The following is a 144,179-nucleotide window of genomic DNA, read 5'->3' as shown; positions in this document are numbered from 1 at the left end:
TTTAAAAGTTAAGTATTGTTTTCCCAGTTTAACTACTTTATTTATCAGAACTGTCAACAGTCTAAAAAAAAAATACTAGTTGAGTACAACTTACTTCTGAAATCCTTAAAAATGCAGAATATCTCACAAGAAATTGGGATGAATTCATTTAATCAGATAGTTTTAAAAAGCTCTTCTCTGGAAATCTTACTGTGTATTAGCTACAATAGTTGCTAATTAGCTGCCACCATTGCTTCTTTTTAAAAAAATCAACTAAGAGTCCAGTTTTATATCATCTGTTACCTTTGTACCAAAAAAGTCCCCAGTTCTGCTAAATAATAGAAATAAACACAAGGTCGGGCAAAACCACAGTGAGATTTTATTTTTTGGTGAAAGAAGAGGAGGGCAGTAACTGATTCCAGCAGGAGGGCATTTGGTTGATTCACTATAACAAAAAGCATTTCTGGGATGTGACAACACAACGTGCCCATTCAGATGCCACAATTAAAACTTAACTAGAAACTGCATCTGCTGAATAACTCTTAAGAAATGTTCTCGTGGCTACAGGTAATAATACATCGTTGTACCTTACTACTTTGAAGAATTGAATTATTTGCAAATCTAAGTTTGAACATACTGGATTCTATTGAATGGATTGTACCGAAGTCTGTTTTCTGTAAAAAGAAAACAGTGTTTCCCAAGGCTTCCCAAGGCTTTTCTCCACCCACTGTCAATGCAAACAGTCTCAGACACTCAAACAATAGTGCTCCAATAACTACATCCACCGGATAACATTTCCCATCCAAAGCCCAAAATTACTATTCCGATCGGTTACCTGCCAGTGACCAACTTTCTTCTGTCCTCTTTGGTCAGAGTACACACTTCCCAATCTTAACCAAAACCAAATTAAGTTCACATATTATTCTCCTTTCCAATGCAATATACCAAGCCCCCCACCCCCCCCCCCAATATAAAATGTCCAAACAATCCAGGAGGAAGAGCAACACTATGGACTGGGGCAATTGTAGAGATGCTGGGGATGCTCTCACCATCTTTGTTCAAAATAAATAAACTTTCCAGGGATCTTTATTTACCGACTTGGGGAAAAACTGTTTGCCAACAACTAGCCAACTTCCCTCTCAAGTTGGCACCAGCATTTACCACGACCCAGGACCGGCCCGGGAGCTCACGCCCATCGGCCCTGCCTGAGAGGAAAAATGGGAGCGGCGCGGGCCGCGCTCCAGGAGCCCCGACTCGGCGGCCGGCCCGCCCCGCGCTTCCCTCCCCGGCCCCGCACGCGACTGCCGGGCGCGGCCACCCGCGGCGGGGAGCCGGGGACGCACTCACGCACCGACAGGGTCAGGGCCATGGTGGAGCCGCGCCGCCCGCGCTCCTGGCTCCCGCGCGGCCAGCAGACTTCACCGCCATCGGCGGGGCGGCGGCCCGGGGGGCGTGTCGTTGCGCCGAGCCGCGGGCCGCGGCGAGGAAAAGTTACGCGCGCGCTAGCGAGGGGCGCGCCCGGCCCGCGGCAGCCCGACAACACCCCGCGCGCCCGCACCTGTCGCCGCCATGGGCCCGCGGGGCGCGCGCGGGCGGGCGGTCGGACCTGAGGCGCGCCGCGGACGGGCGGAGAGACGGCGGCCGGCGCTCACTGCGCACCCCGCGACCTCGCCGACGCCATCTTGCCGGAGCGCGCCCGCTCTCCTGCCCGGGCCCCTCGGGCGGCCGGCGGCGTTGCCGTGGCAACCGTCGCGCGGCGCGCGCGCGGCGGGCCACGGGACGCGCCCCATCCGCGCCGCGCCGAGTGAGGCTGCGCCCCCCGAGGCGACGTATCGGCCGTAACTGGCGCCCGAGGCTGTTGCGGTTCCAGAATTCCCAGGCTTTTTCGTTGAATGGGTTGAGAGCCGGAGGAAGATGCTCGGGCTCGCGGGCAAGCGGGGTCTCCTGAAGACCGGGTTCGGGTTCGTCTGACGATAGGGGATCTTGCCGACGCCCTCAGGGTTACCGGCAAGCGGTCCCTGCCTGTGGATGTGCCAGCCTTCCCTAGGATCGAGGAGCCCCTCGGGTTCCCGATCAGTAATACCCGGAAACGGGTAATTGAAAAGCATCAGGAATTATCTAAAATAATTGTTAGAAGGCAGGTGCTTAAGCCCACTTTCTCCCTTTTTACATTAGACCTTATGGGTGCTGTCTGGGAAAATCAGCATTCCTTACTGCCTGGCCGGTTTCCGCACAAAGATTATTCCCCTGGGCTTTCGGTTTTTATCTGATATCAGGCAAGGGCTCTAAAGACGCTCTGTTTTCTCCTTGTCTTCTTGTCTTTGCCTTCATTAGTAAGAGGCCTTGAGATTTTTTTGAAAGGCTCAACTGTGACGTCTTGGTCCTTTCCACTGTATTTCTCCCCTTGGTACCTTTGTTCCGTTTAAGACAGTCCTTTTCCCCTAGTTTCTCCGTTTAGGGTTTGATACTGTTTGGGTGTGTAATCGTGTTCGTTTTCTCTTAGGTCCTCATTTTCTCCTGCATGCACCTCTTGTTTTCTAAGCGTCTAGTGTCATTTTTCCTCTTTTCTCTAATTTTCAACCAGTTATTGTGAGATTATATAAATAGCTTCTATTCAATATATCTCAGGGATCAAATCTTTATAAAACGGTAGTTACTAGCTCAAATAGAAGTACAGCTAATCCATCATCATTATTCCACAGCACACTCAAACATCAGATAGAGAAAAAAACCTGTTGGAAGGAGGAGCTAAGCCTTTTGTTTCAAGTTAATTAACTCAAAAAGAGAAATATTCACATAATCCAGCATGCGTGGGCAAATGTCCAAGAGTCTCTTCTTATCTAAAATAAAATTTCATCAGCCACTGGAATAAAATATTTCTTTTAAAATCTTTATTGAGAATAAACTCGATTTGATTTCATGCACCTCCACCCCTTTTTCTTGAGAAAAAAATCACACACAACTCATCAAGATAAATGGAAACTCAAGCAGGCTTTGTGGGACAGATTTTATACCATGCTGAGACCTCAGCTGATCTTTCCAACCAGATAAATCAGCATATAGAGACCCCGTCGTCTCAACTGTGCTTGTCTACTTTTTCAGTCACCTAATTTCTCTGAGGTTCTAGTGGAAAGAGTATCCTTCCTCCTAGAAAAGTGTTTATACACATGAGCACACCAAATTTTTTTCGCACGATTTCAGAAAGGTTTTTAAATCTCAGGAGGGTATCGCCTCTTATAATCTAAAAAGTCTTTCATCGAATTTTGAACAGATTTAAAAAAGACGACAGAAAAATTGAAGACCTGGTGGTGTAAGGATTTTCCCCAAATGTGTGTGTGTACTTCATGACAACTAATGAGAAAATCTTGGTTTCTGTTGTTCTCCCAGGCAAGCTCCTTCAACTCCCCACCCCCACCCCGGGCCCCCGGCCCCGCACCCAGTTCCCTACCAGTTTACAACATGTTTGGTTTGAATTTAAAAAGAAAAATCTGTTTACTATTAGAAGCAAAGAAGCGAGGTGGGTACTTTGCCCACCGCAGTTTGGCACGCTTGGCTCCTCTTCAGCTTCAGGAGGCTACGTCTTGTCCAGCTCCTTCTTCACACGCACCTCTAAGCCGAACTGTGTGTCCATGGAGGCTAAGAACAGAAAAGAGCCTTTTCTTTTGCCTCAATTTAATGCCATGTACCAGAACGTCAAGGCTTTGGGTGTTAGCAGCTCAGTTTGCTGGGAGTTTTCCCTGCCCCTTGAGGAATTCCCCTGAGGGTCAGCCAGAGGGAACTCAGAACCCTCTGCTCAGATTCACCCACGGTGCAGCCAGGCTTTGGTTGCTGGACCAACATTTCACTTTTTGCCAACAGCAAGGAAACAGAGCTGGGTCCTGCTGGTAGTAAATGACCCAGCGTAGATTTTAGTGGAGGGCTTCCCATTGCCTTCCTCTTGTCTATGCAAGATCTTGGTAAACCCACACTCAGCAGAGACGCTGTCTTTAGGAACCGGAAACAACAAAGTGAGACTGTTGCCATCTTTCTTCTCAAAGCATCTAGCTGGCGTGATGTTTTTCACTGACTTCCTGATGTTTTGGTGTTATCAAAAATGGTTTCCACACTCAACCCAAGTGTCCTGTCTTGTAAGTAGTACCGGTCGGTGCTTCTACTATTGCCCTAGCCATTGAGAAATAGAGTGTGTGTGTTTGCTCAGTTAATTGGGAATAAAGCTATAGCCTTCTGCTTCAGATTCAATGTGAGGAAGGGCGTTAACTACCCAGAAGTGATTCTTATGGGTGGTGACTTTGGCCATTTGTAAACCAGGCAAAGAAAGAATTGACTTTCCAAAACACACGTGGTTTCATTCACAAATTTAATTTTATACTTAACAGGAAAGTAATTAGAAGAGCCAGATCTGTTTGTTCTGTTACTAATTAGTTGTTAGATTTTAAGCAAACATAGTACTCTTTCTAGTCCTTATTTCCCGCATTCATAATATTAAAGGATGAAATGAAGCAGATTGTTTCTAACACCCTTCTGCGATCTTAAGTCTTCCAGTGGATTATGGGTAAGTTGGAAGATGCTTGGATCTTTAATATATTTAAGGTACTGTTTAAAGTAAATTTGTAAGTGTTCACCATAACTAGGAAGTCAGGTTTCTTAGAGCACCCACACTCCTCTTTCATTCAGACTGGGTTATACTAACCGTGTTAACATTGTTGCACAAAGGAATCTTTTACAGGCTTGACAGTATTAAAATTAAATGTTTGTGAGAAATCTATTTTAAATTTACTAAAACAGTTTCTCATTTTTATCTAAATTTTGTTGACTAAACAGAACTTAGACAATCCTTTCAAATATCTTTTTAACATCATGAACTAATGGCTTATTACAGTGTTTTAGGTTTTCTTTCTGCTGCTCATTTAGCTTCGTTCCCATTGGTAAACATTGATTTGTTCCTCAGTTCTGAATGAAGCAGAAATTAATGAGGCAGCTTCTGTCTCACAATAACAAGTGAAAATTACAGCACTTTATCATGTCAACACAGCTTTACACACTGGAATACCAGCGGTATTAGCACAGCGCCCAAAATAGTGCAGAAGTTTGCTGGCGAAGGGAAAAATGACACAGTTTGTTTCTGCTAATTCGATAGGAACGTTTTTCTGGTCCTCAGCACAGCCATTACAGAAGTGGAAGTTCTTTATTTAAGTTTTAACAATGTCTGACCGTGTGTGACAGCTCTATGCTGTTGACGGCTCTGTTTCCACCGTGTGGATTAGTTTAAAGCGGTTTGGCTTTCCTGTAACGTTTTTCTTAAACTCTTAATGAGGATGAGGGTGCACCTCCCGTTTATCTTAGATATTCTGAATAAACACTTTACCCATTATTTATGGCATTGCATGACTTAAAAGTAGCACTTTGAATGAACAAAGCTTTATACATACAAAAGTAACTAAGATAGCACATACCTTGAACACATACCTAGACCAGAAAACTAGAGGGGAAAATGCATCACAAACTAAAAAAATGGCCATTAGCCGGGCTGTGGTGGCGCACGCCTTTAATCCCAGCACTCGGGAGGCAGAGGCAGGCGGATCTCTGTGAGTTCGAGGCCAGCCTGGTCTACAAGAGCTAGGTCCAGGACAGGCTCTAAAAAAGCTGCAGAGAAACCCTGTCTTGAAAAAACAAAAAAAAAATGGCCATTATACACTTAAATAATTTAAATTGATGTTCAGAAGAATTGATTGTGTTCTGCTGATCACCAGAGGGTGCCTAAATTGTAGCCACTGGAGTAATACCGTGCCTTAGAAATGACAGGAAACCCAATCTGAGAAAAACATATAAGAATCCATAAGAACCAAAGATAAGGTTTTCTACACAATGCCTTACATGCATCAAAATTATGCTAATGCCCATCCTGCTTCTGATGGCATATTACTGAGAAGATAGTAAGGCCTTCCAAATTAAGCAAACAAGCCAGCATTTGGGCAGCCCTGTGTTTAGGAAGGGGGAGCAACAAGAAGGGAAATTCAATTCAAAATTAGAATGGCCCAAGATAATAAGTTCCTTGTTAGTTACTCAGTAAGAAGAGAAGATCTCAGCTCAGTAGGTGCTAAAGTCATGGGAATTACTGTACAACCCAGATTAAAATGTTCTAAAAGCCACAAGTCCTTTTTTAAAAATTGTGATTGTTTTTGTTTTGTTTTGTTTTCTTGCTTGTGACAGGGTTTCTCTATGTAGCCCTGGCTGTCCTGGATACTCACTCTGTAGACCAGGCTGGTTTCAAACTCACAGAGATTCACCTGCCTTTGCCTCCTGTGTGCCACCACCATCTGATGACAGTTTGTTTTGATGTATCAAAATGACCACTGGTTGGAGGAGGGGAGAAGGAACAAGAAGAGGAAAATCTATTTTTATTTGGTTTTGAATAATTTTTTTTTAAAAGAATGCTTTTCTTACTGGCTTCTGTAAAGCAAAGGACACGGTCAACAAGACAAAACGGCAGCCTACAGAATGGGAAAATATTTTCACCAACCCCACATCAGACAGAGGGCTGATCTCTAAGATATACAAAGAACTCTAGAAACTGGTCATCAAAAGAACAAATAATCCAATAAAAAAAATGGAGTACAGACCTAAACAGAGAACTCTCAACAGAGGAATCTAGAATGGCTGAAAGACACTTAAGGAAATGTTCAACATTCTTAGCCATCAGAGAAATGCAAATCAAAACAACTCTGAGATTCCATTTTACACCTGTATGAATGGCCAAGTTCAAAAACACTGATGACAAGTTACACTGGAGAGGTTGTGGGGTAAAGGGAACACTTTTGCATTGCTGGTGGGAGTGCAAACTGGTATAGCCACTTTGGATATCAGTATGGCGATTTCTCAAAAAATTAGGAAACAACCTTCCTCAAGACCCAGCAATACCACTTTTGGGTATATACCCAAAGGATGCTCAATCATACCACAAGGACATGTGCTCAACTACGTTCATAGCAGCATTTTTGTCATAGCCAGAACCTGCAAACAACCTAAGTGCCCCTCGATCGAAGAATGGAGTACTAGCCGGGCGGCGGTGGCGCACGCCTTTAATCCCAGCACTAGGGAGGCAGAGGCAGGCGGATCTCTGTGAGTTCGAGACCAGCCTGGTCTACAAGAGCTAGTTCCAGGACAGGCTCCAAAGCTACAGAGAAACCCTGTCTCGAAAAACCAAAAAAAAAAAAAAAAAAAAAAAAAAAAAAAAAAAAAAAAAAAGAATGGAGTACTGCACAGCAGAAAAAAAATGACATCTTGAAATTTGTAGGCAAATAGGTGGATCTAGAAAACATGACATTGAGTGTGGTAACCCAGACCCAGAAAGACAAATATAGTATGTACTCACTCATAAGTGGCTTTTAGACATAAAGCAAAGAAAAGCCAGCCTACAAGTCACAATCCCAAAGAACCTAGTCAACAATGAGGACCCTAAGAGAGACATACATGGATCTAATCTACATGAGGAGTAGAAAAACGACAAGATCTCCTGAGTAAATTGGGAGCATGGGGACCATGGGAGAAGGTTGAAGGGGAGGGGCGAGATAGGGAGGGAAGCGGAGAAAAATATATAGCTCAATAAAAACAATTTAAAAAAAAAAAGAAAGAATATTTTTTCCTGGTAAGTAGTATAGCAGATCTTCTGGGACTTTTATATAGACTCAAAACCCAGTATGTTTTCAAATATATGATAGATAAAAGCACAATGATCCGGCTACCAGTAAGTTTTTGTTCTATACTACAATCATATAACAGTCTTCTAAGCCAGCACTGCTATTCAAGTCTATTTTTCTGAGGTTACCAGGCATATCTAATGCGCAGTGTGGCTAAACGTCTATTTAACTTGAGCAGTTGGATTTCTGCCAGGTTTGCTCAAGAGTATGTAAGCGGATTTGGCTACAAATCAAATTTCCCTAACATGGCCATGGTTTTTCTGACTAATGTGGGTGTCCACAGAAAGGGTGACTTATTCAAGGTGATTACATTGGGAATTATAAATCGGCAAAATGCCTATGATCTCTGGGTGAAAATTAAATATCGAGCCAGTAGCCGCTGCGAGGGATTTGGTGAATTTCCATAATTGAAATCACAGTCTGGTTCTGTTCCTGTGATGGAGTTTTCACAAAGCTCCCATGTATCCAGCTCTCTAGGACTTTCCCAGACGTTTGTGACAGTGAACAAATTTAAATTCATACATCCATCTCTCAGCCATTCAACAAATGTGCTGTTGATATATAAGGCCTCATGCGAAATTCTGGCACCAGAACCTAAAAGCATTTTCAGATCTTAGAGAACTTCACGAAGGATCAAGCTGTGCCTTGAGGGATGAGAAATTAAGCAAGAAGTCAAGGGAGAGACATGGGGTTGAAACTGGGGAACCAGGAACATGAGAAAATCATGAGCATGGCTATGGCCGTGCCTAGGAGCTCTTAGAGAGAGCAGTAGGGACATCAGAGAACATGGAGATGAGCCAGACCTCTGAGCTGACGAGTCTTAGCATTATTTCCTGGACTCTGCCTACATTTTACAAACACTTAAGACAACTAGGAATGTGAATTCATGATATAAAATTCTTTGAAATTTTTGTTACTGCCCCATTTGTATGTATGTGTTGCTGGAGTCTTGCACTGGCCTGGAATCTCCCTGCCATTGACTTGGACTGGGTTATCCATGAATAATCCCCACGGTGGCAGAGGCAGAGTGTGAACACGTCCCGCCCAGGTTCATGTGCTCAGACAGCACAATGGAGCAATTTCCTATTCTTCGCTTTCTGTCGTCACGAGAGACTTCATTGAGGCCCCTTCCTTTCCGATCTTGGCTTTCAGCCTGATTGCTAGGCTTTGAGGATATGTAAGAGCTTGCTTGATGCGGCTTGAGCTGTGAAGGGAAGGTGGCTGTCACCAGGAATGTCTTCCTGTGTTTCTCCTGAAGAACAATGGAAGCTGGAGAAAGATGACCTCCAACGACAGGATGACATAATGCGCTCTTCCTAACCAGAGCTTTCCGTGTCTGGTCCTCACTCAGTTTGTCAGTGTTTCTGTCCACCTCCCTTTTCTTTCCCCCTGCATTATATCACATTTTCCCCTGGACATTCAAGCCAGGGTTCCTTTTGTCTAAAAAGTTTTTTTTTTTAACGCAACTATGGTGAGAAACATTTTTATTCCATTGATTCCATTGCCTAATGGAATGTCCAGTTCATTTCTTTAGCGTATCTTTTGGTACAAGTACAATCTCTTGCAGGAAAGTGCTGGCGTTTGCTTGTTGTATAGTGACCAGGCATCCCTTGGGGAGAGACTTAGCCTTAACAGTCTTTCTCATTCACTGGGACACTCTGGGGCTTTGACCTCTCACCCTCTGTCTCTTGTTAACTGAGAGAGTTTCTGTAATTGAAACTATTTCCTATCAGGGTTGGAGAGATGGCTCAGATGTTGAGAGCACTGGCTGCTCTTCCAGAGGTCTGAGTTCGATTCCCAGCATCCCCAAGGCAACTCCCAACCATCTCTACTGAAATCTGAGGCTCTCTTCTTTCATGCAGGCATTTGTGGAAGTAGAGCACTCATATACACAAGATACATAAATAAGAAACAAAAAATATTTCCTGTCAGTTCTTTGAGCTCCCTATTGCTCTCAAGCCTGGGCATCCTGCGGCAGTTTAAAGATGTGCAGTGATTCTGACGGTTGTGTATGATAAGGTGAGCTAACACCTGTCTGATTTAGGGTTTCTGTTGCTGCGATGAAATACCATGGTCAACAAGCAAGGTGGGGAGGAAAGGGTTTATCAGGCTTACATTTCAACAACTCTGTTCATCACTGAAGAAAGTCAGGAACTCAGACAGGGCAGGATCCTGGAGGCAGGAACTGATGCAGAGGCCATGGAGGGTGCTACTTAAGGGCTTGCTCCCCCAGCCTACCTTCTTATAGGACCAGGACCAAGGATGGCACCACCCACTGTGGACTGGGCCGTCCCCCATTGATCTCTAATTACAGGAACAAGAGAACAAGGGGAGGAGGACACTAGGGGCCAGCCACCCAGTCACCCAGCTACCCAGCCAGCCACGGAGTAAGAGTGAAAGTAAGACACACAGTAGTAAGAAAAAGCTCTGCTGCCTGGGGATCCAGATGTAGCACTTTAGCTACCTCTCCAGCACCACATCTCCTCTCCAGCACCACGTCTGCCTGCGTGCTTCCATGCTCTCCTGCCATGATGATAATGGACTACATCTCTGAAACTGGCGCAGCCCACATGCTGAGAACCACTCCTCTAGACTCAGGCAGCACCTACACTCTCAGCTACTTACGAGTCTGAAGCAGAAGGAACATGGGTTTGAGTGCATTCAAAATGATACAAGGGACACAGACTGTGACTGCACACAGCAGAGCAAGAAGTGAGCGAGCAGCTCCCCAGCTGGACAGCCCAGTCTTCAGCCCTAGGCCTGTGGGCAAAACCCGGGTCCCTTCCCCACCTGCCTCAGCTTCACCACCCAGCCAACAGGCAAGCTTCCTTCAACCCCCACTCTGCCCCCAAATCCACCCGTCCCCAGTGACCTCAGTGTCCCTGAGACACAGACAGTGACTGCACAGAGTGGACCAAGAGTGGCTCCCTAAGACACAGAACCCAACTGCAATGATTGGTCCAAGAGAGGATCCCTGAGCATAGACATTGACTGCAGGATTGGATCAAGAGGCAAAGACACGGGCTGGAGAGATGGCTCAGCCGTTAAGAGCATTGCCTGCTCTTCCAAAGGTCATGAGTTCAATTCCCAGCAACCACATGGTGGCTCACAACCACCTGTAATGAGGTCTGGTGCCCTCTTCTGGCCAGCATGCATACAAGCAGACAGAATACTGTATACTAAATGAATGAATGAATGAATGAATGAATGAATAAAGCCGGGCGGCGGTGGCGCACGCCTTTAATCCCAGCACTCGGGAGGCAGAGGCAGGCGGATCTCTGAGTTCGAGGCCAGCCTGGTCTACAAGAGCTAGTTCCAGGACAGTCTCCAGAAACTACAGGGAAACCTTGTCTCGAAAAACAAAAAAAAAAAAAAAATAATAAAAAATAAAAAAACATAAAAAAAAATAAAATAAATAATAAATATTTAAAAAAAGAAATGGAGGAAGCCGGGTAGTGGTGTTGCATGCCTTTAATCCCAGCACTTGGGAGGCAGGTACAGGCGGATCTCTGTAAGTTTGAGACCAACCTGGTCTACAAGAGCTAGTTCGAGGGTAGGCTCCAAAGCTACAGAGAAACCCTGTCTCTAAAAACAAGAGAGAGAGAGAAAGAGAGAGAGGAAGAAAAGAGTGAGAGAGAGAGAGAGAGAGAGAGAGAGAGGAGAGAGAGAGAGAGAGAGAGAGAGAGAGAGAGAGACTGGAATCAATAAATCTATTAATGAAACCCAGTAAAACCAAGAAAAACCAATCAGGTGAAGCAAAGAGTTCAAGACTTGAGAACTGAAGTAGAGGCAATAAAGAAAACACAGAGGTAATTCTGGAAATGGAGAATCTGGGTAAATGAACTGGAACTACAAATGCAAGCATAACCAAGAGAATTCAAGAGATGGAAGAGAGAATCTCAGGCACTGAAGACACGACAGTGGAAATAGATAAATTGGTCAAAAAAAAATGTTAAATCCCAAAAATTCTTAACACAAAACATCCAGGAAATCTGGGACACCATGCAAAGACCAAACCCAAGAATAATAGGGATAGAAGAAGGAGAAGAACTCCAGCTCAAAGACACAGAAAAATGTATTCAACAAAATTATAGAAGAAAACTTTCCCAACCTAAAGAAGGACATCCCAATGAAGGTACAAGAAGCTTACAGAACACCAAATATACTATATCAAAATAAAAGTCCCCTTGCCATATAATAATCAAAGCACTAAACATAAAGAAAGAATATTAAGAACTGTGAATGAAAAAAGCCAAGTAGACCTATCAGAATCACACCCAACTTCTCAATGGAAACCCTGAAAATAAGAGGGTCTTGGACAGATGTGCTGCAGACACCAAGAAACCACGGATGCAAGCCTAGACTACTATGCCCAGCAAAGCTTTCAACCACTGTAGAAGGAGAAAATAAGATATTCCATGACAAAACTATATTTAAACAATGCCTATCCATAAACCCAGCCTTACAGAAAGTACTTAAAGGAAAACTCTAACTGAAGGAAATTGGCTTTACCCATGAAAACACAGGCAACAGATAACCAGCCTCACACCAGCAAACCCCAAAGAAGGGAAACACACAAACATTACCACCAAAAAAAAAAAAATAATAACAGGAATTAACAATCACTGGTCATTAATATCTCTTAATATCAATGGATTTAATTCACCTATAAAAAGACACAGGCTAACAGAATGGATATGAAAACAGGATCCATCCTTCTGCTACATACAAGAAACACCTCAACCTCAAAGACAGACATTACCTCAGAGTAAAGGGTTGAGAAAAGATTTCCCACTCAAATGAACATCTATGCCCCAAATACAAGAGCGTCCCCATTTGTAAAAGAAACATTATTAAAGCTTAAATCACACATCAAACCCCAAACACTAATAGTGGGAGTCTTCAACACCCCACTCACACCATAGGACAGGTCAGTCAGACAGAAAATTAACAGAGGAATAAGGGAACTAACAGATGTTATGACTCAAATGGACTTAACAGACGTCTATAGAACATTTCATCCAAACATAAGGATATACCTTCTCAGCACCTCATGGAATCTTCTCAAAAACTGACCACATACTCGGTAACAAAGCAAACCTGAACAGATACAAAAAATATGGGAATGACCTTTTGTATCATATCAGATCAACATAGCTTAAAGTTAGACTTCAACAACAACGCTAATTGCAGGAAACCTTCAAATTCATGGAAATTGAACAGTGTTTAGGCGAGTCACCCCTAGGTCAAGGAAGAAATAAGAAAGAAATGAAAGACTTTCTAGAATTCAATGAAAATGGAGGCACAACATACCCAAACCTATGAGAAACTATAAAAGCAGTGCTAAGAGGAAAATCTGTAGCACTAAGTGCCTACATAAAGAAAGTGGAGAAATCTCACACTAGCAACTTAACAGCACAGCTGAAAGCTCTAGAACAAAAAGAAGCAGACTCTCCCAGGAGGAGTAGATGACAGGAAATAATCAAACTGAGGACTGAAATCAATAAAATAGAAACAAAGAAAACAATATAAAAAAATCAATAAAACAAACCTGGTTCTTTGAGAAAATCAACAAGATAGACAAACCCTTATCCAAACCAACTAAAAGGCAGAGAAAGAATATCTAAATTAATAAAATCAGAAATGAAAAGAGGGACATAACAACAAACACTTGTCGGGAGCGGTGAGACCCCAGGTCCTGAGTTTCCTGTAATCCCCTGATCTGAGTGCCTACAGCTGCTCTGAGCACGAGACCTTCAGGAGTTCCTGATGGCAGGAGAGTGGTGTCTGGTGAGTTTGGCTGGGGCGTGGCTATCTATATAATCTACCCTTGAACACAATAAAGGGGCATTCTTGGGGAATTCAAGGATGACCCGTGTCGCTGTCTCTCTGTCTGTGTGTGTCTGTGTTTTCTAACCTCCAGCCCCTTGCCCGAAGCTCGGTAACTGGGTAATAGTGCACAGAGCGCAGACACGGGGGGCGCGGTGCGTGGCAGACACTGAGAAAATCCAAAGAATCATTAGGTCATACTTCGAAAACCTGTACTCCACAAAATTGGAAAATCTGAAAGAAAAGGACAATTTTCTGGATAGTACCACATACCAAAATTAAATCAAGACCAGATGAACAATTCAAATAGACCTATAACTCCTAACGAAATAAAAGCAGACATTAAAAGTCTCCCAGCCAGGGCTGGAGAGATGGCTCAGAGGTTAAGAGCATTGCCTGCTCTTCCAAAGGTCCTGAGTTCAATTCCCAGCAACCACATGGTGGTTCACAACCATCTGTAATGAGGTCTGGTGTCCTCTTCTGGCCTTCAGGCATACACACAGACAGAATATTGTATACATAATAAATAAATAAATATCAAAAAAAGTCTCCCAGCCAAAAAGAAGCCGAGTGAGCCATGGTTTCAGTGCAGAATTTTACCAGAACATTAAAGAAGAGCTAATACCTATACTCCTCAAAATGTTCCACACAATAGAAACAGAAGGGACATTGCCAGCATTTTTATGAGGCTACAGTTACCCTAATACCCAAACCTCACAAAGACATTACTAAGAAAGTGAATTACAGATCAATCTCCCTGCAAAAATACTCAATAAAATACTGGCAAGCTGAATCCAAGAACACATCAAAAAAAATCATACACCATGATCGAGTTGGTTTCATCCCGGAGATACAGGGATGGTTCAACATATGAAAATTTATCAATGTAATCCACCATTTAAACAAACTGAAAGAAAAAGAATATGATCATCTCATTAGATGCTGAAAAAGCATTTGACAAAATCCAACACCCCTTTATGATAAAGGTCTTGGAGAGATCAGGGATACAAGGAGCATATCTAAACATAACAAAAGCAATATACAGCAAGCCGACAGCCAACATCAAATTAAATGGAGAGAAACTCAAAGCGATTCCACTAAAATCAGGAACAAGACAAGACTGTTCACTCTCTTCATATCTATTCAACATAGTACTTGAAGTTCTAGCTAGAGCAATAAGAAAATAAAAGGAGATCAACAGAATACAAATTGGAAAGGGAAAAGTCAAACTTTCATTATTTGTATACATAATATAATAGCATAAATAAGTGACCCCAAAAATTCTATGATGGAATTCCTACAGCTGATAAACACCTTCAGTATGTGACAGGACACAAGATCAACTAAAAAAAAATCATTAGCCCTCCTATATACAAATGATAAAGGGACTGAGAAAGAAATCAGAGAAACATCACTGTTTACAGTAGCCACAAATAACATAAACTATCTTGGGGTAACACTAACCAAAGAAGTGAAAGACCTGTACGACAAGAACTTTAAGTGTGTGAGCCTGCATCACTGGCTGTTATATGGTTATTTTTTAAAAAATGATCCAAGCACGTAGGCCAGCAACCACAAGGCCCTAGGTTCAGTCCCCAGAACCAAAATGAAGAAATAAAACAATTTAAAAATGTAAAATTCCAGTCAAGTAACTAAATTAGACTAAATGTCACAATTGAGCCAGATAATTTCTAGTGCTTCTATAACATAAAATTCTAATTACTAGTTTCCCATTGAGGAATATATTGGAATGTATGAAACTTAACAAATATTAAACTCCTCAGGACATTTAAAATCCATCAGAGTAGGGCTGAGGAAAAGGCTCAGTCAGTAAAGTGCCTGGGTATAAGCCTGAGACTGTGGTCACATCCCAACCCTGTGTGGTCACATCCCAACCCTGTGTGGTCACATCCCAACCCTGTGTGGTCACATCCCAACCCTGTGTGGTCACATCCCAACCCCTGTGTGGTCACATCCCAACCCTGTGTGGTCACATCCCAACCCTGTGGTCACATCCCAACCCTGTGGTCACATCCCAACCCTTGTGTGGTCACATCCCAACCCTGTGTGGTCACATCCCAACCCCTGTGTGGTCACATCCCAACCCCTGTGTGGTCACATCCCAACCCCTGTGTGGTCACATCCAAACCCCTGTGTGGTCACATCCCAACCCCTGTGTGGTCACATCCCAACCCATGTGGTCACATCCCAACCCTGTGTGGTCACATCCCAACCCTGTGTGGTCACATCCCAACCCATGTGGTCACATCCCAACCCATGTGGTCACATCCCAACCCTGTGGTCACATCCCAACCCCTGTGTGGTCACATCCCAACCCCTGTGTGGTCACATCCCAACCCTGTGGTCACATCCCAAAACCTGTGGTCATATCCCAACCCCCAGTGGCATCTGCCACCCCAGTGCTGGAGCAGTGGGGTGGAGAGACAGGCAGACCTTCAGTGCTCTCTGACTAGCCATTCTGACCAATTGGTGAGCTCCAGGTTCTGCAGGAGACCTGTTTCAAACACTAAAGCAGCTGGCTGGAGCGATGGCAGTTAACAGTGCACTCTGCTCTTCCAGGGTATTTAATTCCAGTACCCAGCGGTGACTCACAGTCATCTTAACTCCAGTTCTAGGGGATCTGTTGCCTTTGTCTGGCCTCTAAGAGCACCAGGCATGGGAGTGTCTCACAGACATACAGGCATGCAAACATTCACCCACAAAAATAAAATAAAAAAAAATTTAAAGCTAAGGTAGAAAGCAATAGAAGAGGAGACGTGGTGTCAGTCTCTGGCTCCGTGTGTGTACGTGTCCATGAGCATTTGTGTGTGATAAGACCGACAGAAGCAAACACCTCCAAAGGCTAAATTACGAAACAAACAAACACTTAGAAATATAGCTGGGGCACAGCTCAGTGACAGGTCATGTGATTAGGCTCATTGGTAATTCCTCAACAGTTCAGCAGACTGTGTGGTGAAGGAAGCACGCACAAGCTAACTGGGTTCACTGCATGCCATTTCCAAGGGCATAGCAACTTAAAACAGGGTGACAACTCAAAGTCAGGATCACTGCCATCTCCTTTGGACATCTTTAAGACAATCCTTGCCAGGAGTTAGGACTATAGGTAGTGACTGCTGTACCCAGCTTCTTTGCTAGGTTTTGAATGGCGTTTTTGTAGAATGGGTTGTTTTGCTGGTTTATATGTGTGTGAGTGTGTTGTGTTGAGTTTTGCTGCTGCTGCTGCTGTTGTTGTTGTTGTTGTTTGAATGCTGGGGGAGAACTCAAAGGCTTCACACACATTGGACCCAAGCTACATCCCTGTCCCTTAATTTCCCAAGAGGCAGGCTTTCTCTCATCTTTTACTGGCAAATCATGTGTCACCTCCTTGCCACAACATTCTTTCCTGTAGATCCTATTTTCTCTGAAGCACAATCTATTTCTCTTTGGGCATACAAACCAATAAACCCTTGTGGCTTAATCATATATCTGGCACCGAGCACACTAAACTTACCCTGTACCTAACCTTTCTCCCCCCACCCCATCAGTCTTGGATGTTATATACCCACTGCCAAGTGTAAGGTCTGGGAGCCAGAAAATGCTGGACAAAGGCCAGTCTCTAGTTTCTGCACTGGGGATTGAATCCAGGGCTTCATGCATTCTAGGCAAACTCTCTACTACTGAGCTATATCCAAGGCTGAAAGCCAACCTCTTTAGAAAAGACATCTTCATCAAATCTCTCTATGACAGAAAACTGGAAAGGGTGCACCCAGCGGCGGTGGCCTCAAGCACACTTCAAGAGGCAGGCTACATGAGTTTGGATTCTAGCTCTTTGGTTTGTCAGTTGTGTGACTGAAGGTGTGGTATTAGCATCTTTTTTTAAAGTTCTTTTATTTTTATATATTCTTAATAATTTATTAACTTTCATTTTAAGTGCATTGGTATGAAGGCATCAGATCCCATGGAACTGTAGTTGCAGACAGTTGTGAGCTACCATGTGGGTGCTGGGAATTGAACCCAGGTCCTCAGGAAGAATAGCCAGTGTTCTTAACCGATAAGTCATCTCTGTAGTCTCTGGTATTAGCTTCTTTAAATGCACTTTTTCAGTTTGTTTGACCAAAGATAGGCATCAAAAGCCAGTCACCTTGGAAATCTTTTTATATAATAGTAATTGTAAGAAAATTATTGAGCACTTTAGAGTCACAGAAATAAATATAACACAAAAATAGCAGGTATTTTGTAGTAAATTTTAACGGGGCTTGTGTGTGTGTTTGAGAGAGGAGAGAGAGAGAGACAGAGGAGGAGGAGAGGAGAGAGAGAGAAGAGAGGAGAGAGGAGAGAGAGAGAGGAGAGAGAGAGAGAGAGAGAGGAGGAGAGAGAGAGAGAGAGAGAGAGACTCCCTATATACTTAGCCTGGAATTTGAAATCCTCCTGCTGTAGAGTCTCAGGACATGGGATTACGGGCAGTTCAGTGTTGCTCATTTCCTATATTACTTTGAAATGTTAAGTTGCCTTGATGGTGAGTGCTGACTGTAGGCTTCCTCCCTCCATCCCACCCCCCAGAGACACCCTTTCTCCAGCTGGTGAAGGGCACAGTCTTCAAACACTTGCTGATTCTTTCTGGCTCTCTGGGGCCACAACACTGATCAATTCACTAGAAAGAATTATTGAACAGGCAACATATTGATACTTACAATTCTGTTGACCAGTTTGCTAGCAATAAGGGATTAGTTAAAGGATTCCAGAGCATTAGAAGACCAATTTTAAAAGTAACCAACACGCAACCCACCTACCCCCACCCACCTCCGGCTCCATTTTCTGGCCACAACTCTGACAGACTACTCCTGCTCTACCAGAGACCAAGTCACTAGGAACTCCAAGTAAGACACAGCCCACCACCAGCTAACACTCCTTAAAGCCTTCCCAGCAGTCCCCAACAATACTCCCTCCCCCACCCACCCATCTTCTCCCCCTCCCAGCTCTGTATCTAATCGCCTAATCAAAAAAATGCCCAGGGTCAGATGGTTTCAGCACAGAATTCTATCAGACTTTCAAAGAAGACCTAATACTAATATTTTTAAATTATTGCACATAATAGAAACAGAAAGAACATTTCCAAATTCATTTTATGAGGCCACAGTCAACTTGATATTCAAACCACACAATGACTCAACAAAGAAAGAGAATTACAGACCAATTTCCCTCATCAACATTGATGCAAAAATACTCAATAAGATACTCATAAATCAAATACAAGAACACATCAAAAAGACCATCCACCATGATCAAGTAGGCTTCATTTCAGAGATGCAGGGATGGTTCAACATATAAAAAAATCGTTAATATAACCCACCATATAAACAAACTGAAAGAAAAACACACAATCATCTCATTAGATGCTGAAAAAGTCTTTGACAAATTCCAGTACACCTTCATGATAAAAGTATTGGAGAAATCAGGGACACACATAAAGACAATATACAGCAAGTTGATAGCAAACATCAAATTAAATGGTAGAATCTCAAAGCAATCCCACTAAAATCAGCAACAAGACAAGATTGTCCACTCTCTCCATATCTATTTAGTATAGTACTAATATTCTAGCTAGATGAATAAGACAACTAAAGGAGATTAAGGGGATATATATTGGAAAGGAAGAAGTCAAAGTATTGTTGTTTGCAAATGATATTATAGTATACACAAGTGACCCCAAAAATTCTATCAGGGAACACCTTTAGCTAAGTGGCTGGATACAAGATTAACTAAAAAAATAAAAGAAAATCAGTAATAAAATCAGTATATGCACATGGTAAGAGGGCTGAGAAAGAAATCGGGGAAACAACACCCTTCACAATAGCCACAAATAACATAAAATATCTTGGTGTAACTATAACCAGGCAAATGAAAGACCTGATGACAAGAACTGAAGTCTTTGAAGAAAGAAATTGGTGAATATATCAGAAGATAGAAAGATCTTTCATGTTCATGGATCAGTAGGATTAACATAGTGAAATGCCCATCCCACCAAAAGCAATCTAGATTAATCCCAGCACTCGGGAGGCAGAGGCAGGTGGATCTCTGAGTTCGAGGCCAGCCTAGTCTACAAGAGCTAGTTCCAGGACAGGCTCTAGAAACTACAGGGAGACTCTGTCTCGAAAAAACCAAAAAAAAAGCAATCTAGAGATTGAATGATATTTCTATCAAAATCCCAACACAATTATTTATAGATCTTGAAAGGACAATACTCAACTTTATATGGAACAAGATCCAAGATAGCTAAAACAATCCAGTACAATAAAGGAACTTCTGGAATCATCACCATCCCTGACTTTAAACTCAACTACAGAGATATAGGAATAAAAACAGCATAGTATTGGCATAAAAACAGACAGGTGGATCGGTGGAGCTGAACTGAAGACCCAGACATAAATCCACACACCTATGAGTACCTGATTTTTGACAAAGAGGCCAAAATTATACAGCGGAAAAAAGAAAACATCTTCAACAAATGGTGCTGATCTAACTGGATGCCAGCATATAGATGAATGCAAATAGATCCATATCTATTGCTCTGCATAAAACAAGTCCAAGTGGATCAAAGACCTTAACATAAAACTGCTGTGCCGAACATTATTGAAGAGGAAGGGGAGAAAGGCTTGACTGCACTGGCACAGGAGACCTCTTCCAACAACACACCAACAGCACAGGCACGAAGATCGACAAGTAACAACAGATGGAACCCCAGGAAACTAAAGGCAAAGGACATCGCCAATAGAACAAAACAGCAGCCTATAGATGGCAAAAAAAAAAAAAAAAAATCTTCACTAACCCTACATCTGACAGAGAGTTAATTTCCAAAATATATAAAGAATTCAATTAACTAGACATCAACAAACCAAATAATCCAATTAAAATGGGCTATAGATCTAAATAGAGATTCAGAAATCTTACACCTGTCAGAATGGCTAAGCTCAAATGACAGCTCATGCTGGCGAGGCTGGAGAGCAAGGGGAACACGCCTCCATGGCAAACTTGTACAGCCTCTCCATAAATCAACATGGTGGTTTACCTCAGGAAACTAGGAATCAGTCTGCCTCAAGACCCAGATATACCACTTCTGAGTATAACCCAAAAGATGCTCCCATCATACGACAAGGGCATTGCTCAATTATGTTCATAGTTGCTTTATTTATAATAGCCAGAAACTGGAAACAACCTAGATGTCCCTCAACCGAAGAATGGATAAAGAAAATGCAGTACATTTACACAATGGAGTATTACTCAGCTGCTAAAAAAAAAAAAATAACATCATGAAAATTGCAGTCGAATGGTGAAACTAAGAAAAAAAATCATCCTGAGGTGACCCAGACCCATAAATACAAACATGGAATGTATTCACTTACAAGTAGATATTAGTGATAAAGGATAACCATGCTATAATCCACCAACACAGAGAAGCTAAGTAACAAGGGGGGCTCAAAGGGGGAACCTCACGAATCTCTCTGGGAAGGGGAAATAGAATAGACATCTCAGGTGGACAGGTGAAGGGAGGATGTCAGGAAGGATCAGGTGAGGGAGGATGGAGGGAGAGACAACTGGAATTGGGGGTGGAGGGGGCATTTTATGAATGAGCTAGAAGCCTAGTACAATGGAAACTCCCAGGAATCTATGAGGGTGAGTGTAGCTAAGACTCCCAGCAATGGGAGTTACAGAGCCCAAACTTGACCATCCCCTATAACCAGGCAAGACTTCCAGGGGAGGGAGTGGGACACCAGTTGTGGTGGTTTGAAAGAAAATGGCCCCAGAGGAAGTGGCACTATTAGGAAATGTGACCTTGTTGGAGTAGGTGCTGGCTTGTTGAAGGAAGGGTGTCACTGTGGAAGTGGACATTGAGGTCTCGCACAAGCTCAAGACACACATGGTGTATTAGATCACTTCCTGTGGCCTGTGGGTCAAGATGGAAGAGCTCTCAGCTCCTTCTCCAGCACCATGTCTACCTGCATGCTGCCTTGCTTCCTGCCATGATGACAATGGACTAAACCACCCCAATGAAATGTTTTCCTTTAAAAGAGTTGCTGTGGTCATGGAGTCTCTTCACGGCAATAGAAACCCTGACTAGAACACCAACTCAGCCACAAAACCTTTGACCTACGATTTGCCCTGCCTACAAGATGTGCTGGGGTAAAGGTGGTGCAGAGATGGTGGCAGTGGCCAAACGACAACTTGTCCAGCTTGAGACCCATGCCACAAGAGGGAGCTAGATAGCCCAGGGACCTAGAATAGACGGGGGGGGGGGGGGTGTCACTGAAATGATTCCTAGTGGTATTCTATTATACTCAGAGACTGATGCCTAGCCCAATTGTCATCAGAGAGATTTTAGCCAGCAACTGATAGAAACAGAGACTCACAGCCAAACATTAGGCAGAGCTGGGAGAATCCTGCAGAAGAGGAGGTAAAAAGATTGTAGTAGTCAGAGGGGTCAAAGACACTACAAGAAAACCCACAGGGCTGGAGAGATGGCTCAGGGGTTAAGAGCATTGCCTGTTCTTACAAAGGTCCTGAGTTCAATTCCCAGCAACCACATGATGGCTCACAACCATCTGAAATGAGATCTGATGCCCTCTTCTGGCACACAGACAGAATATTGTATACATAATAAAAAAATAAATATTAAAAAAAAAGAAAACCCACAGAATCAACTAATCTGGCCTCACAGGGCCTACATAGATGGAATGGACAATCAGGAAGCATGCATGGAACCAAGCTAGGTCCTCTGTATATATGTTACAGTTGTATAGCTTGGTCTTCTTGTGGGACTTTTGACAGTGGGAGCCGGGGGTTGTCTCTGACTTTTGTCAGCTTTTGGAGCCCTATTCCGCGTGCTAGGTTTCCTAACCCAGCGGTAATATGAGGGGGGTACCTAGTCCCCCTGCCCTGCCCACCCCACCCCCTAAGACAGGGTTTCTTTGTAGCTTTGGGGCCTATCCTGGAACTCATTCTGCAGACCAGGCTGGCCTCAAACTCACAGATAATCACCTGTCTCTGCCTACCAAGTGCTGGGGTTAAAGGCATGTGTTACCACTGCTCGGCTCTGAGGTGCCTAGTCTTACTGCAATTTGATATGCCATGTTTGGTAACCATGGGAGGCCTGCCCTTTTCTGGGAAGAAATGGAGGAGTGGGATGGGGCAAGAGAGGTGGATGGGAGGGGCTGAGAGGAGAGGAGGGAGGGGAAACTGTGGTCAGGATTTAAAAAAATAATAATTTAAAAAGTTCATTAACCAAGTACATGTTAAATTCATTTTAATTGAAATTGTACTGCTAATGGGCCTTCCTCTTTTGTCTGATTTCTTTTCTTTTCATTCTCTTGCCTTCATTTCTTTCTTTTCTTCCTAAGTCAGAGTCTTACTATATTGCCAAGGCTGATCTCAAACTCCTGGGCTCATGCCATCTTCCTGCCTCTGTCTCAAGTAGCTGGCACCACCCAAGCCCAATACTTGCCTGGCTGTTTGCACTCTACACATATGAGCTGTTTAACTCCCAGTTATCCTGGTCCCTCAGCCAGCATCCTCACATCTCCTGGTAGCAACAGTCTGCTTTAACAAGTCCTCCTGGTGACCATGGATCTGTCTGCAGCAACCCTCAAGGGAGTAGTGATGTATATGTCAGGTTCTGAGGTACGGCCTGGGGAAGCCCAAATGTGTCATCTAAATCGGCAGGTAGGAGGAAGCTGCGGAGAGGAAGCCTGAGAAATTTCCGAAGTAGAGATTGATGGAGCTGACCGGGCAGCGCATATAAGTCTTAGGCACGAGGCTGTGGCCAACACAGTAGTGGCACAAGCATCGGCAGTAGGCGTCCTCAGGCAGATGTCCTCTGTCATGTGGCCCCTGGAGAGGGATACAGGTCAGCAGTAGACTGGTTACGGGGCGGTGGGGGCTGGGGGCAGGACAGGACAGGACGTGGGACAACTTACACGGATCTAACACAGATCCTGCTGAGCTGCATTTGAAGCAGGCGACCCTGGGCTGCCTTGGCCTTCAGCAGTGTAAAGTGAAACTCCTGACAACCATGGTGTCAATGGTTTGCAGCCTGAGAACTGCAGAAATTTTTTTTTACAGGGTGTTGTGGGTGTGTGTTGTGGTGTGTTGGGGGGGGGGTGATCTCCTGTGTCCTCAGAATGAAACACAGTCACCCAGCTCCATCCTGCCGCACAGAGACTTGCTTTCTCCATCAAACCCCTCCCTCTTCGGTTTTCAGAGACCCTCACCTAGACTTTATCTTGAGCTGTGTTGCTAAGGGCCACACAGCCAAGTCTAGAGATCACGGCGAAAGAAAAGTGAGCCAGCAGGTGGACCCAGAGGCCAAATATCAGACTATGCTTTCCGTTCCCAGCCACAAGGGGGCTCCTCAAAGCGAGCTCGGAGCCCTTGCAACCTTCCACTTCCCTTCACCTTCCGAGTTAAGTGTGGCTTTTAAGAACTCCCCGCGGGGAGGAGGGGTGTCTTCCAGCTCCAGCCTGGCCCAGCAATGATAACAAACACCTTAAGAACTCCCACCCAGAATCATGAAGTTGTCCTTCGTTTTTAGGCCACTGCAGGCTGGGAAGCCGCCCCAGGACATTTTGGGAGGCCAGCTGCCTATTCAGATTTACACTTGGCTTGTTTACACTTCATTAGGTCTCCCCTAGACTGGGGGCTCGCTCCATTTTCCCCTGGCTACTCCACAAACAAGCCTTAGTTTCTATAATCTGGTGGGAAAGGCCTTCCTCCTCCTCTCTAGGATGAATCTCAAAGGGGCAGAAAACACCTTTCTCTGTCCCCGAGGGCGCGTGGGGCACCCTTTCCCGGATCCGACTTGGTAGCTGAGGAGCAGGCGAAAGATGCGGTGCTGTTTCAGAAAATGTTTCTTCTCGGCGACAAAAGTGGTTAGCCTTGGCTACGGGAAAGGCCGCATCGCACAGAAGAAACTCCTGCAGCTTCCTACCTACAGGCTCCTTGGATTATGGAAACCTCCTAGTAACACCTCAGGCAAAGAAAAGGTTCTTTGTCCAAAAACTCTAGCTGTGCCCTTCAGCTGAAAACTAGAACTGATTCTGAACCACATCTGCCCATCTTCGGTCTCTAGGACACAAGCCAGGCTGGTCTAATCTTGTAAGAACCAGCATCGGATGGCAGCAGTGCAGGGAGTTTGCCTTTCTCTTCAGGAATGCTCCCAGCCTTAATTGCTAGGACTGTTTAAAATAGTTTTGCTGGGCTTTTTTTTTTTTTATTGTTGTTGTTTGTTTGGGGTTTTGTTTGGTTGGTTTTTTGAGAGCGTATCAGCTCTGGCTGTCCTGGAACTTGATTTGTAAACCACACTGGCCTTCGAACTCACAGAGATCCACCTACGTCTGCCTCCAGGTGCTGGGATCAAGGGCAAGCACCACCACCTCCCAGCAACCATTTAATCTTAAGCCACCTGATTTATCCAAGTAAAGAAACATGACTACTCTTAAATTTGAACATGTAGTAGGAGGATTTAAAAGAATCCTTTCTTCAATACTTTGAGTTAAAAGAGCTCTGTTAACAAAATACACAAAACATCTGAAAATATAGAAGCCAGTAAAATTTTTCGAATCTTAAAAAGTTAATTTGGAAAACAGCTAACACTTCATTTAGTCTCTTCATGGTAACACTTTGGTAAATTCTTACCACACGGTGATGGTTGTTCAATTGATATCACTGTTATCTCCTACTGTGTGCCAGGAACGTTAATAACCAGAAGCAATCCCCCAACTCAGTGCAGAGCATATGAACTTCCTAAATGATCCAAGTATTGTACTGCCTGCTCATGATAGTCCTGCGGTAAACTGGCTGAAACAATAAATACAGTCTAGCTATAGTCTTTCTCATGTTACCTTCTGAAACCATGTAGCAAGTAGATATTCTAAAATTAGTTCTTTAGTTATCAAAACAGAAATCAAATGTCGGCTCGGGGATGGAGAGGTGGCCCTGCTGTACAGAGGGCCTACTGCTCTTGCAGAAGTCCTGGCTTCGGTTCCCAGCGTTCATGTCAGTCAGCTCAGAACTGCCTGGAACTCCACTCTCGACTCCCTCCGATCTCCATGGGCAACCGCATGCCTTTGGTGTGTATAAACTTATGAGGACACGTGCATATACCTGAAGAATAAATCCTTGAGACTGTTGACTTGTGTCAGAAGCCCCACGTCTGTAAGTGTGACTACATCCGTTGCTCTTATATCTGTGACGGGAACACACAGCAAAACCGACATGAGGAGTAAAGCATGGGTCTGTGGCGCTCGGAGAGTCTGGGTCCACCACGGTGGGGAAGGCGCCGTAAACAGCGGCGGCTTGTGGTAGGCGCTGCTCACGTCCCAGTGGCCTAGGAGGCAGAAAAGGGGCAGAACCAGCCCCTCTGCTGGCTTCTTGTTTCCCTTTTATTCCATCCACGCCCCCCGCACATGGGATGGTGCCATTCACGCTCAAGGTGGCTCTTGTCTCTCATGTCACCTTCTCTGAAAACACCCTTTCCCGACACACACAGAGGTGTGCCTCACCATCTTCTAATTCTCAGTCTAGCCAAGGTGACAGAAAAGGTCACCACGAAACATGACTTCAAATAATACTCGTACTTCTCGTTCTCAGCACACATCTTTTGGCTTGTTATTACCCATTAAAATCTGTATAAAAACATCAAAGTAAACTCATACCTTTTTTCTTTGTTCTGTCCCTCTTTCCTGCTGGATATTTATTCAATTGTGCAAGGAAGTATTTTTCTCAGAATGGGTCCTCTTTACTCAACACCACTTGAAGGAAGAGGCAATGGTCCTACTGTTAGCCCGTCCCCACTCTTTGTGTTTGCTGGAATCAGCATGCCAAAACATAACCAGCATCTGACGGAAATGCATACAGCTTAGTCCATGCAGCCTGCCTCCACTAACGAGGCAAGGGAGGTCCTGGAGAGTGGGCCGATTAGTAAGGGCTGGAGACGCAGCTTAGGAATGAAGCATTTGCCTAGCACATGGTTCACTACTGAGCAGAGAGAGAGAGAGAGAGAGAGAGAGGAAAACAAGGCAAGAAAGAGTTGGTTTAGAAAGATATTCTGGACCACAGTATAACTTTTCTGTTTGCTAAGAAATTTTACAGTTCTGCACTAATGAAATGTCCCCAAAGAATAAATTAAGGTACCACCTATGCAAGCTAACTTTAAAGTGGGTGTGAACTTTAAATGTTTCTGCCATGTGACGTTATAGAAAATCTAATAGAAATTTGTAGTCTCCACTTAGCTTCTATGACATTGACCCAGCTCCTTACTACTGCTCCTAAATCTCAAGCAACTTCCGTTCATGCTGATAAAGTCACAAACAGGGAGAAAAGACCCAGGGAAAGCGGCCACTCTTCAGGCTCAGTGCTGTTGGACCGCATGCAAAGGAGAGGGAGGCTCTCTGGGGCATTACATTATACTCATGTTCAGTGGCATCCTTGACCGCCAACTGCCGTGTGCCAGTAAATAATCCATCAGTTGTGATAGTCCAAAATGTCTCCAGTTACTGCTGAATATCCTCTAAGGCAGGGGAAATCATTCCTGGGTGGGAACAACTGCTTTATGCTCCGTGACCAAAGTGAAGGCCTCCGTCTACAATGGAGGCCAGGTGAATGCATTTCATAATTTACTAACTGAGCGAGAGATGCCTGTGTTAAGGTTAGAGGACTTTGGAATTAGACTCTAACTTTCCACCTTTTTGAGTCAGAGTCTCGCTTGTTTGCTGTGCATCCTACAAGAGCATTGCAGGCCCACGAGCTTCCTGATGACTCCATATCTGCCTTAGACATCTCCCCGTAGACAATGGGATTACAGGTGAGTGCCACATCGCTCAGCTCCTTTGCTTGGGTTCCGAGAAATGATGTCAGGTTGTCAGGCTTGCTATGCAAGCATTTGCACACTGAGCCATCCTGCTCCTCCTTCAGAAATGTTCCATGCCCCTTTCCCTAACATCCAATGTGGAAATCAAGGTTGGGTCCTAGTTATATCAATAGTTAAACTTTAGTAAGAATATCATGTATTCTATAGCTACTCTGAGTGTTTACTGCAGATTCTCCCCTTTGAAAATGAAAGTATCTTGAGTCAGTTTATGTCTAATTACAGATAAGCAGAAAACCCTGAACCCCCTGCTGGCTAGTTATTCCCCACAAACTCAGCTAGTCTAGTTACCCCACCCACTCACACTAAACATTTAGAGTAGAAAATTACTAACAGCCAGGCTTGTCTCATTAAAGTCGAATAAGGTAAAAAGATTATTATATACTGCTTTATTGATCAGTCTAGTGGCTCACTTAAAACACCGTTTGTACTGCCTATTGCCCAGCATAACTTCACTGTCTACCTGGAACAGGATGACCCGGAGAAACAGCTAGAACAATGGGTTGTTGCCCTGAACAGCCTGATCTCTAAAGCTGACTGCCGTGCGCAAACAAGGTCATGTTCCTGGTGAGCTGTAAGACAAACAGGGTGTGAAATGTAGAGATGAATCCATGCACGGTCTCCGTGTAAACACGGGTGAAGGAAAGAGGCAGAGGGAAGGCCTGGATGATAGCAGGGTTGACCTTCCTGATTCCTCAGCCAGTGAGGAAAGGGAGGGAGGGCCCTTCATGGTCAAAACCGTTTTCTGGGCTCCATCAGGGCACCCAGAGTCCCCCGTGACACCCGGCTTTGCAAAATTGTCTTAAGAACAGCTTCGCTTTGGCTCCTCAGAGTCTCTCCAGTTTCTCCATAGCCAGTGGGGGCCTTTGTTTCCCACCCTCTGCCTCCACAGAATTGACCTTATTAGGACGGTATCTATAGAGACGAGAGGCCCGTGGGGAAAACACTCTAAGTGGCGTCAGGTGGAGATATCCATCAGGCAGTTGCACATCTGGATTTACAGGAAGGAGATCCAGGGCGGAAATCCAGATGCAGGATCGTCTGTGGGTAGATGGGGTGGGAGCCACTGGCAGAGGGAACCACCATCTAGGGATGTCTACAGTTGAATGAAGGGTTAACACAGGCCTGCCAGGGAATAGAGAGAAGCAGCAAAGGACAAGAAGGGGGTCATGACCTAGGAGTCAGGACAGGAGACTGTCCTAAGATGCATTTGAGTCACAGAGACAGGAGAGACCTCTATGTCTTACTCGAGGACCTCTTAGACATGCAGGGGGAGGAGGGTCTGGTGCCCACTGATTGAACCAAAGCCTGCAGGAGATACCTGTGCGAGATGTGTGCCCTTAAATTCCATCTCGAAGCTCTGGTCCCCAGAACTTCAGCATAGGGTTCTACTTTGAAATAGTCTCCCAAAGGCAACCAGGTTAAACAGATCGTTAAGGTAGGTCCCAAGTCCCTTAAACTGCATTAAATAAGGAGGAATCTGGACATAGCACAGTGTGAACATAAGGATGGCTGGGTACGGGTCCAGCCTTCAGTGGGAGCCCCCTCAGCCAACTCTGTGATTTCACATTTTTTAAAGGTTTATTTTTATTTTATGTGTTTGGGTGTCTTGCCTGCTTGCATGTCTACCTACCATGTGTGCAGTGCCCTCAGAAGCCTTCTGGGTGTGGGGGATTTTCTGGAAGTAGAAGAATTGACAGTTGGGAGTAGTAATGTGAGTGCTGGGAGTGGAACCCAGATCTCTGGAAAAGCAGCAAGGGTTCTTAACCCCTGGGATAACTCTCGGGTGCAGCGCACCACGCCTGTCTGCGCTCTGTGCACTACCATACAGTTCGCCAGCTTCAGGCAAGGGGCTGGAGGTTGAAACACACAAAGACTCACAGAGAGACAGAGACACGAACCTCTAGTCACTGGTAAGAAGCCCTTTATTCAATAGTGCCACAGAGGCTTATATATACCCAACAGTCAGGTGGGCCAACAGGTGAAAACCTTATCCTCTGATCCTCAAGGCCAAGACAACACGTGCTCGTGAAGCAGAGCTGGTAAACAAGTTTGACACACCTTTCAGTAACTCAAATCAGAAGGAAAGTAAAGATCTCTAGCAGGGAAGAGCAGCTGGAGGCCAGGACTCCAAATGGTCCCAACACTTGGGTCCCCGATTTCACGCTTTCAGCCTCCAGAAATTTGGAACAATCAGTATCTGATGTTTAGTCACCCCGTTGTGGTACTTTCCTTATGACAGTCCCAGAAAACACATACAAGTGTTATTCCAAAACTCTCCTGGGACCTGCCCAACAGCCACTGCCTCACTATTTGGGGGCAAAATTTAGCCTGTGGCTGTGTGTATCCCTTTAAAGGACTTGGGTGGCAAGGACAGGTTGGCTGAAGCGCTCGCGTGCCTGAGGCTGGACACAGTGGACTCTGGAGAAGAATGGACCCCTACTCATACCCTGAGTTGGTCGGTTACACCTACAAATGGCAGCAAAGATGAACTGTCAGGGCGATTCTTCCGACTAATTTACTTCTACTCTTTAATAAAGCCAACTTGATCTCTTATTCCCCCAAAAATGTTTACCTTCATACTACCATTTTTTTTTCTTAAAAATAAACTAACATATTTCTTTACTTAGACATAAATGCTAAGCCAAGCCAGGTGTGGTGGCCCACACCTTTAATCCCAGCACTAAGGAAGCAAGTTGTGAGTTTGAGGCTCTTGTGTTCTTCACAGTAAATTCCAGGACAGCCAGGCTAGGTAGAGAGAACCTTTCTCAGAACAAAACAAAACCCAATAAGTAAATAAAATAAAAATAAACAAAGAAATAAAAAAATATGCAATGGTTTATTCTTACTGTTGCCTTAACTGGGTTTAGAATCACCATGGAAACTGCTTTGGGTGTGTCTTTGAGGACATCTCCAGAAGGGTTTAGCTGAAAAGGGTAGACTCGTCCTGCATATGGGTGGGACCATCCCAGGGGCTGAAGTCCTAGGATATCCGTCTGCTTCCCGACTGTAGATATAGCATGGTCACCTGCCTTCTGAGCCCTGATGACCTGTGCCACCTCAAGCCGTCAGCCAAAATATCCTCCTCCCTTCAATTGCTTCTTTTTAGTATTTTTATTTTCAGGAGGAAGGAAGAAGCTTTAGTTCCCCAAGCAGGTCTTGGATAGTTGACTGTGGGCTTGCTGTGTCTGGTCACTTCAAGCAGCAAAACAGAACTCTAGAGACATGCTGATGGCATCTTTCCCAAGACCTGTTAGCTCCATGCCTAGAGTCTTTCTTCACTCTCTCCCGCGTTCCTACCCCTAAACCTCAGTCTTACCATGTCTCCTAAACTAGGCTCGCCACGTTTCCGGGGCATGAACACGCCATCTTTCATGCAGTTTGCTTCACCTTCATCCTGCTTTTCTTTGCAAGAAACAAACATTTTTGGCTCAAATAACATAATGGCAGCGAGGAAGGATGCCCTGGTCTCCCTGTTGGGTTCTTGTCCTGTGTTCCCTTGTTGGAATCCCCTGTGGTCTTTCCTTCTTGTGGCCTGGAGCCGTCAGGTTTCTGATGAATGGACACAGCCACTGTGCTCTTGGTGGCTCCTACCTGAGCACCTGGTTGTGAACCACAGCAGACGTGAAACTAGCACACTGACCTGGAACAGGAGTGCACGGTGACCATCTGTGCCTCGGGGATTACATCTGCCCAGCTGGTTACAATCATTGCCGCCTCCTAAATAACAAACCAGCACACTGAGCCCGTTAGTATTTTGGTACTAAACTATATCTACCTAATACAATAAATTAATATTGAACTGACTCCCGAGTTTCTACCAGAAGCCAGTGTTCTCTTCACTTTTCAGGAGTTTCGACTGCTCCCACCAGGTGATGTTTTGCTCAATTAATTTTCTGTTTGACTCCGGTTTCAGCATGAGCCACGCTGAAAGGTAAATTCTCTGCCAGCTGCGTGCTGCTTCTAATGTTTATTTTCTGGCTAATGTCAATTTTCCAGAGCAGCTACAGGATAAATGAAAACTTTGCTTTGCAAGTGTTACATCCTGTTCAATTTGTCTCTAAAGGAAATGGGATGAGATGTGGCGCTTTTTCTTTTAAGAACAGGGGAATAAACGATGAAAGAGACCAGACATGTGACAGAAATGTGACTTCTTACCTGACTGAGAAATCATTTTGATTTATAATTCTTTTGAAACAAAAGTTTTATTCTTAAAGTTCCTTAAAAGTATTACCATCACCATCACTACTATCACCACCATAATCGTCACCACCATCACCACCACCACCATAATCACCATCATCAGCACCACCACCATCATCACCATCACCACCATAATCACCATCACCATCACCACCACCATAATCACCATCACCACCACCACCACCATAATCACCATCACCACCACCATAATCACCATCACCACCACCACCACCATAATCACCATCACCACCACCATAATCACCATCACCACCACCACCACCATAATCACCATCACCATCACCACCACCACCATAATCACCATCATCACCACCACCACCACCACCATAATCACCATCACCACCACCATCATCACCATCACCACCACCACCATAATCACCATCACTACCACCACCACCATAATCACCATCACCAACATCATGATCACCACCACCACCACCATCACCATCACCATAGTGCTTGCACACATGTGCCACAACAAAGACAACAATGTGAAGGCCATTCCTTCCTGCGTAGGCTGTGGGGTATCACTGCTCCTGTGTTCTTTACAAGCTGAAGACGCTTCCTGGTCTTTTAAGACTCTTTGCTTCTACCATTCCCGTGTGTTCTTCCAGCTCATTACTAAAAACCCTTCATTAAAAGCCAAGCCACCTAATTAAGAATCACTTAAAGTGTTTCGAGTTAATTGGGCAACTATTTAGGGAAAATGAATGTTTTGTTTCACTACGGGTGAAAATAGAACCCTCCTGCATTAACACAAAGCTTCCCTTCCCCTGGGTTCACCCTGCGTCGGAGCCCCGACTCTGCTTGTGCCCTAGCTCATTTCCGGTTGGATAGCAGGATACACAGGAGTGAGAAATTTATGAAGGACGTGGATTATTTCTGTTCATGATTTTGGAGGCTGGGAAGTCCAAAACTGGTGACCGCCTCGGGTGAGGATCCTCTGTTGCTCCCATTCTTGGTGGACAGTAAGAGGCCAGAGGGCCTCTGGGAGAGGGCTGCACCACAGAGGGAAGGGCTGGCTCACTTCACGGATCTTTTCCCTGCCAGCTCCCAGGAATCCAGGCAATCAGCTGATTCTCCAGCCACCGCGGGAAATATCCTTAGGCTGCTCATTGCTCAGAGCAACTGTATTTTAATATCTTGGTGAAATTTGTCCTACACACAAATTTCAGGATCTCCAGGCTGGTGAGATGGCTCAAAGGATAAATGTGCTCATTTTTTACAAAGCCTAAAGACCTGAGTTGTATCCCTGGAACCCACATAGTGGAAGGGGAGAAATGATATCTAAAAGCTGTCCACACAGTAAGTAAATTGATCGTATTTATTCTTTTATTAAAAAAATGTATGTACGGATATTTTACCTGCATGGATGTCTGTGAACCACATGTCTGCCAGGGCTCCCAGAGGTCAGAAGAGGACCCTGGATTTCCTGTGACTGGAGTTAGAGATGGTTGTAAGCTGCCATATGGGTGCTTGGGAATTGAAGAGTCTGGACCATCTTGATGGGCCCCATGACTGCACAGGGAAGCCCCACATTCAACAGTCCGTGATGACTGCGCAGGGAAGCCCCACATTCAACAGTCCGTGATGCTGAGACATGGACGCAGAGCTGGGTGGCAGAACTGGGTCCCGGTAGCATCACACCCAGCCTACAGCCGTCTTTATTGCTTCTTGCTTTACTCCCCTACCAAATAAGGTCCCCATTCTCTCACCTCCTGCTGCCCAGTTCACTAGCTCCCCAGTTACCCTGTCTGGGGGAGCGCCTCTGACAATCCGACCGGCATCTCTTCTGGAATTCCTCGAGATTAAATTTTCATTTCGCAATGCTTGGGGAGAAGCAGCAGAATCAGCAACGAATCACCCAGCACTCTCCGTGAATGTGTGAGTCAGCACACTTGGTTTCTTCTTTACCTTGTTATTTTCCATTATCTTTCCTACTATTTTACTTTTGACTTTTCTTGGTGTTTTCTTCACAGTTTCTTCAATTTTATTATCACCAAGAACGGAAGAAGAAGAAAAGAATTTTTTTTTTTTTTTTTTTTTTTTTGAGACAGGATTTCTTTGTGTAACATTCCTGGCTATCCTGAACTTGCTTTGTAGACCAGGCTGGTTTCAAACTCACAGAGATCTGCTTGTCCTCTGCCTTTCTAGTGCTTCTGTTACTCCTCTTATTGATCTTTTTGTTGTTAGGATTTACTTTCTGGATAGACGTATAACAAGCACTCTGTCTTTCCAAATGGACCCTACTTGCAGGTAAGGTTTTTATTCACACTGTGGTCCTGACAGCATCCAACACTTAAGCCCAAGGCCCATCCTTAATGGGTCCTTATTAACCAAAGTCATCTTTCCAGGGCACTAGTGAAGTCATAAGTACCTTTGCCTGTAAAATAAATCAGTTTTTTATGTGTTAAGAGATCTAGGGTGTGTATGTGGGGGAATTTCAAGCATGATGTGAAAAGTTTAAATTATGATTGGAGTTTTCCATGCCAATGTACGTCTAGACAGTCACAGCAAACATACAGATGTATTTTATTCAAGTTGCTGAATTATTGATCGATAACGTTTTAGAAACCACTCAGTCCTTTTGAGGCACACAGAAAGCTTCTAGAGGTAAGGAAAGTATTCAGCAATAAAAACAACAATGGGAACACATCTGTTTTTCAGAATGTTGTCACAAATACATTATAGTCCATAAGGATCTGCAGCCAGTTTTATTTGAATTAGACTTCAGTGTCATGAGAATAACCTGAGGGTTTTTGTTTGCAGGCTGCTCTCTTTGACATGGTTGTTTGGGTCAGCAGACTGCCTCAGTATGTCAGAAAACAGCTTTGAAAGCACTGGTTTAGTAACTCGACATGGAACAGAATTTAGACAATGGTGTAAGTCAGTAAGTACATGTTGAATAATCTCTTAAGTGTACAAACTAACCATGCTGTCATACATGGCTCATTTTGTTGCAATTGGTGCTAATTAGAACCTAAGGTAAAAAATTTTAACAACATGACCTCTCAAAATGGACTACCTACCTATATATTTAAATTACACCAATTAAAAGCAAATCATTGGTAAAGAAAGGAAACTAAGCCAAAGATAACACAGTATCAATGGATAAAAGGCAGAATTTATTTCAGAAGATGATAGCATGTTTCTTCATAAGCATCAGAGTGCATTTGTTGTCCATTATGAAAACTTCTAATGGTACACTCCCCCTAAACTCTGCTAAGTAATCCATACCAAATAAGGATGCACTGGCCAGTTTGAATGTCAACTTGAAGCAGCTAGAGTCATTTGGGAAGAGGGAACGCCAACTGAGAAAATACTCTCGCCAGATAGGCCCGTGGGCAGGATTGTGGTGCATTTTCTTGATTGATAAAGATATGTGAGGGCCCAGTTCACTGTGGGTGGTGCCACCCCTGGGCTGGTGGTCCTGGGTCCTGGGTGCTACAAGAAAGCAGGCTGAGCAAGCCATGGGGGGGGGTAGTCAGCGAGTGTCACTCCTTCATGGCCTCTGCATCAGTTCGTGCCCTGACATCTCTGTATGATGCACAACAAATTGTAAGGTGAAATAAGTCCTTTTCTCCCCAAGTTGCTTATGGTCACAATGTTTTATCACAGCAACAGAAGCCCTGAGACAAAGGGATCGCCTTTGGAAAAGAGCATCTCTTTGTAATTAACATGCTTTCTAAAGTAAGCAAAAGTAGCTTTAACAAGAGCTCATTTGGGGGGGACATTCTCATTGGGCACTTTCACAGGAAGCAAACCCCAGAAAAACTAAGTACTAAGTGAATAAAATAAGCCAACATTATTATGGCATTTAGAATCAGAACTACTTTCCCAAATAATTGAGGTAGTGCAGTGCACAGTAAAACCACAAGGGTAATTTTAAAAAGTTGTCTCAAGGACTGATGCCTTAGACGTAAAATCTAATGCAGAAGATAGGTAATGCACCATTTTTGTTTGTTTGTTTGGTTGGTTTTGTCAAGACAGAGTTTCTCTGTGTAGCCCTGGCTGTCCTGGAACTCCCTCTGTAGACCAGGCTGGCCTCAAACTCACAGAAGTCCATCTGCCTCCTGAGCGCTGGGGTTAAAGGCGTGTGCCAACACCACTCGGCTGGGAAGGCATCTTCTGAAGGGTCTAGCGACAACAGTGTGACACTCTGATGGAAATGAGAGCGACACGCTCAGAAAGGCACTTTCGTCAGCTGGAGGCAAAACCCCGTGAGGGTTTGGCCTATTGCCTTCCAGAGCCCTCACAGCTTGTTGGCTGAAATGGGTCATGAAAAGCAATATGCAACCTCGGTGTCGGTGCTCTGAACCGTGATAACAGAATACAGCAATGTGTAGTTTTTCTTTTATGGTCTTTGTTATAAACAAGTAGCTAGTCCTAGAAACAGTTTTAAAGCAGGTAAGCATAGGAGTGAGCTAAGCTGGGGGTCCCAGATTGTTTCAGGGTTATGCACTCCCACACCCTCTGATAATAATGTATGCGTGCATTGTTTCCTTCAGCAAGGCCACACCTCTTATGCCTCCCAAACTGGGCTACCAACTGAAAACAAAGTATTCAAATGCTGGGGAGTTCGAGGGGCACCCATCTTAAACCAGCATGCCCTACACCGCACCGCTCATGGGGTTACACACACCCCCATCTTTGACTGATGGCACACATTTCCTACTCCTGGTAACAAATGCAAGGTTTACATGTGTTTGCAGTGCATCTGACTGCGAAGAATGGCAGGGCCTATCTGGCTTGAACTGGTTTTTGGGTGCTGCACAGTGTAATGGCTATTCCTGGCTGTCAGTTTGGCTATATCTGGAATGAACTATAATGCTTGCTTTGAAGGGGGTGAATCCACTTCTAGTGCGGATCTCGAGGTGGGAAGACATGTCTATCATGTGGGCCATACCTTCTGCCGGAAGTCTGTAAAAGGACATGGAAGGAAGGCTTTGCTTTCTCCTGCTTACCCTTGCCTTCACTGAAATTGGAGTTCACTTCAGGAGTCCGTCATATACTGAAGACTGGACGAGACACCTAGCCTTGTGGGACTGAGTAACTAGTAGATTAAGATTTTCTGTTTACAGGCTTCATTGTTGGATTAGATGAACTGCAGCCTGTAAGTCATTCCAACAAATTCTCTGTGTGTGTGTGTGTGTGCGCGCGCGCGTTTGTGTATGCATCTTCATTCCATAAGTTCTATGACTCTGGAGAACCCTAATACACACAGTAAAGCAAAACTCTGTCCTCTAGTAACCTTTCAGGGAGACTCCCCTATTTATCATCTTCTTATACCTATGCTTAACTGGGTGTGAATATGAATAATATCAGACGCATTATGGGAAGAGTCATGTGCAGGAAGAGAAATTATTATATAACATCACCCATCAATCAAAACAGAAAACCATCTAAACCACAGCTCTTAGAAACCAGCCCCCCCTCCCCCAAGACCCCCAGAGTATCATTGCCTCCTGTGGCCCTCTATCAATCTTCACAGTGTACTTTGCTCCACATAAAATTATCTTGCTTCTTTTGCAAGTCGGTATGGATCCTTATTTTTTATTCTTTGGCTAGAGGCTAAGAACCTGGAAGCACCTGGCCCATGCCCCGAACACTAGTGACATTTCCACAGGCTGCACATTTTGTGGCAGTAGATGTTATTTGCATACTGAATTGACTTAAAGAGTTGAAATACTTCTCTACAAAGGAGTCTAGTCTCCATTTCTTTCCCCACACAGAAAAAGGATGCTAACTCTCTCTGAACACCCACGCCTCAGTTTATAGCGCTGATAACTGGAAGGCCCTGGTGTGTAGGGTCATATATTATATAGACTCATATGTATACATTATATGGTGGCCAGACTCTCAGGCCATAGTTTGCACCTGGGCTCACAGAAGGCGGTCACCTAGCCTTTCCAGACAAATCTAACAAAGGGTCAGGATATGCAAATGATGCTCTGCTCCTTCTTTGTAATTTGGAGGATGCCTGGGATAGAGATGTTAATGCAGCTTACATGACAGAGCAGGCATACAGAGCAGGAAGATAGGAAGACGTGGCAAAATGGGCATAGAAAGGTGTGGACATGACCAGAGTCATTCTCCTGGTTACCTAGGAAACAGAATGCTAATAAATTTCCTCTCAGTTTACGTTTTGGTATAAAAGCTGTTTGGAATAAATGCAGGTGGATTTTCAGAATGTGAATGCAGGATTTCATGAGGGATCACTGAGAATCTCCCTCCTGATGAAGTTATGTGAGTTGTGTCTTTAATTCCACACCTCCCCTCCGGTCCGGAGAAATAATTTATGGTCTGGGCTGGCACTGGACCCCGACACTATTGTACTTTAAAAGCACGGACAAGCATATGGAGTACTTGGGGAGAAAGTTCACTTGTAGTCAGAGAAATGATTTTTCACAACCGTCAATCACAAAAGGCTCTAATTCTGGGTCGGTAATCTTGAAATGTCAGATTTAAAATTTATTTTTTCCAAGTATCTTTAAAGTACTGTTTTAGGTAACTATGTTCTCTAAGTATGGTGAGTTTGCATATAGGTTTACCAGAGGTAAAGCCCTAAGTCCTAGGAGTCAAGGAGTTTTCGTATGCTTTCACAAAGTGCCAGCTATCAAAGTAATCTTTTTATTTATTTTTTCCATTCAAATATTTACACTTCCTTCCCTCCTCCCAATCCCCTCCCGATCCCCCACACCCCTTCCTCCCTCCCCTTCCCTGCATGAGAGAGGGCAGGGAACCCTGCCCTGTGGGAAGTCCAAGGCCCTCCCCCTACATCCAGGCCTAGGGAGCTGTGCATCCATATAGGCTAGGGTCCCAAAAAAGCCAGAACATGCAATAAAAACAAGTCCCAGTGCCTTTATCAATGGCTTTTCAGTCAGCCCCCATTGTCAGCCACAATCAGAGAGTCCGGTTTGATCACATGTTCATTCAGACCCGGCCCAGCTGGATTTGGTGAGCTCCCATTAGAACAGGCACACTGCCTCAGCTGGTGGACCAACCCCTAATCTTCACAGAGGTGGAGCTCGCAAAACTTTTCTCCTTCTCTCCCCTCAGTCTGCTCCCCCCACCCCCCGCCTTCCCTTCCCCCACCCCCCATGGGCTCCTCAGAGAGGGTGTGGGGAGTCATCACCTCCTTGAACCTGACCAAGGCCCTCCCCCGTGTCTAAACTGAGCAATTTCTCTCTTCATAGGAAAGAAATGGGTGCCAAAAAGCCAGTTCAGATACTAGGGACAGATCCTGAACCCACCATCAGTAGCCTCCTAAACTGCCCAACCCGATACCTGCTTTCAGGGGGTCTAGTTCGGTCCTATGCAGGTTCAGCAGCTGTCAGTGCGGAGCTGGTGAGCTCACTAGCTCGGGTCAGCTGTTTCTGTGGGTTTCCCCATCGTGGTCTTGACCCCTTTGTTCGTATTATCTCTCCTCCCCCTCTTCGACTGGACTTTTAATATCAACTAGCAGTTTTCTTTCCTGTCCTCTGATGTCAAGCAAACAAATCTGAAATTTCAAAACATCCCTCATTTACTGAAAATTAGAGAAAATCTTCTTAGAGGAAAAAAAAAATACTGCTTGGAGACACAGTGGCTTTGTTTCCAGATCACTGCAGCACAGTAAAAACGTCCTGAGTCTCTCCCAGGTAAAAGTGATGTTTCTGCAAGATAGTAGCTTAATACACAAGGTACTGTGTCTAATAAAACATCATGCACATGTGAAGGTACTTCATTCTTAGAAATTCTAGAAACTTTTAGCATACTGTGGAAAGATGGGAATGGCTCCAGGGCAGGGCTCATGCCCCCAGTTCATGGACAACACAAAACAAATGCAATAGTGTTTTGGATTTTTGTTCTAGAATGCTTTGTCTGGGCATTTATTTTCTAAATCTTATAGGTCTTCTGCTTATATATTACGGAGCCAGGGCTCATGCCCCCAGTTCATGGACAACACAAAACAAATGCAATAGTGTTTTGGATTTTTGTTCTAGAATGCTTTGTCTGGGCATTTATTTTCTAAATCTTATAGGTCTTCTGCTTATATATTACGGAGCCAGGGCTCATGCCCCCAGTTCATGGACAACACAAAACAAATGCAATAGTGTTTTGGATTTTTGTTCTAGAATGCTTTGTCTGGGCATTTATTTTCTAAATCTTATAGGTCTTCTGCTTATATATTACGGTCTCTGGGTGTGTGAATATGTGTATCTAAGTCTGTTTCTTGTGCTTTTTTTTTTTGGTTCCTTTCAGCTTGTCTTTATCATTAATATTTTTAGGCACCTGTGTTTTAATGAAAGAAAGGTTGTGAATTTGGGTGGGTGGGGAGGCAGTGAGGACCTGGGAGGGGTTGAGGAGGCAATTAGAATATATTGTATGAAAAAAATCTTTCAATAAAAAAACTAAAAATAATTAAAGGAAAATGGTGATAGCATTGGCTCAAATGAGACTGGAATAACCTTCAGTTAGTAAAAATGCAGTATCATTAAACTTCAAAAATGAGGTATACATGTTATCTGTTTGCTGCCACAAGGCATGCTACGGAATGACACACTGGCTCAACAATTCATTGCGTTTTCAGATTGGTTTAGCTGGACAACTATTATTAAAATGCTACTCAAATGCTGTCTAGAAAACTGGCCTAAGTTTTCACTCAGTACTTAACCTTATAACTTACTGTTTTCCAATAATTTCTTGTACCTTCTAGATTATTTGGCTTGGGATTATTAGGAATATTTCCTAACACGAGTTCTCTGCTGATGCAAAATTCCCAATCAAGCCAAATCACAACAAACCAAATTAAAGGATATCCAGGTTTAATGGGATTTCTGCGCTTTCGGGTGGCCCTGAGGGGAACTGGGAAGATGCCAACACGACCAATGGGGGGGGGGGCATAAAGGGACTCTCCCAGGAGCAACTTAAGTAGACTGGGGGAGTGGGCAAGGTTGTGGCGAGCACAGGGGCACCAGACTTATGGGGACACTGGACAATTTTAGGATGCTTAGCACTCTGACACCTAGGAGCATTAGGTGTTCACTCACTGAGAACTCTGTAGGAGAGGTCAGTGAGGAAACGGGATAGCAGGGTCTGTAGTCTACGGCTTATAAGCCCTTTTTGAGGACTTAAGCTTCTGAGTGAAAAGGGACTTCAATCTAGGATATGGTGGGCTGTGACGGATTCTGAGAGCCCCGCTCTGGCTACCCTACTAGGGATGAGTTACGGTAAGCAGAGATTGAAGACAGCAATCTGAGAGAACTCTTAAGAGCACGGGTGAGGGTAAGGCAGTATGAATCACGAGAAGTGGCATTTTGGATTATTTCGAAGGTAATTAGCAAACAGCATTTCCTGGTGGGTTGGATATGGGCTGTGGGAATAAAGAATCAATGGCAAGGGCTGGAGAGATGGCTCAGAGGGTAAGAGCACTGGCTGCTCTTCCAGAGGTCCCGAGTTCAATTCCCAGCAACCACATGGTGGCTCACAACCATCTGTAATGAGATCTGGTGCCTTCCTTGCCAGCAGTACATTGTATGCTTAATAAATAAATAAATCAAAAAAAAAAAACTAAAAAAAAAAAAAAAAAGAATCAATGGCAAGGTTGTTTGGTGTAAGCTGCTGGAAGAATTATGTTGTCACCAGCCAATGAAAGACTGAAAAAGAGCACATGAGGGAGCGTTAGTTCAGTGTTGGCTATGGTTTCTGGTGGTTTCCTAGGTTGTGACAGGTGGGTCTCATGGTGGTGTTCCAGGCGGGGCACAGAACCTGAAAAGGTTGCCACTGAATAGGAAGGGAACCTAAAGCAAGCACAGAGACAGAAACAATGCCTGGCACTGGTTAAAGGGCCTTCCAGAGGGAATGAGCGGCAGTACGGAAATGGAAAGAATCTCAGGCTCCTCTCAGGAGATTAAATGCCCTGAAGTGAGGGAAAGGATAGCAGGCTAATTACTTTGTGAAAGACAGATAAAAACAAGCAAATTATAAACATAATTTAAAGATAGAATTTATTCTCTGATGGTTTAGTCATGCAAACTGTACATAAAAGAAAATAGTACAGTTTGTGTAACATTGCAAATATAAGGACTCAAAATGCTAGGTACAGAAGTAGTGTGACATTCTGGAAGTCAAAATGGATTTTTTTTTTTGTGTTTATACAACTAATAATGATTTTTATTTGCTGAGTACAGACTGATTTACAATGAGCGTTGTCAACCGTGGTAAGTTCGTTAACCATTACATGACTTCTCACATCTATGTACTTCTACTTTACAGTTGCAAGAACCTGTTACCAAAGAACTGAAGCGTTCACAAACCGGAAGAGGAAAGCAAAATGTTGTCGGGGTGCAGAGAGTGAGACACGGGGGCTTCGAGCCACCTTACCCATCTACAACAGAAAGAGCTTGCCTGGAGAACCGTGTGCTGTGCCTTTGAGAGCAATTCCTTAGCATGACCACGACAAAACCATGGCTGAAACTGATGACTTTAAATATGAGATCAGGCTGGAAGTAACAGACACAAATACAACCAGCAACCAAAATGCTCTCGTTTTTAATAAACCAAGTAATAAAATTCCTATTATCTTCATACTTAAAAGTTCTGAAATGTGATTTATATAATTTGCATGTTTCCCAGTCTGGAACTTAGGCAGGTGGGATGGAGATTCCCCTGACCTCAAGGGCACTCCATACAGGCTTTGGAAACGTCAGTCTCATTAAGAGACGGCCCCGAGACCGTAGCGATAGTGTAGTACGGATGCAGGACAGACTACACAGCTTAGTATAAACACATTACAGGTATTTACAGAATGGAATCCTGCTTCAACGCCAGAAGTTGCTACTGGGTAGGACTCAACTATTTTACAAAGTTTTCTTACACACATCTACTACTTCTTTATTTTTATGTTTAACAATTTAGTCTATTTAAAATATTGTACTGTATTTTAACGTAACTGCAGAATAAAAATAGATAATGGCACATTAGAAAACTCAGTATTCCACAGACGACTGGACGTGAGCAAAGTGTAACTACAACCGTCTCATCAGAACAAGCTGCTTCATGGAATGTTAGTTACCCAAGCCTGCACAGCAATGGCGTCTCAAATGCGGTCATCTACTGCCAGCATCACACTGAAGGCATCGTTAAACATTCAAGCAAAGATTGCTGGCATAAACTATTGGAAGATGCACACACATACCCGCACACACACACACACATACACTCATTCTCACTCACATTCCCACATTATAATTACATTGTTCTAAAGATAGATACTGATTTTTTTCCACGAGAAACATTATCAAAATTGGCTACTAAAAGATGACAGTGCTTTCACAAGAATAAGTACAAGTTAGCTCGCAAGTACAAGTACAACAATGGGGGAAACAGTCTTAAAATTTCTAAGTCGTAATTTTAGGCTTTTCTGGCAACCACATCATACTTCATTATGCATAAACTTCTCACATTGCTACCTGAAATCTGCAAAACAAAACAAAACAAACCACACTCAACAACAGAAACTCAAACAAAACAAACCCCAAAATGACAAGAGCAAATTTTAAAAATTACTAGACATCTGATAACCCTGTATCATACATTATATAATTTCATAGTTTTCAGTCTCAAGAACACAGGTTTAAAATACTGAATTTAAGACTTAAAAAATCAAGTCATTTTTGAAATGCTCAAGATTCCAAAATTTTTGTCTACTTAATCTTACAACATTGCAGGGTGGTGGATGACTCTGGCCAGTTTAAGAATGTGCATAAAGCACTAAGTGTCTCACCAAACTTCCACTCACTTAGAAAAGGGTTTCGGATATTCTTCCTTTTGCATAATGTGCAAAATAAAAGGCAAAAAGATTAAAAGGAACTCTCTGTCTTTTCTTCCCTAGTGCCTTACAATGTTGTTCCTATTACAAAGTCAATAGGGACTCTGCAGAACTTTGGTATAAATGATAACAAGACAACATCACAGCTCAGGGTGAAGGAAGGAGTGGGCAAAGAAACGGAAGTGGGAGGAGTGATTTAGTTAACACTCCCATTTATTAAAACACCACTAAACCAAAGTGAAATAAACCACAATGGATTATGATACAATTTACACATTGAGCACAGAAAAATTAAAAAAATCTAACAATATTTATAAAAAAAGCAAAATCAGTCTTCCAGAGACTAAAATCTTGTTCAGTCTGATCGTCTGCTGCTACCCCAACTCTAGAGCCAAATACAACTTCAAGTAAAAAAAGGAAAAAAAAAGAAAGAAAGAAAGAAAGAAATTTACAACCACAGATTTCGCATAAATGCAAACTGGTCTTTCCTTGATTTCCCTTTGAAGTCACTCATCAGTATCTAGAGCTGCTGCACGGAGGGTCTTTAATCAACTTCCTGAGGGCTGTGGCTGAGAGGAAGGAGGCATAACCATCTGGGAAAGCGCGGGCTCCGTGCTCTGGTCCGCCATCTGGGTGAGGACTGCAGAAGCCCCAGCTTCCACCTTTGAGGTTGAGCTGACTCCATTGGACGTGCTGACAGAGCTGTGCTGGATTGCTTCTGTGTGGGGGCTGCTGGGCACGGAGAGGTCTTCTGAACTGTCATCTTTATCAGCGGCTGAGTAGAAAAACGAAAACCCATTTTTTTTTTTTTTTAACAGTATCGACAAAAACCCATTACTGAGTTGAGTCCACACAGAGCTGGAAGGCGTTTTATAGTACTGTTACTCAGGGGGCTGCACAACCGAAATAAAGTGAACATGGCTCCAGTCAGAAAGTAGGCAACTGTGTGTGCAACAGGCCAAACGAAGGCAGAGCATCATCACACTTGCTAAACAGGGTCAGAGAAATGAGGCAGAGCCAGGTGGGTGCTGCATGTATTTAATCTCAGCACTCAGGAGGTAGAAGCAGACAGATCTCTGAGATCAAGGCCAATCTGGGTTATATAATGAGACCCTATCAAAAACAAATGAAACAATAACAAAAAAAGAGGCATCTCTGTTCCATATATCTGTAATCCCATGACACTCCAGAGGCAGCAACAGAAGGATTGCAAGTTTGAGGACAACCTGGGTTCTAGTCCAGCATGGGCTACAGAGCAAGACCTGGTCTTAATACCACAAGAAAGAGAGGCTAGGGTCTGGACCAAAGCTGCTCACATAAGCATGTACTGAGCAACACATCTGACAAAACTAGGCTTCCTGCCTACCTGTCACCTGATTAAAAGACAAAAAACAATTTATAACCACATGCACAAGCGAGATGAATCTTACAACTTTTATTTTTGATTATTCCCTCTGCATTTACCAGACTGTATTTTTCTCTACCTAAATTTTCATCTACTGCAGTCATGAATGATTAGAACACCTGAGTTTAATGATGCATACATATGAGAATAAGTAATATTCAAAGGTTAAATGTCACCAGCTGTTAGAGCGATACAAATTAACTGGGATTCAAATGCATATCCATACAAAATCTAAGATACTAAAACAGAAGAAGCACTCAGGAAAGGGCATTCTAAGTATCTGTGGAAACAAATTTAGAATAGTTAGACTTGAACAACAAATCTCTTACATCTTTTTTTTAGTAGACTAGGATTTTATTCGGTGAAAAATCTGATATTCAACAGAGATAGACATGTGTTAAACCTACAAGTTCTAGATGCGACGCTGACACACGTTCACTGGGAACTTGTCAATGACACTGCTCATTCCTCTTTCACATGTATCACTCTTGGGATTTCTTTAATCTGCTCCTCGAGTCCTAGATTTATCACAGTGGAATATAATCCCTACAGCTTAGTTTTGTTTGCTGCTATACAACATAAAATATCACCACACTAGACACATTCTTTTCATTTTTCCTTCCTTCTTTTAGGTTTTTGAAACAGGGTCTTACAATGAAGCCCAGAATTGCCTTAAACTCATGGCCAATCCTCTTGCCTCGGTGTTTTAGGTACAGGGATTACAGGTGTGTGCTGACATGCCCAACTTGCCCAACTTGGATGCTTTCTTTTTTTGGACTTGTTTTTCCTGCCATTAAAAATAAGTTTTAGTTAAGTGTTTTAGAAAGTAAATATGAGAATGCAGACCAGCCAACTGATGGACCTATTTTCTGTTGACAATAGAATGTAAGGGAACAATTACCCCATGATTTGTCATGGACAGTGGGTACCTTATAGAGGGAGAAATACTTGGCAAGTATAATGAGAATAAATAAAATTCCTTTTTGATCATTTTCTGAAATAGAGAAGTTCTTACAGAATTTGTACATCAGCCTCAAATCCATGTATTTTTAAAAAGCTGAATTTAAAATTTGTGAGATGCAATTCTATCTTTTCCATAATGTGCTGTAAATGTAAACATGTTTCCCTGAACCAAATCTGACTTCAAACTGCAATTAAAAAAAAAAAAACTCAATCAGAAATCTTAAAAAAAAATACAAGAATCAGAAAACATACTCTAGGCAAAAATAAATACTGTAACACTTATAATTCTATTCCACCAATGTTAACAGTGACAGTTTAAAGAAAACACTGACAATAACAATTCAAGTGGAGAAAATATCAAAAAGCTGTTATCTCCCTATTATTCTTCATCAAAACAACAAGCTAAATCTACATGCTAGATTCTAGAAAAACATCAATCTCAAAGACAGGGAGGCTGATTGGTGATATGAGAAAATATAAAAGTATATGTGAGAATGACTCAAAATCAAAGTTAAAGGAGTGTGTATCTATAGACTCACAGAATAGGTTAAAGAACATCTTTAGGCAGTACAAAGAATTAACAGTTATATATTCGGTAATTATAACTTGTGTCTATAAAATACCTTTGCAACATATTATATCTGAACCTATGTCTAGTTTCAGCAGCTGAGGGGAAAAATGAACAAAATAATCAAAAATACTAGAAAGATGCATATGCTGCTCTCAGAGAACCACTTTTAGTTTAAATAAGATGTTTGAAATTCAACCCCTCTCCCTCTTTGATGTGTTTGAGCGGATAGAAGCCAGAAAATATTTCTGGGAGTTGGTTCTCTCCTCTCTTGTCTGTTATGTGTATACAGACTAGCTGGCTCTTACCAGCTGCACCAGCCTTCTGGTGTGGTCTCAGGGACGGAACTCGAGCTGTCAGGCCTGCACAGCACACACTCTGCCTGCTCAGCCACTCTGTAAGCCTGGTAATCCAAGCTTTACCTAAGTTCCCTACCTATGTTCATACACATAGTCAATAATAAAATTTGCTGATATTCAATTCGGGCTCAACAAGCTTCCTTCCAATTACAATTATACAGACAATAATATAATTTAAATTATACATGCTCATATCCTAGAGAATATGAATTCATGCCAATAAGATATAATAACTTAAGTATTAAAAGTGCATTGTGATTTTTTTTTTTAAGTCGGGTTTGATATTATTTAACAATTAGGGTGCTCAATACACAGTTTTCCCATAACTGAGGGGTTTCTTGGGATGTGGTACAGAACTTTCATTACTGAATCTTGGTTAGGCAATATTTCAACTGCTTAGCACTGCTACTTTTACCTAAAAGATACATAATAACATTAAGTTTCATTAAACCTATAGCATTCTTTCACAAATATTTTAAAAGACTTAGCTGGCAGTGTAGCGCACACTGATATTGTGTGCTACATTCAGAGTGTAGAATTTATTTCTTCAAGATCTATTTGCCTAATCTCTGTTACCTTGATGACAGACATTAGACTTATATCAAAATTTAAAACAGAATTTTAAGCCAGACACATTAAATTAAAGGTGGCACATGCCTTTAATCCCAGCACTCGGGAGGCAGAGGCAGGTGTATCTCTACTAGTTTGAGGCCAGCCTCAAACTGGTTTATATATAAACAGGTTTATAGAGAAAGTTCTAGGACATTCAGGGCTACATACATAGAGAAAATCTACCTTGAAAAGAAACAAAACCCAAACCAAACAAAAACAAAAAAACTCGTTTACATTTATTTATTGTCTACATAATTAAAAGAGTTGAGATTATCCAATCAGTAATAAAATATTTTAAAACTGTAGATTATTTTCAATTAAGTACAACGTAAGAGTTAATTTCCTTCTAATTTTACAAAATCATTCACATAGTTCCTTGTAAACCATCAAAATCCAATGCAGCTTTCTTGTTGAAGAAAATCGTGTACGCATAATGTTGAACTCAGTAGCAACTATGGGAAATTATGCTCTTAAGTCAGATGGGAACCGTAATGGCCTCATCCCTACAGCAATCACAGTTAATACAAATCCCAACCATAGTTCTGTATGGTTCCAATTTACTCCACAATGTGTTTCACTGTCCTGTCAAAATGACTGGATATCAAATAACAGAGATTTATATGTTCAAAACAGACAAAAATCAGTATTCTAAATATATATGGCAAATGAGAGTAGCTATGTCTACTGAATCTCTTAAATTAAAAAATATTGCTCATTTTGATGAAACTGCTTACAATTGACTACAAGTAAAGATGGTAGCCATTAAGTTTTATTGTAAGTACCTGAGGAACTGTTTGCATCCAATACAAAATGTTTCCTTCTTTTGAATTACTGACATAGGCAAATTAAAATGAAGTGGATACATATGGTTGAAACAATCTTCACATTTACCAATATCCTGAAATACCACTAAATCATAAAAACGGAAGGCCGTGGGTTATGTATTATAAATGTTGCCTAATGCATTCCCAGCTCTGTTATTTGTTACAAATTTGTGTGTGACGGACAAAATTGGCTATTTACTCAGGAGTAACAGCTGGTTCCAAACTGTGCATCCTGCCAAGGAGGAGGGCATTAGAGAAAGGAGAAGGCACAATTAACCTCTACAAAGCTGGAAACAGAAGACTCTCACTGGCGGTGGTGGGGGCATAAAGGAAATTTATAAGCAAATAATTCCAGTGCTGTTCTGTTTTAGCATTTTTATGACTAATGTGACAGTACCACATAAAAACTCACAACCATACACTGTCCAATGCTCACATTATCTGAAAAAGAACAATAGAATACGATACTATAAATGGAGAGTATATGGTTGAATGAAGACAGCAGACTAAAACAATTCTCATCATGACTAAATGGGACAGGAAAGGAAAAACTGTTTGGCTCTGTCAATTCAAGACAAAGTGTTATTAACCTGTGACAATAAACGACCACTGATAGTAAAGAGTGTACTTAAAAAAATGTGTAGCTGACCAACTGTGATTCATAATGCCTAGAAAAAGCTAGAGGTAGGAAACTTTTCTTCCCAGCGCAGACTAAAATAATCTTGCAGAAACTGCTATTTAATTTAAGCACTAGAACTGCAGCCTGCATGTTTTACTGGTAGCTCTGCTCACTCTGGCAGTCTGTCCCTGATGCAGCCTAAGCTGTAGGTAACGGAGCATTACTCACCGTGATAGCCAGACTTCTTCTGCATGGCGGTGACAGGGCAATCTTTATGAGCCAGGAGAAGCTGTTTCAGCTGTGCCACTTCATTTCTCAGCAGGGTGACTTCGCTCTGGAGAAGAAACAACTCCTGTACTTACCATCAATAGATACAACATATTTTACTACTTAAAAGAAGTGAGACTTAAGGTATGAAACTGGATCTTTTTGGCAGAACAATAAGGGACATATGCCATTTAAGTAAATTTAATCAATATATATACATCAGTTTTGTGTTTTAGCATTTATACAAACATTTCTAGTTTAAACAACTGAAGTCATGTCAACACCACAACTGTGCACTCTAGCTCACCACCGCCACGGGAACCTCATGCACTATAGGTCACTCACTGAAGATCTTGATTTCACAAATATCATATGCTCTTCTGATTATCTCAAGACTTGAAAATGTCAGTAATTAGGATGAATTTTCAATGACTTCATTTAAAAATGGAAAGTTTTCATTTTAAAAATGGAAAGTTCATTCTGGAAATACAATTAAGCAGGTTTGTAGTTTAGAAACAAAGAAAATACACTTATTCAAGAATCATGAATCACTAAGCCTAACTGCTGAGCATTATCCTGGGCACTAGAACCAATGGAAGTGGACATACTGTCAATGGAGGTGGATATACTGTTAAATATATTTGCTGCCTGTGATACTGACACTGAAATTTAAATGTCATGTCCATGGTGATCTGTTTCATTCCTTACAACAGAATGAGTACTTCAGCCTTTGTTTAGGATTTATTAATTTACCAAGTTCTACATCAAAGTTTCAAACTGAAAAAACCCATCTAATTCCTTTGGTTCAGCCCCCTATGTTACAAGCAGAAATTAGTGCTCATTTACCAACATTCATGAGTTAGAAATACTATTGATTTAGTAAATGAGTAGCTTTAAAAATTCATTATTAAAATGTTTCTTCTCATCTAGATTTATATTAACTCTAACCATCTAGGTTAATTAATTAAAACCTCAAAGTATCAACAGATGAGAACATTTGCATACTAGCACACATAAACTGCAGGCACATAATCCACAAACACCTCTCTTTTTGAGACAAGATATCACTGCATCCCAGGCTGGCCTCTAAACTACAGCAATTCTCCTGCCGTAGACCTGTGTGCTGGGATTGCTATTAAATGTGCACCACCAAACTCAATCTCCATTCTACCTCTTAAACCAGAAAGTTGGTTGTGAAATATTTTAGTAGATTAGTCTCATTAGGCCTTCCTAAGTGACTGGTGACAGAAACAAAATCTTGAAAACAAAAGTCAAGCAGTCTGAAAATGAGTGTGTGCAAACAGTTTCCCACACCCTACAACACTGGCAACATGTACTAAAGCACAGAACAAAACTTTATGCTAGTATAACCCTAAACAGTAAAAGGTTAAAGTACATTTAGAATACTGCATTTAAGAATAGGTAGCAGGGGCTGGAGAGATGGCTCAGTAGGTTAAAAGCACTGGTTGCTCTTCCAGAGGACCATGGTTCAATTCCCAGCACCTGCATGGCAGCTGACAACTGTCTGGAACTCCAGTTCCAGGGGATCTGACACCCCCACACAGACATATATGCTGGCAAAACACCAATGCAATTAAAATTTTTTAAAAAAGAATAGGTGGTTGTAGATTCATCTCTAACAACCACGACTTCACTGGCACTGTGCTCAGTACATCAATACCAGCTATTTGGAAAGCTGAGGCAGGAAGGTCTTGAATTTTAAGCAAGTCTGGGCAATTTAGCGCTCTAAGCTCAAATTCCTAAATAATAAAGAAGGCACTAGTGGCAGAGCAGTGAGGCCCTGACTTCAGTTTCGACTACTGTCCATCTATAATAAACAACTACAGTTTGTTAACATTAATTTCCAGCTAACTGGTAGTTCAAAAGATACTACTAGAGAATGCCCACAACGTCAAAAGCAAAATTATAAAAACAGGAAAGAAAGAAGGAAGAAAAAAAAAGAAAGAGGAAGAAAGGAAGGCAATAAACACATCTGGTGCTGCCTGATACTTTTATTGGAAATCTTACCAAAGACTTGAATGGGGAAGAAGCCTTAAAATCTTTAGACCACACAAGGTCCTAAGAATTGTATTTGAGGCACATCGGCAGGGCAGTGTGAAATCATTTGCTCTGCCACTGGCCAAATTGTACCTGTTCTGTGGATAAATAGAATCCTTCAGTTTCCAAAGCTGTCAATCTGGTACCTTTCACAATCACTATATTCACTTAAAATTAAAAGACAAAACACACACACACTCACACACAAAATCAGGAACAAAATAAAACTGCAATTCAAAGAAAGAATGGCAAAACTGCCACTGAAACAACTTTATGGTTAATATAAAGCCCAAACAAACAAACAAACAACAAACCCAAGTGAGATTTTTAAAGTTTTTGAGAGCTTTATAAAGTTCAAGCAAGGTAATTAAGGTATTTGTGAAACACACAAGTAAACAGTTACATAGACAATTTCTTCACTGTGCCAGTGTTAAAGTGGCATTACTTCATGTCATCATCCACAAAGGCTTAGGCGACCATGGTTTACTACAGAGTCCACACAGATGCAGTATACATCATATCTTAAAGTATTTGGAGAACCATCTAGAGAGAAATGGAAAATCTATGTTCCTAACTAATAAACACAAGTAAACTGCATTTATGCCCTGTACCTGCAGCTGGCCATTCAGTGAACTCAAGTCTTCCGCTTTCTTCTCTAAGGACTGAACCCAGACTTTCCTCTTTTGTCGGCATCTTGAAGCGGCCGCTCTATTTCGTTCCAGAAACTTTCTCCTTTTCTCATCAGGATCTTCATTAGCTGCTCTTCTTCGACGGCCACTTGTATTTTGGGTCTGCGGAGTTGTGTGAGCCGGAGAAGCCTGTGACAACATGGAGAGAAGCTTGTGACATTATTGTGTTGTGAGTAAATTAACACAGGCCAGGCACGGTATAAAAGGGAGAGAGCTGCTAACTTCATGCTATGAAACTTGAGGATCATCAGTACTCTGGAACAACATGAAAACCACTCTGTGGCTGAATTCCTTTTAAATAACTAAGCTATGTGATAACGAAATGCTCAATGTGATGTACAGAGAATGTCTTCCTAAAGCATTTGTATTATTTACTGCCTTGCTAAAGGACCATAGCAATGAAGGACTAATGGCATTGTACTATACCCTATTCATCCCTCATCAGAGAAGCTTCTTCATGTAGCAGATGGGGACAAATAACAGAGATCCACAGCCAGACAAAGGGTATGCATGCGCAGGGCTTGTGGAGTTTGCACCAGGTGGGGTCTTAGAGATGAAAGAAGTGGACACATACCTCCATCCCTCACCCAGAAGATACCTTCAATTGGCAGCCACTTGCAAATGAAAAATTAGTTTTCTCCAAGGGAGTCTCACTGGGGAATCAAACCACTTAAGGGTAGGCTGCATGCCCAATAGTAGTGGTTAACACAAAACAAACTCAAAGGAATCTTTGGAGGGTCTTTGTCTCATAATGTTGTCAGAGAATTCATTTTATTTTTAACTTATAGTTCTTTGTGTATATTATGGCTTCTAGTTTGGGGTTTTATGGGATTCCTATATGTATGAATATATGTGTCTCTGTGTCTACATGTGTTTCTTGTTTCTATTCTAATTTGTTTGCTTTTGATTTATCATATTATTATTATTTCGTAGATGACTGTTTTCTTCCTTCTTTTTATTTTCTCAAGACAGGGTTTCTCTATGTAGCCCTATCCTGAAACACACTCTGTAGACCAGGCTGGTCTCAAAAACTGCCTGTTTGTTTCCTAATTAGAGAAAGAAAGGGTGTGGATACAAATGTGAGGGAAGATGGAGGAGGAATTGGGAAGAGTAAGGGAAAGGGAAACCATAATGAAAATTTATATGGAAAAAAAAATCTCTTTTCAATAAAATAAAAAATGTATGTGTATTTTAATAAACTATTTTTGTAAATGTTCTTTTTAACTGATTTTATACCTATTCAACCATTTAAAAACTAATCACTATAAGTTTACAACCATTTTTCAATTCTATTTTAAAATAAAATTTATTAAATATGCCAGTTTTACTGAAATAAATAGTTGTTTTTGTAATAATACTTATTTTCCAGGTAAGGAGAAGCCTACCAGACATTGATTTTCATTAATGGTCAGCTTGGTTATCTTTGATCAGCCCAAGATATGAATCTTCGGTCACTAATCAGCCTGTGTAGTACACAGGACTGTCCAATGGTAGGGACCCTCATCGCCTTACAAATCTTGAACTATGCCACAGAATATGGCAGAGTGGGGGAAGGGAAACAAACTCTTGAAAACAATGCTGAGGAAAGAGAACTTTGGAATCAGCATGTGCTTAAAAGGAAAACCTAAAAAATTATTTTACCTATTATTAAGTATATTTTAAAAATAGCATAATCAAATAAAATGTGGATTTATGAACACAATAAGCTCAAGATGGGTTCGGTAGGCATATCACCAAACTATTTCTTACTCTACATACTATTAAGAAATAAAATAATCATTTAACTCTTTGTTCAAATAACTAATACTAAAAACTGAGCATTAGGGGTTGTGATATGGCTCAGAAAAGGGAGCTTACCTAGCAAGCTTGTCTAGCATGCTTGAAGTTCTGTATTCAATCTCTACCAGCACAAATAAATGCCAAATTAAGATGGCTGTATTTATATCATATGCTTAGAGACTATAAATATATAAAGAAGTCGCATGAGCTGTACTGTATTTTTCTTTTAAGGATGCACAGAGTGGTGAATGATGACAGCATCACACATACCGGAGTTTCTGTAGTGGAGGTGGCTGGCTGCTGTAAGGACTGCTGACGAGATTCTTCTGACCGAGTTCTAACCAATCCACTGCCATGGCCTTTTACAGTATCACCATTGGTAACTGGAGGGTGTTGCTGGGTCAAAGCAGCCTTTAATCTCTGAAATGCAAACACTATTTTGAAAAATAGCTCCTGTGTTACATGCAAGCCTAATTCTCAAGATATTTTTTGACTAACTAAAAAGATAGTATTCATCAAAAAACACATAAATACATCTGGCTTTAACATTTGTCTCATTTCACTAGGTTATAATAAATATGACAAACTAGAACCCTGGAAAGCTTTGCTCTTTGTCTAGCACAACTATAGGATTTTATACTTTGTTGTACTTCATTCTGGGAAGACCTAAAAAACTGTAAATACTGTATCCAGTCTTGTTCAATTAAAACAAAAATTAATAAAGAACATCAACTCTTTGTATGTTTTCACCTACCCTCTCTAACCCTATGCCCACACCCCTTTTGTCAGCCTTTGCACAGATCCCAAGGTTTAATTCTCTTCTTCCAGACAGGCCTATTTGATCTCTGCTTTCAGGTGCTTAGTATTTACTAGGATGATGACTGAGTGTTGTATTTTAAGCGTATTTTATTTATTTCTCTGTGTGTACATACACCACACGCAGAGGACAACCTTTTGGGAGTAGATCCTTTCCTACCATGGATTCCAGGGTTGGAGCCATCTCAGCAATCTGATGCTGCCTTTTGTAGGCTACTATGAGGATCTAAAATACTGAAGAATTTAAAATTTAAACCTATGGTCCTCTCCTTCCCTAGTACGAAGACCATTTCATCCCACCTTTGGGATTTATTTATGCGTATGTGTGAGTGCCTGCATGTATGTATGTGTACTGTGTTGTGTGCCTGGTACCCATGTAGGACAGAAGAGGGCATTGGATCCCCTGGAATGGAGTTACAGGTGGCTGTGAGCTACCATGTGGGTGACAGAAACCAATCCAGGTCCTCTATGAGAGAAACAAATGCTTTTAACCACTAAGCCATCTCCCTAGCCCTGAAAGATCTATTTGTTTTACTTTACATTTTGCCAGTAACTAAATCAGATCTCAGGAACTTAAATATGAAAGATCCAGTGTTAGAAGGATGCTTTAGAAACAACTGAAGCTTTTTTAAAAAAAAAAAAATACACAACTTGAGCTGGGCTTGGGGTATGCCTTCAATTCTAGCACTGGGGAGAGACAGTTACATCTCTTGAGTTCAAGGTCAGACTGTTTTATGCATGAAGTTGCAGGTCAGCGAGAGCTACATAGTAAGACCCTGTTTCACAAATGCTCACAAACTTGAGAAAACACACACATGCGCGCGTGCACACACACACACTGAATGAATGAAACTTGAATGAGGCTTTTAATAGAATTTCTATACATTCAATTATTTGTTAACCAACCAGATAATAAGCTCTTTAACAGTAGAGATTGTCTTGTGTATTGTATTGTTTTTTCTATAGCCTGTTTTAGCAAATAGTTCACTGATGAAAAGAAACATGATTAATGAAGGGACTTCAGTGACCTAAGAGACCTAGAGCCATTATTGCTGACACTGTTCTTAATAACTGAGATGTAGCCCTTCAGCCTCAAATGAGTCAGATAATTTTATCCCTCCCTCCTATCTCACTAATAAAAAGCGAACCGAGGGCTTTGTAGATACTATGCAAGATCCTACCAGTGAGCTACAACACTGATTTTGTATCTGGAGGAAAAAGAATTTATCTATACACATGTAGATAGATCTGTGCGCGCGCGCGCGTGCGTGCGTGTGTGTGTAAAAGAGTCATGTTGTAGTTGATTTAGTGCTTGCTAGGTGTAAATATAACTGCATGGTATGTTAAATGTTAAACAGATCATTGGCAATCATTACTCTACTTTCTCTGATGATCTAAGCATAGTTGTTCAAGAAGAGCTTTTGAAAAAGTTTCCTCAACAATTCTAGAATTGCTTTCATGTATTCCAAGTTAAATTCTACAAATATCCAAACTTTAGCAATTTCTTCATTATATACGGCCTACATTCCATAAAAATGTCACCAGAATTCATCTGGGATCATGATTATGTCTGTGTATTAGTGAGCATTTCCTCCTTCTGTCAATCATTTTAGATTAGGGATCTGGTTTTAAAATGAAGTTGGCAGTTAAAGTTTCACTGGTGTATGTTGTGTGCAGTGATTTACTCATTGTATTCCAGTTCTCAGAGTTTCAAGCAACATGCATCCTGGAGCAGTTCGCTCTGTCAACACAATACCCAGCTGCCTCTCGTCACAGCACCTCCATCCCTGCCCCTGGGTCTGCCAATCTGCTTTGTGATGCTGAGTGTTCTGTGTTATACAAACTATCACAGCAAAAAGCTACACCCAGTTAATAACCACTTAAATCTGCTTCTTGCCTGTCAAGCACACTTGAGATTCATCTGTGCTATTGTATAATCAGTAGTTCCCAATGTGTTTTTAATTGGAGACTAGTCCCACTTTATAAATTAACCAACTATCATTGTACTCAAGGTCATACAACAAATAAACTAGTGCAAATACTAGGTCTAAACAGACCTACTTTCCAAGTACACAATTTCCCAGGATACCATTGTATACATTGTCCTTAGTATTACTAAAACCACAAAACCGAAAAGATCATCTGAGACTACATGACTGAATTACTCAAATAAAACCACTGGGAACTAAATGAGAGTGGTAAACATCAACACGTAATCCACATCACCCAGATGAGGCACGTTTCTTTCTCTTTTCCAGCTGACTTTATGAATGACAAAAGCACAATGCTTGCAAGGTTCTACCAACTTCATTGGTCAGCACACATATTGTGAAGCCTTATACAACTAAGATACAAATTTAGATTTAACTTCCTCAAACTACGACTGAACAAATCTTCAACCTTCAAGTCGTAGGGTCTTATTTAGAAAATTAATGATAATTTGCTTGTAAGAATTGAAGTGAAAATTAAATGTAACATGCAAAACTAACCCATAAAGGGATTTCTCAAATACTGTTTCCTTATTTCTTTTTCATAAACAAATGTTTTGTGTGTATGCACATGCACACACATGGGAGCACAGGCGGAGGCCAGGATAACTTGGAGTTGGCTTTCTCCTTCCAGGAGGTGGGTTCTTGGAATCAAATTCAGGTGGTCAGATTTACTATCAGATGCCTTGATCCACTGAGCTATCTCATTAGCAGGTTCCCTGATTTGTTCAAAAGAGCTATAGAAGCCTGTAAGCTCTCAGCATAGGGCAAAACTTGGGAGAGTTTAATTTAAACACTTTTTGTTTTCCAAATGTCCTTGGGAATCATGAAGACTGCTGTGGCCCAGCAGTCCACACAAACAATGTGAAGGACCACTGAATCCAGATGCGATCACTGGGTCCTTCTTTCTTTTTTTTAAGAAATTAGAAATAATGTTAGTAACAAATACACAAAGATAAGACTAACACAAGATAGGATAATGCTGAATGGATGGATTAAAACAAATTAGATGACTATCAAATAAATTAGTAACTGACTAGAATCAGGAAAATTTTAAAAAATCTTCAAGAAGTAAAAGCAGAAAGCTGGAAAACAGCATTGCAGGTCATATAATCAGAACAGTGGAAGAAACTCTGGGGAGGTGGCCAAGCTTCAGATTTATGCCTCTCATCATTAGAATGTCAGACATCAAAATACAAAAAATAACACCTAATCTGTGTAGGGGTTTCATTTCTGGATAAAAAATGTACAATGTATTCAGAAGTTAGCTTAATAAATTTTGTGAAGGGAAAACTTAAAAATGCCTTAGGTAGAAAACATCGTAGAATTAAAAAGCATTTAAAGTTTCATAGTCAAGAGCTTAACTCAGAATTAATGAAATATAGTAACTATACATAGGGGAGTCTGAAGTACATAAACATCACTCTCCTGAATAATCTTTAGTGGGGTAAGTTACTACCATATAAAGCACTTTCGGCAGTATCAGGATTCACTCATTATCCTCCCTTGACTGCCCTAGGGAACACAGCACTCATCCAGTGAGGAAGCACTAATGTTGGCTCCACGCTGTTACAATGGGTCTGACTTATGAAGTGTGCTACGGGGTATAAACTACAAGACAGAGATTTTAAGGGTTAATTGACATTGCTCTGAATTGCCAATTTAAAAAATTACAGAAGTACATGTAAACTAAAAAACAAAACAAAACACAAAAGATTAAACAAGATGATGAAAGTAGTAAACTTTCACACAACTGATATAAAGATATCTATAACTCACTCATATTCATGTTTAAAATATTTTCAAGGCCAAATACCTTTGCTAAAATAATCAATGCAAACCTAAACATAAGGGACATTAGTTTTACAAACTGACCTTTTGAACTGGCAGAGATACAGAAATCAATCACCATGTTACAAGTGAAGAAACTCCCTGAAGACTGAAGCTTCTTCTCAAAATTATGGAATAAATAATTCCATAATTATTAGAACAGAGATAAAAGAAGAAATTTTGTTGACTAGTAATTCAGTCTTTTAAACAATAGCTTTGCAAAAATAAAAGCTTTAGCCCAGTTCTATCATATATCTGTTAAGTCCAAAATAAGAGCAGTATTCCTCTCAAAAGAGAAGCTTAATGTTAAGTAAATAAAAACTGAGTATCTAGAAAAATAAAGGTTGAAGACTTTAAATAAGATTTACAGGGTCGCCGGGCGGTGGTGGCGCACGCCTTTAATCCCAGCACTTGGGAGGCAGAGGCAGGCGGATCTCTGAGTTCGAGGCCAGCCTGGTCTACAAGAGCTAGTTCCAGGACAGGCTCTAGAAACTACAGGGAAACCCTGTCTCGGGGGAAAAAAAAAAAAAAAAGATTTACAGGGTCTATAATCTCCAATAAGTACAACAAAGCCAGGGCATAGCTTTAATTTTAAGGTAAAGGTATCCACTGTTTGAAAGAATAAAATGTATTTCGAAGAAGCAAACATACGTGTTTGTGTTTAGAGTTAATTTTTAATGGTATAAATTTTAACTTCTTGGTTATACCAGTTAAAGGATGACTAGTTTGCTGTGCTGACCATCTGATACACTCATTATTCAGAGGTATTTGCTTAAAAATTGTTATTTATGTTCTATGTTTATGCAGCACCTGAAAATAAATGTTTATCACATCTGTCAGAATTTAGTAGGAATAAACTACTCCATCATAGTTCAAAGAAAAAGATAATGTGCTCTAGGAGCAATTTATGAACAAGTCAGATCCATATTTCACATGTGCCGCAGCTCATCAGAGTGATAACCCTCCTTCTCCTGGGTGTTATCCTACCATCTGCTGCGGTAGTACTTATCTTTATTTTGCAACTAATTAACAGCATAATCTTCTAAATTCAGCAAGTTAATTATCATTATTGTGGTCTTTGCAGTATCATCAGTCCTCATGAAGTCTTGTCTTTCCACCCCTAGAGAGCACAGGAAAATGAAGTCGGTTGGGAGAGGGTCTGTTTCTTTGGTGTGGGCTCATTAGGTGTTTGCTGATTAGCTCGGCATGCAGAGACAGGTCAGAAGAATTCTGCTGAACATGAGGTTCCACGAGGGCCCAGCTAAGGTAATGTAGATTTCTGAACATTTGCCAAGTTGCCCTCTGTCAGCTTTCAGTAGAAACCCCCTGCAGAAAGCCACTGGCTACCAACTGTGCACAGAGATATTCTTGGTTTGTCACACAGGTCTTAAAGAAGTCAATCTGGAGGAACTCACTTTTCTAAACTTAAACACAATTCCAAGGTTGATTAACAGCTTACTCAAGGAGTGGTTGTTTTTTTTTTTAATTATAAACATTCAGAAAAGTTACATTATTAAAATAGCAATATAAAAAATAAATATCTAGCGGGGCAGTGGTGGCACACTCCTTTAATCCCAACACTCAGAAGGCAGAGGCAGGCAGATCTCTTGTGAGTTGGAGAACACCTGGTCTACAGAACGAGTTCCAGGATAGCCAGGGCTACACAGACAAACCCTGTTTCAAAAGAACCTAAATAAATAAATAAATAAATAAGTAAATGGTCTGTGGTTTATGTGATTAATGACAAAACCCTTACGTCTAAATTTCAAGAGAACTAGTGTAATTTTGTAGAAATTTACAAAGACTAAGAATTTTCTATAGTATTAAAAAGTAACATTATAACTTGAATATTTGTGAGTTTCTATTTATTTCTGTATCACATTTTTTAAGTTTCTCCAAAACTTGAAAGTTCCTTAAAATATTTTAAACACTTGAATTGCAAGTTTTAGCAGAAAAACAAAATATTTATATTGTGTATTTGCAGTAGACATAAACATATATTATCTACCTATAGGCAGTGGGTACCTAAAATTAGGGAGTTAGATCATCTGTGACCATCTTCAGATGCAGACAGATTAAAATCAATGTAGTAAAATAAGCTTTTGAGAGATACGTAATTCAAACAATGCTTTAAAATGTTCAGACACAGGGCTGGAAAGATGGCTCAGCAGCTAAGAACACTGGCTGCTCTTCTAGAGGAACAGAACTCAGTGCCCAGCACCCACACAATGGCTCATAACAGTCTGTAACTCCAGTTACAGAGGATCCCATGTCCTCTTCTGGCCTCTTTGGAGGACTGCACACATGTAGTACATAAACATACATGACCTAAAACATATATGCAGGCAAAAAAACTTGTACACGGGGCTGGAGAGATGGCTCAGCGGTTAAGAGCATTGCCTGCTCTTCCAAAGGTCCTGAGTTCAATACATAATAAATAAATAAATAAATAAATAAATATTAAAAAAACTTGTACACATAAAATATGAATAAATAAATCATTTAAAAAGAATGTTCAGTTAATCAAAAGTCAGCACCACTACCAAAACAACAAAGCAAATCCCAACTACCACAGTGAAAGGGAAATTCAAGTGGGAGCTACAGACAGGTAAAGCTAGAATTACCTAAAGCATTACATAACAGATCTTGGTATGTGAGTGAGAACTCAGACATTTGGAAAGCACAGACGTGGAGTTCTACCTCTGGTGCAGGAAATCATTCCTGTACACTGGGATAGGAACTCTTCAGATGGAATGATAAAACTATGTTTGTTAAATCTTTTCAACTCCCAGAAGCTTGCTAAACTGGATGCTGAATTTATGCCATTCCTCAAAAATTTATATTACATTTATTTATTTACCTATTTAGTGTGTTTGTATGTACATATGGATGTATGGAGGTCAGAGAGCGACTTGTATAAGTTGGTTCTGTCCTATCATGTAACTCCCAGGGATCAAATGCAGGTCATCAGGTTTGATAGCAAACACTTTACCACACTGGCCCCTCTGGTCATTGAAAAGTCAATCTCAAATGTGTAAGTTGTACTTATTTGGTATTTTATGTTCTAAAAATATCTAAAGAAATTTTTTATATTGAAGACCAGGTTATCCTTGGATTTCTTTTCTTTCGTTTTTTGTTTGTTTTTGGTGACAGACTTTTGTTAAGTTGCCCAGTTAGCCCCAGGCTCACAATTCTGATTTAGCCTCTCAGTTCTGGGCTGAAACACCTGTGCCACCATTTTGTCTATTCTTGAATTTCATATTAAAACATTTAGATCTACAGGCTGATTTAGCTATATGATTTTAATGTAAGCAACAAGACAACTAATACACTTTCAAGTAATACAAGGATATTTAAGAAAAATCATATCTTACTACATTAGCAGCTATTAGAAAACTTAGGAAAGTTTCTTAGAAATATGAGGAAAGAGGTACTGAGTTTACAGAAGGAATACAACATAGTTTAAATCAAGTACATCTTAAACCTTTAAAAAGCAGCAGTTAATGTAACTGTGCTTCAAAGTTGCTTTGAGAACTTTCAGAGTTGTTTTCAAATCTGTAACTTTGCTGAAGAGATAGCTCAGAGGTTAAGAGCACTGCTTGCTCTTTCAAAGGTCCTGAGTTCAATTCTCAGCAACAACATGGTGGCTCACAACCATCTGTAATGAGGTCTGGTGCCCTCTTCTGGCCTGCAAGCATACATGCAGGCAGAACACTATACATTAAATAAATCTTTAAAAACAACCCAACCAACCAAAAACAAAACATCAAATCTGTAACTTTAATACATGTAAACTTTTATTGTGTTTCTGTGTAAATTTTTTTAAAAGCTGTCCCTGAATTATATTTTTTGTGCACAAAAGTCATCATGAATGACATCGATATAACAAAAACCCAAATATCTCATCTGTAGGATACAATCCTAATGCTCTGGGTGTTAGAAACAAATCAATAATTCCATTCCAGATGATAGAATTCTAGACTGTCTCGTGATCACTAGAAATGTATCCAAGAAAAATCTCAATATTGACCATTTTGCTTGGTGAATGTCTCAGTACACATGAAATATTTGTTAAATAAATAGTAACGGTCAGAAATAGCTGTAAAGCAAATGCTTGACGATCCCCAGAGATGGCAAGTTCTCACAAGATTAAAATAGAAACAAAAAAGAAACTAAGTGGAAAGATCCCCAAATACATGAAAATTATATAATACATTTCTAAATAACCCACCTGCCAAAGAAAACATAGGGGAAATTAGAAGATTCATCATGATGAAATTGTAGTATATCAAAACTGATGACTACAAGGAAATTGTATAGCTATAAATGCCTACAATAAAAAATAAAAAATTTCAATAAATGGCATAAGCTACTCCTGTAAGAAGCTAAAACGTAGAAAAAAAGGAAAAAAATTAGCACAAGACTACAAACACAGCCTTAAGAAAGTAAAGTGAACTGAGCGCAGCGACTCACACCTGCAATCCCAGCGCTTACTTGGGAGGCTGAGGTAGACAGACTGCTTCAAATTTAAGTCAACTTGAGTTTTAGGCCAGCCTGGGTTATAAAGTAAGAACTTGTCTTAAAAAAAAACAAAAACAAAAAACCAAGGTGTAGATTAAGAGAAAAACTTTTAAAAATAGATGGGATGTAGCTCAGTTGTAAGAGGCTTGTCTCACATGTAAAAAATTCTGAGTTTGATTCCCGGCATCATAAATGCACCTGCTCATAATTCTAGCACTTAGGTGGTGGAAGCAGAAGGATAAGACATTCAAGGCTATCCTTTATTACAGTTTGAGGCCAACCTGGGCTCATGAAAAAAGGTTAAATATGTATCTGACTCAACAATTGTGTTCTTTAGGTATTTGTTCAAGAAAATACAAATAGCTGGGCGTTGGTGGCGCACGCCTTTAATCCCCGCACTCGGGAGGCAGAGGCAGGCGGATCTCTGAGTTCGAGGCCAGCCTGGTATACAAGAGCTAGTTCCAGGACAGGCTCTAGAAACTACAGGGAAACCCTGTCTTGAAAAACCAAAAAGAAAAAAAAAAAAAAAGAAAAGAAAAAAGAAAATACAAATAATCACGCCCACAGAGAGACACATAAGAATGCGCGTGGTGGCTGTGTCTGAGTGGAGCTCAGTGGCAGGGACCTCGGTGAGCATTTCTGTCTCTATAAATGTTGAGACACTACAAGACAAGAAAACATCGAAATGTACATAGTGGTTTTACTCACAATAGATCAATGTTGGAAGCTAAGTGTCTATCACTGAGAAATATAGACTAAAAAATTTTGGTACACTCACACAATAAAATTCTACTCCGCAATAAAGAAGGTTATGATATATTTAACAACATGGGTAAATCTCAGAGACATATGCTGAGTTGCACACAAAACAGAGTATGAGTCTATATATACTAAACTAAAGTTATGGTGCCAAGTCACAAAACAGAGATAACGGGTTAGCAAAACTTTCTGGGCATATGTTTATGGTCTGGTCTATATGACAATAGTATATATTACATGAAATGTATGTATTTACCAGAACGTTGTTGTTAAAAGTGACTTATTTCAATATACATAAAATTTACATTAAAATGAAGGTTAAGTACAGTTAAAACCTGAATTACTAACAGGTTTTACTACTAATTAGTTAATTACTAACTACTAGTTAGTTAATTACTAACAAATGAAGCTGGGTGATCAGTATATTATATCCTGTTCACTTTTATGTATTATTCACATATAAAAAAATTTCCACCATTAAAAAAAAATGGGGATAGAGATATGGCTCAGCAGTAAAGAGCATTCCTAAAAGAACTAAATTTGATTCCCAGCACCCACATCAGGCAGCTCACAAGCATCTGTAAATCTGGTGCCTCTTGGGGCTGGAGAGATGGCTCAGAGGTTAAGAGCATTGCCTGCTCTTCCAAAGGTCCTGAGTTCAATTCCCAGCAACCACATGGTGGCTCACAACCATCTGTAATGGGGTCTGGTGCCCTCTTCTGGCCTGCAGGCATACACACAGACAGAATATTGTATACATAATAAATAAATAAATATTTTAAAAAAAAAATCTGTGTGCCCCTTTTCTCCATAGGCAACTGCATTCATGTGTACATATCCACAAATACACACAGAGATGCATACACACAATTTAAAACAAAATAAATATTAAAAAAGATTAAGGTGGGGTAGTAGAGGAAGACACTAGGGGGATGGCTCAGTGGTAAAGTGCTTGCATGTGCCTATAACTCCAGGGCTGGGGGCTGTGGAGACGGAGGATCCCAGGAGCTTGCTGGCTCGCCACTCCACTCACACGCTGACTCCAGATCCAGTGAGAGGTCCTTTCTAAAGAAGTGAGGGGAGTGAGGGCTGGAGGGGTGAAGTGCACTGGCTTCAGGACCTTCTTCCGGAGGTCCTGAGCTCAATTCCCAGCACCCACATGATGGCTCACAACCATCTTATAGTGCCCTCTTCTGGCATGCAATCATACAGTTACACATAATAAATTAAAAAAAAAAAGGTGAAGGGTCACAGGACACCTTCTCTGGCCTCTACATACATATGAACAGGTGCACATATCCTCTTACACACAGAAAATTTTAAAAGTAATTTATGTTTTTTACTTAATCAAAATTAAGAAAGGTATATTTACTTACTCTAACTAAAATAAGTAATCATGAAAATATGGCTATTTTGCATTAGTAAAATTCTAATAAAAATTTAACTGGATTAAGTGAGTCATTCTGACTCCCCCTTATATTTTTAGGTTTTCAATCAAAGATTCACTGTTAGCCTCAACAGATGCTAGAATGACGGTTCTTATAGTCAAATGAATTTCCTTAGTGCCTGTTCCGGGAGTCAGTTTGTAAGCTACAAGCTACACTATGTGAAAGCCCGTCCAGATACACGCACAACAGGCCTTTCCTCTCATTCCTACTCTACTCGCTTTTATTTTCTGCAAGCATGGCAAATTAAACTCATTTTCCCCATTACCACACTGCATTTAATCTGTCATTAAATAAAGACCCAGTTCAGTATTTTCACAGTGTTGACTAAACTGAGAGCTTTTCTCCTGCAGCACGTGTTCCTCTCACCACAAATAGTAGCTACGTCATTTATGAACCTCTAACATCCTTTATCCAGGTGACATACAAGCTTTACACAGACGTTACCATGTACAAATTTCAGATTAATAGACAGTAGTAAAAAAAAAAAAAACCACTAAGTCTTTCAACAAATTATATTCTTAGACGCACAAATTTTTATGACGACAGTGCCAATAAAGAATGGAAGCAAATAAAGAAAGAATCTAGCAATACTTATCTACTATTTGCAAGGCTCTACTAATTGATATTAGGACAAAGTATCATTGTTATCATTAACATATTAACCATAGAGAGTCTAATACACTGATTTTGATAAATGTGAGAAACTTCATGATCTGTCAAGAAAGTTAAGACAGTTTATAGGACTTGAGTCAAAAAAAAAAAAAAAACTGCAGGAATGAAAGCTTACTCCTTTACAGAAAATAAAACTAATTTCAGATAATGAAAGTCAATCCTAGCACTATGGAAGTTAAGGCAAGATGATCCCAAGTTCAAAGTCTGTATAGGAATAGAGCGAGGTCAAAGCCAGCCTGGACAACCTAGTGAGACCCTAATGCAAAATAAAACAAAAAATAGGGCGTTAAAATGTAGCTCAGGTGCAGAGTGCTTGCCTAGCCTATGTGAGGGAAAAGACCCAAAGAATGGAGAATACAGCATAAGGACTAAAAACTCCTGATTCCTAATCTATAGCTCATCTTTTAAAATAATGTGATTTTTTTAATGTTGAAAAAAATAGTGCTTTCCTTTTAAACCATGAAATGTTTTCTAACTGGCATACTATTCGGAGGTTATGTTAATGTTAATGTTCAGCACTGCTTTCAGAGCTGTACTACTCGGAGCTTCCACCAGGAGGAGTTTAAGGTCATTCTCCAAACCAGACAGACAAGTGACAGAAACTGCAATTTTAGCCCCAGCTTGCCCTTTATATTAAAGTGTCATTAGTCAATCACTACACTAAGGGAAGCTTTCCTTTTCCAAAATGTCTAGTTCTTCCATAGTGTAATTCAGCCCTTGACTATAAAATGCTGGCCTTAGCGGGGAAAGGAGAAGGAGGAGGAGGAGGAGGAGGAGGAGGAGGAGGAGGAGGAGGAGGGAGAGAGAGAGAGACAGAGAGACAGACAGAGAAACAGAGCGAGAGAGACACAGAGAGAGAGAGAGAGACAGAGACTGACTGACTGAGAGACTTAATAAATGTTCAAGACAAAAATAAAAACAGAAAACAACCCTTGCTTACCATTTTTGCTTCTGACTGCACTGGCTGAGGGGATGAAGGGCCTGGAATTCCTGGAACACTAGGCACCATGGTGACTGGCCGAACAAGCTGTGTAAAAGACATTAAAAATAACTTTGACTCAGCATTAAAAACAAGATGTACATTTTTTAATGAACACAATTATAATCTGTAACCTTTGGATTTAGAAAATTATAAACTTTAACTGTAGCTGATTATATGTTTGCAATGAACTCTGGTGAACTGTACAGCCTGATTTATCTTTCAAAAGTTGTCAATTTGGTGGGAGGGAGAACTGTGGTTGGAATGTAAAATAAAATAGAAAAAAATAAATAAAAATTTTAAAAGTTGTCAATTTCTCTAAAACACTGATTTCCAGGTTCTCTCACCGACTCCACTAGGCCTGCACCCAAGGCCTTGTGTATATGAGGTGAGTGCTCTATTATAAAGCTGAATCGCTAGCCATCATTTTACTTTTGTGTTTTGAGACAGAATTTCTTAACGTTGTTTTGGATGGCTTTGAACTCACTCTGCAGTTCAGGTCAGCTTTGAACTTGCATACTTTTTGTCTCAGCATCCTAAGTGACACAGCCCTGTGACAGCTGACCTGGCTTTGACAAATTCTTCTTATAAACTTATAATATTCAAAGTGACTGGTGCAAAAATTTGCACTGTTATTTCTTACATCCTAATTTTCATATCAAAAGGGTGATAGTAAGAAATAAAAAACTTTCATCATCAACTTTGATTTACTAAATATATGAGTGTTCTAAACTGTATGTGCTTTGACATATTAATATACTGTGTAATAACCAAGAAGCAGGCGGTCCTTGAAAACTTTCAGAAAGCACTTCAACAGGGTCTGCCACTTTTCAGTTGTTACACGAATAGGATTGATCTCTTCTTTCACTGCAAGCTGTTTTCAATAAAGGCACATTTAAAAGGATAACCATTTTATCTCATATGCAATGCAAGAATATTTCCTGCTTCAAAAATATACTCAAAATAGAGAAATCAAACCTTATATCCAAGTCCTCACTAGGTTTTTTAAATAATGCAATTTGAGTAACAAGGTTCTATTTAAGGATGACAAGATATTTTGGATTACCTCAATAAAGGATAATTTGGACATTTAGATCACTTTTTAAAAAATCCCAGAACTCAGGTGGCAGAGGCAGGTGGATCTTTGTGAGTTCAGGGCCTGGCTGGTCTACAGAGTTCCAGACAAGCCAGTGCTACATAGTGAAATCCTGCTTCAAAATAAGAAAGGAAGGAAGAAAGATTTTTAAAATAAAGTTAATACTTAATATGCTACTAATATTGCTAAGGAGCATATCCAAACCATAAATTTTAGAATGTTGTTATAAAGTACGCTTTTAAAAATAATCTCAAAAAGCTACATAGTAAAGGATTATACCACATGAATCAACACTATTATCCATGTAATAACAGAATGAAACTTAAAATGTTTTTACATTTATTTATTTTGTATAGTTGTTCCCACAAGCATGCCATGGCACACATATGGAGGTCAGAGGACAATTTGCTGGAGTTGGTTCTCTCCTTCCACCATGTGGGACCTGGGGACTGGAACGCAAGTTGTTAAACTCAGTGGCAAATGTCTATCCACTGAGCTACTTCACTGGCCCCGGGGACGGGGGGAACTATTTAATTATATGAACAATTAAGATGTGAAGTATTCTTTACAGGAAATTATGAAGAGAAATCCAAGGCATGCTGTATCATAAATAATTTACAGAAAAAGAAGAGTTATGTTCTGAACAGCTTTGCTAAATGTCTAACAGTGCTTTTTAGAATGAAAATGTGAAACATTGAAGACTAATTTGAAAAGTATGAGTAAAATTATTTTGCGAAATGTGAGGATAGAAAAAATACTACCTCTAATTTTTCATCATTCCAAATACTGTGCTTTATAAAGATTTAAGTTTTTCAATTACGTGTATGTGTGTCTCTCTGTGTGTGGGGTGTGTGCACTCTGTGCAGGTGCCCATGGAGGTCAAAGCTGTTGGATCCTCTAGAACTGGAGTTACAGTCAGTTGTGAGCCACTCAAAATGGAAACTGGGAACTGAACTTAGGTCCTCTGCAAGAGCAGTACAGGCTCTTAAACACACATCTCCACCAATGTGTTTTTAAGTGTTCATTAACAACTCAAAATAGTTAATTATCCTTTCTACATTTTCTAAAATTTATATATTTAATGTGTCCCTCATAAAACTTCTTTTGGATTTTTTCACAACAAAGAGACCCAGACTGGTCTCATATTTATCACAGAGTTGAGGCAAGCTTTGAACTTTTGGTCCTCCTATGCCTGCAGATCGAGTGCTGGAATTACTAATGTGTCACCAGGCCTAGATATGAATGGTTAGACCTTAACATGCATGGACCATCAAAGGAATTCTGTAAACTTCATGTAATCATAAAGGATAAGTTGGTTTTGTGAAGAACTTTTAGAACTAAAAACACCAGAGCTATCTGACAGCATTCCAATACAAATATCTTAAAATAGAAAATTGGAAATATTTTAATTCCATAAATCTAGGCAAACTGAAAGGAGCTGAATCAAGAAATAGTACCCCCAAAACATAAAGAACTTGTGGGGGGAGGTACAGAAAAATGTTTTCTATCCAATCATGTTTGCCGAGGACTAAGTATCAATGAATAAATATTACCCATTAATAAGCATTTGATAAATTCCATTTAGTGAGCCAATCAAGCAGTTCAATTAAATTTCCTGGTTATTTTACCAAGACCAGTTTTGAGACAAAGACTTAAATGGTCTAACTTTCCAACTTACTGGGACTGCAGCTGGAACATGCACATTAGAACTTGTAATTGATGCAGGAATAGCAACGGGCATGGTTTGTCCATTAGGAAGATGTAATAGAAGAGGAAATGGGCCTGGTACAGGACTAAGAAAAACAAAACAAGGGAAAATGTAAAGATCTATACCAACCACCTATGGAAAATAACAGTCTTTTTCCTCCTATTACTTAAAAATATGTCTTCTAACCTCCAAAAGGCAAATTCCAAAACTTAGTTCTTTTTAATTGCATCTTAAATGCATAATCCACGTAGGAATACAAAAAAAAAAAACAAAAAACAAAAACCACCAACAAAAAAAAAAAAAAACAAAAAACAAAAACCTGGGGAATATCATCAATTCCCAATTTGCAAAAGGAAAAATTCTCATCAGAAAAGTCTTGGGAATTACTTTTAAGAACTGAGACAATTGTCTAGTAATGAAATAACTTATGTTTTGTTATATATATAAAAATAAGACCATCTTAAACTTACAGTCTATTTTTAAGCCAAGGTTTAGATATTTATTTTCCAATTTGTTAGATAATATTATTTTAAAAAGAATACTAAATTTCCAAAAACCAAGAAAGACAGATCACTTACTCACACGCATGTACACACGCGTGCACGCGCACACACACATACACACACTCTAGGAAAACCGCGGTAAGCAAGCCCTCACAACTCGCGCACGGCCAGCGGCTGGGAGCACTTACACAATCGGCCTGCTAGAGGGTGGCGCCTGGGTGATTACAGTGCTCGAGGGTGGTGAAGGTGCTGCTTGCTGAACAATTACACTCGAGTCAGAGCTTGTGAGCAGCACACTGGGAACCTGTAATGATGCTGGACGAGCGATAGCTGATGTGGGCTGTGCAGTTTGTGCCAATGGTACTTCCTATTTAATTTTAAGATAAATAAAGGGTGGTATTTAAAAATGCAAGTTAATTCATGTACCTCAGTGAACAGAATGTAACACATTTCTGAAATTAACCACTAGATAATACTTAATGACCCTCCAAATAAATTAATATCTGAAGTTAATTAAAAGTATCTTAGATGCAGCTGTAAAGTTCAAATGCAATTCTCAAAATTTAAAAAACAAATCTGCATTTTTTTTTGGTTCAATGTGTCTTCCTACCAATTTAAAATAAATTAGGCTGGACTACTTAGCAATGATTCTGCAAGAATTTCAGTAAGAAATACAAACCCAATCCACTGTCAGTAATGAGAAAACAAAACCTAGAAGGGATTGCCCTATCAAGAAACTGATCCAGAAAGGTAGTATTATGATTTAAACAAATTTGGTCTTTAGAAATATTTTAAGATGTCAGGCAGTGGTGGCACAAGTCTTTAGTCCCAACACTTGAGAGGCAGAGGCATGCAGATATCAGAGTTCAAGACCAGCCTGATCTACATAGTGAATTCCAGGATAGCCAGGACAACAGAGAAACCCTGCCTTGAGAAACAAAACAAAACAAAACAAAAAAAGCTTTAAGACATTTTAAATTAATAGAAATGTTTTCTAATTTCAATTTTTTTCTAGTATCAAAAGACCAAGTAATACTGGTATTATGAATTATACAAACTTACTAACTACTGCTGAGAGCTTCCAAAACTAATGGGAAATAGAATTTATAAATTAGCTAGGATGATTCTTAATATTCTTCCATAGTTTTACAGATTACAAAAGAAAGATAAGGACCTTACCCAGAACTCATTAACTAGCATATTCTTTTGAACCTGCCTCTATGCTGCTACTTACAGTTAAAGTCTTATTAAGATACTTGGAAGGAGAAATTGGTAACATTGTAACTACAGCTTTTCAGCACATTCCAAGGAAAAACCTTGGAATATTTGATGACTAGAGTAGCATGAAGTGAGGATGGATGGGTAGAAGAGTCAAGATCAGAGGCTTTTCCTAAGGAATGAATAAAAACTCCCTTAACTAACAATTCTCTAAAAGACTTTGAGCTGGGAAAAGAAGGACTCAATGAGTTCTTAAGTTCCCTCATCCAGAACTTAGGGAAACAGATCAGGTACGGAGCAGGTTAGAAACAAGTTTTAGCCTGGCATGGTGCCATTCACCTATATGCAGTCCCAGGAACTTGGGAAGTTGTGGCAAGAATATTATTAATATGAAACTAGATTGGGCAAAATAAAGAAGCCCTGTGTTTTGTAAGAAAAACAGATCAGTAACGTCCGGTAGTCTAGAGTACATGCTCGAGGCCCTTGATTCTGTCCGCAGCACTGGAGGTGGGGAAGAGAAGTGGGGTGTTCGTGATCCGACTGAGATGACAGCTAACACAACAGGGAACACAGAACAGGAAGACTCAAAACTTACTGTGTTAGAAAATCTAGTCAGATTTGCTACTGGTTTCAAAGTCAAGTTAAAAAGAATTGAAGGTGGCCGGGCGGTGGTGGCGCACGCCTTTAATCCCAGCACTCGGGAGGCAGAGGCAGGCGGATCTCTGAGTTCGAGGCCAGCCTGGTCTACAAGAGCTAGCTCCAGGACAGGCTCTAGAAACTACAGGGAAACCCTGTCTCGAAAAACCAAAAAAAAAAAAAAAAAAAAAAAAGAATTGAAGGTGACACCTAAATGATTGGCTTAAATAAGTAGATGGATACATAGTTTTCTTTCTTTTGTTGGAGGGGTGGTTTTGCACAGGGAGGGGAGTAGGAGGGAGAGACAGGAGCTTGCTACACAACCCAGGAGGGTTAAAATATAATTAGTAGCACAGGCTAGCCTTAAACTTGCAATACTCCTGACAACATCTTCCTAATGCAGGAATCACAAAGCTATGCCAACACGCCTCAGAAGAGAAAACCGAGGAAAGAAATAAGGCCTTTGTTTCAGACATCTAAGATGCTCCATAGACACTGCACAGGAGATGCCAACACAGAACTAGATACAAGTCTCACAGTCAGGAGGGATGCGTGGCCTGGTATATATTTGGGAATAACTGGTATATACCTAAAAGAAAATTAAACAGAAAAGGAGGTCCAAAACTGATTTCACTAAACGCAGCATGACTGTGTACTACTAAAAGGAAGCGAGGACTAAGAGTGCAGAAGGAGCGCCCTGAAGATGATAAAGTAGCCACAAAGGATGAAAACTGATAAATGTAAAGAGGAAGGAATGCTCTGAGGGGAATAAGATTGTTCTCAGGATCTGTTTAATAACTGTAATAAATGTGGGAATGACATATGTTTAGAAAAAAAGATAATTAAATATATCAAGATAATGACAAAGTATAATCATTAAAAGTTATGACTTTGGGAAATCTCTAATGAATGGGAGTATGTACTTAGCTTCAAGATTTCTGAGGTTTGGGGCTGGGAATGTAGCTCAGTGGCAGGGTACCTGCTTGGTATGAGTTCAGTTCAGTATTTACTGGGGGAAGAAGTAGTACAGAATAAGGATATAATAAGGGATTATTATGTGCCTATACCATCTGTCTGTGATTTAAGATAAATGTTATTAGTCAAAATGTTTAAAAAATGAACTTTATAAAAGTTACAGTAAGCTAGGTTAATTTCTTATTTAAAGAATTAAAGATACATTTATTAGTCTACATACAGTGTTTTGAAAAGCCTACAGTAGTATAAAGTAAGCCTAGGTCTTCACATGCACTTGACCCTCCTTCACTTAAGTCTGGCAGTGGAAATTCCAATCTGTAAGCTCTACTCATGGTAAGAGCCTATACAAGTGCACCATTTGTACTTTTTTATACTGGTGACCTGGTTGTTGTTGAGTGTTTTTTTTGCTTGGTGTATGTAGGTCTGTAACATATGAACATAAGAGTACGTGTACATAGTTGTGGGGGGTGCAGGCATGCACACATAGAAGCCAAAGAACAACCTCTGGGTGTGAGTCTTCACCTTTCTATTTTGCTCGAGACAGTTTCTCTGCCACGGTGTAAACTAGGCAGCAGGCCTATGAGTTTCTGGAGATTTTCCTACCCTTGCCTTTCATCTCCCTTTAAGGGCACGAAAAAATTACAGGTGCTTGAGTTACTGCATCTGGTTCTTATGTGGGCTCTGGGGCTCAAATTCAGCCTTAGGGAACAAGATTTACTCAATGAACCATCTTCCCTGTCTGCATTTTTAATTGTGCCTTTTCTATGTTTAAATACAAATATCAGTAATGGTATAACTACCTATATAGTCAATACAGTAGCATCAAGTAGTACAGGTTTATAACATGGGAATGCCAGGTGTAACATGTATGTATGTAGAAGGTTACAGTCTACATTTGTGTAAATGCATTATGCTTTGATAGAAAGATGATATTGCTGAGACATCTGTTAGGATATATCCCTGTCAGCAATACATAATTATATTCTCACAGTAGAAATCTATTCTTATTATGATTTTATAGTGACAATTTAAAAAGGAACACTGCCACTGTCTCTTTACATGCAGGCACTTAATAAATGCAGTTACTGTTTGTGTTTTCCAAGTGAAAAAGTGATCAAGTACACATTATAATACAACTCAACACATAATGATAGCCCAAGAAGCCCAGGTTACTAATAGCATTCATTGTTGATATAAAATATATACTGTGAAGTAATAATTACTCACTCTTGACTATCCTGTTCAAATTGTTTCAGTTGTGCTGATTTTTCAGATCTTAAAGTTGCACCTTATTTTCTAAATGGGTTGTAGTTCTCTTTTAATTGACATTATTTAATAAAGATAATTACTTATGAAGGTGAAATTTTCCCTAAGTAATCACACAGGTATATATACATACATACATACATACATATATATAGATACCTGTTTATATACTGTACAATCCAACAGTGAATTATAAAATTTTGTTAATGTTTTATAAAGATTAAAAATAATCAAGTTTGGGAATAGTGAGATAGCTCAGTGGATAAAGGTGCTTATCACCAAGCCTGAAAGAATGAGCTCAATCCCTGGGACCTATACAGTGTAAGAAGTGAACTTATTCCTACAAGTTGTCCTCTGCCCTTCACATGCCATGCACACCCACAAATATAAACAATGAACAAAGGCATGTCGGTAATCTTCTCCACAGCTCTAACCTTCTCATCACTGGTAGTAGACTCAGGGTGAGGTAAAGGGCTGTCCTGGTGAGTTGTTTCTACAACAGAAGGTTCCTCAATTTTGCTTCTTATGATGGGAGTTGCAAGAGGGGACAGATCGAGAGGCATCTAATGCAAACAATAAAGAAAACTTTGTAAAAAGTTAAAAAATGGCCAATCGAGAAGCAAGCACTATCATGCTTCCCGTCACAAGTATTCTTTTTACATTCTATGGTTGACGCACTTTTTTAATGTCGTCTTCGGAAGCCTTCTTGAACTCATTCTCAAACGGACTCGCCAATTCATTAAACAAACCCACTTCCTCACAGTTTTTTAGGAATCTTGTAGGTGTTGGTGTCTGATCTGAAATAAATGTCAAGAAGTAAGTACACAAATATAAATGATCACGTTGAGATTCTAAAATGTTGCTAGCAAATTGACAAATTAGTAGCACTGACTCAGTCACACGTTCTTTCTCTCTTTGAGGAGATGTCTTCCTTTAAAACAAACAAAATTTGGTTACACTTTATTTTATATCAAGATATTTCCCCAATTTCACAAACCATAAAAGTTCTTTTATGCTTAGTGTACTACTGATTAGAGTGACATAAAGAATATTCTGGAGGAATTACTATTATATAACACAGTGATAAGAATTTTTTAAAGTTATGTCATCAAAAGTTATGATTGCTAAATGAATACCATTTGGGGAAAATTAATGAGAGCACATGCATGCTTTATCTTGGTATGTTCAACTAGCTGTTCATAATGTATTATGAACTTAAGCCTAATATACTATTTTACATCAAAATACTGAAAGGAAAGACAAGGTAAAGTTCCCCCCAAAAAACAAAACCCTTATTTCTACTATGCAGCAAACCATATTTAAAAAAATCTAGTGATTTTTTGGCATGAAAGAGTCACATGCCAAAAGAAATTTCTAGCTTAATTTAATAAGAATGTGAACTCAACTTTCTTACAGCCTGAGTAATTTTAACTATACTTGAATATGCACTCACTGATGCGTATGCTAACACAGACACTGACTATTAATGCACTGTTTATAGAGCTACAACAGATGAATGAAAAACAATTTGTCTAAGTCTTCCAATTTAGTCTTATTATCTCGAGGGCATCTGTTTACATTAGAATTGGTAGTACATTCAAATGTATTTATATTTTATGCATTTTAGGGCAGTAATTTTAGCACTTATACACAGAATCTAGTCTATTTAATACAGAACTGGTTTAAGATAAAATCTGTTTAGCTGAAGGTCAGATATTTGTTAATTACTGATTCTCTATAGGCGGTGCTGTGGGACAATGGTCTGTACCCTGTCACTTGTATTTTAAATAAATGCTGATTGGACAGTAGCCAAACAGGAAGTATAGACAGGGCAACTAGGCAGGAAGTAGAGGCAGGGTAACAAGAATTCTGGGAAGAGGGAAGTTTCAGTCTGCAGTCATCATCCAGATAGAGAGGAAGCCAGACACAGTACAAGCAAGATGTGACTGCCTCGCCAAAAAAGGTACAAAGCGACGTGGCTAACACAGACAAGAAATATGGGCTAATATAAATTATAACAGTTAATAAGAAGCCTGAGCTACTAGGCCAACCAGTTTATAACTAATATAGACCTCTGTGTGTTTCTTTGGGACTAAATAGCTGCAGGACTGGTCAGGACAGACACCTCTGTCAACAAGGGGGTACTACAATTTTATATTTACCCCTTACATGTACTACGTATAAGTATCTTTAACAAAAATAATTCACTGAACATTCATATTAGACATCAGGTAGGCTTGTCTCAGTGTAAACAATATCAGAATTACTGTAGGGTCCTCCTAAATCATAATCTTACTCATTATTTAATCTCTAACCTGTACTCCAAAGATCTCCCAAAAATAATATTTTATTTTATTTATTTTTTGATTTTTGAGACAGAGTTTCTCCGTAGCTTTTGTTTCTTGTCCTGGAACTACCTCTTATAGACCAGGCTGGCCTTGAACTCACAGAGATCTGCCTGCCTCTGCCTCCCAAGTGCTGGGACTAAAGGCGTATGGCACCACTGACCAGCCAAAAATAATATTTTAACATGGGTTTTATGTATACATACATATCAGCTTAAATCTATTTTAATCCAAATTATTTAAATATAAAAGTGACTATTGTTCAAACTTAAAGGACTGTCTAAGATGTTCGGGATGAAGACAACCCACACTAAAGAGAGGAATGAGTCTGAAAAATGTGCAAGCCTAAATCACTGCTATTGATGATGAAGATTACTGGGACCATCAGACTTGAGAAAAGTCACCACAGGCACAGTTGGTTAACATGCAGATTGCTTAAAGCTATTATCATCATGCATTCTATCTATATAGTTACAGTAAACTATCTCAATGTTAGTAAAAATGATGACTGTATGTTCTATTTTATATTGTACTAAATGTAATCAGAAAAGTAATTTCTAGAAACCATATTTAAAACATTCTTGAGATAAAAGTTTACAAAGAGAATGTCTGATATAGTAAATCTCAACGAAACAAAGATTTTCGTACCCAGAAAAACACTTTCTAGATAGTTTTTAATTTTATTTACTGTTCTTTTATTTTTGTTGTGGTCCTACTATTTACATATTCCAAAGATGTGCACACTTCACTCTGTTCTGTGTCCTTTTACTTACAATACTGAAGATATGTCAAAAGTTCCCATCTTCAAACTGTTTAACAAATCACTAACTGTTTCCACTCATTTATTCATTACAAAAATTATAATACACACAGGAGGAGTTATCTGATATTGCTTCAACATCTTATCTTTCCAAAACATTACATATGGTGTTTTGATCTCTAGATCAAGTAATAATTTTAAAATAGTAATACTATTCAGTATTCGAGTTAATTCTAGAATCATAGCATAAGCTAAGCTTCACAAAAATAAAGGATTCTAATTATATTTATGAAACACATACAGGCAGAGAAAAGAGCTAAATTATATGTAAAATTTGATACAACTTATCACAGTATTTATTTAGAAAAAATACACTGAAATTACACATAGTATGTATTATACAAATACACAAAAATGTGTATACATATGAAGCATCAAAGAAAACAGCTCATATGGGACAGTGACGATAAGTTAATGCATGAATTGAGCTTCTGTTTCACATATGAAAAATAATGATCTGGTCAGGGTGTTACATATGGTTATAGGGTTGACACACATACACACACACAAACACTAACTGAACTTAGGTCTTCTATATGAAGAGTATTTTATTTTATTTTGCACAACTACATATTAAAACCAGCACCTTGTGCATGCTAGGCAAGCACTATACTACTGATCTACACCCCATTTTCAGAGTATTATTAATAAAACATTTTATTTGAAACATTTTTAAAAAAATTATAATGACCAAGTTTACTAAAGATTTCTTTTCCACAGGAAGTGCTTAATCATTTATTAGCTTCATAAAGTTTTGAAAACCTAAAAGAAACACTAAATATCAATGAAGTCAATTATCGTTAAATGTCCACTTTGTAAAAGTCATGAATGTTCCAAGGGTTCTAATTAACTTCCATAAAACTGACTTCAAATGGTTATTTGAAAAACACACATAAAAGTGAAATGAATGAATGATCAAAAGAACACACAGAAACGCATGGGTAAATACATGTAGCCAACATTTACTATAGGTGAAGTAATTGGGATATCACCAGACTATAGCATTTACAGAGAATACACAAAAATTGTGCACATTCTTGGTGAACTAGTATATAAGCCATTAATAAAAGCATATACTAACCAGCCACAATGACACTGTCATTACGTGCTGGACCAAATTTCAGTGTCATCTCATGTTTATGTTTATGGACAGCCAAATGATCCTCGTTGGTAAAACGCTGTGGCAAAAAGTTTTAAAATACAGTTAAGATTTTCAATTTGATCAAAGAAAACTGATAAGGATTATCAATTTCCACAACATGTAAAACCACCATTAACAGTAAAATATTAACTTATAAACTAAAACATAATCCATCTATTGTTAGCACACAAAGACATACTAGATTTAAATAACCAGAAAAACCACTACAGAAGAATAAGAAATGATAGTATATAACTAACTTGAAAATAAAACCTTAGGCCAAAAAAATTAATAAAATGACTATTCATTTTTCATTATGTCAGATAAATATAAACTCCATGGTTCAAAGACTTTACAAAAATACTGTTTTTACTTAGACGTAGGTTACTTACCACTTTTTAACTGAGAATATTCTAAACATGACTCCTGTGCAAATTAAAAAATAAATCTGAGGTCAGGTGTGGTGGTGCACACCTTTAATCCCAGCACTGGAGAGGCAGACCTTTGTCAGTGTGAGGTCAGCCTGATCTACATAGAGTTCCATGTCAGCCAGGGCTACATAGTAAGACCCTGTCTCGATTTAAAAAAAAAAAAAAAAAAAAAAAGAAAAGAAAAAAAAATTTTTAAAAGAAAGAAAAGATAGAAATCTGGCTTTATATTACACAGTAAAGAATTCCCTAGTTGGCTGGGCGGTGGTGACACATGCCTTTAATCCCAGCATTTGGAAGGCATAGGCAGGTGGATCTCTGTGCATTTGAGGCCAGACTGATCTACAAAGCAAGTCCCAGTACAGGCTCCAAAGATACACAGAAAAACACTGTGTTAAAAAACAACAACAACAACAACAACAACAACAACAAAGAATTCCTGTGTTACAATACAGCAAAGAAACAGCAACGACAACATCACTTTAAATGGTTTTAACCTAAAAGAGTGATTTTTAAAATCATAGCTCACGTTAAAGTGAATGCACGTTTAAAGGCTTTGTCACACCTCTCCTCACCGCATACTGGGTAAGTATTGCATGCCAACAGACACAACGCACCATGTTTAAATACCTACTGTGCTCACAAGTCAGCCTTTAGGAAGAGCTCCTTATCAAGCACCACTTTTACCCAAAATCGGAACCAGTCATTTATTTTATTCATTTCTGATGTAGGTGTGTCTTCTATCTGATGATTTCATTGGATAATTAATAAAGAAACTGCCTGGCCCATCTGATAGACCGGCCCTTAGGTGGGTGGAGTAGACAGAACAGGAAGAAGGAAGTGAGGTAGATGGCACAGTCAGATGCTACGCCTCTCCTAAATTAGACAGACCACCGTGCCTCTCCTCAGAGAGAAGCCAGACGCGATGAAGCTCCAGCCCAAGATGGACGTATGCTAGAAACTTCCCGGTAAGACACCGCTCATGGTGTTACACAGATTATTAGATATGGGTTAGTCAAGATGTGAGTAAGAGGCTGGAAGTAATGGGCCAGGCAGTATTTAAAAGAATACAGTTTCCGTGTAATTATTTTGGGTGTAAAGCTAAGCATGTGGGAGCTGGGCGGGACGAAAAACAGGCCTGCCCGCTGCTCGCCACACTACAGAATGGCGCCCACGTGGATAACTGAATCCACAGAAAGCTTGAGAAAGCTTGGGAAAGAATAAAGAATGTTTTCTTGGTTGCAGCAATTTCTCGGGTTTGGCTCTGCTTGCTCGAGGCTAGCAAGCGCTCTCATCTAAGAGAGGTTTCCTGACTCAGCTTTAGCTGCAAAACCGTGCAGCTCTTTTAAGAGGTCCTGCTACGAAACACTTAAACGGTGTTGATGAAAATTAACTGCGTGCTTTTCGGTTTTCAGCCACAGCAGGAAAAAAGCTGTGCCGTTTTAAAATGCCAGCTTTCTTGGCCGTCCCACCAGGGCAAACTCTGACTCTTTCAAGCAGGCGGTCCTGACTATGGAGCTTTTGAGTGTTGTTTAACACTGTTGCAGCTTGCTTGCTGGCAGGGACCTTGAACCGCCACAGAGTTGTGGTGATAAACAAGGCTATAGCCGGTACCTCTACCATGAGGCTGGAAAGCTAAGGAATGGGCTGGATCTAGCTGTCAAAGCCACGGCTTCAGTCTTACCGATATTGTTTGGTAAATTAAAGACTCATGTGGTCACAAAAAGAGAGATATACAGTAAAAGAAAGATTCAAAGTCGAAGAAAACATCAAAATGGTTTACAATGTGTTGAAAATATATGCAGGCTAAAGGTGACAGTTCTTAAAATTAAAAAGAAGGAAGTAGTTTTTTTGTGGTGGTACACACCTTTAATCCCAACACTTGGGAGACAGAGATTGACCTCTGTGACTTCAAGGTGTGGTAGCACACACCTTTAATCCGAATGCCTGGGAGGCAGAGACAGACAGATCTCTGAGAGTTCAAGGACAGCCTGGTCTAAAGAGTTATCCCAGGCCAAGATATATAGAGAACCTGTCTCAAAAAAGTAAAAGTAAAAATAAATGAAATAGAGGTTAAAATAAAGCCACACAAAGATGGAAAATACACAGAAAATCTTGATACTGTATGCTATTATGCTCTCGTTGAATTGTTTAAATGCTGAGGAAGGAGCAACAGCTGCTAAAAGATATTTGTTTATAAATGCTGCTGAACTAATCCAACATAGATATTTTGAAAATACCTTGACTTTAAAATTTGGATCTAAGGACATGATGCTTTGGAAAGGAGTTTCTTTTGTTTTTACAGAAAATGAGACCTTGTGGATTGCTTCTTTCCCAATATGGTATGGTAGACCACGCCCTCCTGAAAAGTTGCTGTGAACGCCTTCAGAAAATTACTTCACCCAACTGATGACTGAGATGAACCTGGCACACAGGTTACACCATGAAAGATCTGATTAACAGCGTCCCCATTCAGCAGGAAGCAGTTTGGAGAGAAATAACTACGTCCATATTCCCAAATACTGTTTATAAATGTTCTTTTACATTTAAAGGGGGAGATTATATAGATATGAATAATTTACATTGGTATAAATTTTGCCTTATTGATAGAAATTTAAGGTCTATTTTGTTATATGTATATGTATTTCTAATAACGATTAAGGTATTGTGATTGTGTAGTTCATTTAAAAATGTAATGTATAATTAGGAAATATAGGTTGCTAATGAATAATCATTGATAATAGTTAAGCTTGTAGTCATGTTAGTTAGATTTTCTAGATATATAGAGATATATTTCAGTTAGATAGGCATACTTCATATCTTCCAAAGACTACAGAATATTGCATTTTAAATGTCTTAATAACTTAGGGTTTTTCATGACAATGAGACATGTCTGCTCCTGGCAGCACCAATCTACTTCAAGAGGAAGATGGGCATCGAAGAGGCTCCTTATGGAGTTTGATAGCCATTTGGGCAAGAAACTGCTCTTGCCTGGACTATTGCATAAACTGGACACAGAGAACCCTCAGAGAGAGGACTGCTGAACTTGCCTAGAGGTGAGATGATCTCTTTGGGTTCCTGATTCATGAAAGAGTCTGCGAGACATTCTGCAGGACACAGCAGATAGTGACTGAACTGTCTTTGAAATTTCCTGCTTCATGGGAAACTCTGCTGGATACTGTGGGCCTATAGGCCGAAGATAGATGCCCCAACAATACAAAAGAACTTTGGGTGACTGTCCAGGCAGCGAGATGTCTCTACCATTTCTAGAGTTATATGGAAATTGCTTAGTTCTTATTTACTTAGGTAATATTGTGTTCTTCTGGAGTATTTGATGGAGCTGAAGAATAGATAGATAGTTATAGCTGTTTTCCTTTGTTATGATAAAAGATAAAGTAGATATAAATATTGTAACTGTAATTTTTGCATGATAACTGTTTTGTTATATGTAATTTTACTATGTTAAAGTGAAAGCTTTTCTTTTTTGTTTAAACAGAAAAAGGGGAAATGAATTCTGTAGTGTGGCGAGCAGCGGGCAGGCCTGTTTTTCGTCCCGCCCAGCTCCCACATGCTTAGCTTTACACCCAAAATAATTACACGGAAACTGTATTCTTTTAAATACTGCCTGGCCCATTACTTCCAGCCTCTTACTCACATCTTGACTAACCCATATCTAATAATCTGTGTAACACCATGAGCGGTGTCTTACCGGGAAGTTTCTAGCATACGTCCATCTTGGGCTGGAGCTTCATCGCGTCTGGCTTCTCTCTGAGGAGAGGCACGGTGGTCTGTCTAATTTAGGAGAGGCGTAGCATCTGACTGTGCCATCTACCTCACTTCCTTCTTCCTGTTCTGTCTACTCCACCCACCTAAGGGCCGGTCTATCAGATGGGCCAGGCAGTTTCTTTATTAATTATCCAATGAAATCATCAGATAGAAGACACACCTACACATTTCCTGGTTCAGAAGTTAAATTAACCCCCACTCTTTTCTATTGCTTTACAAATGGGGATGTTAGAATTGTCATGGTACTGTTGAGAAGCCCGACACCTAGTACCTATCAGCATCCTAACTCCTGCACAAACCCAACTTCGATTTTTAAAAAAGGCTTATGCTATTTTAATTTATGATCATGTATATGTCTACAGATGTCTATAATCAAGAAGATACTAGAGTGCCCAAAGTTGTAAGCAAACTCCAGTCCTCTGACAGAGCAACAAGCACTCTTAACTACTGAGCCCTCTCTCCATCCTCCGCCTCCCACATCTCCACTGTGCTCTGGATGTTCATTATTTGGCCTACCGCTACAATAGACTTCCTTTATGTCTAACCTTCTAAGTAAGCTGAGCACCTCCTATGATCTGCCAAAACCACATAAACGTTAATGGAAAAAGTAAACCCCTTAAAATATTAGTTGATTCTTAAAATCAGTAAAATACTAAGCTACAGTAAAGAAAATCAATGTACTTTACTTAGAAACATCAATAGAAAATTAATCATTATTTTATGAAAATAATTATTACTTCTTCAGAACCTGTCTGTATCTCCATATTGAAGGATCTGTTTCATTCACTAACTATCCAGCTGTGGACACTGGGACAATCCAACTCTTTGCCACTCAGGCTACCTTCCTATTGCTTTATCCTTTAAGAGTCCACCCCAAATCAGGAGAAATTAGTTAAGTGGTGCTTTTGACAAGCACCCCAGAAACAAAGCTCTTAAGATGAACACATCGCAGAGCTTACTGATATTGTTTGTTGCTTTTTATCCTTGTATTAAAATTCTCATTGCTATACTTTACATTCCACATGAAAAGTATCTGCACATAAGATTCCTCTTAGGTTCCACAGAACCTCCCAATGTGACTTTTCTATAGAAGGCAATTATTAAAGCATTTGTTTGTAAACTCATCTTGGTATAAGAGCCACACTTAAAAAACTGTGAAGGTGTCAAAATTAAGAGGTAAAACCTAAGCAAATTTAACTCAGAATTTTATTCTACTAGTGTCCTCTGCTTGGATTACTTTCAAGGAACAATTGGAGTTGAAGGTGTAGTCTAGTGTTGAAGTGCTATGTACAAGACATTAGGTCTGATGCTCAGCAGCAGCAACAACACTAACCAAAACAAACAAACAAACAAACAAAAATCTATCCAACTATCCTAATACACTATAGATTAACATTGCCTGCTGCATAATGTGAAAATGAAAGCAAACTGTCTGAAGTGAAAAGGAGCAGATGAAAATATAAGTGTTATGTATTTATGAATTATCATACAAAATCCAAAGATCAAATTTAACTATTAGTTACAGAGGGATTAGTGACACCACACACACACACACACACACACACACACATTTTTAATATGAAGAACAAAATATACTCAAATTGGTATCTGATACAAGTGAAGGTGAACCTGACCTTGGACAATCATCTGAGAAAATGTGTATTTAAAAAGAAACTTAAGAGAGTCTGAGTGAAAAATCAATCTGGTTAAAATGAGAAAAATGCTTATTATATCATGAAGGATATGGATTCTTTTAAACAAATACTTAATACAGTAACTATTATATGCTGAGATAAAATTTATAATTTATGTGAATTGTTTCCTAGACAAACTAAAAGGTTTTTTTAAAGAAACTTTGTAGAATAATTATAATTCTATTACTAGCAATATTAACAAAGAATTAATATAATTTCTTCTAGACAAAGTCCAACTCCAATGATATATACAAAACCCAAGTATTTCTCTCAATAGAAACAAGAGCTTAAGCCTTGGAAACACAGGTTTCTCAACTACTAGAACTTAACATTAATTTACTATGGATGCTATGTGTTCACCTTCCTCCCATCTGCCTTTTTTCTACCTTGTTAAGGTCCTATCCAAAAAATTTTTTCACTTCTTTCCAACCTTGTTCAATGAGATGAATGCTCAAGCTCTTGTTTCTCAGATTTTATTACTGGGGTGGGGTGAGGTGCTACACAGACCACAGTTACCTATGTGGGGGGGGGGGGGGTCAGAGACAATCCTGTGGTGTTGGCTCTCTCCTTCCATCTCTGCACAGGGGTCCAGGGATTGAACTAGGGTTGCCAGGCTTGCATGACATGTGTTTTATATGCTAAACCATCTCTTACCAGAATTAACCTCCTAAGAATTAGCCATTCTGTGGTTTTACAGTTATTTTCATGCTATATTATTATTATTACTATTTAACTTGTTAAGTAGGTATAAATAAGTTTTGATGTGGGTAACAGCTCTGTTTTGCTAACTTTTTCCTTAGTTGAAGAGAACTCCATTCAATAGCAGAAAGCTACTAATTAACAGACATATACCTCCACTGAGATTTGAGCTAAGTACATACTGTATTTAATCTCCACTTTGATCAGCTGACAGTGTATAATAATTTACCAAAAGTACTCTCAATGAAAGTGACATCAAAGGCAAAGGTATTACCAACAAAATAGAGTGTGTAAATGAATTTTACTAAGTATCTAACTCTGCATCTTTTATTCAATTAAACAGCACATCCCCTAAATACAAATGAGACTAATAGGAGTTTGTGCAATATCTAAAAATTAGCTAAGCATTTACAAAAACACTGTGGTAAGGATTATCAGGTAAATGCTTTGTGCTAATTTTTATAGGTCATTCTTAAAGTGACACTATCAACAAAGTACATTTTAAAATGTGAAAATCTGTATGTTTAAATTATGTATGCTAGAACAAAATTTGGATTACACATGTTTACTGATGAGAAAAAATAATTTATACTATCATCACCAAATTGGTGTTTCTAAAATCAATTATTGCAAGGTAATAGAGGAAAAGACCTGGTCAGTTGTCCTCATCAACTTAGACCATAAAACCCAATATGGACAAGTTCAAAAAAAATTTACATGGTGGGTATACCTTTAAGCTCAGCACTCAGGGCTTAGAGACAGATCTCTGTGAGTCTGAAGCCTGAACAATGAGTTCCAGGACAGCCAGGGCTACACAGTGAGGCCCTAGCTCAAAAAATAATAATAATTAGTAGAACTTTCAACATCCTAAGAAATACTACTTAATACAAAGAGAATATGTCACTGCTGCTTTCAGCAAGATTTAACACATAAAACTGATATCCACTGGGCTGTTTTGGTAAGTGATGGTATATAACATTAAATACCTCACAGAATCATTGGCTAAAATAATGTAATACTCAAGATTGGAGTGCTTAAGATGAAAACAGTTCATTATTAATAACTATTAATGAAAGCAAAAGCAGAGTGACCTTTTCTTTTTTTTTTCTTTTGTATTGTGTGAATGTGTGGGAGTCAGAAGACACAATTTGCAAGGTTAGGATCTCCTTCTACCATGCGAATTCTAGGGACTGAACTCAGGTCCAGTCTTCGAGCAATTGCCTTTACCCAGAGAGCCATCTTTTTGGCCAAAGATATATGTGCATTCTAGACAAGTGCTTTACCACTGAGCTTCACTTCAGTCCTTGTTTTTTAAAGACAAGGTCTTAGTGCTTCAGCCACCATGACAGTTTATATAATATTGAGCCAGCAATTCTAGTTTGAGAAATGTAGCCTAAGAAACTAATTAGAGATGCACACATAGTAATGTAAAATGATACTCATCACAATGCTCTGTAATAATACTATAATTAATTTCAAAGTTCATAATAGAAAAAATAAGTAAATGATGGGACAAGCTCTAGCAAGAGAACACAGCCAACAATTTAAAACCATGTATAGTCAGGAATGGTGGCTCACGTATGTAACTCACTAACGTTTTCAAATGCTATAAATTTAAAGCTAGGAAATTCTCTTAAATAATTTCTTTCTTTCCTTATTGTTTTGTTTTTCCATACAGGGTTTCTCTGTGTAACAACAGCCATGGCTGTTTTGAAACTTGCTTTACAGACCAGGCTGGCCTTGAACTTACAAGAGATTCGCCTGCCTCTTCCTCCTGAGTGGTAGGATTAAACGTGTGTCACCATGCCCAGCAAAACGATTTCTTATGATACATATACAAACATGTATTCTAACATTCAGCCATTGACTCTTCTATTTAAACAAATTTAAATACAATAATTTTAATAATAATAAAAAACAAGCAAAAAAAAAAGTTAGCATGCATAGAGCTGTGGTGATGGCTCTGCCATAAAGACATGAAGAGCACTTAATGCTCTTTCAGGAGTTTGCCTGGGTTGCCAGCACCCACACGCAGCTTATGAACCAGCAGTTAAAGGAGATGTGATGCTTTCTTCTGGTCTCTACAGGCTGCCAGTAACAGGTTGCACAGCATCTCTAGAACACACATACACATAAAAATGCATAAATTTTAAAAAAAAACTCTAAAAATAGTATCAGTGCTAGGTGTGGTGACCTATGCCTTTAATCCCAGCATTTGGGAGGCAGATGTAGGTGGATCTTGTTGACTCTAAGGATAATCTAGTCTATATAGTGAGTCCCAGATCAGGCAAGGCTATATATACAGTTAAGATCCTGTCTAAGTAATGGAGAGATGCTAGATGGACTGGATTGCTCGTGACTCCAGCTCCAAGGACTCCTGATGGAGGAGAGTTATCTGTCTATGTTTCTTTCATTGGTTAATTAATAAAGAAAACTGCCTTGACCCTTTAAGAGAACAGAAAATTAGGTAGGTGGAGTAGACAGAACAGAATTGTGGGAACAAGGAAGTAGAGTGGGGCAGACGCTTCAGGCATTCGCCATAGTGAGTCGCCATGATTCTCCTCTCCGAGATGGACGCAGGTTAAGATCTCTCCTGGTAAGCCACACCTCGTGGTGCTACACGGATTACTAAATATGGGTTAAAGGAAGATGTGAGAATTAGCCAATAAGAGGCTGAAACTATGGGCCAGGCAGTGTTTTAAAAGAACACAGTTTCCGTGTAATTATTTTGGGTAAAGCTAGCAGGGTGGCGGGACACAGCCCCGCCGCTTCCTACTACAGACTCCAATGCACTCTTTTGGCTTTCATGGGCACTGCCCTAACATCCCTCCCCACACACATGTAATTAAAAGTAATACCCTTCATTTTTCAAAAAAAGTATATTATTAATAAGGGATCACGCACAGAATCACAGTAACCATTCTATTTTAAGCAGAAAAGTTAGGGCTTGCTTATTTGAGCCCAAGTTTCCAAGAATGACTTCTAGAACCACAGGGCAAAATTTGTTACTTTCCAAAGACTGCTTCTAGAAACAATGTATCTGCTGTTACGATTTAGAGCTCCAATTTCTCTCAAAACTCCAAAGGCTTCTTCCCAGGGTGGAAGCATTGGAAATGGTGGAAGCAGAGTCATATGTGGGCCTTGGAGAAGTCCTGTGGTCAATTGAAGTGTGACCTTGAAGAGGACTGGGTGCCTCTTTATCCCTTGGTTTGTGATATGAGTAGTTAGTTTTGCTTGTGCCATGCTACAGGTCCCAAGTAACAGGGTTAACTGACCATGAAGTAAAACCTCAAACATTGTGAGTTACCAAGGAAAAGTTCTATACTGGGGACCATATGGTAGGAGAGACTGACCTCCACATGTGCACACCAGTGCCCACACACAGGCACATACATAGAACAGTTAACTACCCAGCTCTCTTCTTTAGTCAACTTAGTACTAAATCCAAAAATAAATAAGTAAAAGTAAATCTGACTTACCAGAGAGTAAATCCAGCTAGTGGAAACTAGACATACTCTTAAGTTTCAAATAATTTTTAAGATTATATTTTTACTCTTACTTAACTTTATAAAAATGCATGCGAGTGAAGACCTTTATACTGGATATTAAGTCTGTTTCTCCTGTGTCCACTGTCCTACCTACCTAGCCCATCTTTCACCTTGACCATTACCATCTTCTAATTCCCTTGCTTCACAATGCTGTGACTAAATTCATGTATCTCACGTCCACAAAGCTCTACTGATAAGATTTTTCCTATCTCTCTGATCTCTTGCCAAGCTCGCCATCAATCATTGTAGACTTCAGCCACAACAGAAACATGCAATTTCTTCCATATTTTCTTCATTTGTCCAGTTGTCCAACTGATCCAAATTGTCACCTTACCATTGACACATTTCCTCACCAATCTACTTTAGATAGCATCTTGGCAGGAGAGATAGAGAGTTCAGTGTGTAAAGGCATGTGCTGTGCAAGCCTGGGGACCTGAATTCCATCCCCAGAAAGCACAAACAGGTAGAGACAACCAGTCCTTATGTCCTGATTTCCACACAAGTATGCGACACATGTACCACCGATAATAATGATCAATAAAAAGTAAAATAAGGGGCTGGAGAAATATTTCAGTGGTTAACGACACTGGCTGCTCTTTCAGATGATCTAGGTTTTGCTCCTAGTATCCACATGTTGACTAACCATCCATAATACCAGTTCCTGGGTGATCTTGCCTCTGCAAGCACGAGGTATGAACGTAGTGCAGACACAAACAAAACGTCCATAGACATAACAAAATAAAATAAATATAAAAGTAAAATCCAGCTCTATACCCTCTCTTACTAGGGCTAAATGAACCTCATGCTATGTAAATGGTCTACCACTGAGCTACACTGCCAACCCTTAGACAACTCGCTTAAAAAACAGACAAGAGTTGATAAAGCACTCACAGAACAATAAAGATAAACAAATGGTTGATATATACATCTTAGAAAAATGGTTATCTTTTCAATAGTCATCAAAGAAATGAGACAGCACAATGAGATACCATCTATGAACAAGATGAGTCAAATTTAAAAGAATGAAAACACCAAATGTTAACAAGAATATGAAATAATTAAATATCTTATAAATTGATAGAAATATAAAATGGCCCATACATTTTGGAAAGCAATCTGTAATTTCCTAAAGTGATAAGCAGGCTTTATCACACGACTCCACCATTATACTTCCGGTTGGTGAGCCAGCAGAAGCCACACACAGCGTGTGTGTGCACTTGTATATCACTCATTTTATCTTTGGAAATAGACAGATGCTGGGTAAATTGTGGACTAAAATTATTCAAATGAAGAAAAGGGCTCATTTAGCTAGCTACTCTGGAGGTTGAGAGGTCTAAAGTAGGGATCCTAGACACTTCACAAAGGTCCCACCTCCAAGTGCATTAACATATGACTTCAGAGCTTAAGTTTTCAATCCGTGAATTTCTGGGGATACAATCAAATTACGGTGTCCCTGTTATGTGACCAACTGTTTTCTTTATAAATTGCCAAGTACCTCATCTGTAGTAGTCACTGAAAGTAGACAAGACAATTGAGAGCTCATATTTTGTTATGAAAGAATTCAGAAAAACGTACATATTCTAATGAATCTGCTCATTCACACAGCCTGGAGAGCACAAACTAGTTTACAACTGTGGAAGACAGATCAGTGTCGACACAAGTAAGGGTCAAGGAAATGGGCACAAGAAAAATTTTGGGGTGATAAGTATGTCCACTATCATGACTGTGGCAAACAGCTCTATGAACACACAGACACACACGACAAACTGCAACACTGTGTAAGGTGGCACACCTTAGCAGATAAAGGTGTTTACTTCCAGGCCTGACGACCTGACTTTGATCCTCGCAAACTCATCAGGTATGAAAGAGGGAAGTGGCTCCTAGTTGTTGTCTGACTTCCATATGCCAGATGTGGTGTGTTTGTGCCAATAAGCAAGCAAACACAACATGCACATGTGAACAAAATCAGTAACTGTAAAAAAGGCCCAAAGCATCAAACTGAGAACTATAGTGAAATTTATTGTATGTCAATTATATTTCAACTTAAAATATCAACTAAAAATAAATGAAAACAATAAAAAACTAATGTCTATGACTTAACTCTGTAGTATAAGTACTCTGTAAGTTTACTATACATTAAAACTCGATTCTTCTTTAGTGTCTGTAGTTAAAAGATTAGGATAATCAATTAAAACTTAAAATCCTATTAAAAATTAAAAGATCTCCTAAAAATGCTTCCACACATGCACTGAATTAAAGGTGTTAGATTTTAGAACATTAACAGATTAGTTATACTGTCTAAGGTAGATATCAACTGGTTTTATAAAAGTTCAAATAAGCAAAACAATTTCTAAATATAGCAATGCATTTCTGATTTTTAGTTAGGTAGTTTAGCAATGATCTTCAATGAATACAGGTCAAATAATATTCTTTTTAAAATTTTATTGTTTTTATTGAACTATATATTTTTCTGTGCTCCCCTATTCTCCCCTCCCCCTTGGTCCCCAGGCTCCCAATTTACTCAGGAGATCTTGTCTTTTCAAATAATATTCTTTTAAGTCTGGGGTTTTTGTCTATGGTTCTGACCTTTACTATAAGATAAACTATTTCCACTGTACTGCATTGTTTTTTCTAGAACTAGGATATTAAAGAATTTTAAAATGTTTTTGTTTTGTTTTTATCCTAATTCCAATCTTATAAAATCACTGCAGTAAAACCTTAATGGTAATATATTCCAGCAATGATTTGAAATAAAATGAAAAGAAACACACAGGATTATTGTAAGCAGCGGATCTATTACCTGGCCACACCCAGGGGCAGTGCACAGAAAGGGTTTGTCATCACTCATATTCCACAGGTCCTCGGACTACCTGTAACAAAGCGCAGAGTCAAGTGTTTTATGAGATGTTTTTAAATAAAGGACAATTTCAAATAACACCCAGCATGGTACTGACATAAAAACAAACAGGCTGATCAATGAAATTGAAGTGAAGACCCAGACATAAATTCACACACCTATGAACAACCTTGATTTTTGACAGAAAAAAAAGGCAAAACTACAAAAGAAAGATAGCATCTTCAATAAATGGTGCTGGTCACACTGGATGGCTGCATGTAGAAAGTTGAAAATAGACCCATGTTTATCACCCTGCATAAAACAAAACTCCAAATGGATCAAGAACCTCCACATAAAACCAGATATCCTGAATCTGACAGAAAAGTCGAGGATAAGCTTGAACTTATTGGCACTGGAAAGGGCTTTCTGAACAGGACATTAATAGCAGGCACTAAGACCAACAATTAATAAATAGAACCTCATGAAGCTGAAAAGCTTCCGTATGGCAAAGGACACCTCATTTGGGCAAAACTACAGTCTACAGAATAAAAAAAGATCTTTATCAATTATACTTCTGATACAGGGTTAATATGTAAGGGTCAGTACCTGCAATATATAAAGAACTAAAAAAAAAAAACTGAATGCCCCCCAAAACCCAAAAACCCACAGGCCAACTGGGGTACAGAACTAACAACAGAGGTCTCGAGGATGAAACACAAATTATTAAAAAACACTTAAAGAAAGGTTTAACATCCTTTAAGATTTCATCTTACCCTAGCCAGAGGGGCTGTAACCAATAAAACAGATGGCAGTTCATGCTGATGAATATGTGGGGAGAGGGGACACTCCTCCATTGCAAGACAAAGTGCAAACTTGTACAGCCACTATGGAAATCAGTGTGGCAGTTCCTCAGGAAGCTGGAAACAATCTACCTCAACGCCAGCTACACCATACACCCAAAGGACTCTACACCCTCCTCCAGCCTCGTTCATCCATGTACTTCACTGCCTTACTCATCATGGCCAGAAATTACAGCCTCGATATCTACCAACTGATGAACACATAATGAAAATGTGGCATATTACACACTAGGAAAAAGAAATTATGAAAATTTCAAGTAAATAAGTGGAACCAGGAAAAAAGCTATCCCAAGTAAGGTAATCCCAAAAGATAAATATTGCATTTGTGTTTTCTCTTATATATAGATACTATATATATATGTTTTCAAAATGTGTGCTATAATCTAAATAACCAAAGAGGTGAAGTACCTAGTGAAGGGATGTGGTCTTTCCAAAGAAGGGAAAATAGGATATATTGTTATGGAGACAAAGGGGACAAACTAGGAAGATTAAGTAGGGAGGATGAAAAGGGTAAAAAAAAAAAAAGAGGAAGGGGGAAGGACAGCTAACACTAAAGGTCATTAGAAAAACCATATGGAAACCTATTAATGCAGAAGCATATATGAAAGGAATTTAAGTGGAGTCACCAAATAATAGAGGAAAGAGTGTCCCATCTAGACATCTAATGCCGCTAAGTAAAACCTCCAATGCAAGGAAAGGGTTACAATGAACAATGAACACCCATGAAAACTCTTAAACATCACAGGCTATTTATTTACATTTATTGGTTGCTCTCTGCAACCTGATGGTAAGGTCCTATTGCTGCAGGCAACATGTACACGTGTCATCAAACATGAAGAATTCAATTTGGTGCTTAACAAGAAAGGGGTGTACTTCATTCCTACTGACTAGTGTTCATGGGTACACAACAACCTGGCATTTTGGCACACAACTGTAACCTCACTACTAGGCAGAGGGTTGGGCAGAAGGGAGGAGGATCACTCAGGGATTCAATGCCAGCCTGGGCTACATAATGAGGCTTAGTCTCAAAAACAAAGCCAAGAACAATGGATAATATTAGAAAAACTTTTGTGGGAAAAAAAATGGGAAACATACAAGAAGACATGGATATTATTGAGAAGAGGAATATAAACTGAGGCAAAAATCTAAAATAAATGAAGAATGCCCCTAGTAGGCTCATCAGGAGACTAGACAGACTAAGGGAGGGACCACTAAGTTTGAAAGCAGGCCAATACAGCATTCAAAACTGGTGTCTAAAGAAAAATCCCAACCAGGACTAGAACATGCAAGAACTGTGGGGAAATAATTAGCAAAGGCCAGGCACGGTGTCTCCCAACTGCAATCTTACCACCTGGGAGGCGGGACAAGAGAACTGCCATATTTTAAAGGACTGTCTGGGCTACCTAGTGAGTCTGGGCCTGCCTCAACATGAGTAAGAACTTGTTTCATTAAATATGTAAGTGAACAACTAAGAAGATAGTTAAGAAATGTTTTAGTTAACAACAGCTGAGGGATTTATTTATTTATTTTTGATTATCAAGATACAACACCATAGACTCTGGAAGCTCAGAGAAGCAGCATCAGCAAGCAAAAGGAATGGCAAAAATTAAAACCTCATCATATTCAAAATGCAAGAAAATTATGAAAAAATTATCTTGCCAGGTGCGTTGGTGCTGGCATTTTATCCCAGCACTAAGGAGACAGAGGCAGGCAGATCTCTGATTTCTAGAACAGCCTGATCTACAGAGTGAGTTCCAGGACAGCTGGGGCGGAAAGGAAAGGAAAGGAAAAAGGAAAGGAAAGGAAAGGAAAGGAAAAAGGAAAGGAAAGGAAAGGAAAGGAAAAAGGAAAGGAAAGGAAAGGAAAGGAAATACTTTGAATTAAATTCAGATTAAAAACTGAAGAAAAAACCCAAGCGGTGGTGGTGCACGCCTTTAATCCCAGCACTTGGGAGGCAGAGGCAGGTGGATCTCTGTGAGTTCGAGGCCAGCCTGGTCCCAAGAGCTATTTTCAGGACACCTAGGGCTGTTACACAGAGAAACTCTGTCTCTAAAAACATACAAACAAACAAAAAAACTATAGAAAAAGTATAAATATTGATGGTCTACAGAGTATTTTGTATGTTTTGCCCTTTCCAAACATACATTTGATTTTACAATAAGATATATTTTCTTAGAATAATTTGGTACATTAAGAGGTTTTTCTTTTAAAGAGTTATTATATATACAGTGTTCTGTCTGCATGTATGCCTGCAGCCCAGAAGAGGGCACCAATCTCATTATAGATGGTTGGGAGCCACCATGTGATTGCTGGGAACTGAACTCAGGACCTCTGGAAGAGCAGTCAGTGCACTTAACCTCTGAACCATTGCTCCAGTCCCATATAAAAGGATCTTAACAAACAATAAATACTCATTTTTCTTCAATCTGTACTTTTTACTATAGTGTCCCACAAAACAAATCCTGAAGCACATATGTAACTTGTTTATGATATATAAATCCCAAAGGGAGCATAATGAGGGTCATAAAACAACTATCATTGAATGATTTCGCCTTAGGACTGAAAAGACTTTTTCTTTAGTAATAAAGGTTATGGCACAAATATTGATAGACCAAACAAGTACTATTTTAATAATTATGGTCTATAGAATAAACAATTATACAACAGGATTTTAGTTCATCAAGCATCTTTCACAGTTGTTAAAATCTGACTGCAAATTCTTTGCAGCTCTCCTCACATCAACAGTTTGTTTCTTCCCTTGAATCTAGGTGGTTTATAATTACTTCAACTACCAGTGCCATGGAAATGACACAAGGCTAGGTCACAGTCTTAAACTCTCTGCCTTGCTCACCTAGAATTAGCTTGTTCTTCACACGCTAGCACTCCGGTCACTCTAGGTCAGCATCTTCTCATCATGACGGAAGAAGCCATTCCAACCTCCCATCTGGAGCTCAGTCATCAACAGACAGAGGAGGTCATCCTACGCACCACTGTCATCTGCTTGGTCTATGCTTGGTCTAATTAATCTGTATTTTTTCTTTTTTTACAACTAGGTTTAGAACATTCCTGTATATTTATAACTCATCTCAATAATACATCATTTTAGAGTTTCTTAAAATTTTTACACACCAGGGCTGGAGAGATACAGTGAGGTAAAAATGTTATTTCTGTTCTGTTTTTACAAATCTAATGATGGTTGTATTCTCATATTTACTTCTTATATTCAATTTGTTATGATTCATATTTAGGCATCTAATGGAGAAACTCCTACTTGTATGCCTTTAAAAAATAAAAGCAAGCTGGATGGTGGCAGCGAAGGCCTTTAATCCCAGCACTCAAGAGGCAGAGACAGATGGATCAGTGTGAGTTCAAGGTCAGCCTGATCCACAGAGAGAGTTCCAGAACAGGCTCCAAAGCTACAGAGAAACCCTGTCTCAAAATTAACAAACAAAAAAAGAGCAAAAAAGGAAAACAACAAGCTAGTATTAGTGTTATTATATAATTAGTATTATGTATTGTGGTATATTATTTGTGTTTTAATAAATAAAGTCTGCCTGAAGATCAGTGTAAAGCAGCCACACTCACTAGTCAGCCACACAGGCCAGGCAGTGGCTGCATACACCTTTAATCCCAGCAGCTACACTAGTTAGCCATCCACAGAGGCCAGGCGATGGTGATGCACGCCTTTAATCCCAGCACTAGAGAGGACTATAAAACGGAGGATCAAGTCTCAGCTAGGTCTCAAACTGAGGACCCATGGAGGCAGCATAGCCCATTTTTGGTCTGAGGTAGAGGTAAGAACCAGTGGCCAGCTGCTTCACTTTTCTGATCTTCAAGTTGAACCTCAACATCTGTCTCTGGGTTTTTATTAACTGTACTACAATTACGACAATGAGAACATTTAGGACCCATACAGGTCCTTGAACAACTTTATTGGAGTTGATGATATTGCCTATTTAAAAAACATACATTACTCTCTGAAAGAAGCAGCTGTGGCAGAATTTTAAGACACACACTGTTAGAGTAAGAAAGCTTCCCTCACTATCTACTTCTCTACACATCTAGAAAGTTTGCTGTTGTTTTTTGAAACAAGGTCTCATATAGACCAGGCCAGCCAGTTAAGTACCTCATGCTAGCAGATTATTTATTTATATCCACACAAACATGAACATATATACATATATATATTTTTTTTTCTTTTTTTTTTGAGACAGTGTATCACTACATAGACTGGGCTGGCCTAGAACTCAATGCCTCCTAAATCCTGGGATTAAAGGTGTGTTATACAATGCCTGACCATTATGTTTATTTTTAATTTGATTTTTTTTAAGAATTAAAACACAAGTACTACTATTTACGTCACCCCCCTTCTATCTCCCCTCCAATTCCTCCTGTTCAAAGCTTTAAGTTTTTTCTTTCTTTTTTAATGTGGTCAATCATACTGAATGATTTTCAGTTGATAAACCAACTAGAATGTTTAAAACAACCTTATCTTATAGATATACGTCTCCTGATTTTATTTGTTAACATTTTGTTGTACATTTAAATTCATCAGAAATAATCTCACTATGTGTTATTTTGTGATGGCTTTATAAATAGATTTGGGACATGTTAATTCTTTTTTACTTTCTAAAATAATCTATATAAAAGCTGGTATTAGGGCTGGAACGATGGCTCAGTGGTTAAGAACACTTGTTGCTCTCCTAGAGGACCCAGGTTTGATTCTCAGCACCCACATATCAACTAAAAAATTTCTATCAATATTTGGCTTGACTAGTAGTTTTGGGTATACCCTTTACAACTCTGGTTTATTAACCTTCTAGATGAGTGTTTCCAAAGCATACTACACAAGGCTATCAGTAGTTACAGAAAATATTTACATCCAAATAAATTTAGGAAATGTTATAAATTTTTCTAAGTCCTTTGAGAGTCTTTAAATCTGTAAGGAAAAAACAAAACCACTGAATCTACCTTTGGCCACCTCACATCACACAAATCAAGTCATAGAGATGAGAGAATATGGTAATGATCTTAATGATTTTGATGTAGGCAAGTCTGTCTCTCTTCTATTTTTACTTTACATTTGTGAATGTTTTGCCTACTTGTATGTGAACTGTCTGTGCGTGGTGCCTGCCAACACCAAGATCACCAGAGATTTCCTAGAGATGGACAGTAGTGAGTAGTCACCCGGATGCTGGGTCAAACCTGGATCCTTCGAGAAAACAGCAAGTACTTTAATTGCTTAGCCATCTTTCTAGCCCTGAAGTTTCTTTAAAAGAACTCAAAAGGCAATGCTCAGGAAGAAACAAAACAAAACAAAAAAAACAAGATTGACAAAACAAAACTCCACAAATATATTTTGTTCTATAAAATTTATACTTCAGTATCAAGCAAAACCAAGAGTTTAATCTAACACACAAGACAAAAATAATATAGGTATCTTCATCCACATGTGTGTTCCAGAAAAACCTTCTAAACCTGAGATGGTTACATAGCATTAAAGAATCATTTATTTAAAAATCACTAAGTAGAGACAGTGTTTACATCAAGCTGATAACACACATCAATTGAACAATAAAATTAAAAATAACTGCAGAGTATGAAGTGGTGTTAGAGTTGAATCTAGTAAAACTTCTTTATCACAAGTTGAAAAAAACCCCACCAAAACTCCACAGAACACATAAAACATATCTAATACTACCAATAACAAGCAATCAGCCCAAACCAATATGGAAGCATTTAATAAGACACTACCCAGTCTTTTCAACAAGTAAAATTCACAGGGAAAAAGGAAAACCGGAGGGAGAAACTTTTTAAGCTTAAATGAAGATCTAATAGACATACAAACCAACGATTTTGATTCTGACTCAAATACAACTATAAAAAGGTATTTCTTGGTCAAGATTACTTTCCTTCTTCAGAATTTCCACTTAAAGATTCAAATTAACAACTTTTTTACAACTTACAGCTTGCTTTTTACAAGCATGCCCTCATGGCCCTAGTACCTGGTAAACTGAACCAAGAGGACTTGAGTATATGACATTTTGTAACTGTTATTTGATAGCTAAAAACTTTTCTAACATAACAAGAACTCATTTTAGAAGACATTACAAACAGAAAACATGTATTTGTACAATCTTCCACACTGTTTTGGGTTTTGTTGTTGTTGTTTTTGTTTTTTGAGACAGGATGTTGCTACTGTAGCACAGGCCTTGGTCTTGGGTGGGTCCTGTCTCTATAGTGAGATTTTAGTCCTGTGTCACTACACCAGTTATTTTAATGCTCTTAACTTGATAATTCAGAAACAAAAACCAACTGAAAACCATACTGATAAGAGGCTTCAGATTTAGGAAAAAAACATTGAAATATGTATCTAGTAGATACAACATACAAAAAAATAAGTTTCACAACTTATAATATGAAACATGGCTCAAAATATTAACTATTGTATCATGCACTTACCTGGCAGAATTCACATGTAACTTGAATTTCATTAAGTTAAGTAGCTTATCATGTCCTCTGTTTCATGGCAAAGATACTGAAAACAAAATGGTTTCACACTGTTACAAATTGCACTGAAACATTTCTTAAAATGCATTTAATTTTGAAAATGAAAGCACTTGATCATTCTCAACACTATTTCATCAAAAAATTAAGAATATTTATAACAATACATTACTTCTGAAATACGAAAACTTATATAAATGCATTAATTAGAGGTATTAATCCATCAAGCTCCACAAAAGGGTTTAAAAAAGGAAGAAGTATTTAGCCCTTAGGGTACAGTTGGCCAGCAGTCATTCAAACTGCAACTTCTTTTTTTTTTTTTTAACTACATTTGAAATCTGATCAGAAAAACCAGACCTAAGTCAGGCTTGGTGGTACAAGCCTAAAATCCCCACTTAAGTGAGGCTGAGGCAGGAGGCTCATAGTCAGCCTGGGTTAAACGGAATACTCTGTCACAAAACAAAACAAAGACACAATCACACACACACACACACACACACACACACACACACGGTACTTTAAAATTTCTACTTAGAAAGTTATCAAAATTTATTTGTTCCTGAATATAAATGATCTATATAGTTTCCTCTTTCATATCTTTGCAACTTACTTATTTAATGCTAGCTTAAATATAAGCAAATCATGTTTATATATGTAAATCATACTGAAGTTAACAAGATAAATGGCCCACTTAAAAAAAAATCTGCCAACTCTTTATGATTATTTTGGTATGCTTGTGTACTTCTCTATGTGTATCTAACATGTGCATGAAGATATACATGAATGTCAACAGAGGCACACTTTGCTTGCCATTCACCCTGTTTTCTAAAACTAGGTTGGCTGAATTTAGAACTGAACTTGGAACTCATTCACTGGGTTAGACAGGTCGGCCATGAACTTTAGGGATCCACCCCTCTCTGTGCCCATCCCAAGTGCCCATCCCACTTTCTCAGCCAGGGTTAAGGAAGTGTGCTCCAGCTTGTCCCGGAAGTACTTTACGACTGAGCCACCACTACCATCCTGACTCCTCCTTCTCATTTCCCTTTCCCCATCATGTGTTAAAGACAGTAAACAGTTTTCTCATTGCAAATAAATTAGTGGTGTGGGGGGAAATTATGTCTTGCTCAGAAAAAGTAGGTAATTCCCATGCAGAAACATACAACTGGCAGTAGTGGTGAGTCCTGGAGTCCTACTTTAGGAGACGGGAAGGAGAAACTGTCTTTCCTTACCCTAGGTAAAATAAATCATTTCTCTACTCACATCCAACTGTACGATGCTACCTAGGAAGAGAAGGACACAGGATAATCCAAAGACCATCTTGTCATGCTTCTGTCATCGTCAACACAATGTGAGCTCATGCAGGACGGGGCAGCTATCTGTGAGTGTACCTAAGGCAACACACCACTCATTTAAATGCACACACCTGTGAATATTAACTCTCTATAGACAAACTGACAGTTCTAAAGAAGCTTTTTAAGAAGTTGACACCTCCAGAATCACTGTTTTTCTCCAAAACAAATCTATACAACCACTTTCCTAGCCAACTAACACAAATACCCATTCTCTTATCACTATTACACAATATCCAGTGGAGATAGCTATAAATACAATTCAAGCACCTACAGCCAGAAATGTTAACAACTCCTCTAAGAGATTCTAAGTGTTATCTCTCTGATAATCTAACTAAACCTCAAACCTCTAAATCTGTGCTCATCATGTTTTCACAGCAAGTTTGAAAATATCTTCATATAATGAAAGCTGCCAAAGGAGCTTATAAATGGCTTGTAAAGTGCATGACTTGAAGTTCAAAAGTTATGAAGAATCTAAAATATGGCATACCCATTCCTAAGAAAATCGTAAATAGTTGCATTATGGTGCTCAGTACTAGTGAAGACACAAATGACCAGTACTTGTGGTAAAGGTCAGAGATTAACCACACCAGGTAACACAGAATTACACAGATCTAAGTTTAAGGACCTTTAATGTGAACCAAGTGGTGTTAGTTGAGGTGGGAAGACATTAGTCCTACAGATCCTACATCCGAGAAAGAATACACGGTTTCTTCAAAGACTAAGCTTTAACTCAGTCACTGTGTGGTTTGATAAAAGGGGATATCTACAATATACTTTTGAGAGTAAAATAAAAAATAGTTCAATGATTTGTTTGCCATAAGCACTCAAATGGAAGCCACTGTTTTCTTCTTTAAAATAAGAGCAAGATGTAGTAGAGATGGCTTAGATAATAAGATGATTTACCCCAGCTCCTGAGCCAATTCTCCAGGAGTACTTTATATATAAAGTACTCTAATTCTCCAGGAGTACTTTATATATAAATTTATTGCTACTGAAAATATACAGCCATATAATTTTGAGTGAAAATATTTTAAAAACACTGAGTAATAACTCCATATTAAGTACTCATTAATTTTTCCACTGATAAATTTTTAAGTCTATATGTAAAACATGATTAACATCACTTTATTTCCATTAGACTGAAGCAGAAATTGGTCTAGAGCTGGCTACTGTGGTATATGCAGGAACAATGTGTTGAATTTGAAGACACCTTGGGCTATTCAGTGAGTTCTTGGTCAACCTGAACAAGAGTGTTAAGACTTGTTTCAAACCAACATCCAAACAAAACCATCCAAAAATCATGATATAGATTGAGTAAGGTCCCATAATCTTATACCAGATGGAGAGCTACAGTATATTAACCAATTCTATCACTAAATTGTTGAAATATACTTATTTGTAAGCATGAAGTAAAATTATGATTAAAACTAAATACCCACAAATGTAAGTTAAAATTAAAGTACCTTATCAGACTATGAAAACCTAAATAACATAAACTCCTTTGAGGGAGGGAGGGAGGGAGGGAGAGAGGGAGGGAGAGAGGGAGAGAGAGAGAGAGAGAGAGAGAGAGAGAGAGAGAGAGAGAGAGAGAGAGAGAGAGAGAGAGAGAGATATTAGGCATCCTGCATATGCTAATATCAGATCATTCAAAAAGAGCAAAACAGCCAGGCGGCGGTGGCGCACGCCTTTAATCCCAGCACTCGGGAGGCAGAGGCAGGCCGATCTCTGAGTTCGAGGCCAGCCTGGTCTACAAGAGCTAGTTCCAGGACAGGCTCTAGAAACTACAGGGAAACCCTGTCTCGAAAAACCAAAAAAAAAAAAAAGAGCAAAACATACAAACACTTAAAGTTCATGTTTTAATTGGGGTTTGGAAGAGCACGTGTTCCTTCTGAAAATATACACTAAATTGCACATGCTGAACTTAGTAAGAAATTTAAATTTATTCCTACTAGAGCATGCAAAAGCAGGTGTGGTCAGTTACCTGGAGTATCACCATTTAGAGACCAACTGCTGTTAACAGCCCACAGCAGGGCATATTTCAGTCTTGTTGCCATGCATCTCAACTCTGCCACAGTACTCAGTAATAATGCCACTAAATATTTAATGGACTTTCTTTTCTTTATTTTTGTGACAGTAGTGCACTCTATATCTCTGGCTGGCCTGAAACCTGCTCTGTAAATCATGCTGGCCTCAAACTTTGGACAATTCTCCCACTTCCGCCTTTATATCCCGAATTACAGATAGGAACCAAAATGCCTATCTTAGATATCATCTTCAACGGCTATATCTTATACAACCATATGAAATGGGTATGACCAATCTATTTAAGATGTGAGTCCAAAGCAGAGCAGTGGCGCACGCCTTTAATCCCAGCACTTGGGACGCAGAGGCACATGGATCTCTGTGAGTTTGAGGCCAGCATGGTCTATAATAGTGAGTTTCAAAAAAGGCACCAAAGATACACAGAAAAGTCCTGTGCTGACACAGGTTTCTGCCCCACCTGGTCCCACAGACGTTCAGTCCCAAAGAAACACAGAAGTCTACATTAATCATAAACTGGTTGGCCTATTAGCTCAGAATTCTTATTAACTCTCATACCCTACATTAACCCATAATTCTTGTCTGTGTCAGCCATGTGGCTTGGTACCTCACCTTGCTTCCTCTCCGTCTGACGACTACAGACTGAGTCTCTCCTCTTCCCAGAATTCTCCTGTTCTCGTTACCCCATGTATACTTCCTGTCTGGTTGCCTCACCTTATACTTCATGCCTGGCTACTGACCGATCAACGTTTTATTAAAGTACAAGTAACAAATCTTTACAGGGTAGAAGACCATTGTCCCACAGCCCTTCCCCCGCTTTTTTTTTTTTTCAAAACAAGAACTCTGAATCGACTTTTTCCCTGACCATTATCCATAACAACTTGTAACCAATATTCTAAACAAAGGCAAACATCCATAATCTATTTTTTCAGAATGTGGGCCTACATGAGACTCTTAATCTCAGGGTCATGAGTTCATGCCCCATGTTGGGCAACAACTTGTTGCGTGAGGCTGCTTGTCTGCTCCTGGCTGCTCAGCCCCAAAATAATCACACAGAAACCATATTATTTGTGATACTGTTTGGCCAATAGCTTAAGCATATTTCTGGCTAACTCATATCTTAAACTAATTGAACACACATTAATCTATGTATTGCCACAGGACTGTGGCTTACTAGGTAAAGTTCTGGCGTCTGTCTCTGGTGGAGCTACATGGCTTCTCTCTGACTCTGCCTTCTTTCTTCTAGCATTCAGCTTAGTTTTCCCCACCGAGCTCTATTCTGCCCTGCTATAGGCCCAAAGCAGTTTCTTTGATGTAATGTGATGTGGGATTCCCCTCTATATACATCACCTCCCCTTTTCTGTTTACATGAAAAGGAAGGTTCTCATTTTACCACAGTAAAGCTACATATAACAAAACAGTTATCAAGCAAGAATTAGTTACAATATTTATATCTACTTTATCTTTTATCATAACTAAGGAAAGCTATATCTATTTTTAAACTCCATCAAAGACTTCAGAATATAATATTACTTAAGTAAACAGGAAGTGCATTGTAAGCAATTTCCCAAACTCCAGAATTGACAGAGACATCCCACTACCTGGACAGTCACCCAAAGTTCTGTATCATTGGACCATCCATCTTTAGCCTACAGGCCCATAATATCCAGCAGACTTTTCCAAGAAGCAGGAAATTTCAAAGACAGTTCCACCTACATTAACAGTTTGTCAGTCACTTTCTTCTGTGTCCTGCAGAATGTCTGGCAGACTCTTTCATAAAACAGGAACTCTGAAGGACCATCTCACCTTTAGGCAAGTTCAGCAGTAATTTCTCTGTGGGTCCTGCATGTTCAGTTCATACAATATACCATCAAGCAGTCCAGGCAAGAGCAGCTTCTTGCCCAAATGGCTAACCAACTCCATAAGGAGCCTCTTTGATGCCCATCATCCTCTTGAAGTAATTGGTGCTGCCAAGAGCAGATGTGTCTCATTGTCATAAAAAGTCTTGACTCTTAAGACATTTTAAATGTCATATTCTGAAGGTCTCTGAAAGAGTTGAAGAATATCTATCTAACTGAAATACATCTCTATGTATCTTGAAAACCTAATTAATATTACTACAAGCTTGACTATTATAGATGACTCTATTAACCTATATTTCTTAATTTTACATTTTAAATTAACTACACAATCACAATACCTTAATCAAGAGCAGAAATATACATATAACAAGACTGACCTAAAGTCTGCATCAACAGAGCAAGATCCATACCAATGCAAATCTCTATAGCATATCCCCCTTTAAATATAAACAAACATTTATGAAAAATATTTGGGAATTTGGATGTAGTTCTCTCCAAACTGCTTCCTGCTTTTGATGGGCGAAGTAATTTTGGGGGTTGTTCATGGCAACCTTTCAGGGGTCTTGGTCCATAAAACCACATTAGTCTGGAATTAATCCATAGGCTAGAAACTTCTGTGAAAACAAAAGCAGAACCTCTTTTCCAAAGAAAGAAATCCTTAGACCCAAACTTTGGAATCAAAATACCTTTGAAATATATAGGTTGGTTTAGCTTAGCAGCCCATACAATGAAATGTCTCTCTGTACTTAGCTCCTTCACAGTCAAAAAATTCAAAGAAAACCAGATTCTCTGTATATATTCCATCTTTATGAGGCTTATTTTTCTTACTCTATTACTTTTTCTACAAGTTTAATATTTTATTATTTTTACTCCTTTAATCTATAACTGATTGTACTCTTTTCTATTACACTTACTGTCTCTTTTACTTTTTCTTCTCTCTCCCAAGCCTATCTACATTTTTTAAAGACACTGTGACCCATTTAGAGGCCCTTTTCATCTGAATTTGTCTTTACTGTATATCTGTAATTATTTTCTGACAGCAGCACCTCTTAAAATGCTAAGTGCTTCTTAAAAAAGCTAATTGGTGGCGTGACTAGAACTAAAGCTGCTTTGCCTTTTGGCTCTGCCCAACTGAACATGGAGAAGGCATGTTCATTGCTTCTGCAAGCCACACACACCACCCCAGTTTTAAGTATGCAGCAGGTCTATGTCAAGCCTTTAAGCAGTTTGTAACACTCTCCTTACAAACCCCATTTAAATGCTCCTTGGCCAGAACTCCCAAAAGAGTCAGAGCTGTCTGTGATAGCAAACCAGGAAGCCGATGTTTTGAAACCGTACTTTTTGTTTTGTTTTGTTTTGTCTGCTACCACTGAATCTGGAAGACCTCGCTTAAACAAGCTGTGACATGCCACCAGCAGCCAGCAAAATGCTGGCTACCAAGAACCCATGTTTAACTCTGTTCTTTTGTGTCTAGAATTACTTTTTAAGCTTTTTAGGTTTTATGTGGATAGTCAACCACATTGGTGCTCCACCCCCCACATTGGGCGCCATTCTGTTGACCAAAGTTTCTGTCCCGCTTGGTCCCGCAGCCATTCAGTCCCAAAGAAACACAGACGTCTACATTAGTCATAAACAAGTTGGCCTAGTAGCTCAGGCTTCTTATCTAACTCTTACATATTAAATTAGCCCATAATTCTTGTCTGTGTCAGCTTTGTGGCTTTTCAATCAGTGAGGCATTCTCATCTTGCTTCCTTTGTGTCTGGGTGACAACTACAGACTGAGTCTTTCCTCTTCCCAGAATTCTCCTGTTCTTGTCACCCCACCTCTACTTCCTGCCTGGCTACTGGCCAATCAGCATTTTATTAAAACAATGCAAGACCTTTGTCCCACAGCAAACCCTGTATCTCGAAAAAAACAAAATAACAACAATAACAACAAAAAAGTGAGTCTAAAATTTTCTCTCAAATATAGATGTGTGTGCTATGAATATAGTGTGTGTGCTATGAATTGATAAGGACCAATCCCAGGGACATGTACATACTAGGCACACGCTCTACAAATTATAAATATATATTCATAGCCATAGGCTTTTACTTATTACAGATTTCTGACCATGTGCTCCTGATGTAGAAGTCTCTTAAAACTTATTTTAAACTTAATTTAACTGTTCCCAAAGTACCTAGGAAATTCTGGAGGGGGCCTGGGAATACTACCAAAGGAAGTGATGCCCGAGTTGAGACTTCTCAAAGGAAAAGACAAGCTAGTTGACTATATTTCACAGAGAGAAGATAACAAGCTAAAATCAAACAGATGCCTGAGTGGGAAAAACACCTGCTGTGTAAACAAGCCACGTAAGATAGTGTCTATCTGTAACCCCAGTGATCCTACAACCAGAGAGGAGGCAGAAAAGAATCTCTAGAAGCTCATGGGCCAACCAGCCTTGCATACACAGTGGGGAGGAAAAAGGGAGTAAAAAAGTCTGATCTCAAAGTAAAAGGCAAAGGCCAACAACTGAAGTTGTCCTCTGACCTTCACATGTAAGTCATGGCATATGTGTGTATACAGACATCACAAACAGCAATAATAATAATCTGAGAGATCCAAGATCCTCTGATGGCTGATGCATGAGATTTTATATTAAATGAAGCAACATAAGCCAGAATAAAGCAAATGATGAGGTTCTTTAGAACCACGGAAAAAAAGGATGTTGGCTCTTACTCTTCTTACCTACCCATCTTACCATTCCCTAAGTTTATAAATCATGGTCCTAGGACAAACTAAAAAAGGGTTTCACAATTTTAAATGGCAGGGGAAGAAGAAGAAATTGTCAAAGAATATGCAACAGAGATCATAAGTGGTCCTCAAAAAGGCTAAACCACTGTAAGCACACCTTGAGGCTCATCCATCCATCCCCTTTTCACTCACAGGAATCACTATTAATCTTTCTCATCTCCCTCTATCCTGAAATTTAGATCTTATTTGCTTCAGTATGTAGTCAATGAACACTATTTCACAGGCAACAAATGTTAACTATGCTAGACTCCAGAGTACAATGATTTAGACATAGTCCCTCATACTCAGGGAATAAATTTAATGGAGAATACCTCTAATCACATCATTAATTTTTATATCAAGTAGCTCAAAATACAAGTAAGTGTGCAAAAAATTATCAGGTTATCTCTTTCTTCTTCATACTTGCCTTATCCAGACACAGTTTATCTGTGTAGGCTTCGCTGTCCTGGAACTTACTCTGTAGACCAAGCTGGCCTCGAACTCACAGAAATCCTTTGCCTCTGCCTCCTGAGTGCTGGGATTAAAGGCATGCACCACCACTATCTGGCTGGTTTACTTTTAAAATAAATGTGCATTTCAATTTCTTCCTAATTTGGGGAAATCAAAATTAGAGAAACTGCCCATTTATGGAATTTCTCTGATTTGGACTTCAAGACTCAAAACGAAACACATATCAATTCATGTATCTTCATATATTTGACAATGTCTATCATTAGTTCACCATGTCTTGAGGTGTTTTGCAAACCAGACAACCTTTATTAAATTGCTATTTTCCTTACCTTTTTAGGAATTACATAAACAGTAAATGGTTTGTACACAAAAACCACTATACTTCATTTCTCTAAGATCCTTGTGGTTGGCATATACTTGTTCAAAAAGGTATAAGGGACAAACTATGTAACTTCAACTTAATGTTTCTGTGTTGGCAGGTAACCATCATGGCAATAAATTCCACAAGCAAATAAGATTACACGGCCACAAAATAAACCTTTTGCCTCAAATGATTCTGTAACCCACAAAACAATTTGTAGATTAACTTGTTACCTTAAAGTTTTTTAGATAATTTAGGACTTTTTTTTTTTGACCTTTTGCTAAAAAGCTAAGTTTAAGAACTTTTGGATTATGAAAAGAATTATAGAATTTAAGTCTTTAGTGTGTTCTCATATGCTAATACACATCCCATTTTCAAGAGGTCATTTCCAAATTTGCTAACTCACCAGATCCCCTCCCTGACCCCTAGACTGAATACTATCAATACAGGATACTAGTGTTTGAGGACTGTCAAACAGAAACAGCTATTATTTTCATTAATATTTTAGAGACTAATCATTACAATATGAAGAGAACAATTTTACATTCAAAGCTTTACTTTAGAGCAGGGAGATGGCATAGCTGGTGAAGTGCTTTCTGCACAAACCTGGAAAGATCTCCAGAACTCATGCGAGACATGAGAAACCCTGGAGCTTGCTGGCCAGTTAGCCAGTCAGTCTAGCTGAATCAGTGAGCTCCAGGTTCAAAGACCTTGTCTCGGAAACCAGAGCGGAAACAAATGGAAAGACATTTAACATTGACTTCTGGCCTCAACATATGCATGCACTCATGAGATGAATGTGCATGTGTACACATGTGTACACACACACACACACACACACACACACAGGATGGAAAGAAGCTCAAATTCCTTTACCTTTGTTGCTGGTGGGCCATGAGTTTTACTCTGTTGACAGGAATCCCTAAGTTCTGTTAAACAAGCAGCTCTTTCCAAGTTGCCATCTAGTATCTCTAGAGAAAAGGAGAGAAACACTTGTTACCCTGTTTAACATACATGTTATATTTAAACTTTTCCTACTATTTATCTTATATATAAAGTTTCTTCCAAAAATCTCAAATGTTTCAGAAAGATGGTCACCAAATAATACCCCAATTGCCAACACATTACCACCTACTAGATAGAGACCAGCTTTAAGGATGATGGTAAGGCAATAGAACCACGGTGAAAGAAAATAAATTATTTTTAGCAGTATATACCTAAAAAACAAGTAATAAATGAAATGTCAGAGTTGAATTCAAGCATCATAACGTTCATAGTGAAAGCTAATATTTTTCTTATGTTGTTACTACACAACAAAATCTATGGACCCTAGTTTATGTGTATCTTACATGGAAATAGTTTGATGTTCCATGCATGCATGCTAGAATAAGATCCACTGATTAAATGCAATCTTGTATTGTTTAGAAGTTTAATTATTTCACGGGCATCCCGGAACCATAATCATAAGGCACTCAGGGCCCTTTGGTGCTCTGATGTCCTCATATGTCCTTTCCCTTCCAGGTTTATCACAACTGTAAAGCTCTGGTCAGCACAGCTGTAGATCAGACAGCAAAGGAAAGAGAAGTGAATAATGACTTCTCTTTAAGGAAACTTTTCACAAACACCAGAGAAAACTTCTACTCACATTCTATGGGGTAGAACTTAGTCACAAGTGGCCAAAAATGCCAGGGAAGTTATTTGGCTGAGAGTAAACTCTTACAATCTACAAAACTTGCAAATGATTACAAAGATCTTGTTCACTGAACAAGGTGAAATAGGCAAGAAGTTGGCAGATGGTTCAGCTATTAACTATGTTAGGGAAATATACTGATTTCCAAAGCATGGTGTTCAAAAGGAAATAGATGATCTTGTACCATTCCCTTGGGATCGAGTCCCCATTATCAGGCCATCACCTGCCTAGTTAAAAACTGAAATATCAGTGAGTAAAAAGGGAATGCATATTGTTGGATAATTAGTTGCCACCCTATTCATTTCTTTCTAAAATGTAGACAGCTCATAAATATGTCTTAAAGGTCCTGCCACTGGCAGAGAATGACCAACATTCATAAAGATTTCTCTAAATATACTAGGCCAATCTGTAGGTAATAAAGAAGGGACAATCATGACAATGACAATGTAAGAGAAAAGAAAAATCTGAATCATTGTCATTGAATCAAAGAGAGCAAACACTCTTTCTCCCCCCCCCACCTCGTTTCTCAAGGCAGGGCTTCTCTGTGTAGTATGTAACCATGGCTGTCCTGGAGCTAACTATGTAAACTAGGCTGGCCTCAAACTCAGAGATCCACCTACCTCTGCTTCCAAATACTGGAATTAAAGGCTGCACCACCACAGCCAGGCTGAGGGTAAGCTCTTATAGACAATCCAAAAAAATTTACAAATGACCACACAGGTCTGTTATGTAAGTACTGGATAAGGCAAGATGAATAAGGAGTTGGCAGATGGTTCAGCTATCAACCATGTTAGGGAAAGATACTGAGTTCCAAAGCATGGTGTTCAAAAAAAAAAAAAAAAAAAAAAAAGATTACCTTGGAATGAACCCCTTATTATCAGGTCACGTAAGAATTTGGGGGAATTTCCCTATTGCAGACTATTGGAAAGAAGGGCAATACTTTCCTTTAGGATTAGTGAAGGTTCCTTAATATCTTAAAGTAGAAAATCAGAAACCAGGAAGTGTCTCATTTCAAAGCTGGGAAAAAAAAAATCTGTTTTAAATATAAACTGCTCCTTATGGAGAAAGGGTTCAAAAAAGATATTTAGCAACATAAATGCAAAATGCAGCTATAAATGGTACAGCAATTCAAAGGACAATTTTGTGGATAGTCTGTAGTTTACTCTCTCCAAGTACAATTTGTTTTTTTTCTGTGCTCTTACATTGCCATTCTGGTATTCATGATTGTCCCTTCTTCCTCATCACCTGCAGATTGGCCTTGCATACTGCTCTGTGTGATAACAATGGGGAAAAGCTCACATATTTCAGGCAGAGATAGATTCCTACAAACTATTGTTTTTCAGAAAATGTTCATTTTTACAAGTGTGGCTTTAGGTATGCCTATCTGCACACAGATGTTTATGCTCTTATTCCAGCTCACAAAAGATCTGGAACACAGCAGGGCAATCATCCCTCCAAGCAAAAGGCAACAAGGTTAAACTAACCAGCCAGCCAGACCTGTCCTACATAGCTTAACTTACTCCATAATCACCTAGACTTTGGTAAACATTAAAAGTAACACTTGTTAAAGCTCAGAAGGCACAGATGTAAGGAATCTCTCCTTCACCAATATCATCCTACCCACTTTCTGTACATTTGGGCATGACTAACCTGTGGGCATGGGTCATATCTCCACACAAAGGTACCAGGACTGCCAACAGTAAATATTCTATGCCAAACCAAACACTACTAGAACACAGAGCACAGAGGACGGCATCAGTGTTAAAGAGAACCAATCTGTTCTTGGTCACAAACTCAAGAGTCTAATACATACAAGAGAAGTACTGGGTGGTACATAGTAAGATTGTTTGGACAAACTTACAAAGTCACAACTTTGAGGGGTCTGTATCAATGATGCCACATGAAAGCTTCCCAAGAATACTTAGTTTCTAGGTCTTCAACTTGTCTTTTTTCCTGAGTCCTCATTTTCATGCTTTCAAAACCAGAAATGTCCTTAACTCCTCACTTATCCAAAATCTTATTTGCACACACTGCCCTGGCTTTATATTTTAAAATATGGATAATTTTAAATAAGACTCCATTAATTTAATCATATTTTTCAATAATGTATCTCTGCTAAAGGCAAAACATGGTTTTATCAGCTGTATCTTGTTCTGTGTTCAATAATATGAATTCTTCATATGCCCTGTAGTTCATAATAAAAAAAATTTTCATTTAATGACTACGTTTTCCACTTATGAAATACTAACAAATACACTTTCCTGAGGAATTCCGTGAGAATGAAGAAAAGACTAAACATGAAAATTGAGAAGTTAGGTTCAGTTATTACAAAGTAAAAAAATGATCAATAAAGTATTCTTAAACACTAAGATATACTGGACCAAATAAAATTATGCTGAAGCAATGAAAAGGAAGCAAGAATTTAGTGAAAAGGAACAATGAAAAATTCAACTACTAAGATTAGCTTGATTTTCAAACCAGTCACAGTATTATGTCATTAGATACTTTAAAAAAGAGTGCTGATCATATCTAAAAAAAAAAAAAAAAAACCCAGAAATTAAATTTTTCAGTGATTTAAACTTACGATTAAAATCTTTAAGGAGTCAATTTTTGATAGAATGGTCCCTCAGAAGCATCCATGCTCCATGGGGCTGGAGACATGGCTCAGCAGTTAAAAGCTCTGGCCATTCTTCAAGAAGACCCCAGTTCATTTCTCAGAACCATCATGATACCTCACAACAGTCTGTAACTCCAGCTCCAAGAGATTCTACACCCTCACACAGACATGAATGCATGCATGCAAAACACACATGAAATTAATGAAAATAAATCAGAAAAGCTTTCACAATAAATATATATATATATTTTAAAAAGTCTACACTCTAATACCTGGAACCTGTGACTAGGTTATATTAAAAGGAAAGGGAACTCTGCAGGTATAAAGAGATTACAGATACCAAAACAGAATATCCTGTTATCCATCCAAATAAGCTCAACTAGAGCAGAGATGTTGGGGAATATTATTTTAAGGTGTGTTGCTTTTGTTTATCTCTATGCAGTTGTGATTCTTTGCCTAAACATTTGATGAGCTAATAAAAGAGCTGAACAGCCGAAAGCAAGGCAGGAGCAAGAATAGTCAGAGCTGGCAGGCAGAGCATATAAAGGAGGAATGAGGAAGAAAAAGAACAAAGGAACAAGGAGAGGAAGACATCAGGGGTCAGTCATCCAGCACTGAGATATATGTAAAGAATGGCATACAGAAATAGAAAAAGATAAAAGCCCAAAGGCAAAAAAAAAAAAAAAGAATAATTTAAGAAAAGCTGACAAGAAATAAACCAAGCTAAGGCTGGGTGATTATAAATAAGAATAAGCCTCCATATGATTTAGCTGGGAGCTGGGTGGTGGGCCCCCCAAAAGCCAAAAGACTAAAAACATTGCACAACACACAGAACTTTTGCCATCTGGAACACAAGATTTAGAAAGAAAAGAAAGTCAGATGAATTAGAAATAGAGGACCTGGATCTCCCATTGCTAGAGATGGCCACAAGGAAAGTATTTCAGCCTCCTCAAGCTAAGAGCAGAACTGGGCAGGTGGGAAATAAGAGGGACAGCCGTCCTACAACTGCAAAGTCAACTTGAATGATCTTGCAAGTGGATTCTTTCCAGAGACTCTAAACTGCATACAACACGGTCAATTTTTTTTTTTTTTTTTTTTGGTTTTGGCTTTAGGACCTCAAGCATACAGTATTTGGTCACTTGTAACAACGTGAATAGAAGTAGAGACTCTTAAGTGATGTGGGAGGTCCTTCTGTATATGTGTTGTTTGATGAATAAAGCTGTTTTGGCCAATAGCTTAGAAGATTAAAGCCAGGCAGGAAATCTGAACAGAGATATATAGAGAGTAGGCAGAGTAAAGAACACGCCATGTAGCTGCCGAAGGAGAAAGATGCCAGAAAATTATGGGTAAGCCACTACCTCATGGTGATACATACATCAACAGAAAACTGTTAATTTAAAATGTAATAGCTAGCTAGGAATACACCTGAGTCATTGGACAAACAGTATCATAATTAATATAGTTTGGGTCTGGGAAACGAAAGCACAGTCTCCGTTTACAAATGGCACCCAAATGTTTGGCAAGAATTTCTACATAAAGCCTGAGAAAGGTTAAAAAAAGTGGGGGGAATTCTAGACAGACAAGTAGAGTCAAGCGCAGCTTCTTGGTAACCCCGTCTTTACTTCAGTAAGCTCTGTTTGCTGACTGTGAGCAGAGGCGTGGCTCCTTTAAGAGAAGCTTCCTGATTCAGCAAAAAAAAAAAACAAAAAAACTTGCAGCTCTTTTAAGAGGCCCTGCCACCAAACACTTAAATGGTGTTTATGAGCAGCCCACTGGCATGCTTCTTGGTGGTGGCATGGACCTAGAAACTTCAGAGTTGTGGCAAAAAACGTAGCTCCAGCCAGTACCTCCATCATGAAGCTAGCCTCTCAGGAAGCCAAGGCATGGGGTGGAACCAGCTGCCAAATCTGTAGCTTTAATCCTAGCCATATAGCTATACTGCTTAGCAGATTTAAGACTCATGTGCTCAGAAAAAGATAGATGCATACAGTAAAGACCGATTCAGATGAGAAAAAAAACTCTAAACAACATATAGTCTGTTTAAAATATACGTAAGCTTGGAAGAAGAAAGAAAAAGGATAGAGAAAGTCCTTTTTAAAAAAAAGAAAGAAAAGAAAAGAAAATAGAGGAGCCAGGTGTAATGGAACACACCTTTAATCCCAGCATTTGGGAGGCAAATGCAGGCAGATCTCTGTGAGTTCAAAGTCAGCTTGGTCTACAGAGTGAGATCCAGGACGGCCAAAGATACACTCAAAAAAATAAAAAATAAAAGAGTTTCAAAGAAAGCCACATAAAGATGGAAAACACACAAAGAGTCTAGATTATGTGTATTACTGTTTTCTTTGAATTTTTTTTGACTGTGAATGAGCTAACTACAGAGATATTTCATTGTATGGTCTGCTAAACTAAGCCAACATATATTTTAAACGTATCTTGACTTCAAAATTTAAGTCTAAGGGCATATTACTTTGGAAAAGAGGTTTTGCTTTTGTTTCCACAGAGAACAGAAAGCTGTGGCTTTCTTACTGGCTTACTGGGTAAAGTTGCAGCATCTGTCTCTGGTGGGGCTACATGACTTCTCTCTGACTCCACCTTCTTTCTCCCAGCATTCAGTTTAGTTTTCCCTGCCTAGCTCTGTTCCCCTGTAGCTCTGCTATAGGCCCAAAGCAGTTCCTTTATTAACCAATGATATTCACATCATACAGAGGCAACTCCCACATCATTTTACTATTAACATGGTTTTAGATTTGGTAATGGAGTAAGTTATATGATAAATGTTTACAGTATCATTTTTGCTCAAAACATGTAATAAAATATACTTACTGCCTTCTCCCTCTAAAATTTTAATATAAAATGTTTGGGGCCAGGTGTGGTAGCAAACACCTTAAACTCAGCACTTGGGAGGCAGAGGCAAGAATCTCTCTAGTGAGTTCTAAGTCAGCCTAGGTTGCTTTTGTTTTCAGAGGTAAAATCTTGTATGACCTATGCTGGCCTGGAACTTGCTATGGAGCCAAGAATAACCTTAAACTTCAGCTCTCCTGCCTCTACTTTCCCACTACTAAGATCACATACCTGTGCTACAACACAGTGGCTTATACAGTGTCAGAGATCAAACCTAGGCCTTTATGTATGAGAACCAGAAATTCACACTTCAAGAATTATGATGATTTTGGAGCTGGGAAGATAGCACAGTGGGTAATGCAGTCAGCATTGAACCTGCGTCCAAATTCCCAGCACGCATCATGACAGGTGGATCCTGAGAACTCATTAGACAATCATCCTACCCAAAAGTGAACTTCAAGTTCAGAGAGAGACCTTGTATCAAAAAATAAGGTAGAGAAAAGGTTGAAGAAAACAATCTGATATGTACCTGTATACATGTATTCGCACATATACCACATGTACAAACACACCAAAATGAAAAGAAAAAGAACTGGAATTATTCAGGAGATAAAGAAATGGCTGTCAGCACAGTACCTGACACACAAGAATGAGGACTTGAATTTTATCTTCATTACCCACATATAAGCTAGGCCAAGAAGAAAGAGATGAATTTGGAACCAGTGCTGGGGGTAGAGGAATCAGGTGGATCTCTAGAGCTCAATCGCCAGGTAGCCTTGCTGAATGCAAGAGCTCCAGTTTTAGTGAGAGACTCCACTTCGAAAACAAATGTGCAGGCTGGACAGTGGTGGTGCACGCCTTTAATCCCAGCAGTCGGGAGGCAGAGGCAGGCGGATCTCTGAGTTCGAGGCCAGCCTGGTCTACAAGAGCTAGTTCCAGGACAGGCTCTAGAAACTACAGGGAAACCCTGTCTCAAACCAAAAAAAAAAAAAAAAAAAAAAAAACAAAAAACCAAAAAACCAAAAAAAAAAAAAAAAACAACAAAAAAAAGAAAACAAATGTGCATGGCTAGATGAGTCAAGGTACCTGAGATTGAACCTTGGAACCCATGCAAAGGTGGACAGAGAACTGATTCCACAGACTTGCCCCTCAATCTCTACACACATGTCATGGCATGAATGCCCACAAACACACATCATGCAATGCATAAATACATCATCATCATCATCATAATAGTAACAACAACAACAAATAAAAACTTTGAAAAATAAGGTAGAGACTAATCCAGGCAAACACTGGATATTTTGCCAGGCCTCCATACATGTGCACACATGTGAATGCACAACCATGCAGACATGCACTCATCCGCATGGATGTGCAGGTACACCACACACACATTTTTAAAAAATTACACTTAGTCAATCATCATTAGTAGTAAGAACTCACTTATAAAAACTTTTCATTACAACGAGGAAAATACAGATTACATATAATTCCTATTACAGTAACAGTAATTTCACTTCTTTCTCTCTCTAAGTATGTTTAAGTTTAGGAAAGTGAAAGAAAAATCCCTAGCCCAATAGCCATATTTCACCACTAAAACATACCCAACAAATGACACACAGACACAGCAACTTGCAACATAATAACTGGGAACTGATGGTACAACTATGTTAGATGAATTCTTGGTAAAAACTTCAAAAGAAAAAAATATTAAAAAACTATGCATTTTTTTTGATTGGTTGGTTGGTTTTGTTTTTTTCAAGACAGGTTTCTCTATGTAGCTCTGGCTGTCCTGGAAGTCACTCTGTAGACCAGGCTGGCCTAGAATTCAGAGATTCACCTGTCTCTGCCTCACAAATGCTGGGATTAAAGGTGCAAGCCACCACCTCCTGGAAAACTGTGGTATTTTAATTTCATCAGAAGATATGAAAGATCTCACTAAATTGTTGATGATGGGATTAGTGAAAACTATGGCATCAATTTTTATAATCTTAAAATATGTATATGCTACACTACTACATGAAAAGGAAAGTCTGACTTAGGGAAAAAGGTGCATATGGAACAAAATGAAATTCTCTGAAATAGGTTTATGGAAATTCTAAGGTAGTAATTTCTACCACAAATTATAAATTCCTAGGAAAAATCCAAATTTGTTGCCAAAGCTACCAAATAAATGACTGTTGTACTCTCTGCAAGTCATATCATAAGCATGCCTAAAGGGACTGCAGGAGATGAGCATTCTGGATGATCTCCGACAGTAATCACCTTAACATGCACTGAGCATGCAGCCAGTCCTGACACAGCTGTGAGCACTGATACACTGCTCAAATGCTTATAAGGTTAAGTGCAGTTCTCCTTACGTAGATTCATGACAATTTGAGTCCTAACAACTACCCTAAAACTACATTCATTGTGCCAGAAGAATATATGGAAGAAAAGTAATTCCTTAAAATCTGTAATTCAGAAAGTAGCTAATAAGTTAAAACCAGTAAGTCCAATGTGCAAAGTGCACAAAACTTAAGCACTGATGTTATTAGGTTGTCCAAAGTTTCAGTCAACTTTAGGAGAAACAAATGGAAGTGGAAGAAAATATGAAATAAATATTTGTCCCAGTACATATGTTATTGTTCAGTAACTATAAAATTATACAGTCAACTATATGACTTTGAAACTTAAACAATACAACTTATTTCTCTTAATAATTCCCAATTAAGTAATCACATCATACTTAACAACATAACCACAAAGTTAGAAAAATGATGGCAAAGCTATCACATTTACACCAAAATGCCAGTGTAAGCCTGCTTAACGTTTTTCTGGGAGAAAGCAAAAGTCTTGGCAACCTCATAAATATTTACTTCCTCTGCTAAGCAATTCCATTGAATTTATTATCTTATGAACCAACTCAAAGAAAGAAAAAGGTATCAAATACTGTAAAGTATATACAACAGAAAATTATGCTCATTAATTCAATGTTAAAAGCAGGGAAAGGAAAAAAAGTAGCAGAGCACAGCCTCTAGGCATGCCGGTAGTGTGCACCGTCAACAATACCCATGAGGAAAGGCAAGCACATCTCTGGGAGTTAGAAGCCAGCACAATTTAACAGCAAGTTCCAGGCATGTCAGTGCTACACAGTGAGACGCTGCCTTCAAAATTAAATAAATAAACTTATTAAAAACTAGCTGCACTGCCGGGTAGTGATGGAACACACCTTTAATTCTAGCACTCAGGAGGCAGAGGCAGGTAGATCTCTGAGTTCAAGGTAAGCCTGGTCTACAGAGTGATTCCAGGACAGCCAGGATTACTCAGAGGATCCCTATCTCAAGAAAACTTAAAAAAAAAGTAAATAAATGGATAAATGAATGAATGAATAAACAAAAAAAATGAACACAGCGAATTAGCTAGACAGGGTGGCTGATGCCAGAGGACTCCCATGTGTCTGAGGCCATCACAAGTTTCAGGCCAGTCTGGACTAGAGTGACATCACATCTCAAATCAAGAAAGAAAGAAGAAAGGAAGAAAGAAAGAAAGAAGGAAGGAAGGAAAGAAAATTTTTTTTCCATTCAGGCATTTAATAGCAGGAAATTTAAGAGTGGTTTTAGTGACTTATTAACTGTAGATAATCATCAGACATCACAAAATCTATAGAATAGAAAACTACAATGCTAGGAAAGACAAAACTAAACGAGTAAAGGTAGAAAACTGGAATCCAAAAGTTTAGAACCTATTAGACAAAAACACTTTAGAGAACATTATTTAAAAACTAAAGGTGACCCATGCCTTAAATCCCAGCCCTTGGGAGGCAGAGGCCTGTGGATCTCTGAGTCTGAGACCAGCCTGGTCTACAGAGTGAGTACCAGGATACCCAGGGCTACACAGAGAAACTGTATCAAAAAAGGGGGGGAGGGGTAGCCATATACTACTAAAATAAGTCAAGTCTGTCTGTTCATTTGTCCATTTGCCAAGAACAATTACTCTAAGAACTTTGTCAAGGACCTCACAGTGACAAGTCACTCACTACTATATTCCAGTGCTTTTTACTTCTTGGATATGAATGGGGGAGAAGGTTGAGAATTACTGGATAAGATATGGACCTGAATAATTCACCTACACCCCCAAAATATATCTACAACCTTTTTGGTCTCCCCTAAAAAGGAGTATAAAGAAAAAGAGAAGAAATAGAAATAATAATTATTATTTTGGGGGAGAGTGAGATGGCTCAGCCAGCAAAGCGCTTGCTGTGTAACCCTAATACCAGAGTCCAGCACCCATGACCATACAGGTGGAAGGAAAGAACTGCCTCCGTAAAGTTGTTCTGACCGTCACACCCAAGTTGTGGCGTGTGCGCACCAATATAAACACATTATACATAAGCCTAAAGATAATAAGATGAAAAATTTACAGTGATCAACAAAAACAAAGTAAACATCATAGAATCTATCTTAAACTGAAAATATACCAGTTTTAGGTTTGTCAATAAGTCAATGAGAAGACATATATATCACATACATGTTTATAATTGTGTATTCCATATTTTTGTGATAAAAAACAGGTAATTACAATTACCATGGCCTTAAAGACTCATAACAGTCCTCCATTTTCTATGAAATGATACCTTATTTGATCTTTTTGAGAAACAGAACAAAGGAAGTGTTTTTCTAGGACTTTTCTCCCACAGACAAAAACAGAAAAAAAAAACAAAAACAAAACAAAAAAAAAGTAGTGATGACGATCACTCCTACTTCAGCATTAGAGCCAATGACACGGTTCCGTGCCTGAGGACCTTGCCATCAAATTTGATGACCAGGGCTCCGTCCTCAGAACCCATGTGGTGGAAAGAGAACATTTATCCTCAGAGTTGTCCTGTGATCTCCATACATATGTCAGCACCCCACAGACAGGCAGACAGGCACATACTACATAAATTAAAAATACAAACAGATTACATAAAGAGGGGTTTGGGAATGCACAGCTCAATAGAAAAGAGTTTTTCTACAAGGGTAGAAAAGCTCAGCAGCTGAGAGTACCTGCTGCTCCTGCAGAGGACCTGGGTGAGATTCTAGCACCTACATGACGGCTCACAAAAATCTGTACTCTAGTTTCAGGGAATCAGGATTTCAGCTGTCCTCTAAGGCACTGCACACAAATGGTGCACATACACATATTCAAGCAAAATAAAATAAAAATAAGCAAATCTTTAAAAAATACACAGAACATATAGTATCTCAGGAAAATTTTCAGTATGAAGAAATATGTGACTATAAGATAAACACAAAAATGTTGAACTAATGACTATATAACTATGCTAGGTAGTTTTTCTAGTCTACAAGTTAATAATACAAGGAGTAGTTCAAGAACTATCCATATTAATTTTGAAAGGGGTCAACTGAATTATACAATTACTTTCATTGCTTCTAATAAAGGGACATTCCGGAATTATGTTTTAAATATGAAGGAATTACCTTTCTAAAGGCATTTCAGTAAGAGTTACAAAAGAAAGAAATGCCAGTTCATGACACACATATCATATCGGAAGAGCCCAAAGGCAAGAATGACGGAAACAGCACGTATGGTAGAGTTGTTTACCAGATTTAGATAGATAATTGATTAGGAGAGTACAGATAAAGTACAGATTAGAACTCAAGGTTTCAAGATTTTTAAAAGTAGAAAAAACTATATATATTGATTTAATGTTAGCCATGAGATATTTGATGGATGATAAAATTTCAAAACAATACAGCTTTAAAATTTTAAACATCCATCAAAGTACCCCTCCAATTATTTGTTAAAGGGCTGACATAGAACCAGTTTAGTTTAACATTACTCCTCTACATAAAAATAAATATAAGCTTTTCTAGGTAACACATTTGCTATTGCTCCAAATACAAAATCAAGAGCCTAGTAATGTTAAAGGAATTTCCAGGTAGAAGTTTTTAGTACCTTATATCAAAAATAAGACAATCCCCCTGAAAGTGCATCTCTAGAAATTACAGATAACAAAGAACTGCCAGGGATGGTGGCTCACAACTTTAATCCCAGCATTTAGGAGGCAGAGGCAGGAGGAGCTCTGAGCTCTGGTCTACAAAAGGAGTTCCAGGACAGCCAGGGCAGCCAGGAGAAACTGTTTCGAACCACCCTCCCACAAAAACAGATACCAAAGAATTAAGTTCTAAATGAGCACAATATTACATTTTAAGCGATTTTTCAAAACTTAATGGCAGCAGCATCTTTAAAACTGAGACTGAAAAACAGCTTAGGAGGGCAGCATAAACACTGTTAATTTGAAGATTTTTCAAAATTATTTTTAAGACCTAGAAGCTTAATTATAACACAACTGATGAATTAAGATCCATGAACTTGCTGGGCTGTTTTGGCGCACGCCTTTAATCCCAGCAATCCGGAGGCAGAGGCAGGAGGTTCTCTGTGAGTTCGAGGCCAGCTTGGTCTACAGATGAGTTCCAGGACAGTCAAGGCTACACACAAAGAAACCTTGTCTTGAAAAGTTAAAATAAAAAAAATTCCATGAACTGACTTTTCTTAACTTATACAGGATACATGTTTAGCTTACTCTACAAAATATCCCTATATGTTTGGAAAAAATATACTGTGGTGGATTCTTCAAGTGGGATTAGTAAATTTAAATACAAGATTTTTACTGTGTCTCTTTCAGGAAATCATCTAGACTTACTTGTTTGAAAATAGGCTTTTATAAAGTCTTACTTTCCAGTTTTGGTGCAACTGATCAAGGCCATTTGGTTCTGAAGGAGTATTCCTGAAATGGTTATTACTGACAATGGCAATTCCAGGGGTTAAGAATTTCTTCAAATAGAAAAAAGTGAGCTCAGAGAAGAGTCAGAGTTTGGTCTGGTTTCAAATATAGCATTACATGCATGTGGTGTGAATGTCTCCATAATTTGTGATCCCTAAGAAACTGACTTCCACAAGGTAATCCAGGTATTAGTATACAGGCCTAAGGGTCTACCATAAATAATCCCTTTTACTCCATTATACTGACGGTAGTTTTACCCGGCCTCCTCAGTTTTAAGAGTCCCCATTAAGAAGAGACAATTTTATATTACCTAGATGCATAAAAATGGTCCCCAGCTCCTCCTAGGTCTGGTTCAATGAATGAGCACTATGGAGACACAGAGACAGGCGCAGGCAGGCAAGCAGGCAGACACACTCACACCCCCAAAAAACCCACACTATTCTCTCTCCCTTGTCCCTAGGGTATTGATAAAAGGAACAGATTAGCTCTGCAGAACACCCGTCGAGATAAAAAAAAAATGGGGGGAAAAAGCAGAATCAACCTGCACCCACACCTCAGCCCCGCCCCACCTGGAAAAAGTGGGGGGTAGCGGGAGTGTGAGGGTGGCAGAAAGGACGGGAAAGGCCGAGAGACCTCCAGCTCCCAGGTACTTCACACCATAGGCTCCATCACGTTGCAACGAAGCCAGGGACCCTGGCTCGATCTTTAGCCACGCTGCCCAAGCCTTCTCCACCGCACCATCCCAAAGCCCGCGGTGCTCAACCGTCGGAGCCCTGGGTGGGGAGCCCAGCGTGGACCCTCCTGCAGCCCGATCAAGGACTTGAGGCGGGGGTCTCCCCCGCCCGTCAGCTGGGCGGATCCGAAGAGCGCCCCGGGGACCTCTCAAGTGACCACACAAGGGGATGGTACAGCGGAGGGAGGGGTCTGAGGGAGTCGTTATTCCCTTTTGCTCAGCCTTGGGAAAGCGCGCGAGGGAGAGGCCGACGCAGCAGCCGCGTTACCTAACGGGTCCGGTCGGTCCGCCAGGCCAGCAGCGGCGGCGCGGCCACAGCGGTCCGGAGGGTTGGGGTCCACAGCAGGGGCGCCAAGGGGGTGGGAGGCGGGGGGTGGGGACTACGGGCAGAGACGTCGCCATGTTAGCGCCTTCTTCCTCTGGATCCTCACAGCCCCCCTAGACCGCGGCCCTTTCCCCCACTACTCACCTGTCCAGGTCCCTAATTCATGGTGCTGTCCACCCCCCGGCAGCCCGGAGCCCAGCCGTGTTTACAAACTAGCCCCGGAGGAAAGGGCTGAATCGCACTTTAAAGGCCACGGGCTCCCACAGGCTTCCGTCCTCTCTCGCGAGACCCGACTGACAAGCCTTCGCCCCGCCCCGCTCCCGGCATCCCCGCCGCTTTCTTCTCGCGCCCCTCCCCTTCGCGCACACGCCCCTTCCTGCTTTCTACCGAGGGAGCGCCTACGGGTCAGGTGACGCCGCCGTGCTTCCGAAAGGGGGCGGGCCTTCGGGAGGGCGGGGGCCGGGAGGCGGGAACAGGAGAGAACTCGGACGCTAGGGATTGGACGAAGGGCGCGAAAGGCGGGAAGCAGCGCCAGGGGGCGTGGCCAAAGCCTCAGGACCGTTGTTTCGGTAACCAGGGAACAGCAGGAAGGGGAGCTGTGATTGGCAGCCAGCGGGAGGCGGGCACGGCATCGGGGGCGCGCGCGCAGGTGCCGGTGAAGGGAGAGGGGAGGGCGTGGGCGGTGTGAGAGAAGAAAGGTGAGGTGTGGGGAGGCTGAAGGAGCTCAACCCAGAGCTCGGGACGTCTTCGGTGTGTCGGTTTCCGGCCTCTCTAGGGATCTGGAGGACACGGAGGGAGACGCGCTCCTGGACCACCCTCCGGCTACCCGGAAGCCAGAGCTGGGGAACTATGCTTAAGGTTGGGGGGAGTGGGGCTTTGCCAGTCATCACACCCGCTCCATGTGCGGGCAGAAGCAAAATAAGTCAGCCCTAAGGGCGTAGAAAAGAGAAGCCTTGTCTCGGAGAGGTCTTTGTTCAGATTTTCCTAAGCTAGAACTGGAGCTGATTCTCCGCCCCCACCCCGCATCAAGTACATTGTATCTTACATAGGTCTGTGTTCAAAGGAAACAGTCCAAAGGAAATAGAACGACTTCCACCATGTTACCATATTTTAAAACAATGCAACGATCTTTTTTCTTGAGAAATAAGATCATGGTGTGTTCTCTTTTATTACATTTTCTTGATTACAGGTAAAAACATTAATTTCACTAGGATCGCTTCAATCTTTTGAAGCTTACGAAACCGATATTAAAGTTTTAGAGAGGACCAGTTAACACAGCATAGAAGTGGCATTCTAACAGCAATATTTTCCCTTTGGTTTGTAAGTTGTAGTGCCCAAGACACGCCTGATAATATCTGGAAGTAGCTTTTTAAAAACTGGGGGTAAGAACCTGGAGAGATGGTGCAGTGGTTAGGAGCTCTTGCTGATAGGTTCGGTTTTGCAGCATCCATATGGCTGACTGCTCACAAACGGGAATCCGACAACCTCTTCTGGCCTAGGTGAACGTGTGGTGCACATGCGTTCATGCAAGCAAATACTCATACACATAAAGTGAGAAGTCCTTAAAGCTGGAAGCAATAAGGAATATTATTTAATTAGTGTAACGACGACAAAAGAGACAGACCTTGACAACTTCAGAACTAGTTCAGATACACTCCTAAAAAAAAGAGTAAGATGCAATACTTATTCCTAATGTTTTATTATTTTCTGTCCACACTGAAGGTTTTGGTGCTAGTTTTAGGGATGTTGGTTGTCCAACAAATATGCACAAGTGGAAAAATGTGGTTAAGGGGGTCTGTGAAGTTTTGCATGAATCATTTTTAAAAGCAAGCTTTTTTGGTGTCACGCTTCTCCATCTGCTAAATGGTTATTTCTAATCTAGATTTATGAGTACAACTTAAGTATTTACATATAATACACTCCGTTTCTCCACGCCAAGTGGAACTAAACTTGTAAGCTTATCGGGAATAGTGCTCGAGGGTTAATGAACCTGCGGTCTAATAATGATGCCTGGCAGGAAAGTGAAATTGTCATGTCACTGGGCCTTTTAATAGGTTCCTGGCCTGTGTACATGCGTGTGCGCCAACACCATCTTCCTTTAAAACGAGTTGTAATTACTCAAGAAACCTGAAAGAAATCGGATTAACAACAGCGCTGGTTCTGAAGCTGACATGAAAGTCCCACCCTGTAATATTAGTGACACCGCAGTGACGTTGGTGGCGTTGACACCAATTATATCAGCCAACTCTCAGCTGCTCAGATTACTGGTCGAGATGATGGTAGATAAAATGTCGGACTGCCTTATCGTAAACTGCTAGAGCTAGAAAACTCTCACCAAAATGGCCTTTCCTCCACCCGACAAAATACCTAATGTGAGGGAAGCACCTGAAAACGTTAGGGCATTGCAAGAGGACTTTACATCAGTTAGAACTGAGTTTTTTAAAATTGCCTCTCCACCATGTATATGAAAAAATTAAAATTCTTGTATCCAAACTGATTCATTCTCATCTCGAGTATAAGAAGTTTTGATACTAAATTATCAAGTAATTTTCTACACACCATACTAGAACATGTTATTTTAAAGAAAATCTTTTTAGAATTTTTATATAAGCAAGAAATGTGGGTTTTGTTTTGTTTGGAAATTTTAGTTTTAACTAACTTTTTTTCCCTTAAGATGGGCTTTCTCTTGTAGTCTTGGCTGTCCTGAAACTTGCTCTGTAGAGAAGGCTGGTTTCAAACTCACAGAGACCAGCCTGCCTCTGCCTCCCAAGTGCTGGGGTTAAAGGTGTGTGCCTCTGCCCAGCTTTCGCTAACTTTTTAAAGATGCCTCAGCCGAGAAAAAAAATGAAATCTCAGTTAAAAAAAATCCAATGCAAAGAATGTAGTTCTTGCTTAGTCATATTGGCTAATTGGTAGTAAACAAGGGAGCTCCCTTTACCTCTTATTCTGTTACACCCCTGCACTCTAGCTTTTCTACAGATGGAAGCAAGCTAACTGAGCATTTTCAGTTCTGATCCCATCCATCAAGATGTCCTGTTTCCCCCTTGTCTCTCTTGGAGTCTGATTCCTCAGTGTCCCCAGCTGCCACAAAGTTTCTCTTCAGTTTTCGGCTTACAATGTAGGAAGTTTCCTTTGGGCCTCTCATTTGCATGTTTTATTGTTGCATAACTGTATCTACCTCTTTTATCTTTAAGGAGAGTGAGTCTCCTTTAAGAACTTGGTACAAAGGTTGAAGAGATGGGTCTTTGGTTAAGATCCATTGCTGCTGTATCAAAAAGACCGTGAAGCCAAGCTCCCAAGTTGGCAGGTGGCTTACAGAAGACTCTAGTAACTTTAGCTCCAAGGGATCTGACACTCTTCTGGTATTTGAGAGATCCTGCACACACACACACACACACACACACACACACGGACACACACACGGACACGGACAGACACAAATAAAAATTAAAAAATTTAATGTGACATGCTGTCTATCTGAAAACCTGCATTTCATTCTATTCCCTGTGTTTTTACATTTTTCTTATTTGGTGCCTTGATATATAGGCACTATCTGTTTGAAATGTCTTTGTATCCTTTTGTGTAAATGCCTTAGGAGTTTATTCTCTGATGAACATTCCAGATATCAATTTATATTTGTCCCTAAGTGCATGACCAACAATGACGTTTTTAAGGAAAAAAATGCATGGCTTCTGAACAAAAGGTGCATCCCTTACGTACAAGAAGAAATTGTTTGGGAAGAACTCACGTCTATCATGAAAGTACTCTTGTACTAAATGCTACAAGAATCGTCTTTAATGTTCTCAAATGTCAGAGCATGTGGTATTTCAACCTATTTTAATCCGCTAGTCTGTTATTGCTAGAAGATGTGTGTACCCACATACATGGGAGGGGGTATTTAACCTATGAAACACCTTTTGTGTGTCTAGCAAGGCACGACACAGAGTACTCCAGGGGCTCTTGTGTCTGTCTGATACAATTAGCATCAAGCCCCTGGAAAAGATTCCATATGTTCATGGTATCAATGTATATTGTAATAGAGTGGATTAGCTTGGACTTTGCCAGGGGGGTCAAGTGTAAAAGGTGTGGAGAAAGTGGGCACGACTGCTAGGCCAATGTCCAAGGTGTCACAAAGCTTCAGATATTCCAGGCTCTTCCATGTCATGACAGATTCTCTGTCCCACCCTCTGGCTACCCCGGGGTTTCCTGCATATTGTTGAAATATTTTTATTGCCCCTTGGTTCCTGTACTTAACCATGAAGGTTTCTGTTCATAACATTTTAAAAACACAGTTGTCCAAGCGAAACCAAATCCTTGGTTTCTTAATGATAACTCCTGCTGTGTAACAGTGTGGGGAGATTCAAAGGGTGCGCTTCATTTCAGATTTTATCAGTTGGCTCATGAGAAAAGCTCGGGGGAAAATGGACGTCAGACCTTCGTTTTTATCCCTGATAATCAGTGTTTCCTCTTATCTCCAATCTTACTTATTAGATGGAGGGATTGCCATCATATCGTACATTCTTACGTTATCAATATAAGTATATGGAACTAATTTCTAGCATAGATTTTTCTCCCTAAAACTTGGCCCTGCTTCCTGGCAAGAATGTTTACTTTCTTCTCCTGAATGGCATATCTCACTTGAGATAGTTAGTAATTAGATATTACCTCTGAGAAGTTTAAATACTGAAGATTATGAAGGATAATGAGTTGTCTGACAGCTAAGAGGCCCAGCCAACCGTGTGCAGCTACTTGAGGAAGCAATTACATGATTTGACCTTCATGATTCCGCGACAAGTCTGTGTTAACCTAAGGCCCACGAAATACAAAATACCAAAGCCATTGATTCCTTATGCCGAAAACTGAGGGAGGTCTTTCTGTTCATAGTGATCCATCTAGACCCCTTGACTAATACACTATTCATTCCCAGGGCCCTCTTACCTTGCACATAACCTGGTAGGTCACCCATCAACTAAATGCTCTAGCTCCTGTAGGGCATTGACACTCCTCAAGCATGGGCACTCCTGCACTGCACCTGGCTGAAGCTACCTTACTAAGGCTCTTGTGTGGAGGTATACTAAATAAGTTTTGTTTTGTTTCGTTTTTTTAGACGAGGTCAAAAAGCATAGCCCTAGCTGTTCTGGAACTCACTATGTAGACCAGGCTAGCCTTGGACTTAGAGATCTTCCTGCCTCTGCCTCCCCAGTGCTAAAGGCATGCACCATCAGGCCCTGTTTGAGTAAAATTCTTTTTGCTACTATAATAACTTAAATGGAGTTATGTTCTATGGTACAAAAAAAAGGTGTGAAAACATGCAATGTTACAAATGCTATTTTTATACAATTTGAGAAGCTTGAGTGTAGCAGATCTTTAGGTATCTCTTGAGAGATGGGAAAATCTGCCAATTCTCTGCTAAATACAAGACTCAAGGGAATAATATTGAGTTGTCCTAAAGCCAAGAGACCCAGCCAACCTTGTGTAGCTGTTAGAGGAAGCAATTTCTGAGACTTAAATATAAAAAAATGGAATCACTATGCCTGGAAAGTGCCGACTAATGCTACCATTGAAATCAACTGTTGCCAAGGTCCCATAGGTTCCCTGGGGAGTCTCTGTCAACATCAGCAGAATGCTAGCTTATGCAAACAGGAAGAACAGCCAAGAGTCTTTGCGTTATGGGTCTCTCTAGGTCTTAGGTCAGTTTTTCTCTTCAGTATTGATACTCTCTGGAGAGAAAAAAAAATCTAAGTTGCTAAATATTTCAGAAGAGATACTTCATTTATGACATTTAGGTGGGAAAAAATTATATAAATTCCTGCCAGGCAGCAGGGCCAAGTTTTAGAGAGTATAAACAGATTGATAGTTTAAAGAATGTGACATAGAACCATAGGGTTACAAAGTTTGCAAAACAGAGTTGTCCAGCAACTAAGAGACCCAGTCAATCTTGTGTAGCTCTCTAGAGTTCTGAGTGAAATGTAAATGAAATGTCTATAAAGTTGAAAGTGAAATATTAGAATTTGTTTTTTCACTGGCACATTAAATCAGTGGATTTCTGGCTAAGGGTCTTTGAACATCTAATAATACACAACATAAATAACACTTCTGAAAAACACAATTTTTCCAGAAAACAAAAACGGAATTTTCTTTTTTTCTTTCCCCCTCCCTCACTACCCCTTTCTTTCTCTTGTTTGTTTGTTTGTGACGGTTTCACTGTAGGGTAAAATGGTCTACCAAAGAAACCCACCCAGGCCCTGAAACCCAAGCCAGTGAAAGCAACACTTTAGCCCTGAACCCAGAACTAAGAAACACATGCTCACCCTGAAACCAGAACCAAAGAAACACACTTTGGCCCTGGAACCAGAGCCAGTGAAAGAAATATGCCCTGGCCCTGAAACTAGAGCCATAAATCTAAAAAAGGCCAGTGAAAGAAACACAGTTTGGCCCTGAAACCAGAGCCAACTCTATACCTGACCACCTGAACATGAAATCAACCAATTCCTGAGCAGGAAAACCAACCAATCCCTGAGCAGGAAATCTAACACCTTGGCCCTGAACCTGGGCCAGTGAAAACAACACATTAGCCCTGAACCCAGAAACTAAGAAACACATCCTGACTCTGAAACCAGAGCCAAAGAAACACACTTTGACCATAGAACCAGAGCCAGTGAAAGAAATATGCCTTAGCCTTGAAAACAGAACCAAAAGGTAAAAAAGGGCCAGTGAAGGAAACACAGTTTCTCTCTGAAACCAGAGCCAACTCTGCCCCTGACCAACTAAACCAATCAGTCCCGTAGGAAAACTAACCAATCCCTGAACAGAAAATCTTCTCCCTGGGAAAACTCTGCCCCTAAGAAGCCCTATATTAAGCCCCTCTGACTAGTCAGTTGCTGGCTGTCCTTTCCCACCCTGGCAGAGGCAGCCACCTCCTGGACTACTCCTTCTGAAATCAATCTCTTTCTTAAAGAGTTTTGGGTGAAGATCTCCTTTTCCTGATGAGGATCAGAATAAATAAACAGCATAAACTGAGCAGACAAACAAAAAGAACCTTTCCCGAGGCATTCTGCTAGGGGAGCTGGGCAGAAATAAACAAGAGAAACAGTTACATCTGCTGGGAAAGTCCCTTGGGAGTTGAGCAGAAAAAGTAAAATTTCACCAGGGCCTTTCACTGGAGCAGAAGAGATTGCTACATTGAATCTTATCACCATGATCATACATGGATAGGAGAGGTTTTTCCAGAGGTTTGAGAAAAAAATTGAAATTTCAAATGTTATAATTGTGGCAAAGGAAGTCACTTGAAAAGTGGGTTGTAGGCAGAGAATTCCTAGAAACAATGTTTTTTTTTCTAAGAATAATCCAGTCAAAACGCCCCTCCCTTGTGCATTATGCAGAAGGTATGGCAAAGGCAGGCATTGAACTAACTCAAGGAGGAATATTCAAGGTAATTCTTTGCCTTTGGGGAAACTCACTGAGGGGCCCCTCACGGAGCCCTATGCCAAATCCAGTTTGGTTGTTTCCTGCCAGTGTAGAGGAAACTCCTTCCCAGAGCTATTAAAGAACCTGATGTGTATGTAAGACACCATACTGCTCTGGATAATGGAACAGCTATAGAAGAGAGAACAAAAAATTCAGGAGAAACCATAAAGCAAATATTTTGGCAAACTTCTATAAATGAACAAAGACTAAAATTAAAAATATGAATAAATGACATTGTCTTGAAGGTCTGGTAGACACAGGTGCAGACGTAACTTAATTTAGTCAGAATCTTGGCATCCAAATTAGTCTCTTCAGGATGTACATGTTTAGTTTTCAGGGATCAAAACTTCATCTCAAGTAAAGCAGAGCATGGGATGGGTCAAACATACAGGGCCAGAAAGAGAGAGGAATATTAAAACCATATATGGCTAACATAGCAATAAATTTGTGTGGAATACTCAGCAATGGAATACTCAGATTAACATTCCTCCAATCTTAGAAACAAACCATAAATTAATGTATATTTCTGGGAAAAATATTACATGTTATTATAAAGAACAGTCACCAACCATTCAGGTTATACAAGAACAGAACACAACAGCTGCTGATATTTCAAAGGCACCAACAGCCCTTTCTTTAAAATGGCTAACAGACAAAGCTGTATGGGATAAGTAATGGTCTTTAACAATAGAGAAATTGCAGGCTTTAGAACAGCTGGTTCAGAAGCAACTAGATATACCATACTGAAGAACTAACCCTTGGAATTCTCCTGTATTTGTTGTTAAAACGCAATTTAGAAAATGGAGAATGGTAATATATCTAAGCTGTTAATAAGGTGATTCAGCCAATGGGTTTGCCACAGACCGGCATTCCTTTGCCTTCTCTATTGCCTAAAGGATGGCCTCTTATAATTATTGATTTAAAGATCATTTCTTCACTAAACTTTAAAAGAAAAAGACAGAGAATATTTGCCTTCACAGTACCTACTTAAAATAATTCTCAGCATGCTAAAAGATATCAATGGAAGATTCTCCTACTGTAGGGAATGTTAAATAGCTTCATTCTGTGCCAATATTTTGTAGATCAGCTACTGGAAATGATGCATAAGCAATTTCCTAAATCTATAGTTTACCATTACATGGATGACATTTTGCTATCTGATTCAAATGTAGATACTTTAGAAAGAATTTTTAAAGAAGAAAAATTTGCCTTGTTGAGGCTTACAAATTGCTCCTTAAGCTGGGTGGTGGTGGCTCACACCTTTAATCCCAGCACTCGGGAGGCAGAGGCAGGCGTATCTCTGAGTTCGAGGCCAGCCTGGTCTACAAGAGCTAGTTCCAGGACAGGCTCTAGAAACTACAGGGAAACCCTGTCTCGAAAAAAACCAAAAAAAAAAAAAAAAAAAAAACACAACAAATTGCTCCTTAAAAAATTCAAAGAAGAGATTCTATTAATTATCTAGGTTATAAAATAGGTTTACAAAAAATTAGATCCCAAAAGGTGCAAATAAGGAGAGATCCATTACACTCTTAATAACTTCCAAAGATTGCCAGGAGACATTTCCCATCTTCAGCACACTACTGGGAGAGGTCCTAATGACCTGATTAATTTAAACAAAACATTAGATGTTGCCAAGGACTTAAATAAATAGTCCCAGGGAATTATTGGCTGAAGCTGAGAGAGAATTGGCTTTGACTGAAGAGAAATTCCACATGTAGGTCATGTGGAATCAAATCTTAACTGCATTTTGGTCATATTACCCTCCAAACATTTCTCTACAAGAATTTTAATGCAGAGGAGAGATATTATCTTAGAGTGGATCTTTTTACCACATAAACTGAGTGAAAAATTAAAAACTTATGTGGAAAAGGTCTCTGAGTTAATTCTGAAAGGAAAATTGAGACTTCATCTATTAACAGGAACATTCTCAGAAGAAATTATAGTACCTTTTAATAATGATATTATTATGGGAAGAAAATGAACCCTGGAAAAGAGCTTGTAGTAACTTTTTGGGAGAGATTAACAACAACTATCCCCAAAACAAAATTTAAAAGAGAGCTAACTGGATTCTTCCTCACATTGTACAGGACATACATATCAATCAATAGCTCAAGCCCCTACATTCTACACTGATGCAAATAAACTCTGAAAAGGCACATTACAAATCAGAAAATTTAATAAGTGGATCAAATTTCTTATGATTTTGTCCAAAAGTCAGAATTATATGCTATTCTTATGGTACTAAAAAATTCTAAAGAACCTCTCAACATAGTTACCAATTCACAATATGTAGAAAGAGTTGTTTTGCATATTGAAATCTCTGAATTTATACCAGATAATACAAAATTGACTTTATTATTTATTCAGTTACACGATACAATCAGGAATAGGAGTCATTCCATATACATAACACACATCCAATCCCACACAGGTCTGCCAGGTCCTCTAGCATAAATTAATGCAGAAATCAATCAATTATTGATTGGAAATTTCTGAAGTCCTCAGAATTTCATTAAAAACATCATGCCGATAGCAAAGGTTAAAAAAAGACTTTTCCATCAATGTGGCAACAAGCCAAGGCAATTATAAGGAAATGTCCTACTTGTTCTTTATACAGCCAAACACCACTACCTGCAGGAAGTAATCCAAAGAGTACTCAAAGGAATGAAATCTGGCAGATGGATGTGCTCCATGTTGTAGAATTTGGATAACTAAAATATGTACATCACACCATTGATACTTATTCAGGTTTTCAATGGGGAATTGCTTTGAGTTCAGTAAAGGCTGATTCAAGTAATCACACATTTTCCTAGAAGTTATGGCCATCATGGGTACATCTGTATAGATAAAGGACAGGCAATGCACATGTTCGTGTTTGAAAGTTATTATGTCATGCTTGATAAAGAGGCAGTGGTATTCTTATATCTGCTTTTATGATGTCAGTTGTGACATTTTGAAGTATATAATGAAAACTTGGTCTCCCAAGGGTAGAGGAGCCCACAGATCAGATATCATCTGAAAGGCCTTTGAAACCCCAAATGTCATCCGTTCAGATCACACTTTGAGCATTATTGAGTTGGGAATGATTTCAATGCAGAGAGGAAAGAATCTCCAGTGCATGAGCTGACAATGTTTAAAGCTATGACCTGAGTCACAGCATGGAAAGAACTGCAATACTGCAGCGTCGTGCTACTTCAAGTTTAACATGTCTAGAACTCCTCTGTGTAACTGCAATACTGCAGCGCCGTGCTACTATCCGAAGTTTAACATGTCTAGAACTCCTCTGTGTTCCTTGTTGAAGTGCAGTTCTGATGCAGCCGATCTGGAGTGAGGTTCGAGAACTGGCATTTCTAGCAAGCAGTTGGGGGTGCTGATGCTACTTCTCCCTGCATCTCACTTTGGCTAGCAAAAGACACAGCAGAAGAAAGGCTACTGTAGTATGCACAGGTAAACCTGGGATATGGGGAGGGTGGGGCGAGAGAAGAATACAAATACAGTCATGCTGTTGGCTCTTTAACAGTTCGTGAAAATGATATATTTTAAAAGTCCCAGGCCAGGCAGTGGGGGTGCACACCTTTAATCCCAGCTCTTGGGAGCATCCACATCACCTGTAGTCACAGATTTTGATAATTCATCACGTCTATGTCAACTCTTAAGATTTTAAACTCTGAATTTCCTGGCCAGCGTGTAGCTCTTGCTAAAAATGGTTCGGTCTATTGAGGCTGTGGGCTTTTGAGCTATTACAATTTGTCTCTCTCATTTTCTTCACTTGTTCAGTTTGCAGGTCATTCTGTTTTTTGTTTGTTTTTTGAAACAGGGTTTTTCTGTGTAGTCCTGGCTGTCCTGGAACTGGCTCTATCAACCAAGCTGGTCTCAAACTCAGAGATCCATCTGCTTCTGCCTCCTGAGTGCTGGGATTAAAGGTATGCGCTGCCACTGCCAGGCCAGGTCATTTTGTTAAATAAGGTGCATGCCCATTTTCTGTCTGAAGCTCCCTTTTTGTCATTTCTTTGCCAGTGATCACCTTTGCTGCTCTTCATTTCCGTTAACACGGCTCCCAACACAGTTGCAATTCACAAAATTGGGGTAATTAGGTTTCCTACAAATTTGTTACCTACCTGGGGTGGGTTCTGCTGCTCTACACATTAAAAAAAATTTTTTACTAGGTGTAGTAGTGGTGCATTCCTTTAATCCCAGCACTTGAGAAGTAAAGGCAGGTGGATCTCTGTGAGTTTAAGGCTAGCCAGGTCTTCAAAGTGAGCTCCAGGCCTGCCAGGGCTCCATAATGAGACCCTGTCCTAAAGAAGAAAAAAACCTGTGTGTATGTTTGTGGGTTTGTGTACATATGTATAGTATCTACAGAGAACAGAAGGAATTGGATCCTCTGGAGGTGGGGATAGAGACAGTTGTGAGCAGCATCATGCAGGTACCGGGAATTGAACTTGGGTCCTCTGCAAGAGAAATGCATTCTTTTTGTTTGTTTGTTTTTCGAGACAGGGTTTCTCTGTAGCTTTGGAGCCTGCCCTGGAACTAGATCTTGTAGACCAGGCTGGTCTTGAATTCACAAAGATCCGCCTGCCCTATGCTCCCGAGTGCTGTGATTAAAAGTGTGCACCACCACTGCCCAGCTGAGAAATGCATTCTTAACTGAGCCATTTCTCAGACCTTGTGCTCTGAACTTTTATTCACAGCTTTTAGGCACACTATAAATCATTCTCTGTACAGGACGAAGTTCATTTCTAAGATTCTATCTCATGTTTAAAATTATACAAAAGTCAAAATTCCTTATTTCCCCAAATCAATTTCCTCTCTGCATCTCTGAAATAGTCACATTGCAAATTAAAAGCATGGGCTCTGAAATCAAGGAAGATGATGAAGGATGCTATAAAATAATCCCACACTAGCTCAGAATTGAGTATAATAAAGGGTATTTATTTAGGGGTGTAGACTCCAGATCAATAGTCTCTGCACGAATGGGGAACAGGAACCGAATCCAGAAAGCCAGGAGAGAGCGAATGTGTGCTTTACATAGGCATTTATAGTAGAAGAGGCCGCGCCTAAGTGGGCTGGTATCTTAAGGCTTCTGGCTGAAGGAGTTCCCACAGCAGGAAGGCATGGATTTAGATCCTGGTCCTACCTGAACAATGGTTATATAATCTAGAAAATGAGCTGGGTTTTATTTTCAGCTTTTTCTGAGTGCTGACATACTTGTGGAGGCTCTCTCATAAGGAGCAGCACTCAATAGATGGGGAATGGTTGTCCTTGCCTTTCCTGACTGGCTCCAGAAAGCTAGGCAAGTGCCAATACTCTTTTGGAGATTTTTATTGTTAAAAATTTAAAAATAAAAAAAATCTTATGCATGTGAACTTATTGCCTATGTGTGTTTATGTGCCATGTGTCCCTGGTTTCTGCAGAAGTCAGAAGAGGGCTTCAAAGTCCCTGGAACTGGAGTTACAGATAGTTGTAAAGCCCCAAGGATTCACATAGGGGCTGGGAATACAACCTTTGTCCTCTACAAGAATAATAAATACTCTCAACTACTAAGCCATCTCTCTAGTCCTTTGAAGAGTCTTTAAAATTACCAGGGTCACCATCCTAGACTAAGTAAGCCCTCTGTTGTGTAACAACAGAGATTGGAACATCCATCCTGCAGGGAAGCTCCTTTAGCAGGAAGGTAACACTCAAAACCTGCAGTGTGCTCCAGGGTTTACAGTTTGGTGAGCTGTCACAGTCGCAGGTGCTGGGGTGGGCTTTGGTGATGCAGCCTTGAGCCATTTCTGCTCCTGTAAGTAACCCATATTCCTGTAAGTAATCCCAATAAAACCGGTTGGTTCACCAAGGTGGAGTTTGTGATGTCCATGCCTTGTAGCTCCCAATCTGGGGTGTAGATGTGTGTGTGTCTCTCTAGGAGAAGTCTTGTCACACAACATCCTTTTTATCACTGGCAGATTGCTAGTAAACCACTGGTACTGACTTCAGGCCATTCCACACTGGTCATCTTTAAACAATTCCAAAACAACAACTCTCAATATTGAGTGGCTGATTGTGATCACATGATAAAAACCCATGTTTTACCTAATTTGGTTCCAGCCTATCTTTCAGCTCTAGCATGTAAGCTAGTGTATTTCCAGGAAACGTTTTTCTTGTTATCAGTGCTTGGCTGTTTTATCTTCCTTTATGCTAATTCACTAGGCAATATACTCTCTCCTTCTGGACTGCGCTCATACTATTCAAGGTTTTTTTGTTTTGTTTTGTTTTTCAAGACAGGGTTTCCCTGTAGTTTCTAGAGCCTGTCCTGGAACTGGAACTAGCTCTTGTAGACCAGGCTGGCCTCGAACTCAGAGATCCGCTTGCCTTTGCCTCCCGAGTGCTGGGATTAAAGGCGTGCGCCACCACAGCCCAACACTATTCAAGGTTTTTCAAGCGATCTCTTCAGTGGAAAATGATGCCCACCCCTTCCTAACGCCTCACTTCTTATGACACTTACGTGAAATTCACCTGTTTTAATTTTAATCAAATCCAAGTCTACAGTTTACTGCTAGATAACAAGTTTCCTATTAGTTTAATTTCATACTCAAACTAATATTGAGTTAATCAGAAAAACATTAAAAATACTGTATTTCAAGGTAATGGTGTCACCCAGCAGAGTGCCTAACTTGCACAAGGCCGTGGTTTGGTTCCCAGTTCTGAAAATTGCCCTTCTCCCCTATTAAAGAAATGCAGTATCAAATAAAAAGATTACAAACCTGCAGTGCACCAAGGAACAACATTCTGAGTTGAACTGGCATTCTAGTGCTTTGGGGGTATTCTTACCTGTTGGTAATTTTAAAATAAGCGTAGTATTCTCAACAGAGAAAATGCTTCATTTCATGTTTGGTTGATATGAGCTCATAAACTAAGAGAGGTGGCACTTGTTACAAAAGTGGCAGCCGGTTAAGGATGTAGCTTTGTGACTGGACACTTGCCTAGCATGTCACGTCCAACTTCAGTGCCACAGAAGAGTTCAGTGCCGTGGTGGCACACGCCTTTAACCGGAGCATTTGGGAACCTGTGGCAGTATTGGGCTACCTAGTGTACCTAGTGAGACTTTGTCTGAAAAACAGCAAATGGTACACAGTATTTCTCCCATCTACATAAAACAGCCTGTAGTCTGAGTGAGTTTATAGACATACCTCCTTTCGCTCAGTGAACTGAAACCTGTGCCCTCACTGCACAGAGGTTTCTCTTATGCTTGGGATTCCCCCTGCAGAGGCAGCTTTTCTAGAGAATCAGTTTCCATACTCTGATCGTCAACCATGGATAAGTCTTTACCAAAATTGATTTTATTTAAAATGAACTTGGAACAGATTAGTTCTAAGTATTTTCCTATGATTTAAAAATTGTTATGACTTTTACTATTTTGTTACATGGCACAGGGACTTAATTGTAAAATACACATAAATTTGTCATGTCAACCATTTAAAAAGTATACAGTTTGATAACAGTACATTTATAACCTTGTTCAACCATTTGGTGCTAGAACATTTTCATTCATCCAAGATGAAACTCCACCACCATTAGGCAGTCACCCACCTTCCCTTGTCTCTGGAGTTCCCGGAAACTTCTAATTAGCTTAGTCTCTACAAACGCACCTATTTTATTAAAGCAGAATCATATACTCAGTCTTCTGTTTCTGGCTTAATTTAGCATTTTTCTTTGAGGTGGGGGTGTTTCAAGACAGGATTTCTCCATGTGTAGCCCTGGTTGTCCTGTAACTAAATGGCTTTGTAGACTAGGCTGGCCTCAAACTCAAGAGATTTGCCTGCCTCTGTCTCCCTTAGTGCTGGGATTAAAGAAAAGGAGCACCACCACCCAGCTCTCTTAGCACCTTCAATGTTTACCGCCTATCAGTTCCTGTCGGCCTCGCAACCATCAGGGATTGCGGGTATTATCTACAATACTGTCTTCATTCCTTCTAGTGACTGAAAAATTGCTTTTCCAAAAATTTTGTATGTGATAGACTGGATGAAACAATGAACTAAAAGCAACCCTGCTCCTGCTCTTTGGGACACTTGTTTTTTTGTGAGCAAGGCGATGTCTAAATAGCAATTCTCCAACACTATGTACAAAGCTACCCAGGGCCGAAAGACCAGATTAAACAAGCACTTAGGTGTCATTGATGGGAAGAAAGCTTCCCAGAATGCTTCAGCAATTCCTCTTCTCAGTTGAAACCAACATAGGCCGAGGGTACTAAAGTGAAAGCCCATTTGTCCTAATTCTGTCCATCTTCCAAAAAGAAAAATCCTAAAACTTGTATCTTCTACCCAAAGCAGAAACTTGGATGTCAATCTGACAGTAGTTACTTCCTAGGTCAAGAACAGTCTTTCCATGGTAGCACCTCTTTCTTCCTCTCACTAGGGAAAGTCTCAGCAAGAAGCACTATGCACTGCTGGGGTAGACCCTTGCTCAACCATCACTCCTAAGGATTCCACTACAAATGGTGGCAGGAGTGTTTCAGCAACTTTGGGGCTTAAAAAACCGTAGCCAATTAATTTTACTTTTGGCAACTGCTTTTTAAAAGAGGCGTGTTTAAATATGAAACTAGCTGCCAGTGTGACTAAGAAGATAGATGGTTATTTACTATGGACACAGAACAGCTTAATGTAGGGCTTTTGGAAAATAAAAAGTCACATTCCCTCCCAGTAACTTCTTCTAAGTTCTAGAAGCTGACATGATTTCTTTTCAGATCCAGCAATGTAGGGTGGTAGGTGACTCTGTTTCTATTTGTTCTACTTATGGTAACATTTAAAAAGAAAAAAAAATATTTAGATGTGGTATTAATCATATTTCAAAGAAGCTCAAAGAACTAAAATATTTCTCCTTTACATTAAGAAATAAAATCCCCATAAAGCACAAATTGCAGAACACTACCTAAGAGAATTCCTATAGAAATCACGTGCAGTGCCACCTACATCTGACCTGGACAACCAAGTGCTTCAATGTGTCATTTTCTCTATGGGGACCCCGCATTACATAAGTACAAACCACAGCAGAAATTAAAGTTTTCATCTTTAATGAAATGACTTTGGAAACGGGACATTTCCATGACGCCAGCACTACAGCTTTTGGGGTCACAGTAAGATACACAGAATTACATCCGTAATTGCTATGAATGCCAACATTTCAGGCAGTAATTTCTGTTACATGGCAAACAAGATCAAGAAAGCAACCATCAAGCAAAAGAGTCCCATAGCTTCAGACAAGGCAAATCCCAGGATAGCATATGAGAACAGCTGCTGCTTCAGTGAAGGGTTTCTAAAAGAAACAATGCAACACAGACGACGGTTACACATTTAGCAAATGGTCAAGAATCAGATGAGTAGATAACTAGTGTGAGGATCTCTGCAACCAAGAAAGCTCTATGGAGGTGCTATCTCCCTACACTACCTTGCTTCTGTCTTTCAAATTGTTTTTTTTTTGAAACCCACTCCTAATCATGTGGCACAAAGTTAGGGGAGCTCTCTTTGTATGCATATATAAATGCTTAGTTTACACCCACTTTGAGGGGTCCCAATATTCTTGAGGTTGAAACTTATGATCCCATTGTCTCCCTCTCCTGGCTGGCTGGGGTTACAGCGTGTGACCGTTCAGTGTCTAATGCACACAGTTCACAAAATACAATGGAAGACACACAATAGACACTACAAAGGAGCTACTATTACTTCACTACTTTCCTATGTCCAGTTATAGCTTCCCACTGTTTAACTTCCTCTGGGACAGAAGTGATTACCTGGCATAACCAATGATAAGGCTGCCAAAGACTGTTCCAATACCAGCACCAGAACCCGCAACTCCTACTGTTGCAGCACCTGCACCAATGAATTTGGCAGCAGTATCAATGTCTCTGCTGATTACACTGGTCTGAAACTCCCTTCGGATCAGCTGACACGCACCATTCTGGGCCCCATTAAATACTGTAGAGCCCTGGGAACGGGAAATAAGGCAAAGGTCAATCCAGTAATCACATCTATTTTAACGACTGCACTGTCAAAACGGTGACATCTTTATACTGTATCTTGGTATGAATAAATAACTGCATGGCACAATGAAAAAGAAAACCAAGAACTTGGACTAATTCTTATCTTGTATAAGATAATTAACAATCTATACCTATACCTTCTAGGGTTGTTAAAAATTATGACACAATATGTGAATGTTTTTCAACACAGCAGGCTCTTTTTGATAGTCATGACTACTTTAATCTTAAATGCAAATAACTCAAAACTACTGGCTTAAATATAAATACAGATGAAAACATTTATTTGCTAATTCAGGAGGCTGCTTTGGCCGGCAGAGTTCCTCTCAGAGGCTCATTCTACACTGTTGATTAAAGTGGAAAAGAAACTACCTCGGAGCCGCTCACCCTTCACTGTAACACTGAAAACTTACTTGGCAGTGTTTCCTCATCTTCATTATTACCACTTACCTCTCCAGTCCTAGCCTCGGGCCGAGATAACACTGCTGCAGAAATTGGTCTATATGCAACTCTGGATCCAGCTCGGATCTATCAATGGAAGGAAAGGAAAAATTTCAAGTATAAAGAATATCGGTGGGTTTTCTTGTAACCATAAATTCTAAAGGAGAAAGCTGAAGAGAAAACGAGCAGAGATTTACTTCTCTGTACAATGATTTTGGCAGTTTGGTCCTTTTGAACCCAACAACACTTCAGGCTAAGGAATTGTAAACCGTGCTATCTAATTGATTTGTGAACTAAAATCCTAAGAACAATTAGTTACAAACCGAGCACTGCTGTGGAAGTTTCAGTAAGTGTAATGCTGTAATTCAATAAGCCCACGTGGGCCAGCAACTTTTTAGGAGTGTCACTATGAATGCTGTCATTTACAACAGTCCAGCAGTTAATAGAGCTCCCAGTATTTCTAAAGTATTCCTAAATGCCCAGTAGTCACAGATTTACTACACAGTTAAGTAGTTCGACGGCAGCCTAAGAACTGGTGAAACCCTGCCACTATAAGGACGTCTTGCCTTCTGGCTTCTCTGCCCTTGAGTGTCCACGACACTAAGGTCACAGAAAATCCCTTCAGAGCCCGGACCTGATTCTCTAGGACAAATCCATTAGATTCAGACTTCCAGTCTCTAAAAAGAAAGCTTCGGGGTTCCCCCACCACCTTTCTCCGCCCACACAGGGAAGCAAAGGCCCTCCCTCTGCAGCGGCAGAGTTTGACCTACAGACACGCATGGGAAGGAAGCGCTGCAGAGGCAGCTAGGCCTCGGCGGCACCCTCCCAACTCCCAGCACCCCGGCCTTCGCGTCGACCCTAACTCCACCGGGACCGGGGTGTGGGGGTGGGGGAGGGGCGCGCTCCAGGAGCAAGGAGGCTGTGACCTACGCTGAGTGGGGCCTGACAGGCCTCGGGGGACACAGGGCGGGGGGACGGTCTGCCGGGCAGGGCGGGGAGGGAAGGGGGAAGGAGGAAAGAAGGGAGGGTGGGGAGGGCGCCGGGGCAAGGGTGAAGGAGAGCCGGTCCCTCAGCGGGTACGCTGGGCCGAGGCCTGGGCTACGCACCAGAGCGGGGGTGCGGGCGAGCTTGGCGCAGGCGAACATCTTTCCTCCCGGCGGCGCGGCGTGGATGTGGGTGACAGGCGACGTGGGCTCCTCTCCCGCTCCCTCTCTGCGGAGGGAAAAAAAAAGAGGCTTAAGGTCAAGTGTCCCCCAGGGGCCTGCCCTTCCCACCCCGGGCCCCCAGGGCCCCCGCGCAGGCCGACGGCGTGGCCGCGTGCCCGGGAGGTGCAAGCCCGGTGGATGGGGCCCAGCGGCCCGCTCCACCCCGGGCCCGCGCCCTCCGCTTACCTCCCGAGGCGGCGGCGGCGGGCGGCGACAGCGGCGGCAGAGGTCGAAGCAGTGGGGCTGGGCGCGCAGGCGCGGTGCGGCTCTTATCCACGCTGCAGCACCCGGATGGAGAAGGCGGGGGTAGACGCTCAAGGTCACTTTGTAACAACTTTATTAGTAACCAGCAGTGGAGGACAAGGACAGTCACAGGGCAGCAGGCCGGCGGGCAGTGAAATTCAAAAGAACTCGCGTTGTTAGCGTCACTAAGGGTGAAGATATTTTTTAATCTTTTTTCGCTATTGCTGACCAAGCCTTGCACCTTGGACATGCCAGACACAGAGCTACAAGCTAACCCTCTTTGCACTTTTATTACAGGCAGGGTGAGTTGCCCACGCAGGCCTTGAACCTGTGATCCTCCTGTTTTAGCCTTCCAGGTAGCTGGGATAACAGGTCTGCACCACCAGGTCCAGAGGGATTATTTCTTTAAATGAACCCAGAAAAAAGTGATTGGACAGCTAATTTTTCTTCAGAAAGAGGTCCTTATTAGAAGTACTGGGATAAACAAATGAGCGGCAACTGCTTTTGCAACTATATAGCCCAGCTTGGACTCCTTCACTGAATTCTCCTGTCTCTGTCTTCCAAGTGCTGGGATTAAAGGCGACACTGTGCTTGGCTTTTTTTTTTTTTTTCTTTTCTCTAGACAGGCCTTCTCTGTAGCTTTGGAGCCTGTCCTGGAAACTAGTCCTTGTAGACCAGGCTGGCCTCGAACTCGCAGAGATCCACCAGCCTCTGCCTCCCGAGTGATGGGATTAAAGACTTGCACCATCACCGCCCGAGTTGTGTTTGGCTTTCTTCCAACTTTATAATTAGAAGAATTAAGAGATTATAATGTGCTGGGTGGTGCTGGTGTACTTTTTAAATCCCAGTACTCCGGAGGCAGAGGCAGATGGATCTCTGTGAGTTCGAGGCTAACCTGGTCTAGAGAGCAAATTCCAGGACTGGTTCCATAGATAATGAGAAACCCTGTCTCGAAACAAACAAACAAAACAAAAATAAAAAAATTGAGATTATAACTATCATAATTTTGGACTAAAAAGTGTCTGAATGTTCTTTGAAGTTTATTAAGCACCTATTTTTGGTAACGTTGAACAAACTAGGTGAATGTCTCAGATAAATGACTTGTTGAACTTCTGGTCTCGTTATAGATTTTTAAAAATGGTTTTGAGATTATACTTACATAGTTTTCCTTTGCTGTTTCCCTCCCCTAAGCCGTCCTACATACTCAACTCCCTGTTTTTTTCAAATTCATGGTCTCTTTTATACACACACACACACACACACACACACACACACACACACACACACATTCCTAACTATAAAAAGACAATTTGCTCTGTCTGAATAATGTTTTAATCATGGTATTTTCCTTGGCGCTCTCCCCAGCCCCAGACAATCACCATTCTTTCTTTTTTTGTGAACTTGACTACTTTGTGTCCTTCATTTAAGTCATGCACTGTTTATTTTTTGTAACTAGCTGCCTGTTTTTTTATTACACTTATTTACTGACTTGTGCTTATGTGAGGGGAGGCATATGTGTATGGATGTATAAGCCACAGTGTGCTTGTAAAGCTAGGAGAATACCTCGGGGGAGTCAGTACTCTCCTGCCCTGCGGATCCCAGGATTGAATTCAGGTCCTCAGGCTCAGGGGCGAGCAAGCAGCTTGACTCACTGAGCCCTCTCGCAGCATACCCGTCCTTGTCTTAAGTTCATGTTGTGTATTTTTGAGATTAATCTAGTTATATAGCTCACACCGACCTGGAACTTCGTATCCTCCTGCCTCAGCCTTGAGAGGGCTGGGATCACAAATTTGTACTAAGTACTTGGTTAATAACTGATTTCTTTCACATAGCAGATGTCTTCATAGTTCATCCAGGTTGAGGCTTGTGTAAGAATATTCTTCCTTTATAAGACTGGATAATATCCGTGTATATATGTATGTCTGTACCTGTATGTATCATACTTGCGTAACCACTCATTGGTGATGGAGCATTTGGGTCATTTCTCCCTTTTGTCCGTTGTGAACAATGCTGTTGTGAACAATGCTGTTGTGATCACAGATGTAGGAGTACTCATTGGAGTCTCCACCTTGAATTCTGTGGGGCATATACCATAAAATACTGCTGGATCATATAATTGTATTTTAAAATGATAAACTGTTTTTCACAGTGACTGTACCATTTTATATTTCTACAGTAAATACAAGGTTTCCAGTCTCTCCACATTCTTGCCAGTGTGCACACTCTTACACACTCACTTTCTCTCTTCTCTTTTCTTCTTTCCTCCCTACTCCCTTTCCTCCTCTGACTCCCTCCTC

The 144,179-nt window shown here is 40.1% G+C and overlaps 2 protein-coding genes across 4 annotated transcripts; both read right to left on the bottom strand.

The window, feature by feature from the left end:
• Nucleotides 1-41,613: 41,613 nt before the first annotated feature.
• Nucleotides 41,614-122,799, bottom strand: Atf2 (activating transcription factor 2). Of its 3 annotated transcripts, XM_038337073.2 has the most exons (15): nucleotides 122,656-122,799; nucleotides 108,410-108,504; nucleotides 99,936-100,063; nucleotides 98,631-98,706; nucleotides 91,273-91,342; nucleotides 78,258-78,354; nucleotides 74,690-74,808; nucleotides 74,446-74,574; nucleotides 70,105-70,283; nucleotides 69,384-69,498; nucleotides 66,571-66,657; nucleotides 53,867-54,016; nucleotides 51,740-51,946; nucleotides 49,032-49,137; nucleotides 41,614-44,228 (listed from the first exon to the last, which is right to left on the bottom strand). In XM_038337073.2, the coding sequence occupies exons 5-15, from the start codon at nucleotides 91,318-91,320 to the stop codon at nucleotides 44,002-44,004; spliced, it is 1,464 nt and encodes a 487-aa protein (XP_038193001.1). In that variant the 5' UTR covers nucleotides 91,321-91,342; nucleotides 98,631-98,706; nucleotides 99,936-100,063; nucleotides 108,410-108,504; nucleotides 122,656-122,799; the 3' UTR covers nucleotides 41,614-44,001. The 3 variants fall into 3 exon arrangements, with proteins under 3 accessions (XP_038193001.1, XP_038193000.1, XP_038193002.1); XM_038337072.2 differs by lacking the exon at nucleotides 99,936-100,063; XM_038337074.2 differs by lacking the exons at nucleotides 69,384-69,498; nucleotides 70,105-70,283; nucleotides 99,936-100,063.
• Nucleotides 122,800-139,013: 16,214 nt separating this feature from the next.
• On the bottom strand, nucleotides 139,014-141,979 carry Atp5mc3 (ATP synthase membrane subunit c locus 3). The gene is made up of 5 exons (XM_038336630.1): nucleotides 141,826-141,979; nucleotides 141,541-141,646; nucleotides 140,444-140,521; nucleotides 139,748-139,941; nucleotides 139,014-139,272 (listed from the first exon to the last, which is right to left on the bottom strand). Exons 2-5 carry the CDS (start codon nucleotides 141,577-141,579, stop codon nucleotides 139,158-139,160), a joined length of 426 nt encoding a protein of 141 aa, XP_038192558.1. The 5' UTR covers nucleotides 141,580-141,646; nucleotides 141,826-141,979; the 3' UTR covers nucleotides 139,014-139,157.
• Nucleotides 141,980-144,179: the final 2,200 nt, after the last annotated feature.

Source organism: Arvicola amphibius, chromosome 7, assembly GCF_903992535.2.
Source record: "Arvicola amphibius chromosome 7, mArvAmp1.2, whole genome shotgun sequence".
In the NCBI taxonomy this organism is placed as follows: domain Eukaryota; kingdom Metazoa; phylum Chordata; class Mammalia; order Rodentia; family Cricetidae; genus Arvicola; species Arvicola amphibius.
The sequence above is the reverse complement of the archived record's forward strand: the minus strand, read 5'-3'. Positions and strand labels throughout refer to the sequence as shown.

Excerpts from the sequence above, each read along its gene's own strand:
- Atp5mc3 (XM_038336630.1), bottom strand. The coding sequence starts at position 141,579 with ATGTTCGCCTGCGCCAAGCTCGCCCGCACCCCCGCTCTG. Across the intron at positions 139,942-140,443 it reads CCGAGGCTAGGACTGGAGAG|GGCTCTACAGTATTTAATGG; the intron begins GTAAGTGGTAAT and ends TCCCGTTCCCAG. Across the intron at positions 139,273-139,747 it reads CTTATCATTGGTTATGCCAG|AAACCCTTCACTGAAGCAGC; the intron begins GTAATCACTTCT and ends TGTTTCTTTTAG.
- Atf2 (XM_038337073.2), bottom strand. The coding sequence starts at position 91,320 with ATGAGTGATGACAAACCCTTTCTGTGCACTGCCCCTGGGTGTGGCCAG. Across the intron at positions 70,284-74,445 it reads CTACTACCAGTGATGAGAAG|GAAGTACCATTGGCACAAAC; the intron begins GTTAGAGCTGTG and ends AAAATTAAATAG. Across the intron at positions 49,138-51,739 it reads CACTGAATGGCCAGCTGCAG|AGCGAAGTCACCCTGCTGAG; the intron begins GTACAGGGCATA and ends TTTCTTCTCCAG.